The sequence below is a fragment of the Chrysemys picta genome, chromosome 9 (genome assembly GCF_011386835.1).
Source record: "Chrysemys picta bellii isolate R12L10 chromosome 9, ASM1138683v2, whole genome shotgun sequence".
Lineage (NCBI taxonomy): Eukaryota > Metazoa > Chordata > Testudines > Emydidae > Chrysemys > Chrysemys picta.
Genome location: NC_088799.1, coordinates 15,985,526 through 16,129,704, shown reverse-complemented (window position 1 = coordinate 16,129,704; position 144,179 = coordinate 15,985,526). Strand labels below are relative to the sequence as shown.

At 43.8% G+C, this 144,179-nt stretch overlaps 2 protein-coding genes and 1 long non-coding RNA gene across 4 annotated transcripts; 1 reads left to right on the top strand and 2 right to left on the bottom strand.

Annotated features, from left to right (window-relative positions):
• The first annotated feature begins 65,512 nt into the window (after window positions 1-65,512).
• Window positions 65,513-111,380, top strand: LOC101950133 (uncharacterized). The gene is made up of 4 exons (XR_256142.4): window positions 65,513-65,636; window positions 67,745-67,862; window positions 69,737-69,803; window positions 109,592-111,380. It is a non-coding gene; the product is annotated as an uncharacterized LOC101950133 (long non-coding RNA).
• A 7,592-nt stretch (window positions 111,381-118,972) lies between these two features.
• RPL22L1 (ribosomal protein L22 like 1) lies at window positions 118,973-122,971 on the bottom strand. Its single transcript, XM_005299251.4, has 4 exons — window positions 122,838-122,971; window positions 120,713-120,805; window positions 120,188-120,309; window positions 118,973-119,236 (listed from the first exon to the last, which is right to left on the bottom strand). The coding sequence occupies exons 1-4, from the start codon at window positions 122,844-122,846 to the stop codon at window positions 119,092-119,094; spliced, it is 369 nt and encodes a 122-aa protein (XP_005299308.1). The 5' UTR covers window positions 122,847-122,971; the 3' UTR covers window positions 118,973-119,091.
• Window positions 122,972-130,221: 7,250 nt separating this feature from the next.
• EIF5A2 (eukaryotic translation initiation factor 5A2) lies at window positions 130,222-140,888 on the bottom strand. 2 transcript variants are annotated; one of them, XM_005299253.4, is made up of 5 exons: window positions 140,649-140,888; window positions 139,920-140,099; window positions 137,820-137,924; window positions 135,862-135,993; window positions 130,222-134,991 (listed from the first exon to the last, which is right to left on the bottom strand). In XM_005299253.4, the coding sequence occupies exons 2-5, from the start codon at window positions 140,082-140,084 to the stop codon at window positions 134,932-134,934; spliced, it is 462 nt and encodes a 153-aa protein (XP_005299310.1). In that variant the 5' UTR covers window positions 140,085-140,099; window positions 140,649-140,888; the 3' UTR covers window positions 130,222-134,931. The 2 variants fall into 2 exon arrangements, with proteins under 2 accessions (XP_005299310.1, XP_005299311.1); XM_005299254.4 differs by having other exon boundaries at window positions 139,920-140,096; window positions 140,649-140,803.
• Between the last annotated feature and the right edge of the window lie 3,291 nt (window positions 140,889-144,179).

The window sequence follows — 144,179 nt, the reverse complement described above, 5'->3', positions numbered from 1 at the left end:
AAGAATACCAGAATCAGTGTAGCCCCTTGTGTGTGTATTTATGAAAACAAATGTGCATTTTAGCTAAACAACAATCCTACACCTTGGATTTAAAGGAATTATTCTTCCTTCTGGTAATTAATGATTTTGAAAGCAGGCAGTGCTGGACAGTCTCTGTTAATTAACATCAAATCTCACGGAGTGAAAAGTGCAATGAATAAGTGATGTTCTCTCTGCCATGCTATGCCTTGGTAGTAAATTCACTGCTGTCAGGAACTGATGCTGCTCTAGCTTCTAATCCAAAAGGTAGCAGATGTCTGCGAGGAGGAGGGAGGAACTCTGAGAACACTGCTAAGGTTGGATCAAAAGGTTGTTGCTGAATTAGAGCCAGGCCTCTGCCTTTCCCAATGGAATATGTAACTTCGTGTTGTCTGCTGGAACAGTTAGCTGGTAATTCATATCTGCTAAGACGTACAAAGTGACCAAATTCAGCTGTGGTGTAAGCGGACCTGCCTCCCTTGAAGGCAGTGGAGTTGTAGTCACTTAAATGAGAGCAGAATTATTTGGTTTTATTTGTGCCTTTTCCTGACATTTTCCCAAGAGAGGTTGTAAATTTCTGTCAAAATGTAAATGTAGAGCTGTGCATTTTAATCCCTCTATAATTACAGACTTCAATAACCCAACATCCTATGCACCACTTATTTATTTTTGCACATTTACTGCTATAGAAATCTATTGAAATTCTATTACAAGTCAGCCCAGGGAGCGGGGGGTTGCTTGGTTTAAAATGGTTTTCTTTCTCTTCCTACTATTATTTCTGATACACTAACTATGGATTTGTAACCAGTGTGATAATCTCTCCCCATAGCTTCCACTCCAGAGGCATTATAATATACAAGCAAGCAAAATGTCTCCAAACACCAAAGCACCTGTGACTCAGACTGCATGAGGGGGAACAGAGCTTTGGATTATTCAGAAGTTGTTGTTTAATCCAATGAATCACAGGAGACTTGGGGCCATTTCCTCAGGAATATAGTATAACTCCATTGAAATCAGTTGATCTATGCTGATTTGCAACAGCCAGCTGATCTGACTACCAATTACTACTGCAATTTCACACCAGTATATAGGGTTGTGCTACAAGAGGAACATAAATATACCATATGCAACAATTCTGGTGGGTACAAAATACAGTAGACATATATTGCAATTTTTTAAGTAAAAATTAAAAAATGTCAATAGCCAATTAAATTTAAATGACTAGAAACAGGAATGGTTCATAAAAGAATTCTCATTGGTGGGCTTCTGCTCTGGGGACGCTTTTGAAAACATCACTTTTCCCCTCAAGTGGGAAGAATAAACAGCATTTATATAAGCATCTCGCCTGGCTGCAGTGATCATTTCAGACAGCAAATGCTGAACAGGTTTGGCCTGGTCAGTACTTAGAGGGAAGATCTACAAGATAAAAAACACAAAGGGCCTGGTTCTCCTCCACTTTGTGTGATCATCTACACCTGTGCAAAGTGGGTCTAAAACATTACTAAATAAGAATAGTAAGACTTTTGGAGCTAATAGAGGAGGTATCTGAGCCTCTAGCTGTTATCTTTGGAAAATCATGGGAGACAGGAGAGATTCCAGAAGACTGGAAAAGGGCAAATATAGTGCCCATCTATAAAAAGGGAAATAAAAACAACCCAGGAAACTACAGACCAGTTAATTTAACTTCTGTGCCAGTGAAGATAATGGAGCAAGTAATTAAGGAAATCATCTGCACACACTTGGAAGGTGGTAAGGTGATAGGGAACAGCCAGCATGGATTTGTAAAGAACAAATCATGTCAAACCAATCTGATAGCTTTCTTTGATAGGATAACGAGCCTTGTGGATAAGGGAGAAGCTGTGGATGTGGTATACCTAGACTTTAATAAGGCATTTGATACGGTCTCGCATGATATTCTTATCGATAAACTAGGCAAATACAATTTAGATGGGGCTACTATAAGGTGGGTGCATAACTGGCTGGGTAACCGTACTCAGAGTAGTTATTAATGGTTCCCAATCCTGCTGGAAAGGCGTAACGAGTGGGGTTCCGCAGGGGTCTGTTTTGGGACCGGCTCTGTTCAGTATCTTCATTAACGACTTAGATATTGGCATAGAAAGTATGCTTATTAAGTTTGCAGATGATACCAAACTGGGAGGGATTGCAACTGCTTTGGAGGACAGGGTCATAATTCAAAATGATCTGGACAAATTGGAGAAATGGTCTGAGGTAAACAGGAAGAAGTTTAACAAAGACAAATCCAAAGTGCTCCACTTAGGAAGGAACAATCAGTTTCACACATACAGAATGGGAAGAGACTGTCTAGGAAGGAGTACGGCAGAAAGGGATCTAGGGGTTATAGTTGACCACAAGCTAAATAGGAGTCAACAGTGTGATGCTGTTGCAAAAAAAGCAAACATGATTCTGGGATGTATTAACAGGTGTGTTGTGAGCAAGACATGAGAAGTCATTCTTCAGCTCTACTCTGCGCTGGTTAGGCCTCAACTGGAGTATTGTGTCCAGTTCTGGGCACCGCATTTCAAGAAAGATGTGGAGAAATTGGAGAGGGTCCAGAGAAGAGCAACAAGAATGATTAAAGGTCTTGAGAACAGGACCTGTGGAGGAAGGCTGAAAGAATTGGGTTTGTTTAGTTTGGAAAAGAGAAGACTGAGAGGGGACATGATAGCAGTTTTCAGGTATCTAAAAGGGTGTCATAAGGAGAAGGGAGAAAACTTGTTCACCTTAGCCTCTAAGGATAGAACAAGAAGCAATGGGCTTAAACTGCAGCAAGGGAGGTTTAGGATAGACATTAGGAAAAAGTTCCTAACTGTCAGGGTGGTTAAACACTGGAATAAACTGCCTAGGGAGGTTGTGGAATCTCCATCTCTGGAGATATTTAAGAGTAGGTTAGTTAAATGTCTATCAGGGATGGTCTAGACAGTATTTGGTCCTGCCATGAGGGCAGGGGACTGGACTCAATGACCTCTCAAGGTCCCTTCCAGTCCTAGAATCTATGAATCTATAAATCAGGGGCGGGCAAAACTTTTTGGCCTGAGGGCTGCATTGGGTTATGTAAATTGTATGGGGGGATGGTTATGGGAAGGGATCATGGCCCGGCCCCCACCTCCTATCTGCCCCCCCAGGGACCCCTGCCCCATCCAACCCTCCCTGTTCTCTGACTGCCCCTCTGGGACCCCTGCCCCATCCACACACCCCCGCTTCCTGTCCCCTGACTACTCCCAGACTCCCGCCGCCCTATCCAACCACTCCTCTTATTCCTGATGGGCCCCCTGGGACCCCTGCCCCAACCAACCACCCCTTCTCCCTGTCTCCTGACTGCCCTGGAACACCTGCCCCATTCAACCCCCCGTTTCCTCCCTGACCACCATCCACACTCCTGACCAGCACCCTGAACTCCCCTGCCCTCTATCCAACCCCCCTCCCCGCTCCCTGCCCCCTTACCACACCACCGGTGGCTGGCGGTGCTACAGTCGCGCCGCCACCACACAGCACAGAGCACTGGGTCAGGCCAGGCTCTGCAGCTGCGCTGCCCCAGGAGCTCACAGCCCCGCCGCCCAGAGCATTGGGCCGGCGGTGGAGCGAGCAAGCTGATGCTGCGGGCAAGGGCGAACAGTGAGGGAGGGGCTGGGGGCTAGCTTCCCAGGCCAGGACATCGGGGGCCGGGCAGGATGGTCCCGCGGGCCAGATGTGGCCCGCAGGCCGTAGTTGGCCCACCACGGTCTAAATGATCATACAGGATGTGGGCAGTGGAGAATTGGGCCCACCGTGCTGCAGGAGGCAAGTTTGGTTATTCTGCAGGGGGCATTTTGCCTTCTGAATCCGTGGTAGATCAATGCTCCAGCAGTAAGGGGGTCACTGAGTTCATGCAGTTACGCCTAACTCGGCATCTCCGAGGGGGGTCTGGCCTTCTGTCATTTAGGAACTAACTGTTCATGTGTTTTATTAAACAAAATTGTTGAAAGCACAACTTATTTTCTTAGATAAGTATGAAAGACAAGGGTGACCGGTACAATTTTTAGATGAGGTGTCAAGGGCCTCCTGATTATGTATGGTCATGATTTCCAGGACACTTTTTGTAAGAGTAGCATTGTCATAGCACTGGTATCTTAACCGGTTGTCCAGTTTGGGTAATGCATTCTGCCTTAATCATAGAATCTCAGGGTTGGAAGGGACCTCAGGAGGTCATCTAGTCCAACCCCCCTGCTCAAAGCAGGACCAATCCCCAGACAGATTTTTACCCCTGTTCCCTAAATGGCCCCCTCAAGGATTAAACTCACAACCCTGGGTTTAGCAGGCCAATGCTCAAACCACTGAGCTATCTCTCCCCCCATACTAAGGGCTTGTCGACATGGGAACACTCAGGAAAGTTAATCCAAATTAACTAATTGTGTGAATTTAACGTGGATAAATTAAACTGCATTTAAACCCCTGTGTGGACTCTCTTGTTCAGAATTAGAGTGGCCTTAATTCAATTTTCGTTTAATTCACTTCCAGTCACTTAGGATTAACTTTTCTAAGTGTCCCTGTGTAGACAAGTCCTAAATTTCCTCTGCTGTTTCAAATGGATATGGTATTCCTCTTCCTCTCAAATTGTTGTATAGCACGGTTAAAATCATTGTGGCATTCTGCCTCTGAAGAGTCTGCATTTTCAATTATCCTTCTATGTATATAGTTTGTTGAGCACTTTTGGGACCTTCAAGATGAAAGGTGTTTTGTTTTTCTTTTTGATTGGGCCACCTCCAGCATCTTTGCGTAAATGAGAACAGAGGGAATGAACAGAACGGGACCATCGTAACTAATAGCCATTGAGGACCGATCCTCCATGAACTTATCTAATTCTTTTGAACCCAGTTATAGTTTTGGCCTTCACAACATCCCCTGGCAAGGAGTTCCACAGGTTGATTGTGTGTTGTGTGACGAAGTACTTTCTTATGTTTGTTTTAAACCTGCTGCCTATTAATGTCATTGGGTGACCCCTGGTTCTGGTGTTATGTGAAGGGGAAAATAACACTTCCTCGTTCACTTTCTCCACACCGTTCATGATGAGAGGACATGCATGACTCAGCAAGTAGCTGACAGATGAACTTTCAAAAAATTCTTACCAGTAAAATATCACTTAAGTAGAATCCCTTTCATTCTCATGGTATACTTCTTACCAAATAGTGGCTCTGATGTGAAATGAGCTGATGGTTTCAATCCATTTCCCAGTCAAGCTTGACTACTTTGACATATTTAGATAAATGACTAAATGGGGCAGAGTTGGATTGTTGAGTAATAATGCTAATTTATATTTATATAGCACCTAAACTAACAGTAAGTACTAGCTGAAACTACTAAACACCAGTTTGTAACCACTAATTTAAAACGCATTGCCTTGAACAACAGATTGCATGATATAAATAAATGGAGCATCACATAAAGCCCAAGTAAATCAGCATCCTGGTAGATTTTAGTATTGGGGTAAATGGTTCGGAGACATGCACTGAGACCAGACTTTTCATACTAGGGTGACTAAAGTTAAATAGAAGTGGCCTGATATTTTGGAAGTGCGCTTATCCCCGGTTCTCACTTGACATTAGTGGTCAATCTGTCTAGACTTCTGCTGGAGGTGTAGGGGAACAGCATTTCTGAAAGTCAGGCTACTTGCATTTAGGCACCTAGATATGGATTTGGGTGCCTAACTTTAGGGGCTCTAGTGACAACATTCTGGCTCAAATGTCGAATTGTAGCTTTGAGCTCAATAACTGGAGGAAAATTAGCAGCCAAAGGACGGATAGTATAACAAATGATGCACTCATCACATGTGTATTATCTGATCATTTATTGTGGCAGGATGTTAATATTAAAACCCAGCACCAATACGCAATAAGCCTCATGAAGCACAGCATATTGTTTGATATAGTTTGTTAATAATTTGCTATTGGCGTCATCACACATTTGCAGGGGTTTTTTGGTTCATAAGAACATTTCTGATTAAACAGATGCCTGGGGTTCACTGCACCCATTTTTGTATAACGGCATTTTAGCCATTAGCTCCATTCTGGAAAATAATTACCTTTTTATGAAATGACTAATTGTTTTTGGTTTCTAAAAATATAAGTGCTTTCATGCATCCCTGCTGCGAGGTGGCAGACTTTACTCTGAAAGCTCTCTGGCTTTATATTAGTGACCTAGAGGGTTAAGCCAATAAATAAGTTTACCTGATGAGATTCAGATCTGCCTCATTTAAGCAAAAGATAGTTGGAAACTCCTTGAAAGGTTGTGGAATGAGATAGTTGGTCTCCCTATCCCTGATCCCTTGATGAAGGCAACGAGAGTCTCTCTGCTGACTTCAGTGGGCGCAACTCAAACATTCAGTGTTCCAGGACTCCTGAGTTAATTCCAGAGCAGGGAAGGAGGAGTTCTATACCAGGGAGACAGGTGTCTATACCAGGGAGAGGGTCTGGCCATGAGAAGAAAGAAATAGTGACTAGCACTGCAGAATGGAATAGAAGCACTTTTTACGCCCCTGCCCCTAAGTTGCCTATACTGGGTCACTGTTGGACACCTCCAGGTCAGAGGAGAGCTGCCCAGTTTCAGCCAGAGGCTAGAAGGAGATTTGGATTTTGTTTCTTCTCCTTTGCTTTCTCCTGTGCCTCCTGAACTGCCCACCTTCTTCCCCTGTCCCTCACCACCCTCAGTCCTATTGGGGCATTTCAAAGGACTTGAAGAATGAAGGAGATGCAGGTCAGGATGAAGTGCCTTGGCAGAGGTATGATGGAAAACTCGCACTGCACTTGTCCAAACTGCTCTTAGTGTAGTCCGTGCAATGAGGTCCAGGGTCTGCACTATTGAAATCAATGAATTTTCTTATTGAATTCAACAGGAGCATGAGCAAGCCCCTTGACTCTGAGCCAAAGACCATTGACTTCATTGGAAGCCTTTCCATTAACTGTGATGGGAGTTGGATCAATCCCTTGCTTTCATTAGCACTAGTTCACCCACAAATACATAATAATCATGTTTTTGTGACCAACCTGTGAGCCACTTCTGTTTGCATAAGCTTCATTTCTATAAGCCTTTTGAACATTATGGCTTTTATGGCTGTAGAAACCTTTCCCATAACACTTGTTTTCCTTTAATGTTTTGGCAGAAAATAACATACTTTAGGCATTACTTAAATTTTGACTGAAGACCTTGTTACAGCCAAAAAAGAATGTTACAAACATAATTGCTGGCCTTGCTAGCAGGGGTAAAAGTTTAAGGATCATGGCACTGCATGAATAAAAACAAATGGCAAGAGATCATGCTGTCAAAAGTCCACTATGTTCAATACTGAGGAGCTAGCCCATGGAGAGCAGAGTACATCACTTGCAGAATTCTGCACTCCGTTCTGTAAGGACCTGATCCAAAGTCCAATGAAATCATTTGGAGACTCCCATTGATTTCCATGAGCTTTGGGTTAGCCCCTAAGTGAAATAAGAAGTGTAAATTCATTAGCATAGCTTGTTAACATGAGCCATACATCCTGAGACCCAGCATCAGTAATAACATGCTAAAGAAAGCACGGCAAATGAAGTTAAAGTACATTGTTTAAAATATTGGCTGTGGCAGAGGAAGATCTCTGAAGTTGCTATCAAAGGGACCAAAAGATTCATAACAAATTAAAAATAGCTGAGTCTGCTTCAGATTAGGCACCAGATAGTAAGCAAACATTGTTAGCAGTTAGTGTGTGGTGGTGGTGGTGGTGGTGGTGGTGTGTGTGTGTGTGTGTGGCCTACATGAAATGAGCCAATGGCCTCAGTCCATTTCCTAGTGGACAGTATCCCAATCACAAAACCCACCAGTAGAAGTGGCACAGCTTGGCACCCTCGTTGTCAGTTAAGAATTAACTGCTCTTTCTCACCAGAGGTGATCCTTCCAGGACATGGTTTCGGATCACTGCTGGCTATCTGAAGAAGCTTGGACGATTGCTGCCCATTCAGAGGCCTTCAGACTCTATTAATGCCAATCTGGCTCCTACCTAAATTCACTTGAAAGATAAATTTTAGAATTAGAAGTCCAGGATGCACTAATCTGATGTCGCCATCATGCATCTCTTTGGCACTTTAAAAACAAAGAATTGATCATAGAACCCTGACTCTATGTGGTGCTTCCCATTATCCAGAAAACCTGCAGTGCTTTACCATCCCAGCTTATTCTTTGGGATAGAAGAGGTCACAGACTGCAAGGAGCTGGCAGGAAGGAGGTAATTTTTGGCAGAGCAAGTAACACTTAATGGTAAAGAGCAAAATTAGAAAATTATAGAAAGATTGCTGGCTAATTGTGAATTCCTGCTGGATAAAGGAGTGTTGACTGGCAGTTCCTCCCATCCCTTTCTATAGCTTCAGATCAATATTTCTAGTGTCAGGTCATTTCCTTCTTAATTTTATTTTAAAAGAGATGGTGTTGAACCAAAACCCTGGCTCCAAACATTCTTGAAATAAGGGTAGAGGGGTTCAGAGTCCAAATCCAGATCTAAATTATGCACTTGGCCTCTATCTCTGTATTGGGCCAAACCAAAACCCCAGATCTGAAAACCCTGAAATTGTTAATGTGTGCAAAATCTAGATCTGGGTCCAAGTTTTTCAGCCCAGGCTTATATCTGGGAGCCAGCAGGGTCTGGAGGAATGCTCTGATGACAGGTTGACAGGGGTTAAGGACAGATGTGGACAGAAGGTAGGGACAGGGAAACAACAAATAGGGCTTTTTAAAAAAAAAATTAATTGGATTCCATGTTACTTAGAGTGGTTCTAATTAATGTACATTTTAAAATCCTATTGTTCCTTTTTCCCCAATATCTTGTCTACTTGCCAGTCTTTCCTTAAACTGTGAATATCTCAGAGAAAGTACCGTCCCCTTTTGAATGTCAGGAATGTACCCATCACATTGTAGTCACTACTATAAATAAATAATAATGCACACTGATTTGAGAGTCCAGAGGTCATGAATTCTAAATATGGCTTTACCACTGACTCACTCTGTGGCTTAGAGCAAGTCTCATCACCTATCTGCCTTCATTTCCCTGACTGGAAGATTAAGCTACTACTAACTTGCTTATCTCACAACGTTGTCATGGAGATTAATTAATATTTGCAAAATTATGCATAAATCCCAAATATTATCTCTTGTTTTTAAAATTCTTAAGTTGAAACACTATCTAAATGTTAAAGATTTTAATATTGTTTTCAAATTAAACTAAGAATTGTAGGTCTGATATTAGAATAAAAAAGATTAACCTGATAACGTGGAAGTGAAACTGAATTTGATCAGTCCTTGCTCCGCTTTCCTTTCAGCTGAAAAGATGTTCCTTTAACATAAACATTTTTATTATGAATGGATTGCACTGAGTTGTACAGCACTGAAATATGCTTTATCCCATTTTCCGGTATTGTGTTATGAAGGAACAACAGTTTAAATAGGCTCATGTTGTCACTTCTAATATTGTTTTCGACCCAATCTCAATTTATTTATTGTCCTTATGAAATTCTACATTTAATGAATGAATAATGGTATGAAATTTTCAAGAAGTGCTTTTAAATGGGAAGTATGTCAGTGAGCTGCTGAGAATTGATGGGTGAAAATGGATTTAGTAGCATTGAAAGGAGCTTGACTATCTGCCCTGGAAACGGAAGGCTCATATTCACCCACAGATTTGGTACCGCATGGATGGCTAGAGTTTCAGAGGATTGCACCCATCTCTATGTTCATTTAGCAGATCCTTGACCTTTCCTGTGACTGTCAGCAAAGGGGCACCAGTTAGAGCCAATTGTTATGGTTTTCTGACACCTCTCCATCATGAATGGGAACCAGACAACACTGAACTGATTTTTAAAACAAATAGGGATTTCTGCTCTGCTGCAGAATGATTACTGTTTTCATTTGAACCCTGTGATTTTGCTTTTTGGGCCTTGTTAAAGCACCAATTTAAGTTGGAAAGAGCTGGAAATAGACAACACAGAACTATAATATTGGAATGGCTTATGTATAAATCGAGGGCAAGAAGATTGGGATTCACTAGCCTTGAAAGGCAATGATTGAAGTGGCTGGTGAGTATTTTAACCTTGCTAATGGCTATTATCAAACCAACCTTGATGATCAATTTGAGGTTATTGGACAGACCAGAATCAGGGCAATAATTTTAGATGAAGGAGTGTATGACAGGAGAGGTTTATAGAACAGTTGGTGAATAAGTGGTTTGAGCTTGCAGTTGAAAGGGAAGATTCATGTAGTAGTCATATTTAAGTTGGAAACTGGACACTTGTATAGAGCTGAACATTCTCTGGAAGGGATTTTCCAAAGCACTCAGGATTTTAATGCTGCTCTCGTTGAAGTCAATAGGAATTTTACCATTCACTGAAGTGGGAGTGGAATGAGACTAATACCCTCAAAGAACATTACTAAGTTTTTGTTTTGGGGAGCAGCCAACTCTTTCCCTGATCATGCCTGCCCCACAATGGATGGGGGCTTTTTGCATTCATGTTTTTTCCCCACCCCTCTGGCACAAAAGTGTTTTTTGTTTGTTTAATTCCCATCGTTCAACTTTTTTACAAAGTTCTCCTTAAACATTCAAGACCCAGCAAGGAATGTTAAGTCCTATTGCAAACTCCACTGAAGTCAATGGAGCTACCCCCCAGTGAACTGGGCTCAGTGGGCCTACAGCCTGCTTTAGACATACATGACAATGTCATACTGCTAACGACTTGCTGTGTTGAGAGAGGAGCAGAAACGACTTTGGGGCTTGGTTGCATGACTCTGGGTATGCTGCCAAAGGACTGAAGAGACATTTTCTCATGTCTAGTGGCATCAGTGTGGGGAAACTCAAGGTTCTCTTTGTACAGCCTGTTCTTCTTCAGCGTGTCTTGGTAATTCCTCCGAAGAACTGGATACTGCAAGCTGTGAACTGCTCTCAGAGCTGTCCATATGTGGCCCTCATTACAGTAATATCTAAATACCACACTGTATTCTCACAATACTCCTGTGAGGTAGGCAAGTGTTCTAATCCCCATGCGTAAAATGGGGAAATGAGGCACCAACTGACTTGCCTGTGGTGGAGCAAGGAATCAAATCTTGGTCTCTGAGTCCCAGGCTAGCACCCCAGGAACTGGAGCCCTGGAACTGAAGATGAACTCATGAGCCAGTTCTTTAGCTAGTCAAACAGCACAGCTCCACTGACGTCATTAGTGCTATGCTGAGTTACACCAGCTGAGTGTCGGACTCCTGATCTTTAACAATGATGCAGGCGATGATGATCGCAAGAGAAGACTGATCACCTTATTCTTAGCCACAATGACTCATTGGTCAGAGAATGAGGAGAGCATCATGCGTAAGTGCCTGGAGAAATGCCAGGGAGCAGAGCTCTGACAGATTGATGCTGAAAACCTCTGCTTGCTTTTGAGACTGGCTGCCATGATTCTCTTAGTTTTGCATTAGTAAAGGGACCAGCCGTGGATCTTTAGTGTATAACTTCAGCTTCACCCAGGCATAACTCCACTGAAATTAATGACATTGTACAGGTGTCACTGAGGCCAGAGTTTAGAACAGGTGGCTACAAAAGCTTGCCCCTCTTTTCTTAGGGCCCTTGTGTGCTTAAGAGTTAAAACTATAATCATTTTTTCTCCAATTGTCCATTATTGAAATGGGTATAGCAATAACAGTCACCTTTGAGAGCCTGCATGTTCTTTACAGCTGTCCCAGCTTTCTTGCACATGCTCAGTTGAGAACTTCAACAATATATATATGGGGGTTTCTCCTTTTATAGGCACTGGAAAGTATGTCCCCATGTTCTGTGGTCAGCTGGAGTGCATTAAGGATAGAAGGGATCACTTCAGTTCTTGAATCATGATTTGATTCCAGTGCAGCCCTCAGGAGCCAGATTTTCCCTGATTAGACTCTGGTGGCCTGATATTTGGAGATTCTGAGCAACCTATGGCCCCATTAGGTCAGTGGGAACTGCAGGTGCTCACCGCTCTTGAAAAACCAGGCCACTTTAATCTAGCTGTATTCTGAAAAGTGTCAATGTTAACATGGCACCTTCTTAATTAATTTTTTTTACTGCTCTTTGTTCTGTTAGCCTGGCAGAGTCAACTGAGAGTGAGTAGGAGTCTGTTCTTCCTTGTGCATCATCCACAGAATAGTTCACTAAGTTCCAACTGCAGGTTCACCTGTATGAGCCCGTTGAAGATAATGCAGTGGCAATGGAGGGCAGAATGTGATCCTCAGAATCGCTTTGACTAGTGATAAAGTGTGAGTATGAAAGAACCAAATTTGTCTTTTCAGATCTTGGGATAAGTTTGTACGGCTCGTACTTAGAAAACCCACTTGTGAAGTGGACTAACTGGATCTGGAAATCACTGGAAGCCAATAACCCCATGATGCCATTCATACAGTGGTATTTTTCAGAGTAACTTAAATGTCACTGTAGCAGAGCAACAACTCACCGGTGTGGCGCCTCCTGCTGGTCGCCTTGGGAATTAGCTCTTCAGCCTCAGAGCGCCCTCTGCTGGCCGGTGGGGGCCTGAGGCAGGTGAGACATGTCACTCCTGGACCCCAGTGCCCCTTCTCCTTGGAGTTCTGCCCCCCACAGTACCCCCACTCCCACCCCTCTATATTCATCTTGCCTCAGTGGCTACTGCCAGTCATCATCTGGCTTTCTCTCACTAGGGCAAACTGCAGTCTATAATGGCCACTCATCATTGGCAAGGGGGTCAGACCAGTTGCCTCTGCCTATTCCCAGGCTGCACCTCTGTAGCCCCAGTACCTCTTCGTAGGTCTTCACCAAGGCCTGCAGCCTGGGGGTTTACCAGGCTGGAGCTCCCCAGCTCCTCTTGCCCTTCCACTGCACTGCTCCAGGTACCCTATTCTCTCTCCACAGCTAGAGAGACACTCACCCAGCTCCTCCCTGAGCCCTTATAACAGGGCCAGGTGTGGGCTGATTGGAGCATGGCCCCAGCTGTGGCTGCTTCCCCCAATCAGCCAAGCCTTTTTCCACCAGAGCGGGGTAATTGCCCCGCTGCAGTCACAAAAGAATTATTTGATTTTTTTTTAAATATATATCTGACTTCACTAAACATTCTGCAGAATATCCAGCTCATGCAATTGGCCATCGATATGTTTATGATTACAGATGCTCCCCGGGTTACGCAAACCCAACTTACGGAAATCCGGACTTATGGAAAAAGTTCCGTAAGTTCCGTACGCTCTTTTTTTTTTTTTTTGGCGTAATTGTCGGAGATACGTTCCCAATTTACGCAAAATTCGATTTATGCAAGGAATGGAACGCTTGCGTAAGTCGGGGAGCTTCTGTATGTCTTATCCACAGTGGGGCCTTATTTTCAGAATTCTGATTACTGACCTTTAAAAATTACTCATAGAAAATTAGTATCTTGTTAGGATGGTACAGAACTCATCAGCTAACCTTTTCAGTCTTGATCAATCTTCTGTGGCGTCTAGCAATTACTTGGCTATTCCAGGCACCCTCTCTGCCCTAGCTATGTGTAATAACCTCCAGGTCAGGTTACATTGCTCTTATTGAAACTGTGCCTGAATTTTGAAAAAAAAAAATCCTATTCATTATTCCGTTGGGAAATGGCTAAATAGTAATCTCCCAGGGCTCTCTCCTATGAAATGTGGGATTCTGATTGTTCATGGGCTTTGAATATAGGGTCTCTACCAATTCAAACCCTCTTCCTTTGAGGCAGTGAGTGCCATAAACGCATTCAGTGTCTTGCAGGTACAGGCCCTCAATTGTTCCTGTCCACATTATTGTATGCAGGGGAAGATGGGGAAGCAAAAGAAGCTTGTTAGGGGAAAATACTGAGGCAATGAGCTTTAGTTTTTTCTCCTCTCTCACAAAATAAGCAAGTGGCCAAAAGGTGGGATTCCCAGGGGCAACACAAGCTTTCTGTGTGTGCTAGACAACGCCAAGGCTTTACATTTTTTCCTGCAAACAGCAATTCCTGTAAACTTTTCTGTCTCACAAACACACTCCCTGAGCTCTGTCATCTCTAATTATCAGAGGAGTTTCAGCAAACGAACTACTCAACACACCTTCTCTTTTTTGCACCACTGAAAATACAAGGGAAAAAAAAATCATATTATCCTAAGCACCTTATCGACTTAGGAACCTGGATCCCATTTTCAAAAGTGGCTGAGGCAATTCCCAATGACCACTGGGGCCACACTGCTGCCTCTGTAAGGTAGGGTGGCCACACGCTCTGAAGATGTCTGTGTTGGGTATATGGCATAGGATTTTTTACTGTGCCACACTTCCATGTCCTCAGGCCATGCCCCATCTCTCTGTGCATTATATGCACTAAATAGTGTGGATGAGTGTCTCTGCCCTGTTGCGCTGCTAAGTTTCCCTTTGAGTGCAGGGGGATTTAGTTTCCCACTGACCTACTGTGATCCAGGAACTGTTGGGTGCCAACTGGCAGAGGGCATAGGGAGTGCATAGACTCTTACAGGGATTTCATGTGTCAAACGCTTGCATATTAAGTTTACCAAAATGTGGCAGGTGAGGTCTCTAGCAAGATTCAATAGCCCACTGGTCGTCATAATCACTGCAAAATGTACGTAGAGATAATGTTTAAGGAATTATATATATTTAGCATCATAACTTTCTCCCTTTCTCCATCTCTGGTGTGTTTGTGCAATGATCAGGATGATGAAGGACCCAAGTTTTGTGCCTGAAGCTACATGATTTCAACGCCACACTTTGCTGTTTGCCAGAGAAGAGAATGGACAAGCATTCCCTCATCTCCATATTTCCTTTAGTTATGTCACAGGATAAAGTGTGACAGAAATACAACAAGACAAGTCATAGGAAAAGAGTGTCCCTATTGTCAGATTCAAGATGTCTGGCGTTTTGTGCAGTCAGCCATTTAAATCCATGCCTGCAAACTGGGGTGGAATCATGCAAAGTACACCCTACTGGACTGTATGGGAGGACACACACACACACACACACACACACACACACACACACACACACACACTCTCTCTCTCTCTCTCTCTCTCTCTCTCTCTCTCTCTCCCCAAAAGATCAGAACAAAGCAAAGGCCATATGTTGGCAAGAGTGAGAGCAGAGGGCTGGGATTCAGACTCTTGGGCTGAATCTGACTTGCTCTCACTTAGACATGTGCAAAGGTTATATGCTAGAGGGGGTTCTCAGAAGAAAATATTTGGTGGCCTCAGAATGTAGGTGGCTGCTCTGACAAATTTTCCTAAAATACTTAATTAACTTTAGGAAAAACAAATAAATATGCACAGATACATGTCCAAATCATTGTAGTTTATTTATGTAAGGGTTTTCTGCATACTCAATAATAAAAATAATGTACAGTTGTATGTTGGTGGCCCTGGCCCTGCTGCTGCCCCCCATCCTCCACCGATCCCCCCTGGCCCCTGCTACCTCCACCCACCCCCAGTCTCCCCATAGCCCTCACAGGCTGCTTCCTCCTGCCTTGGCCCTGAGCTCCCTTCCATGGCCTAACACTCCAGGCTCACCCCACTCCTCGCCTCTTGATCCTGGCGCCCAATAAGACTGGCTCTGCTGAAGCTCAGAACCAGAATTCCATGCCTGGAGCTGTCAGGGGTTGGGCTGAAACCCACCCTTGGAGCCTCCAGGGACAGGGACTGAAGCCCATCCCTGGAGTCCTACGACTGAAGGGTGGGTGGGGGGACTGAAGTCCCCCCTGGGTGCTGCAGGAAGAGGACACTGTTTTGCCCCTTCCTCCGTCTCTGCCCAGGAGGCTGTTGGAAAAAGCTGCAGGAAAAGCCCTGGTGGCCGCATGCAGCCATGGTGGCCAAATTTGAGAAACGCTGGGGCCTGCAATTATTGGGAAACATCAGCAGTCAAAGAAGCTTGTGCATCAATAGCTTTCTTAGTAGGTTTTTTTTCTCCCATTCTGTTGGATAGTATTCAACTGCACAACAGGCATGAAAGCTTTCTGTAAACAAGCTATTGTGCATGTTCCTCATTAGTATAGTCCAGTGTTAGAGATTCAAAACAGTTGTTTTAGAAGGCACCTTTCCACTCCTTCCATTTAATTTAATATCCTTCCCTTGGGTAAATCTGACTCTGTTTCCCGCTGTGTAAAATGGAGCTGATAAATACTTCTCAACCTCACAGGGGCATTGTGAACCTTATTTATTTAATGCCTGTAAAGTGCTTTGAGATGATCCAGTCTCAGACTACTTTGATGCCTCCTTTAACTTTGTACTTGGCCCAGAGATGTGACGGGTGCTCTAGAATTACCTAGAGAGGGGGATTATAGGACATCAGATGAAAGGTGTCACATAGTGATTAAGTGCAAAGTATTACTGTTGACCTCCATGTGAGTTCTGTGCAGAGAGCAAAGGCAGGCTCTACCTTAGAGTCCTTTACTATTTTTCTAAAAAATTAGCTAAAAATTTTCAACCAGGAAAGTGTTATTCTCTAGTCAGGGAGGATGACTTTCTAATCTTTTTCAGGTTTCAGAGTAGCAGCCATGTTAGTCTGTATCTGCAAAAGAGAACAGGAGTACTTGTGGCATGGCACCATAGAGACTAACAAATCTATTTGAGCATAAGCTTTCGTGGGCTACAGCCCACTTCATCGGATGCATGTAGTGGAAAATACAGTAGGAAGATATGTATATACACAGAGAACATGAAACAATGGGTGTTACCATACACACTATAAGGAGAGTGATCAGTTAAGGTCAGCTATTATCAGCAGGAGAGAAAAAGAACTGTTTGTAGTGGTAATGAAAATGGCCCATTTCCAGCAATTGACAGGGAGATATGAGGAACTGAAGGGGGCCGGGGGGAATAAGCATGGGGAAATAGTTTTACTTTGTGTAATGGCCCATCCACTCCCAGTCTTTATTCAAGCTTAATTTAATGGTGTCCAATTTGCAAATTAATTCCAATTCAGCAGTCTCTCGTAGTCTGTTTTTTGAAGTTTTGTTGTAATATTGCGACTTTTAGGTCTGTAATCGAGTGGCCAGGGAGATTGAAGTGTTCTCCAATTGGTTTTTGAATGTTATAATTCTTGACGTGTGATTTGTGTCCATTTATTCTTTTACATAGAGACTGTCTGGTTTGGCCAATGTACCCTAATCTCTTCAAGTAGGAATGTCTCTATTGATATGTTATCAGATGGTTGGCAATATGTGAATGAGTGCTTAATACAACTACTCTCTAAACAGGAGCAAAGGTTCTATCACCTTCCACCAAAAAGTGCTGTTTTCCAGTCCTGTGTTTGGCTGCAGATGTTACTACATAATGTAGTGTTCAGGAACAATTCAATTTAGGAATAAACCATCTCCTGAGAACACCCTTCACAGAACCTGCTTATCACATATGTGTGTAGCCCTGAGAAAACAGGTGCAAGTAAGCAGTTTCTAAGGAACCTAGCAAATGGCAAATCTGCAAACCATCTAACTAGTTCTGTTATGTCAGATCTCACCACAGGACTTATGTCTGTCACATGATTTGGAAGCTGTACCGTTAGGGTGGGAAGGCTGTCTGTGTGTCTCTCTCTCTCTTTCTCTCTCTCTCTCTCTCTCTCTCTCTCTCTCTGTGTATGTGTATATATATGTATATGTGTATGTATGTATATATATATACACACACAAGTAACGAATTGCCAGCAACAGCAATGATTTGACACTGCATAGCGTGACACCTCTTTTACTTAACCCTGAAAGAGAGATCCCATTTTTTGTAGCTAGGCAGGAGATGGGAATCCATTTAGCATCCATTATTATGCATTTCATTAGCAGCAGTACCATAGTGATACAGGCCCCAATTCAGCAAAGTGCCTAAGCATGTGCTTAAGTCCATCCCTAGTCAGCAAAGCAGTTAACCACATATTCAACTCTTACTGAAGTCAGTGGCCCTTAGGCATATTCTCAAGGGATTTGCTGAACTGGACTAGATGTAGGCATTTGCTTAAGTGCTGTGCAGAAGTGGGGCCACTGAATGGAACTGTTCTTTGAGGCTCCTGTTCTGCAAGCAGATGTCTAACTTTAGGCACATAAGTAATTCATGTGAAGTCAATGGGACTATTCACATGCTTAAAGTTAGGCACCTGCTTAAGTACATTGCAGAATAGGGGCCTTTGTTATTTCCCCTCCGTCCATTTGAGCCAGTGCTCTCCTTCTTCCCAAATGCAGAGTACAGCAGAGCAACCTTTCACTCTTTCTTGCCCCCCCCCACTCACTAAAAAGTGATAACTTCTTAAAAATGAAATGGGTGTCAGGATAAAATAATTATATACTTAAAAATAAAAAAAAATGAACACATTTCTTTACCGCTGCTACAAATAGCACCTTGGAGTATAGAAAGTGTAGCAGTGGAGTCACTCTGAGTTTACATCAGGGAGCAATGTTTTGCTGAGGGTTTGTAACTGTAGTATCCTGGTAAATGAAAACCCAGCTCCTGCCAGTGTAGGGCACAGGGCAGCCTGATGGTCATGCAGAGGGAAGGGAACTGCTCCTGACAATCCCCAAAAGAGCCCCTGTTACAAGGCACTTCTCAGCTCTTCAGAGCTGCTCCTTAATGTTCAGGCTGAGATCTAAATTTCCACTGCAGTGTCAACAAGAGCCAGCAAAAAGATGTTAAGGAAATTGAATGCAGGGATTAGTCATCGTTTTATATAACAGTCATGCCCAAGCATGGAGGGCAGGAGAACAAAGGACTGCTGCAAAGATTTGTATACAGCTCATTAGTAGTCCAAGATAGGAACTCCTTAGCCCCTGCTTAGTTACCACACAAGTCCAACCTTGTTGTACTTCACTCAGCAGCTTGTCGGGAAAGCAATATGATGTTATGTCGGAATCTGAAAGGAAAAAGTCAAAGGATGGTTTTGCTTGCAGAATTCCTACTCTGATTTCAGCACAATGATTGGGGCTAATACCCACGTGGCAGTTCTCACTGCCTGCCTGCCACATCATAGACATGCCATGTGATGCTCAAAGCTAAAGGAACATTAGAGCAGCTAACCCCAAGGAAAATACTGTTGCTGTGTCTTTGAGTGGTGCTATATATGTAATAAAGTTCTATGGGCCCAATCTGGCAGGAGTTGAAGGTGCTCAGCACCTTTCAGGACTGGGCCTTAAGTAAACTCACTGTGAATCAGGAGCGGTGCACCCTGACTTGCAGTGCACCCCAGACAACCCATATAAGTCAGGGCAGAATTTGGCCATTCTTGGTTCCAGCAGTGATTTACTATGTAATGTTGGGCAAGTCACTTAACCTTTCTGAGTCTAGTTTCCCCATCAGTATAAAGGGGATATACCACCTACGTACTTCAGGGGTATGTGAGGTTTAATTAATCAGGACCAGAGTATAGCTTTTAAGCCAAGGTCCCTTTTGAGCGGGAGAGAAGGGTGTTAAGAGAAGCCACATCACAGCAGGAGCCCCAAGAGGAATTCTACTGACTAAGCCAGCATTCCTTCAGAAACTCTGGGAGAGCGCAGATTAGAGCACAATTCCATCAGCTTTGTAAAGGGGATAGCATGTGCTCCCCTACATGCCCTGCCATCTCTCTTTAGTGGTGCAGAGGCAGGCTGGCCTGGTGCCATAGCTCCCTTCCAGGAGTCTAGCATTGCTGGTGTTGCTAGCCATGAGTAGTGGCTCGTATCAGACATCTGTTCAGGGTCCAAGAGGAGGGAGGAGGCACCTTGCATGCTCTCTCCTCCCTTCACTCATCCACTTGAGGTTAGTTACAATCTAGCAGTTAACATCTGCTAAGTTCTGTGGGGTCTGCACAGGGAAGTTGCTATGGAAAGACAGAGCAGTCTTTCTATAGCAGGAATTTACTGGGCTATGAATTAATGAACCCAATAACTGATTTTTTATTTATTTTTATTTTTTAAGAGCTGGTAAATCACAGAGCAACAAAACCTGACCACTTTCTTTAGAACTAAAAACAAAATGTGAGTCATTGTGAAAGGTGCCATATGGTCAGCCCTCCACCCCACCAGCATGTGTCAATCATGATCTGGAGGGCCTGCTTCTAGGGGGAGGTATGTCGTTCAATCTCTGTGCCCCATTCAGCCCTCAGTCTTTCTGCTGAGACCTTCAGCGAGGAAGCCAATTAGTGCCAATGATGCTGGTGAGTTTTCTGTGCGTGACAGGTCCACTAAGAACCAAACTGAGACAGTAGGTGAAATCCTGGCTTCACTAATATCAGGAGCAAAAGTCCCAATGATTTCAATGGGGTGAAAGTTTCACTCAGAACGATGATTATTTAGTATTGGCTCATTTTGCATAGGAACTACACTACATTTAGCACTTACCTTTTACTTGGTATGGAGAGGATAAGGTTACTGTGTAAATAAGTTTAAGGTTTCACTTCTTTATTTCTGTCTAAGTCAATATAAGTAATATATCAGGATGGGAATAATACCTTAGTAAAAACAACATTTAATCAAGTAATGTAACTAGAAGAGTTAATAGCAAATTTACCTGCTGTTATTAGTCTGTGTGACTTGGATGCCTGCCTATTAACCTATTGAAAATAACCATTTGGATGAGGTCAGGACATTACTTTCAGAGAACAGTCAACATAGTCTATTTCATTAGCATTGACAATACCAGCAAAAAGGAAAAGCTCCATGTTTTATCTGTCTCTTTCTGTCTGTGTCTATCATGGATAAAATGCTAATGTGAACAATCATCCAAGTGTTTTTGGACTAGTTTGTTCCCTGCATCAGGCAAACCGCAGGACAGTCAGGAAACTTTTCAGTTCCCAGCTCCCAAAGTTTCTCTGAGATTGTTCTGGCAGAGGCAGTGGGGGTTTCTTCCATTTAGAACAGACAAGGACTGAGACCCACCAGTACTTGTGGGTATCTGGAAATCTGCATGGAGAAATCACATGGATCTCCTGACATCCACACCCCAACCCCTGCCCCAGCCTGGTGAAAATGAGTGAGTGACGGAGGGAAGGGGGGATGGAGTGAATGGGGGTGGGGCCTCGGAGAAGGGGCAGGGCAGAGGTGGGGCTTTGTGGAGGGGACGGGGCAGGGGTGGGGCAAGGGTGTTTGGTTTTCTGCAATTAGAAATTTGGCAACCCTATCTGCAGAGAGCAAGATCATTTGTACCAAGGCCTTGAACCTCCATACTACCCACCAGAGCCCTCAGCCTGGCTTGTCAGGAGCCATGCTCCCTCCTCCCTGCTGCACAGAATGCTCTGAATAGAACGCCACTAAAGATAATACAGACAGCATCAGTGTTATTTTCTGCAGTGGACATCTCTGCAGACATGAGGGGAAGCATGTTGCAGTGTTACTATCTTTTCCCCTCCCTCTCCACCACTTCCCTGTCCTTTGCTGGGTCTCTGCTAGCCTTTCTCCCCAGCACTCAGGTTAATAGTGGGGAAAATATGGGCCCTAAAGAGCACAGCCTATTTCCCCTGTTAGGCTACTAATGCTATCCAAATAGTGAACAGTGTTTGTTAAGAGTTATGTCTGGCCACATTCTGAAGCTCTGACTCAGTGTTCACGCTGTCCCTGTTCAGGCAAACTGCCATTGCAGTCAAGCCTAAGAACTGAGTAAAATCTCACTCAGGGCATCAGGGTTTTGCACATTTACTAAAGTGGAGATTTGCCTGAATAAGAATTGAGTAAAAGTGAGTAGAAACGGAGTGAGGACCTCAGTGTCTGCCCTGCGGATTTCAGTGGGAATTGCAGGTGTTCAGCACCTCTCAGGATTAGGCTAATTGGACCCAATGGATCTCTGCATGACTAAGGACTTTAGGGTTTGACTCACAGTAGCTGAAGTCAGCTGAGTCTGAGACATAGTAAAGGAGGGCCAGAAAGCAAGGGGCTTTGTAGTATGGATGGTTATGAGGGCGGGTTCTTTAAGGGGCTTTTTCATTTATTCTCCTGTGCTGTGACTATATAGGACAAATATTTAAAGGGTGGAGGTGGGAGGAATATTTGTGACAACAGAAAACCCACAGATGATATCAGAGAAACATCCCTGGCTAAAATTCTGTGATGCCAGTGGGCTGAAAACTGCCAAGCATTATGCACAATGCATGAACTCGAGTACTCTACATTGTACAACTCTAATTAAAAATGTTCATGTATGTGAACTGAACAAAGATTAAATCTTTCATCCAGAATGAAATGTGGGCTCCTCACCAGTGAGGCATAAAATTAGCTATTCAGCTTCCTGCTAACCAGAGAACAAACCCCAATCTAAATTGTTAGTGTTATTTATCATTTGTATTTCAGCGTTGCCTAGAGGCTCCATTCAAGATCAGGGCTTGGTTTGTACTGAGTGTCGTATACCTTTAAAATGAAAGCTGGTCCCTGTGAAGAACGTGGGAGATATCTGTAATATTTTTATGACTGCTAAGTGAACCTCTGTTTCCTGGTTATGGTGTTCCTTGTTAAAGGATAACTAAGGTTAAATCAATCTTAAGTGGTTTTGGCCATCTGGACAAACTAGTCAATGGCTTTATATAGCCCAATCACTGGAGCTCAACTGACAATACATGTGTCAAGGCCTTTGAAATTTTGTCTCTGTCCAAGTTGGGCACAGCATACCTTAGCATAGGGCCAGGCCCCTTAAGATGGGAAATGTTAAACAAAGAACTTGGAAACTGTTAAAAAGAGCAGCCCTGTTGAAGAGTGTGAGAAGCAGGGTCTTCAGGGAGGAGACAGAACCCCAAGAAGCGGAGATACTTAGGGTAAGTTGAGCCTACTTAAGTCTTGGGAGAATTACAAGCTTTAGGTAACACGAGAGGCATGCAGACCTTTTTGTTGTTTTACCCCTTTTCTCTCTGATTGCTATGTTCCTATATGGATAAATAAATAATACTTTGTTTTGAAGCTGTCGGGTGTCCCTGAATTTTCCTATTTATCACAGCTCCTGAAGGAATGTCTCAGGCAGGCACCAGATGCAATTGGACCTGCTAAGGAAACATGATTGGTAACCAGGGGAGCTGTAGCCTGGAGACACAGACTAGAAGTGGGGTGAATCACAGGATTCCACTCTGGAGAAAAATGCAGGCACAGAGCGACAGTGAGACAGCAGAATTAGAGCTCCTGCTGAACTGTGACAGCCCTTGTCCCAAAGAACTTGCAATACAAGTGGGAACAAGATACACCAGTGGATGTAGAACACAGCAGAGAAGAGAGGACAAAACTAGAGTGATGGTTATAGGAGCACCAGGTTGCATAGATTAACTCTGTGTACGGTTTGGAGGCTTCATGATTTTTGTTGCAAGTGAACAAGAGATATTAATGGATAACTAACAGGCCACCTGCCTACCCATTGTCATTACATGGTCAGGGCCAGCTCCAGGCACCAGCTAAAGAAGCAGGTGCTTGGGGCGGCCAATACCCAGGGGCAGCACTCCGGCCGCTATTGGGGCGGCACATCCGGGTCTTCGGCGGCAGGTTCCTCAGTCCATCTCGGAGCGAAGGACCTGCCGCCAAATTGCCGCTGAAGAGTGGAGCAGTGCAATTGCACTGCCGCCGCTGCTTTTTTTTTTTTTTTTTTGCCGCTTGGGGCGGCAGAAAACCTGGAACCGGCCCTGTACATGGTTTACTACAGGGAGGGCAGGATAATGGATTCAGGGATGATATTCTATGCATAAGGAACAGCATAGAGGAAGGAGCTGGGGGCGAGATGGACAAGCGGGATGATGGAGGCTGCCATTATTGGCAGGGAGAATGGGGCAAGTCATGACATGGTGAGATAAGAAGGAGGTTAAGTAGGGAGGAAATAAGTTGTGAAGGGTTTGAAGTTTCAGGTGAGAGTTTTGTGTTTCATGTGGAGGGGAAGGGGAGCCAGTGGAGGGACCCAAAGGAGGAGCATTACACGGTCAAAGCAATGAGCTAGCAGAATCATGAATAGATGTGAGACGGGTGTCAGGAAGGCCAGGCAGGAGGCAATTGTAGTTTAAAAAGGTCTGAAATTTTGGCCAGTGTCTTCAGCATTTTTTAATATAAAAACTTTATAATATAAAAAGCAGTTATTGAATTTGCCTTATATTACTAGTATATGGATTTCATTTCATGCTAGGAATGATACAGCATGTTGCAATTAAATTATGATTGAATTGGTGCTGTCTAAAGAACCTTTTAAATGCCAGATACAACATCAAGAGAAGTGTTTCCCACACAGACATTGGTGACATACGGTGTCCACAGGGTTATTGGCTATGTCTCAAAGACATGAATTACAATGATTCCATTTGGCATCACACTGTACCTGACAAAATTCATGGATGAGAATATCAATGTCTCATACTAAATTGCATATAATTTTAAGGGCTGCCGAACTATCAATGGAAGATTATAATATCATATGTAGTCGTAATTAAATGATAAATCTTGCATATAATTTAAAGTGGCCTTTAGAAATGGTGGGTTCATTTTCTCATTTAGTGCAGAATACCCAGGGCTGAACAAGCTGAGAAATATGTCTCCTAGCAATGCCCGTAATCTTTGGGGGTGTTTGGATCTGAATCTGAACTTTACAGCTGGCCTCCATCTGTGCTTTATCTTGAAGCAGAATCTGATATCTGAATGCCCTAAGACTATGAAGCCCGGACCTGTATGCAGTTCCGTGAAAGAAATGCTGCTTGCAGATATCTTCTAAGAAATTTGTGGCAGAATAAAGTCAAAACTAGAGCTCAATGAATTTTTAAAAAATTTAAAAGTGGGGGCGGAATAGCTCAGTGGTTTGAGCATTGGCTTGCTAAACCCAGGGTTGTGAGTTCAATCCTTGAGGGGGGGCCATTTAGGGATCTGGGGCAAAAATCTGTCTGGGGATTGGTCCTGCTTTGAGCAAGGGGTTGGACTAGATGACCTCCTGAGGTCCCTTCCAACCCTGACATTCTATGATATCTGTTGATAAATTCTTTAGAGAGAAAAGGTGGGTGATGTAATATCTTTTATTGGACCAATGAATAAAAGATATTACCTCATCTACTGTATCTCTCTCTCTAATAGCCCAGTACCTACATGGCTACTACAACATTGCATACAACAATGGAAGATAAATTCCTTGGAATGGAATTCAGCTTGTTTGGCTGAGAAACATTTGCTGAGGCTTCAGTGAGGTGGGAGGGGCCTTCTAAATTGATGTGATCAGAAGATTGGCTGTTGAACATTTTTAAATGAAAACAAACATCATTGAACCTTTTCCATTTTAACAGATGGGTTAGTGGTGCATGCATTGTATACAATAGCTGATGTACGTCATTCCATGGGCACATGATGTATTTGCAGAGAAATAATGGGCCTGATTTGAAGTCAATTAGCAGTTTATTAAACCATATGGTACAAAGTGCTGCTAGGATCATATTGGAACACAGGGATTCTGTCTTTCAAATACTTTTGAATATTTCACATTTTCTATCTCATTCGTGGCAAGTTTGCAGTCTAAAATATTTATGACCCATGACAGCTGTGTTAATTTATGCTCCTGTAGTTCCTCTGCAGCTCAGCATGGAATGATGAGGTGTCAGCAAGGAAGCGCCCATGCCAGAGGGGTTAGTGCCCACTACACTATCATGGTAGAGAACAGGTATTTTTCACCATGGGGTTTGTAATTTGACACTACAATTTAATGTCTAAAAATTAAGGCTTTGCACTTATTTAGTGCTTTTCATCTGGATATCTCCAAGCACTTAACGTCCTTATTTTACCAATGAGGAAACTTCTTCTCAGAGAAGGTGATTTATTATTATTATTATTTTTTTGTAGTGCAGCCTTAGAGCTGGACCCCATTGTACCAGGCTCTGTATACCACAGAATAAAAGATGGTGCCTGCCTCAGAGTTTACAGTCTTGCCCAAAGTCACAGCGAAGTCAGGAATGAACCCCAAATTCCTAAGGCCCAGTTGTATTCTCTAAATACTTCCCCATAATGCACTGCATTACCATATCATATAATACTGTTTTACTTATTCATAAATCACTATGTATGATACTCCCAAATCCTATTAATTGGATCATTTGGGGCCTTACCCTGCAGTCTTTATACATATGTGTCATTGCTTTGGAATTAGGCTGAAACAATTAAAAGATAAAGTGCCAGAAAAATATTGCTAAACAATCCAAAACTCAGTCTTCTCACTAAATATTAGTTAAGTGTCACATTGATCTGCTCTAAGGTCTTTCCATCATGTCCACCATGGTAGTATCTAAACATAAGCACAATTAGCGGCCAAGAAACACAGTAAAATAAATAAGAAAATTAAACCTAAAGTTTTCAGCCACATCACACTTTCTCAAGGGAAATTGTGGTATAGGCTGAAGTTATAACATGGGTCCACAGGTATTATCTCCTGTTTTCTTTGATAAGGCAGTTTGGACTTTTTTTTCAAAAGGCAGAGGGAAATTGCTGGAAATAGATGGAAATTAAACTAATGGTGCAATTTAATCATTTTCATGTTTGTTTTTTGGTAAAATTCATTTCCATTTTATTTTTTTTAATTAAAAGAAAAGCTAAAACAATAAAAGAACAATGCAGGGACTATGTCGTGTTGTATAGTGCAAATTTACTTCACGGCCTCGTGTAAATGTACATGAGGCCATTTACAATAGATACCTCTGTGACAATGTTAAATTACCCATCATCCTCTACTTCTCAGGGGCTGGTATAAATTCAGTGCTACTCACCCTCTATTGTTTCCTTATTGCAGGCAATGTCCTGCCTGTATTTAACTCTTCATTGGTAACTTTCTTTTTAAAAAAAGTTTCCAATTAAGATGCCTGAGGGAAAAAATATCTTTTGAAATTATTCAGTGCTGTCTTCCTGTGTCTGCGGCAGCCTGAAACAATGTCTCTGAGAGGAGTGAATTGCTCTATTCCTCTCAATAGTCAGAAGTGGGAAGGAAGGAAGCCAAACACTTCAACCACCACCGGATGCCAAAAATCAAGCTACCTCCTGCTCAATGTGACACAAGCCCCAGTTGCCCCCTCCCCACCAACTGCTAAACCCTCTTGCCTTGCTAGCAACGCAGTTATGTGTTTTTCTTACCACAATATTCAGGAGAACGTTGAAAACATAGGAAGCAGCTTAAAACAATCCAGACCTACAATTCTTATTGAACTGAAGATGCAAACAAAGAATCCAAGAACTGCTGTACTGCAGAGTGTGTTATTCATTGACAGATTTAATTCAATAAAACCCCCGTTTCTGAGTTTACTTGAAGCTGTGCAGAAATTTCATCATGCGGCATTTGACATACTGATTGAGCAGAAAGCAGAGTTGAGATCCCGCTTTCCAAATACCCCTGCTTTGGCTACTACCATGAAACAAAAAATATGGAGTGAAAATAATAGTTTGAGCTGCCTTCCTATTCAAAGACCCTTATCCGGATAGAATCATAGAGTATCAGGGTTGGAAAGGACCTCAGGAGGTCATCTAGTCCAACCCCCTGCTCAAAGCAGGACCAGTTCCCAACTAAACCATCCCAGCCAGGGCTTTGTCAAGCCGGGCCTTAAAAACCTCCAAGGAAGGAGATTCCACCACCTCCCTAGGTAATGCATTCCCGTGCTTCACCACCCTCCTAGTGAAATAGTGTTTCCTAATATCCAACCTAGACCTCCCCCACTGCAACTTGAGACCATTGCTCCTTGTTCTGTCATCTGCTACCACTGAGAACAGCTGAGCTCCATCCTCTTTGGAACCCCCCTTTCAGGTAGGTGAAAGCAGCTATCAAATCCCCCCTCATTCTTCTCTTCTGGAAACTAAACAATCCCAGTTCCCTCAGCCTGTCCTCATAAGTCATGTGCTCCAGACCCCTAATCATTTTTGTTGCCCTCCGCTGGACTCTTTCCAATTTTTCCACATCCTTCTTGTAGTGTGGGGCCCAAAACTGGACACAGTATTCCAGATGAGGCCTCACCAATGTCGAATAAAGGGGAATGATCACGTTCCTCGATCTGCTGATAGATGTTCACTTACAATAAACTGACAATAAACTGGCACAGGGCCAAATTAAAGCAACCTGAGGCTCAAGGCACCTATATGGGGATTCCCTGACCCCATCCTCATGTTATAGCCCCAACCAGGTACTATGATCCCACCCTTCACATCATCAGGATTCAGAATTAAGATGAATGAGCAGTTCCCACCATCTGGAGCTATTGTTTCAGGCTGTCTGCAGACTCAGACAGGCATCAGTTACATTCAGGTCATGTTTTAAAACTTTTCTTCGCATCCAGAAGGCTTCGGAACGTTTTTTTTTTAAACGAAAGATGAGAGTGTGATCTCATCATGTGACTCTGCAGCTGGGGCCCTAAATCTGGGCCTTTAGTGCCTGCCTATGCCTTAATCTGGGCTGACTCAGGGCTTGGGCTAAGGGTTGTTTAATTGTGGTGTGGATGCTCAGGCTGGACCCTGAGCTCCAGGACCCTTCCCCTTTGCCGGGTCCTAGAGTCTGGGCTCCACCCCGAGCCCAAGCGTCTACACCTCGATTACATAGCCCCTTAGCTCAAGCCAGAGTCAGCTGGCATGGGCCAGCAGCCGCGGGTTTTTAATTGCAGTGTAGGTTTACTTTTAGGGATCTGCTTCTAGAAAGCCTACCTTTAGCAAGCTAGCGAGGCAGCACAGCCTGCTGTCAGCTCCGCAGCCCACAGGTCTGACTCATGGTTGGCTTGCCACTTGTGTACTGTAGTGGCTTTTAAATAAGCCAGTGCAAAGTGGGTGTAAAAAGATCTCAGACCTGAGTGATAATGAAATAGGGGAACGGGATAAACCAACCTTCCTTCAACGTGTCTGGAAAAGGCAGCATTTCCAAATCAAATCTTCCTCTCTGGCAAATCTCCTTATCACTTCTACAGTACGGCAAGGGCAGTCCCAAGAGAGCTGTTTTACTTTCAGAGCAATGCTGAACAGCCGTCAAAAAAGGAAAAGCAGTCTTACTTCTGATCTCGCTGTGGGGGGAAGAGTTTGATGAGACGGTGTCAACTACCTGTAGGCCCTACACTTACAAAATAGAAATGTGTTTTTATGAATTTTAAGTGTAAACATCCCCCCGCAGTACTCGGAATCCAAACAAAATGCCACCCGCCTGCCTCAACGGGTGGGTGGGTAGGAACTTGAGTGGGCTAGCAGTGAAAGGGGACAGCCTCAGCAGCGAGGGAGGGAAACACCATGTAGCTCTTTCCCCACCTTGGAGTCTCTGGCACCCATTGACTAGCTGGGTGGGCAGGGTCGCCAACCCTCCAGGATTGGCCTGGAGTTGCCAGGAATTCAAGATTAATCTTTAATTAAAGATTATGTCATGTGGTGAAATCTCCAGGAATCCATCTAGCCAAAATTGTCAACCCTAGTGGGCGCCCAAGATTCAACCGGGAGCACAGGCCACGTTTGCGAAGCTTCCTTTGGCTTCGTTCCAGCAGCCTGTTCCAACAGAGAAAGGGTTGCTCATCCTCGTCCTCAGGATGCAGAGGAAGACAGGTAAGATTTCTGGGTCCTCTCTCCCTGGAGACAGAGGGGTTTCTGCCCCACCGCAGTGGTCAAATCCCTGCCCTCCAGCATGGGAGCTCTGCCTGCTGTCAGAGCAAAAGCCCCCGTAGGGAGGGATTGCATGCTGGCTTCCCACCCTCCCTGCTGGTGGCCAGGCAAGACGGGGGTCATGTGGTGCTCCTTCTGTGGCTGGAATGGGCCCTGTGTTTCTGGACAGCTCTGCTGGAGTCAGGTCTGGGCAGCTGCTCCTCTTCCGCTTGTGGGAGGGGAGGTCGCAGGCATGCTATGGGTGTTGTGGGAGTGCATTGTTCTGCGTGTCCTGCTACACCCCTCCCTTCCTGCTTCAGGTGGGGGAAGGGCCTGTGGGGCTTCAGCCGTGGGGGTGAAGGGGGGGGGAGTAGCAGCCCTGAAGGTGTCTGCTCCAGGACCTGCTCTGAGGGAGCCAGGCAGAACACCCAGTCCCTTTCCTCCCACTCCTTCGGGGCAGGAGGCCAGGGTGCAGATAGTAAGGGTGCCCTCCTGAAGGTACTGGAGGCATCCAGTCCTGCCCTATTGGAGGCACTGGGAGTGGTGGCCTCAAAGGTGGGCGAGGGTTCACTCAGGCAGCTTTGCTGGAGAATTGTGGGCCTGGGATTGCCGCCCATGGGGAAAGATGTGCTCTGCTTTCACAAGAGTGGAGAGCAGGCCAGGACCAACGGCCTGCAACTGATGCAGATGAAGAGTCACAGGTTGAGGGGATCAGTTGGGCAGGAGCCAGGACTGTTCGCTTTGTGAATGGTGGTGAGTCAGAGGAATGCATTCCTCCCGGTTGGGATCCTGAACCATTTATACAGGAGGTCCACGGGAAGGATTTGTGTCCAGGTTTGGGGATAGTAAGGGTTCAAGCCTCAGCAAGGTGGACAAGGATTACTAGGAGCAGGTGAGAGTCCCTGGGCCTGGGCCTCACTCCCAGAACCCACCAAGAGTCCAGACAGCCTCCTTGGGATATGGCGGTATGGTTTGGCAGTGGCCCACAAATAAGGAAGTAAGAGGTTGCAAGCCTTGGAGGTCACGACTGGCTGCCCAGGTTTCTCCGTCCTCTGACAGTCCTCCTCAAGGGATGTCGGGTAATCTGGCAAAATCATTGGCATTGTTGGCTCATAGGCTGGCCAACCTACCTGAAAAGCGTGGGCCTCTCTCAAGCAAGGGGGGAAATGTTGTCACAGGCTTGGGGCAGGACTGATATCCTGCAAAGGGATATGGACTAATCAGGGAGGTACGGAAGCTAAAGTCCCTGGATCTTATGCAGGAGCTGATCAGCCCCTTGGGAGTCACCTTTCTAAAGGGGTTAAGGAAAACGTTTGGAAGGGGGAATTCATAGATTTATTTACCTTACTGTTTAGGGAAAAGCAGATGGAAGAAAGGAGGGGAAAAGGACAGGAAAGACGAGGACAAACTCTTCAGACCTAAGGTGCCTCAAACTCTTGAGATCTGGTCTGTGGCCTTTCACATTTATGTAAGTATAATTTGCGAGAGGAGCCCCAAGAGATGTATATGCTTCCTCAAGTCGGAGGACGTAATAGTGAGGGCCTATGCTATATATGGCGGGGTAGCCTGGTTGAGATATGACAGAGGGTGGCAGAGGAGTCAGAATTACCCTGGGGTAAAATAGACTAGGAACTTTGGCTGGAGTTTATGAATCCTTACTGCTCCGCCTAGCCGTTCACAGACGGCAGGTTGCTGGTGCCAAAACCTTGGCTTCAAAATGTGGCTATACAAGTGGCTACCTTTAGGCCCTACACTTACAAAGTAGAAATGGTTTTATGCATTTTAAAAAGCTGAAGTGTAAACGTCCCCCAGCAGTGTTGTGAACCCAAACAAAATGCCACCCACCTGCCTCAACAGTTTTTGCGCCCAATGCAGGTACAAACACTGCTTAGGAGGTGCAGGGGGCAGCATAGTGCCCTCTCCTGTTTATGGAGGTAAAGGGCAGTTCCAACAGGGGTAGGAGAGGGGATCCACAAGGATCCAGTGCTTCAGGAGATGCTGCAGGAGGAGGAAGTAACTATGGGAACGACTCCTTCTACAATTAAGTGCAGGTGTTACAGAATTTGTTATTGGATTACCCTAACAAAAAAGATGCATCTTATTTATGGAATGGGTTTTTTGGCTGGTTTTCAAATCCTATATAAAGAAGTGAGGTGCTATTACTAGAGAAATTCTCCAACCTCCATTTTTATATGTCTGATCTCTATTCTGAACAAACAGGAGCTACTCTACCTCAAGATGGAAAGTGCTCAATATTAAGATAGGGTGAAAAGTTCAGTCAATTGGTGGAAGGCCCAGAATTTCTAAGATGTCGCCGTGGCAAAAAGCCAAGTATGTAGAGGTCAGCAGAATCATAACTCTGAAGTAAATAATAATGGTGAGCATGGGCAAGAACATGCCCAAGTAAAGATCTGACAGCCATAGAGCAGTATATAAGCCAGACACTCAGTAGCTTAGTCAGTTGATCGGGAGAAGACAGACAAATTGGAAGCTGACCTAGTCATCATGCATCACTGCTGGCTCAGTCAAACACCTCATAAATGGGTATAATGTCAGTGAGTTACCCAAAGTGTGGGTCTGGTCCCTGGTTTTCCTGTACTCAATCTTCAGCCACTTAAGCTGCTCTGTGACAGGGTATGCACCCCACACCAGCCCTGAGAGAGTTGAATTAGGCCAGATGGGCTCAATCAGCCAATTAAGCTACAAAGTGGGGGAGGAGGGGGAGATTTAGGCTGTGTAGAGGCCACTAATTAGAAGGACATTCACCTGTGAGGGAACAGGCAGGGCTTCTATAAAGCTGGAAGGCAGCAGGGAGGAAGCCTGTAGTCTATCTCCCTGAGTTAAGGGAGGTGGTGGTAATAATAATCATAATACTTAATGATAGTAGCTCCTGAGAAAGGGTTCAACTACTAGGCCCAAGAGAGAGGGATCTGAGTAGGAAGGCTGATGAAAAAGAAGCTTAAAGAAGTACAGTAGGAATTAGTCCAGGGGTCAGAGCTGTAGGATTGGTGAAGTCCCAGACTTTAACTGCTTGCTATAGGGCCCTGGAACTCAGAGTAGAGGGTGGGACTGGGTTCCCCTACCATCCACTGCAGAGTGGTATTGCGTGGGGCAGTGAATGAGAAGATTCCTGCATCACTGCAGGATTGACCTAGGCAGGGCAGCTGGCTTGAGGACTGCCTTAGAGAGAGACTTTGAGAGATACCACGGAAGGGGAAATTACAGTAGGACCTGGAAGGAGGGCTGAGTCACAAGGCAGCCATACTGCAACTCTGTGAGTGGAAGGAGATCTGCAACAGTGGAAGAGAAGAAAAGTGGCACTGAACCAGGCAGAGCTAGTCCCCAGAAATGCTGGAAGGAGGTGCCACCCAGTGGTGAGTGGAACACCCAGTGACACGCTTCCTGCACTGGTCTGGTAAATTTGCAACTCTGCCAGCTTCTTTGGTATTTGCTGGTCTGCATGGTCATTCCTGGTACGTTTACTAAACTCCACACTTGCACCAGAGATTTACCAAAATCTAGCTGTGTTCCCATGACCATGAAGCAGCATGCTTTGCAAAAGACTTCTTCTGTTCAGTCTCTATTGCAAACACAGAAGGCTCTCTGATAGTGTGTTTGCGGTGGGGTGTTCAGAAAACAATGGAAGAGTTAAACATTGACTCACTGAGCTGCTGCAGGGCCTGCGCTTCCACTAGGCCACCCTAGGCGGTCGCCTAGGGCAGCAGGATTTGGCCCTCGGTGGAAATTCAGCGGCGGGTCCTTCACTCGCTCCGGGACCTGCTGCCGAAGTGCCCCGAAGACGCGGAGCAGAAGGACCCCCACTGCTGAAGACCCCAGGCCCCCTGAATGCTCAGAGTAGGAGCACTGCCACCTAGGACAGCAAAAACCCTGGCACCGCTCCTGAGCTGCTGCACTTCACCAAGGGGCGTTGCTTCTGTTTTCCTTTGAGTTGACTGGAGATTCTTGGGCTAGGAAGGAGAAAGGAAGTTGGTCCATGAGATTGTGGGATACTTTTGGCGGACTCCCAAGACCCAAGTTGGGGGTGGGTCTGCATCTACAGTGAAAAGCAACAGGGTTCGAACTCTCCAGCCCTGCAGGGGCCTAGGACCTTAGGTCTGAGCCCATATATATACACACACACACACAATTCTCACAGCAAAATGACCGACCAAATATTATTTTATCAACTACACTTGGTTAATAACCTAGTAAAAGCATCCTGATTGTGTGATTTAATTAACCAGTGTTTTATTATGCTGTGCTGCAAAGAGTTGCAGGAGACACATTAAGGAGCTGCTTGTGAGCCTCTGTCTGAGTATCACTGCCTTAAAAGCTTCAGGCATAAAGTAAGGGCAAAGATCACCATGGAAGTGGCAGCAGGGAGAGAGGCAGGGTCCTTCCAATGCCAGAATTGTCCACGGGTGTGGCACCAAGACGGTGAAGGGGAATATAGTCTTATCCATCCCCTGTCCTACCCCCAAGGCTCATCAGTAAATGACTTTATCAACTCCCAGCTACACCTCCTAAAATGAATGTTCCCAAAGGTAAAAAAAACTTGGGATGTTGGTGATGGGCTTTGGGCTCAAGAGATAGGGTCAGATCTTGTGGCCCTTGTGGACTGAGGTCCCCACTCTTCTGCAGGGGAAGGATGATAGGACTCAAGTGAGCTGTGTCCTGGGGGGCAGGCTGAAGTGAGTCTACCCTGAGTTATGGGTTATATGGGAGAAGCCCTCCAACCAGTGCTTAATTTGTGCCAGGTCTTGCCAGGGTTGAGCTCCGGCACCTCTAGGCTTGGCAATTCATAGCCCTGGCATCTCTGGGCTTGCTGCATCGGTTATGAATGTAAAAAAAATTGCTTGAACCCCAACACCTCTTTAATTACAAATTAAGCATTGCCTGCAGCCCCAGCACTGGAACCAATTACGTGCCTGGCATGGGAGAGTTATGGGTGATGGGTGAATAGGGCCTCCTTTCTTCCCCATGTTTATTTAATGGAAGGTGTGGCCTGCTGCTTAAACTTTATCCAGGTATCTGTCCTCATTTCACTGCTGTGCCCACATCAACTACTCTGATGTTAGTGCTGGAGAATCAGGAAGTGAAATTAGAAACCGTGAGATTGACCAATCTGTTTTCATTGGCTCAACTGAGTGAAATTCAAGAATCAGACAAATAGCATAAATAGTGAAAAGTAAATGTAGGAAATGCTGTTCAAAATTGCTCAGCATTGGCCTATCCCTGCTCTGGTTGAATATAATGGTAAACTCCCATTGATTCCAGTGGGAGCAGAGCTAATGCCAAGCCCTTTTGAAAATCTCACCCTTAATTATTAGTTTTAACAAATTAGGGTTGTTGGTAATATTTTTACAGCATCCCTTTAGACTCACAGTGAAGGATATCTCGAACATTTCAAGCACATACCTAAAATGCTTTCAATTACAAAAATCATGACTAAATGTATAGCCTAAGTATTTTGTGGTTAAATGGAGACTACACTATGCCTAATAATAATAATTAATAATAAAAAAATCCTGGGTTCTTTCAGGCCCTGTGGTTAATCCCAGAGTTTACTGTGCTACCACATGAGAAAGACCAAGTCATAAGTGACCTCAGATATCCCGCTTCTGGACTAGCAAAGGTTAATGGTGATGTTTACAGCTTGAGGATGGAGAGAAAAGCAGGGATGCTTGCATTAAACTTAAGGTGTCTCTGCTTGCTTTATATCCAACATGCACATGCTTCCTCAATGGAGAGAGGGAGCAGGGCTTAAAAAAGGAAGAAATGATGGCCAGTCCCCATGCTGAACCTTTATTGAAGTTTGGAAAAAGTTCAGTTCCCTTTTTCAGTTGCTTCTCGTTCTTGTATAAGGGGGCATTTCCAGGGAGCAAGTGTGCCCCAAAGTGAAACTGAGGGTGAAAAATCACTTCACAGTCAGTACCTGCAGCTCTTCTTGTTGAAGTCAATGAGATGTGGAGATGATCAGCATTTCTGCCAGCTGTGGGGTGTGTGAGTGAGAATGTGAATAATGTCGTCCTCTAATGAGTGACCCACAGAGAGGCTAAGGGACTGTTACTACTAACAGCTGTAGTAATGCTCCTTTGTTTGCGGTGGCCTGTATTTTGGAACTGAATGGCCAGGGATCTAGTCTTATCCTCCTGACTTCTATAATATATGTGTCTGTTTCCTGCAACACACGGATTCCTTACAACTCTCAGGATCAGGCCCAATATTTGTAGGTCTCCCTGGTGAGAGACTGGTATTGTGATGCCTCCAGTCCAGCTTTGCAGACTCAGTGGGTTCCAGTAGCTTAACATTTGAATGGAAGGCTGTTTCACTGAACCAAACTACTTGAATTCTGGGGGGATGCAACTCTTCCAATGTCCATGACTATCACTCTTGTTGCCACTCATTTTTATACACATGGACTAAGTTTTGCCTTCATTTATACTTGTGGAACCCTGGGCAAGTCAGTGGAGATGCATGGATGTAATTGAGAAGCTTACTCTCAAGGGAGAGCCACTCCTCTTGACAGAAATAACTAGGGATGGGCCTGACTGAAGATCCAGACCCAAATTTTGTGTGTGTGAGGAGTAGGGTTGGAATATGCATGTGTCTGAATTTTGTAACTGGTCCCTAATTTCTAATAGGCTAAACCAAAACCCTGGATGTGAACACTAACCTTTGGGGGCAAAATGGAGTGGATATGAAATCCAGATCTGGTTTTTGCGGCTCAGGCCCATTTCTAATAATAACTAACCTTTATGCAGTGCTCTTCAACCTGTTCTGTGACAAAGGAAATAGAAGAATGACTTCACACACAGCCTCAGCTGAACTGGCACCAACCTTGACAGCTGACCTGCTCCAATAACCCTGCACAGCAATGGCTTTAGGAGAGGAGTTGGAACATACTATGCCCAACTGCATAGGGCAGTGTTTCCCAAACTTGGAATGGCGCTTCTGTAGGTTAAGCCCCTGGTGGGCCGGGCCGGTTTGTTTACCTGCCACGTCCGCAGGTTCAGCCGATCGCGGCTCCCACTGGCCGCAGTTTGCGGCTCCAGGCCAATGGGAGCTGCTGGAAGTGGCGCGGGCCGAGGGACGTATTGGCTCGGAGCAGCAAAGCACAGCCAGTGGGAGCCGCGATTGGCTGAACCTGCGGACGCGGCAGGTAAACAAATTGGCCCAGCCCACCAGGGGCTTTCCCTACACAAGCAGTGTTCCACGTTTGGGAAACCCTGACATAGGGAATAGAAGTAAATCAAAATGTAATTACAGAAGCTGGAATTTGGCCAGGACACTAGGGTTAAAACACCATTATAGTTGCAATGCCATATGTCTGGAAGCTGCCTCTCTAGAAGAGAAACCAGTTTATTCTTCCTAATTCTCTATCACCGAATCCAAATGTAAATTTCAGGCTCCACAGCTTGTGCTTCTCTGCATTGCATGTTTTGAATTGGGTGTCCTCTTGTATGAAATGCCTTCTTGCAGCCGATGAGCATTTGTTTAGTACTAGACAAACACTGACAGCTTTATTTCCTGTTTGTTTGGTCTCAGATCCCAGCTTGAATTGAGTATTGCAGCTCCTCACTAAAGGAAATGTAAATAACGATGAAATTTCATGTATTTTTAATTACCCAGAGCTTGCCATTTTAATCTAGTGAATTCCCTTGTTTGATAAAAGGAACGTTACTATGGAAACCAGATCCAAGAGAGAAGGTATCTCCAGCCTGTATATGAACAAATAGGAAATCAATGCGTGGAAAAGGGCTTTCAGTCACTGAGCGCAGAACATGATGTTAGAATGAAAAGTTCAGTCCTGAATTCGTATCTTTTTAAAATGCAGACTAGGTGTCATGCACTGGGGACATTTCTATGACACTTATATGGAGCCAATTACTGTAATCCAAACCCATCACAATCTTTCATGTGTTTATCCACACAGCAGTCTTGTGAGGTAGGGCAGTGTAGTTATTTTCACTGTACAGATGAGCAAGTGAGCACAGAGAGACCAACTTACTTTGCCCAAGGTCATGCAGGGAATTGAGCCGAAGTCTCCTGAGTCCCAGGCTAACGCCCCACTCACTGCAATTCTACAGCTCCAAGACAGCAAGAAGCCTTAACAAAGGGAATTTGCAGTATAAACTTATGGGAAGACAAGTAAACAGAGTTTGCGGAAGTGCTATTTTTGATGCTAGGGACGCATCAGTTGGAAGTAACAGAGAAGGACCTAGGATTATTGGTTGATCACAGGATGACTATGAGCTCCCAATGTGATATGGCCGTGAAAAAAGCTAATGCGGTCTTGGGATGCATTAGGCGAGGTATTTCCAATAGAGATAAGGAGGTGTTAGTATTGTTATACAAGGCACTGGTGAGACCTCATCTGGAATATTGTGTGCAGTTCTGGTCTCCCAAGTTTAAGAAAGATGAATTCAAACTGGAACAGGTACAGGTACAGAGAAGGGATACTAGGATGATCCGAGGAATGGAAAACTTGTCTTTTGAAAGGAGACTCAAAGAGCTTGGCTTGTTTAGCCTAACCAAAAGAAGGCTGAGGGGAGATATGATTGCTCTCTATAAATATATCAGAGGGATAAATACCAGGGAGGGAGAGGAATTATTTAAGTTCAGTACCAATGTGGACACAAGAACAAATGGATCTAAACTGGCCATCAGAAGTTTAGACTTGAAATTAGATGACGGTTTCTAACCATCAGAGGAGTGAAGTTCTGGAACAGCCTTCCAAGGGGAGCAGTTGGGACAAAAGACATATCTGGCTTCAAGACTGTGCTTGATAAGTTTATGGAGGTGATGATATGATGGGATAGCCTAATTTTGGCAATTCATTGATTTTTTTTTATTATTAGCGGTAAATATGCCCAATGGCCTGTGATGGGATGTTAGATGGGGTGGGATCTGAGTTACTACAGAGAATTCTTTCCTGGGTGTCTGGCTGGTGAGTCTTGCCCACATGCTCAGGGTTTAGCTGATCACTGTATTTGGGGTTGGGAAGAAATTTTCCTCCAGGGCAGATTGGCAGAGGCCTTGGGAGTTTTTCGCCTTCCTCTGCAGTGTGGGGCCCGGGTTACTTGCTGGAGGATTCTCTGTACCTTGAAGTCTTTAAACCATGATTTGAGGACTTCAATAGCTCAGACATAGGTTAGGGGTTATTACAGGACTGGGTGGGTGAGATTCTGTGGCCTGAGTTGTGCAGGAGGTCAGACTAGATGATCATAATGGTCCCTTCTGACCTTAAAGACTATGATTCTAGAAACTGAAATATAGAAGCTATCGTTTTCCAATATTAGTTGGGGAACAGGAAATAAAACAAAATGGAAAATAGATCTAAGGTTCTAAATCAAAATGAGGATTTATGGGGAGGTTTGCAAGCAAAACTAGACACTGTATATATCAGGGTATGAGAAATGGACGTGATTTATCTTAAGATATAGTTCAGTTGGACTTAAATGGGTTTCCAACATATCCACTAAAATACAACCTGTCGGCATTAGCTGTGTGTTTATGAACTGTGTGCCTCATTATTGTAGTTGAGATTTATTGGGTCCATGTGTGCATGTGAATCTTAACTCTTAACAAGTCTGTTCAAGAGTTAGAAACTCATTGAGCCTTGAACTAATTAAACCCATAAGGCCAAATTCTACCCTGCAGTACACCCTGTGCGTCCCCACTGAAGACAATGAGCATTGCTCCTGTGCAACTGAGGGCAGAATTGGAGCCATAGATTGTCTCATGGTCAAAATACACAACATTAGAGAGTTTGACATTAGTTAAAACCATGTTTTTTGGATAGATGAGATACTGGTAATTGGATATAGAAATGCTAACCTCTAGAGTCTAGGCTACTAGATCATATCTACCTTGGCTTGTAGAAGAGCATCCAACACCTTGGAAAATGGCTCTGAGGTGTATTACCTATTTCAGAATGTACGCCCCTTGGCTCCATCTTCCTCTGTGTTCTGTCTCACACCAAGCATGCTGATGCTGAATATAACATTAGTGCAAGTAATGCAGCAACAGCAAGGGGCAGCTAAAGCTATTAGTACTTCATTCCTAATACAGAGAAACAGCTCCATTGTATTTTAATGATCTCCTCTAGAGTTAGTCCTAAGGGTCAGATACCAATACCCTTGCTTGCAACAAGAAGTACCTTATTCCAGCAGCAGTCACAATCCAGTTTACTCCAAAGCATGGAGCAAGGTGCTACTCCATGTGAGCAAAGGATTAAAATCTGGCCCTAAAAGACAACTTATCACTTTGGACTAGATTCTTGAACTATTGCCCGACTTCATAGCACCTTACTTTACAAGTAGTCCCACTGATTTCAAGGTGCTACTCAACATGAGTAAAGATGGCAAAATATAGCCCTGAGGTGCCCCAGTGTTTTTTTTTTCCAGCCTAGTGCCTCCCCAGTCAGAGATGTCCAGACTGAAGAGTTCAGAATGATGCTGTCTGGGGTATGGAATAGATATGTCCACAGCTTGGATGTTCTAATTTGGCTGTGCACATGACTGTACCATGAAAAAGTTTACAAGTTACCAAGTGGAAGTCTCGATACCTAATTTCACAGTGATCTGTAATAGATGGTTAGAGTGCTTTAGTGAGATTTTGCAAAAGAATAAGTGTTCATCTCACAAGTAGAATGAAAAACGAATATAGCTGTTTTCCATTATATGGAATCTTTCTTGTCCTCTTTTATTATATGAATTAGAAGTGAATCTGTAAGGATAAATTTCACTTTATCGTAATCCGTTAGTCCACTCTGTTAGTTAATCTGTGTCACTAGTTGAGATGAGCTTGAGTTGTGAAGACTGGATTAAGATGAATTTCCCTCTCTTTTGAGGGTGGCTAGATCTGGTTTTCTGGATCAGCTCATTAGTGAGAGAAAAGCACCAGTTTAAAATTTTCCATCCAGACCTGAGTCTGTTGCCCCCAAAATTGGAAAGGGTTGTGGGGACAGGTTCAGATCTAATATTCTATTTCAAGCCCCTGTTGTCTTGTAATTTATAAATCTCAAATTTACGGTAATGGGGAAAACATTGCTGTTTTAAAGGCTTGACTTTGGAAATATCAATGGAAGAAATGGGTGTAATTTTTTTACTGATTCAAACCTCAGTCTGTTTCTTTAAGGTTCTCTTAGCTAATGAATCCAAATCCCTGTTGGTTATTCTTGTATGGTAGGCATCATTATAAAATGGACATTTCCTGCAGTAGTTAATTTAATGCAGTATTCCTATTCTAAATAGAGAGAACATTGCAAATAACACGGTAAAAGTAAACCACTGTGTGGCAAACATCCACATCTTCAGGGCACCCATTGCAAGACAATTATGGTTTAATACAATAGATTAAGAAAAAACATCATATACATCAGTACACAATGCACATGCCATTATCCAGATAGGTAAGCTACTTCCATCCATCTCATCAAGTATAAATACATAAGATTGTCACTGGCAAAGTCTCAGTAATTACAGCATAGTAAAATCCAACTAACAGACCACTTATATTTGCAAATCACTAACCAATGAAGACGTAACCATAACAAACATATACTGCATAGCTAAAACTTGATTTGCAAGTGATTATTTTAAACACCTATTTGCTTATTTATTTTGGATACCATAATTTCCTTTAATGAATGACAGTTACAGTAACTGAAATTAAATGTGGTGGTGGTGTCCTATAAATGTAACAGGCAGAAAGAGGATGTAAAAAACCCCATCACAAGTAGTTTATTATAGGAAGGTTTTTGAGAGAATATGGAGTTGTCAGTAAGACCACTATGTGGATCAATCTTAGTATAGTATAATATTTCAATGAGTTCAAGTGGAAAACCAGTCGTGGTGATGGTGGTAATGGTGGTGGGGAGGGAGGTTAGTCCTGCCTACAGATAAAGAGAAGCCTAGAGCTTGTTCCAAACAATCTACATGGTCAAGTAAAAGAGGCCTCTTCCACTTAAGGTCAAATTTTCCCAAGAGCTCAGAAGCCGATTTTCAAAGGCTAAGCTCCCACAACTGGGGCTGAATTTTTATAAGAGCTCAACTCCCATGTAGGGACAGACCTGCAACTCCCATTGTGACACTTGTGGCCAGACGTTCAAAAAAACTCAGCACTTTTTTTTTTTTTTGGAAATCTGCCCCATACTGTAAACCACCTGGGATTAATTCCACTTCAGTAGCTTTCATCATTTGACTGTGGGGCTTGGGTTAGCTTTATTATTCCCCCTCCCATGCAATCCAACATCATTCTTTTAGAATAAATGTCTTTATTTTAGAGAATGTTATACCTGCGAGAGGTGGCCAAGTTATCGCATTGGGAAAGAAGATTAGTCTCCTCAGAAGGAGTGGATGGAGCAGGTTTCCTGCTCACTCCTTGAGGCCTAGACCCACTCTGCATTTTGAAAGAGAATGAGCAGGAAATCATGTTTACTTTTCCTCTCTCTTGGAGATGTTTGTGGGTTTTTTCCCCTGTAGGAATGGACGACTACGCTCATTCTCTCTATTTTACAGATAGAGAAACTGAGGGAGAGAGGCTAATGGCTTGGTCTTTTGGGTGCTGAGCACTCTTGACTGGTGTTGGAATCCAGGGAGTCTAGGACACTCACTTTCTCACTGTGGGTGTTTCACCTTTTACAAGATCAGGCCTGAAGTAACTTTTCCAAAGCCACAGAGCGAGTTGGTGTTAGTGCAAGGATTAAGAGCCACACTTCTCTTTTGCCAGAAGAAATTGAAACCAGCCCACAAGGATGTTCTGATTTTTAGTCAGAATGTTCTGGGACTTTTAAAATCTGAATGTTTCCTCAAATTAAGAGATGCCAATTCTGGGCCTTAGGGGCAAAGGGCTGGTCTCCTCAGCTCCCATTGACTTAATTGGGAGGTAAGGGCTCTCAGCAGGTCACAGGTCAGCTCCCAGATTGCTGCACTGGGCAGCACAGTATGGGGCGGAAGTGAGTAGCCCTTAGTGGTGAAAGAACAGGTTAAGGACTATTTAGAAAAGCTGGACATGCACAAGATCACTGGGCCGGATCTAATGCATCTGAGGATGCTGAGGGAGTTGGCTGATGTGATTGCAGAGCCATTGGCCATTATCTTTGAAAACTCGTGGCAATCGGGGGAGGTCCCAGATGATCGGAAAAAGGCAAATATAGTGCCAATCTTTAAAAAATGAAGGAGAATCCAGGGAACTACAGACCAGTCAGCCTCACCTCAGTCCCTGGAAAAATCATGGAGCAGATCCTCAAGGAATCCACTTTGAAGCACTTGGAGGAGAGGAAGGTGATCAGGAACAGTCAACATGAATTCACCAAGGGCAAGTCATGCCTGACCAACCTGATTGCCTTCTATGATGAGATAACTGGCTCTGTGGATATGGGGAAAATCAGTGGACATGATATATCTTGACTTTAGCAAAGCTTTTCATACCGTCTTCCACAGTATACTTGCCAGCAAGTTAAGAAAGTATGGATTGGATGAATGGACTATAAGGTGGATAGAAAGCTGGCTAGATCGTCAGGTTCAATGGGTAGTGATCAACGGCTCGATGTCTAGTTGGCAGCCGGTATCAAGCAGAGTGCCTCAGGGGTCGGTTCTGGGTCTGGTTTTGTTCAACATCTTCATTAATGATCTGCGTGATGGGATGGTTTGCACCCTCAGCAAATTTGTGGATGACACTAAGCTGGTGGTAGAGGTAGATACACTGGAGGGTAGGGATAGGGTCCAGAGTGACCTGAACAAACTGGAGGATTGGGCTAAAAGAAATCTGATGAGGTTCAACAAGGACAAGTTCAGAGTCTTGCACTTAGGATAGAAGAAGCCCATGCACTGCTACAGGCTGGGGACCAACTGGCTAAGCAGCAGTTCTGCAGAAAAGGACCCGGGGATTACAGTGGATGAGAAGCTGGATATGAGTCAACAGTGTGCCCTTGTTGCCAAGAAGGCTAACGGCATATTGGGCTGCATTAGTAGGAGCATTGCCAGCAGATCGAGGGAAGTGATTATTCCCCTCTATTCAGCACTGGTGAGGTCACATCTGAAGTATTGCATCCAGTTTTGGGCCCCCCACTACAGAAAGGATGTGGACAAATTGGAAACAGTCCAGCGGAGGGCAACAAAAATGATCAGGGGGCTGAGGCACATGACTTATGAGGGCAGGCTGAGGGAACTGGGCTTGTTTACTCTGCAGAAGAGAAGAATGAGGGGGGATTTGATAGCTGCCTTCAACCCCCTGAAGGGGGGTTCCAATGAGGATGGAGCTCGGCTGTTCTCTGTGGTGGCAGATGACAGAACAAGAAGCAATGGTCTCAAGTTGCAGTGGGGGAAGGTCTAGGTTGGATATTAAGAAAAAACTATTTCACTAGTAGGGTGGTGAAGCATTGGAATGGGTTACCTAGGGAGGTGGTGGAATCTCCATCTTTAGAGGTTTTTAAGGTCTGGCTTGACAAAGTCCTGGCTGGGATGACTTAGTTGGGGTTGGTCCTGCTTTGAGCAGGGGTTTGGACTAGATGACTTCCTGAGGTTTCTTCCAACCCTAATCTTCTATGATTCTAGGATTGGGCCTGCAGTTCAGATTCTATGTGAAACTGATTTAATGATAATACTAAAGCTGAAGTACCAACCAGCGAAATGGAGGGGACCCACCGATACAGCATCATTAACTCTGCACTGGTGGGTCTAGTAATGGCAGCTGCTACGGTATCTTTTAAGTGTTAGCTCACTCCTGGAGAATACATGGTCATAAAACCACATCTGCTGCAGTAACTGAACACAATGGAGATGATACAGATACCGGGGCACATTTGAGACTCTTCCCATTTTTCTTAAATTGTTTTTTACTTTCTTGATATATATATTTTTTATTCACAGTAAAGGGATATGTTTATAGCCTCTGATAAGAGTTTCTTAGGGTGAGAGAAGAGTCTGAATTTTGCAAGTTTGCGTACATAGAGAGGTGCTACCCCTACATCTGTTTTTATTTATATAATGTCTTTATCTTACAGCACTTTTCATCAGCAGGAGGTCAGTACCGTTATCCCCATCTTACTGAGCTGCAGAGAGGGGCTGTTATTTGCTCAAGCGGCAGAGCCAGAAATAAAGCTCAGCGTTTCAGAGTCTTAGTCCAGCCACTGGAGTATGTTTTCTCTCACTCTTTAGATGCGTGGTTGTATTATAACAAATGGAGTTACAATGAATCATAATCAGGTTTGTGGCCAATAATCCCACTGTCCCAATTATTTCAAGTGGAGCCTGCATCATCATAAATAACTTTATGAAAATTTATGGTCCTGCTCTGTAGGTAATTTCCAAACATCCTTATCTGAGCCAACAATTATGGGGAAGTCAGTACGCTGGGGATACTTAATTCCTACGCATAAAAAACCTCAGTGCTTCCATGTTGCAATATAAGTTTAAATTAAAATCGTGTTCATGATACTTACTACCTGGTTAGATATGAATCATTAGTATAAAAACAAATTTCCCGATTATACTTGAATTGTGAGAGAATGCAATGAATTTTGTAAGCAGTTATTTATCTTGGTTTATGTTCGCACCCCCTCTGTTCCCTATAGCCATGCACCTTTGAGGTTGTCACCAATGCTATCTTTGGCAGCTGGTAAAGGTGGTGGTTGGTGTGTGTATGGAGTTAATATTTAGCAATGTTCCCAACCTCAAATTGAAGTACAACAGGCATGGATGTAAAAATGGTGCAGCGTTCGGATGCTATACTATTTGCTAACAAAGGCAAATATGTAACATTAGCAAAGATCATCCTCAATAATAATGATGATGACTTTGTTGCCTGCCTATCCATCATTCTGTAGATGGCTCACATAAACATACAGTACCAGCCTAAGACAGATACAAATAAAAGGCCAATTTTTCAAAAGATCCTCTTAGCTTGTGCCTGCAAAATCTGTGTATTGCGTAAGTGGGTACTCATTCCTTCCATTAGCTATAGGGTTTGAATACATAAACTGGTATGGGCACAAATTTTGCAAATCTCATTTAAGAGGCTTCTGTGAAAATCTGATCCATAAAGAACACATTAACGATGTGATTTTTATGCTTTAGTTACCGAAGTGAGTGTGTTTCTACAGGTGTCTGTACTAGTTTAGCTAAATCAGTTTAAAAATCACTTCAAGTTAAAATGATGCAATTTCTGTGGGTAGACAAAACCTGAGTGTCCAAAACTCAGCCCTTTCCTGGGGTTTGGAAAGGGCAATGTAAAAACAATAATGCACCATAAACCTTAGCCTCAACTTTCTCTGAACTAGTGTTCCTAGAGTTTTCCCTCTATGATTTCCTCTCTCCTAGCTCCTTAGATAGCCAGGCTTAGTGACCAGGTGGAGTTTTAGTTTTTGTTATTATTATTATTCTAGTAGTGCCTAGGGACCAACTGAGAACAGGGCCCCATTGTGCTAGGCACTGTACAAACACAGTTAATGAGCTGCAGCTGCCACAAGCAGCTAGCAGAACTCAGCCACTTTCTGTAGGGTTCTAACATCTGCTGCAGACAAGGTGAATCAACAGACAAACCCTGCCGCCTTGGTACCAGAGGGAATTCACTGCTAAAAACATTAATAGAGATGAATCATGTAAGTTCTCAGCTCCACTTAGTGGGCAAAGAACAAACAACACTTTTCAAATGATAAAAAAGATGTATTAGAAGAATGCAGCTTATCAGCATGTAACAAATAGCTTCTCTCTCTCTCTCTCCCTGTAAGACCATTTTTAAGTTCTGGCAAATCAAGATTGGGTCTATGGGAAGCAGGGCCGGCACCAGCGCAGGAAGCGGGTGCTTGGGGCGGACAATGGAGGGGGCGGCATGTCCGGGTCTTCGGCAGCAATTCGGCGGCGGGTCCCTCAGTCCTTCTTGGAGGGAAGGATCGGCCACCAAATTGCCCCCGAAGAATGAAGCGGCACGGTAGAGCTGCCGCCGAAGTGCCGCTGATCGCGGCTTTCTTTTTATTTTTTTCCCCCCCGCTTTGCCGCTTGGGGTGGCAAAAAAGCTGGAGCCGGCCCTGATGGGAAGGTAGAGAGAGCAGCTAGATGGGATTATCTGCCATCTTTTGGCTTTCTCCATGGAGCTAACTAAGACTTACACACTTGGCTCTCACTTACACTAGTGATAAAAGCAGAGGAACTCTGTTGACTTTGGTGGATTGATTCCAGATTCACACTTCTATGACCGAGAACAGAATCTGGCCCAGTATGTCTGTAAAATGCAGTGGGCAGTATATAGCAGTAGGTAGGCTTGACTCTAGAGGAGGCTCTGAATATGGCCCAGATCCTGCGCAATGCTGATCATCCTCGCCTCCCAAACTCTGCAGCGAGAGCTGAGGCTGCCCAAAACTTTCCCAGACTTCTCATGGCCCTTAATAAGAACATCACACTTTTAAAACTGTGATTTTTTTGACTCGTGAAATCTCTCTGAACAGTTATTTTGACAGATTAAGGGCATGTCCTTTCATAAAATGTCCACTGGGTACACGCCGTAATTTTCACATGAATAGCTGGCTTCCATGTCTAGCACTTTTTGACCTTTGGCATTTCATCAAAGAAAATGTTCAATTGATATGGCTTAATTAAAAGTGTCCCCTAGTGTGGTTTCAGTTCAGCTGTGCCAGATACTCCTCAAACGAAAGCATTTTCTGTCCAATTAGATAAACACAGCTCCCTGTGTGACTAAGTCTAGTTAAGTAGAAGATAAAGCAGAAGATCAACATTTAGCTTTCTAATACCCCTAATTTCAGTCCCAAAGTTCCTTACACTCCACAGAGATTTACTGTCAATAATAAAAGTGAGGGGATAATTGTTTACATCAGAAATAATCATGAAACTGAGGTTAGAGAGAGAGTAACTTACACAAAATGGATGAATCCCACAGCATTTTTAAACTTCCTCCATGAATAATTTTAAAAACAAAACTCATTAAGCAATTCTGAAAAATTAAAGTGCGCATGCAGCAATGGATACAGATCAGTAATAACATACAATAGATTTGTGTTTCTATGTTACCTTGAAAATCCAGAGTCACATACTGTTAGAGAAGAGACTCTGCCACACTGGATCAGTGGGAATGACCCTCCCCACCACAATCCGTAGGAGTTAGGTGACTAAATACCTTTCGGGATCTGGTCTTAAATGGCTTGAGAGGTGATTGGAGGACTCTGTCTTTCTGTAAGACCGAGAGCTTCCAGGGGGGAAATCAGGCAGCCCACAACCACCCCCTTTCAGATGTAAAGCTCTAGACACGGCTGTGCCACTAAGAAAGAAGGGACCTGTTATTTTCCACCAGTGCAGCTCCACTTGTGGTAGCAATAATGGAGGCTGTAGTGTAGACAAGACCCAGGTGTTTCTAATGGTTTCTTGATAGCCTTGCTATACTAGTGGCCATTGTAACCATCTGTATGGAAGAGGATTAGAGAGAGAAGAGGTGGGTTTTCCCATGTACAGTTCCTGAGCCCTATGGAGTGTCCTGTGAACTGGAGGGCAGGTGATATGACAGTGACTATATGCTCTCCTGCTGTAGATGTGAGATCTGTGTATTGAGGACCTCTTCCTTTCTCAGTTCCTAAGAACAAACCTGGCCTCACATACAGTGTGTTCAGTGCAATACCAGTACTCAGTATGTTATTTTAGAATGTACTTCTGAACAATAAAGACTAAAAAACCAGGATTTCCTCTTAGAATCGCTGATAATACTTGCAGACTTCTTATGGGTTAAGACTGTTCTAGGATGAATTTGCCTGGGAAAATGGGACCTGTAATTTTCCATCAGTGTAGCTTCATGGGTGGCATAACAAGGGTAAAGTGTTTTTCCCACCCTGTCTTCTAAGAAACTGAAGTGAACACCCTGACTCTTGGAAGAAGTGCCGTGGCATTTTTAATGACCACAGTGATCAAGATTTTTCATTTTACATCTTATCTAAAGGATGATGCTTCCAGATCAGTGTCCCCTCGTACTATGCTGTAGCATTGATTCAGCTAGAGAAGTGCCACCTGCCCAATCACCAGCTCCATTTCCTGAAGCACTAACAGCAGGTACCTTATTCTTGGGAGGTCTCCCATCCAGGAACTGACTCATGCCACCTGCCAATGCTGGTTCATAATGTGAAATCTCCGGTAAACACAGCACATGCTAGAGTATCACCAAAGTGCCAGATCTAGTCCAGGGCAGGCTGCTATTACCAGAGGCATGCTCGGTCAAGTCATGTGTTTTGCTCTTGTCCCATTCCTCTTTTCATCTCCTTTTTGATCCTTACTGTATATATATTTTTTATTATTATTATCCCTGGTTATGGCACAGTCACACATTAGCTTTAAAGACAGAACATCAGACTCCTAAACAGCTGCTGTTCCCAAGACTCATTAATATTTTCCCAGCTTCAATCCTGTTCCATTGCTGACACAACCCTGCTAAAAGCACTCAGTGGTGGTGATGAACACTGTGATAGCTGCACAGCAGACATGGGACCCACAGTCCATTTTTTGGCAGTTAATTAGCAGTTCTGCTAGACACATACACAAAAGGGAAAGTTTTAATTAGGCTCATAAAGGAAGCTGGAAAAATTGGCCAGGTAAGTAGCTTCTCTGTGCGTATAAGTGTAGGGTAAACTTAATTCTAGCCAATAGAGAGGTTGATGCTAAAACCTAACAGTACTGCAGGAGGTTCAGCAAGAGGCTATGTGACTGTGACCCTAAGACAACCCCAATGCCAGATGGCAAGGGGCTCCTTGGTATGTAACATTAAAACTCAGCTGGCCTGACCAGCTCAATAAACCTCTCACACACCCACTGTTGTCACAATGTTTATTTAGAAGGTGTCTTGTAATATATCACTTGAAAACTAACAACACATTTCACAGATATTAGTGACCAGTGTATGTAATGATGCTGTATGTGAAATTATGGATACTCTCTGATGATATGTTTTGGAGTCTGTAAACAGACCAAAGAGGCAAAACAGTTCTCCCCTTCTCCCCACAGAGAATGGCCAACACCTCTCGAACTTGATCACAAATCAAGCCAGTGTGGCCAAGAACAATGGATTATTCATTTGCACTGGGGATCACAGAAAGATCAATTGCATTGCAAAATCACAGGAGATTGCCACAATTAACTTGGTATGGGCTCCCTGGTGGACACAGAAAGCTGAGCCCCAAGGAGGGCTTCCTGACTTTGATAACCGAGATAAATGGTGAGGATATAAGGAATTACTGAAAGCCTTTGGGGTATCCATCACTTAGGGGACAAAGGGGAGAAGCACTCTTTATGTTCATGAAAAGCAGACCCCATTGGCCTGGGTGGCAAGAGTAGCTGGAAACTGAGCATAGGTGAGAAACCTTCTTGGACAAAGATTGTAACTTGCTGAAGTTGTTTGTCACTGAAAATGTGTTTTCATTTACTTGTAACCATTCCTGTCTCTTCTCTTCTTATCACTTAAATATCTGTGCTTTAATAGACTTATTCTTGTTTTATGACAAAGCTATATCAGTGCCACATATTAAACTGAAGGGCAAAATCCCCATCCCAGCAACTGGGCTGGTGAGTGTACTGTCTCTTTGGAGACAGTGAACTTCTAGGGGGGACTGGACACTGCAGGTGAGACACTTCTGGGAGACTCAGGACCGGAAGGGTTGTTGATGTCTGTGACGGAGCAGGGAGCAGGGCAGATTTGACCTGGGAATGTTGCAGGGGGTTGCAGTGGGGATGTGGGACTTCCCTTGAAGGAAGCTACCTGAGCTGTAACCTGAGCCAGGAACGGGGGTGGGGAGAATTAACACCTTCTGCCCGGGAGACTGAACAAAGGAGAGGAGCAGCGGGAGGGGCTGGGAGTTTAGTTTCGGTTGGGGCTGGGTGGTGCAACGCAGGGAACCCCAAGCTGGGGTCTAAGCTCCCTGAACCTCCCAGAGGGACCTAATTGAGGGGGTCTGGTCGTACCTACACGCTCTGCTTGAGACTGTGTTCCTGTCCTTAAATAAACCTTCTGCTTTACTGGCTGGTTGAGAGTCGCAGTGAATCTCGGGAAGAGGGGTGCAGGGCCCTAACTCCCCCACAATCCGCGACAATGTCACACCGTAAGGAGTAAGTAGGCTGATGGAAGCTAGGGTGAGGGCATCGTGCTGTGAGCAGGCTGCTGGTATATAGCTCTGAGCCAACACCGTACTGCACAGAAGCACCCAGGGTTATGAAGCAGGCAGCGACGCAACCACTTACTGGTCTGTGTGAGCATCACAGTGACACTCAGAACAAAACTTGAATAGAAAAAGATGGGAAGGACTGAGGTCGACCATGAATCAAGCCTCTGCAATTCAGTGAAGGCTCTTCAGGGTGGGTGTATCAATGGAGGCTGAGGCACTTCATCATACCCTTTGTATTGATGCACCTCCCCTGTTTGTAGTCAAATACAACGTGCTCTTTACCTGCTGTAATTAGCTCCCAATATACCTTTGTGTCAAAGGTATAGAAGTGCAAAGTCTAATGAAAATAGATATGTTCCCATGCATCTTTCTAATTCTTCAATGAAATAAACTAGAAACAAATGTGAAACTCAGGGCCGGTGTTTCCACTAGGCGACCCTAGGCGGTTGCCTAGGGCGGCAGGATTTGGGGGGCGGCATTTCGCTGCCCTCGGCGGAAATTTGGCTGCGGGAGGTTCTTCCACTCCGGATCTTCGGCGGAAATTCGGCAGTGGGTCCTTCACTCGCTCCGGGACCCGCCGTCGAAGTGCCCCAAAGATGCGGAGCGGAAAGACCCCCGCCGCTGAAGACCTCAGGCCCCCTGAATGCTCAGAGGAGGAGCGCTGCCGCCTATGGCAGCAAAAACCCTGGCGCTGCTCCGTGTGAAACTGACAAGTTGTCTTTCATTGTGCTGAACAAAATGCAAACTCTGAACACAGCTACTTAGGGTGAAAGGTAAATTAGAATTTAGATGCAATTTTAATAATCTAACATTTCTGATTATTTGCTAGGGATTGACAATGTACCGAGCAAATGATAAAAGTGTAGACAGTTTTGTTCTGACACAAAGAAGGCATATTGCTCTGGGAATCCGGAGGATGGAGCTTGTGGTTTCCTTTTACATTTTATAAATATTCCATGATATTAATTAACTGATAATAGTTAAGTAACATGAACATTTTTAAGGGGTTTATTTTTGACAGACTCTCTAAGCTACTCTTCATGTTGTTTGCCTCTTATTTCTTGAATAAAGCCTGTAGTTTTTGAACAATTTGAGCCCTTGTGAGGCAGAGAGAGGTCTTGGTCTGCAAGGTCTGTTGTGAAGAGCAGCAGGGATAGCAAAGTGGCTGTTTGCCAGTGGGAGTCAAGGCTACTGGGTATGCGAATGGTGTGATGGTGGTGTAGTGTACCCTCTGTATTCACTGGAAGTTTCAAGCCCCTTGTGCCCTCAACCACTTACTTACAAGAGTTCAGGATAAAAAGGGATGTGGCCGTGTCTGAGGAGATTTGCTTACATAAGCTCCTCAGCCTGCAATTTTTCATGCTCCCCACTCTGGCCTTACTCCTGCTATTAGACAGGTATTGTGATTCAACATCTGTGTAGCAGTGCACTTATTAGTGCAGGCTGGAATGGTGCTAAACTCTAGTCTTGTTCCCTCCTTTGCTTGAATTTACATGCCCAACACTCCACTGCTATACTGTGCAGGATCCGGCTGTTTGGCAAATGATACCGCACATGGCAAGCCATTGTTTACACACATACATGAGTTTTACTTTGCATGACAGAAACATTTCAACTTCTTGTATTTTCTCGGTTTCCAACGATCCACTCAGCAGCACAATAATGCTGGAAATCCTAAGGATCAATACATTTGTTGTATTGTGGTGTATTTCCATATATATAATATGGAAGTGTGTGTGTGTGTGTGTGTGTGTGTGTGTTTTATATTCCTCAATATTCCTGTATAGGAAAGGAGGGTGTAAAATGAATTAATAAGCTGATTGCTGGGTTTTGCTGGCATGTTTTTATAGACTCATAAATTATTCTGTACTTTCCATACTCATCTCTGTAAGACAGAGGAAAACTTGCTCTGCTCTGAACCCTTCTATTCATCTCTCATAGACTTGATGCATTTTCATTATTTATTTTCAACCATAATGCAATGCTCCCCAGGCTAAATAATGTAGATAGTTTCTTTGTGCCAAGTGGTTAACACAATTTCTGGGGAGAGGGGAATGAACAAAATGGTGTGGGGTTATCAGCTCTTTTGGACATGTATAAACAAGGTTTTAAATACTAAAAATGGATATAAATATATCCTGTGCTGAGGCAGTTTCAGACTTGACCTCTGCTGTGTTCCCCTTTCCCATCTGAAATAATACTGTGAGCATAACTAATCCCCACAAATAATGCCAGTGGATTTTTCATCCTTTTTACCATTTTACGCCGCCCAAAGCCCCCGTCCCCACTCCGAGCGCCGCGCCAGCCCTGTAAATGGCAACAGCTTTATTCCAGTTCTCTTCTCTGGTCTCTGCAGGGTCTTGCAGCTCACAAGTCATGGGAGTTGGGTGCCTAACTCATCCTCAGGGCCGGCTCCAGGCACCAGCCAACCAAGCACATGCTTGGGGCGGCACCTTGGGGCAGGGCGGCGCTCGATTTTTTATTTTATTTTATTTTATTTTTTTATTCGGTGGCGCGGCGCTCGGGGTGGGGGCTTCGGGCGGCGTGGTGCTGGGGGGGCGGAGCTTCGGGCAGCGTGATGCTCGGAGGGGGGCGGGGACTTTGAGCGGCGCTCGGAGGGAGGGCGGGGGCTTTGGGCGGCGTGGTGCTCGGATGGGGGGCGGGGGCTTTGGGTGGCATGGTGCTCGGGAGGGTGGGGTCTTGGGGGGGCGGGGGCTGGTGCGGTGCTCGGAGGGAGGGCAGGGGCTTCGGGCGGTGCGGTGCTTGGAGGGGGGCGGGGCTTCGGGTGACGTGGTGCTGGCGGGGCGGGGATTTCGGCGGTGCTCGCGGGGGGGGAGGGGTTAAGCAGGGCGGCTCTCTTCTTTTTTGCCTGGGGTGGCAAAAAAGTTAGAGCCAGCCCTGCTCATCCTTGTGCGTTTCTTTGAAAATCTGCCCCTAAACCTTCACAACAACTCTGTGAGGTAGCTAACAAGGTAGAACAATGACGCTCATTTTGTTTTCCAGGGGGATCTAGGGGACAAAGAGGTTAAGTAATTTACCCAGTCACACAGCTAATCAGTAGCAGAGCCTGAACTAGAACTTTGGAGCTCTCAGCCAAGTTTTTGTCCCTCAGATCCCACTGTCTATCAGTTGGTGGATGTAGCCTCCAAACTTAGGCCCTGATTTAGAAAACCTCTTAGAAATGCTTAGTGTTAATCATGTGAGTTAGTCATGTTAAAATCAATGGGACTACTGACAGGCTTTAGTACTTTTGCTAGATAAGGCCCTAAATTATGGCATTGCTTGCCCACTGGTGACAGCTGATGTCTGAATGCTGATCTCCTATTGCAGTTTTATGTCCTTTCTGAGTCCTTTAAGCAGCTGGGCTGAGATCACCAATCAAAACACATCTTTTTGTGATTTTAATTGTAATTTTAATGCCACAGTGGAACCAGATCTCTTGTGAAAATTAAATCTGTGACTTTAATTGTAAAAGTAATGTGATCCTGGAATGTTTAAGTCATTGTATATTATTTTACCTAACGAGCGCTTTTTTTAAAAAATATTTTTTTTGTCAGATGCGCTTATTTTCCTCACCCTTTTTTAAAATTCTTTTCAGTGGCATTAATATGCATTCAGAGAAGTTCATTTCCAGTCTCATCCTGTCTACGTGTGCAGAGAATGCATGGGTATGGATATTTCAGCAGGGCTAGCCGTTCCCCTTCTCTGATAACCTGATTGTTCTACCTCCATTAAGGGAATATCTGATCGTTGCTGTAAGGACCATGGCCAAGGTTTTCAAAGGGGCTAGAGGTTTTGGGTGTTTCAATTTTTGGGTACCCACTGAGACCCCATAAAGGGGCTCGATTTCCAGAAAGTGCTGAGCACTCATCGTCTGAAAACCAGGCCCTTTAAAGTGTCTCCAGCTGGGTATCCAAAATCACTAGTCATTTTGAAAATCTTGGTCCAATTTCCTGATCTCGATAGCAGTTATCAAAGTCTGAGGACCTAGTTCTCCCTTGGGCTGCACCTTGTGCACTCGTCTGGATCAGGGCAAAGTAAGTGTGAAACACACTCATTCTACATCTTCTTTCAGCACAAGGTGCAGGACAACAGAGAATCAGGCCCTGAATGTCTCTTATCCTTTGTGATCAGAGAATGACTGGCTGGCATGCCCTTCAGAGACTACACACTTTGGGCTAATTTCAAAGAGCTCAGACATAGTGACATAAATTACGCATTGGCAAATGGCTAAATGGAACCTTGCTGGTGTAATTTGCTCACTAAGGGCTTGTCTCCAGTACGATGCAGCAGGGATCGATTTAGTGGGACTAGTGAAGACCCTCTAAATCAACAGCAGAGCGCTCTCCAGTTGACCCTGGTACTCCACCTCTTCGAGAAGAATAAGGTAAGTTGACTGGAGAGCATCTCCCGTCAACGCAGCGCAGTGAAGACACCAGAGTAAGTCGACCTAAGCTACGTCAACTCCAGCTATGTTATTCATGTAGCTGGAGTAGCATAATATAGGTCGACTAACCCCGGTAGTGAAGACAAGCCATAAGAATGAAATCCTAATGCTAGTGAAGTCAATAGCAAAACTGCTCTTTGTGACACTATGCCCCATATTCTTCATAGAGATATTATTGTGATATGATTATGACATAGCTATGATGTACTATCTGCAAGATAGGTCATGCAAGATATAATTGAAAAGGTTATGATTTACTCAATATGATTATCCTATTTGTATGCATGTATCATTTTGGTATCTGAAGTTAGGAATATTGTCTATGCATCTATATTTATCTATTACAAATGTGTTTACACCCGGGGAATGCCCACTAGGCCCGTCCCAGGCAGCCATCTAGACTGATTGCATTCTGCCATTAGGGAGAACAATGGGTCTTAGAAGAAGCAAATCTCCCATTCGGGAGCCTTCCTGAGGACACTACAAACAGCCTCCGAATCATGGCTGCTATGACCATACAGGGACATGTGACCAAATCACCTGGTACTGGACTCCATCTAGGAGTACCAGTGTTTTTCCACTGACCGGCCATGGGAACAAAGCTTGGAGACAAAGGGTTCTTGCCATATGCAAAAGCTATTTAAGGCAGGGGAGTGACATCATCGGGTTTTTTCACTGACTCCCCGCCCAAAGAAGACGCTAGGAAACACCTGAGGAATAAGGACTGAAGTGTTGGACCCAGGCTAGAGGGATTTCTAGCCTGTGAAAGAAATACCTGGGGTTTTTAAGCTGAAACCAAGGGCAGCTGGCCCCTTAAAAATCCCTGCAACCAGCTTAAATCATCATTTAGGGTGAGAAGTTGCTACTCGTATCCAATCTCTTTAGTGTATTAAGTTTAGATTGCATTTTTGTTTATTTGCTAGGTAATCTGCTTTGATCTGTTAGATTTTAAGTGATTATAAGGGATAGCAATCTTTTGTAGTTCATAAACTTATTTTTGCTTTGTCTAAAACCACTGTGTGGGAGTCAGAACTGGAGGCAGAAAGCTGTGTATATTCCTCTCCACATTGAGGGAGGGGGCGAATTTCATGAGCTTACGCTGTGCAGTTCTCTGTGCAGTGAAAGACGGTATAATTTTGGGTTTACACTCCAGAGGGGGCTGCGTGCCTTAGAAACTGGGAGGTGCCTTAGCTGAGCCTTCCCATGCAGAGCCTGATCTCAGCATCTGCGTGTAGCTGCAGCTGGGTGTGTCCCTACCTGTATGTGTGCTGGAGGGGGCTTAAGGGCCTGTCACAGCAGTTCAGTGTAAAGGGAGCCCAGGCTGGTGGGTCAGGTGGGCTCAGTGGTACCCCAGTTCCAGGTAGCACCCCGGGGGAACCTGTCACACCGTTGACTTCAGGGAGGCCAGGATTTCACCCTGAGCTAAATTCTAACTTTACATCTGCTCCTGGCCCTTTAGGCTCCAAATCTTCACAGGGCGTAGTTAGCAGAATTTGGCCCGAACACATTACAAGGTAGCAATTAGTGGTTAAGGTGGGGGCACTTCTTAGCTGAAACTTTCCATACCTTCTTTGCTTTTTTTCTTTCTTTCTGAGCTTACCTTCTCTTCCAGCCTCACAGCTTCTAAATTACACCAATCTAGACCCACTTTCCTCAGTATAATTAACACCATTTTACATCTACTCCGAATGTTGTCCTTCGCCTCTGTGTAACTGGAACCTAGGGATTGATATAAAAATAACCAACATATGAACAAGGACACTTGACCCAAGGTCCTGAATATAGGTTTCCCAGTATGATCCCATATCATGCAATCCAAATAGGATATGACTGGATTTAATTACTATACTGGAGTGCTTTCCTTTCTACATGTAAATAAAGTCAGATTAAAATAAGTGCACTAAATTTGTTTAACTGAATTTAATAATCAAATATTAATGTTTATAACCAAAATGAAGCAACTCCATTAAAACGGAGAAAGATCTTTCAAGCCAAACGTTTTTTGCTTCTGTGTAATGTTTTTCACATAGGTTTCTGTTAACATCTGTTCTTTATTTCATACAACTTTTATCTTCCATCACTGAATCCTTGGAGAATGTTCTCTTGAGCTTTTCATAAGACAAATTGAAGTAGCAAGAGTGAGCAGCATTGAGTGCATGATTTTGCAGGCTGTTCTTCCGTAATAAATCCATCCAGAATCTTGATGTTTCAATCTTCCTGTCCAAAACCATCAAGCTTTATCTACATTGTCTCGTGGGTTTTAATGTAATTTTATTACACAAGAATGATTTAAAAGATAAGTCCATTTTTTTTACAAGCGTCTATCCCACTGGAGCAAAGTCAATATTAGAGATGGGCCTGGATCCAAACCCTCTGAGCTTTGAGGAAGGCTGGGTCTGAACCCAGAATTTCATGACTGAGTTTCTCTGTAATGACTAAAGTCCCAAATTTTTGAGAAATTTGGATCTCTAATCGTGTTGATGTATAGTGTACCATAGTTGAATGTGCATATCTCTAAATAAAATATACGGAACCATATATATTTCAGGGCTTAGCTATGAGTAGCTGCCACAATAGTGAATTATTTGTCCTTGTCTACACTGATTGTAAAGTTGTGACAGCATCATGAGTTACCTCAATTGTTAAAACTGTTTAAACACAATAAAATGTCAAGGTAGAAAATGACTTAGTTCCACGCAAATTAATACACTAACTCTGCTGTGAGCTGGGATTTGTTGCAAAGCTTTGCAAGGAAGTGCTGTTAGAAATGTACATTCATTTTGCTTTAAAATACCTGTTTCAGTCTGAAGTTCTCTACCATAGTTTATAGGAAGTATACTGTATACAAAGCACAACCAGTTCTGATTTAGCAAAAAATCAACCATTTTAAAGACTCAATATATTAGTCTGAAGACCTAGAGGAGACTTTAAAATGACTCCTTAGGATAGGATTGCCTATTAGCAATAGACTTAATGCAGGTTTCACTGTCTGTATATTGGGCCTAATTCCCCTCTTGTTAATTTCATGACTGTGTGACTGCACTGACATCAGTGAAGTAACTCCTGATTTATAGCAGTGTGCCTGAGAACAGAATCAGGTCAGTATGCATTAAGCTGCATTCTCTTCTCACTGATTCTCTTCTCTCTGGTGTAAATCAGAAATAACTCCACTGAAGTCAAGAGAACAACTTGGGCATAAACCTGGTGTCCCATAAGACACAGTGGAATCAGGCTGTACATTTTCAATTCTAGACACCTATAATGTGCACACCAAGTGTGTGCAGTGAAACAAACAGATAATTAACACCCTGCATAAAACATGCAGGTGGATGCACAAACAGGTAGCTGCATGTAGAAATGCCCATTTATGTGTGTTTCCATTCATGTCTCTTCTCACACTGATGTAAATCGGAGGTGACTCTGCTGCCATCAGAGATGCAGTGTGACGCTGTAAATGAGGAGAATTGGGCCATGTGCATGCTGCTAGCTGGCTGTTTGCATCCCCACATGCATATTGAATGAAAGTCTTTGAATGCATAAAGTGGGGACTTCCTCAAAGTCTGGAAGTGTTTGGAGCTGGAGTTTTTGTTCAGGCCCATCTCCAGTGCAGAGCTACGTGACCATAGTGAAATATTTCCTGTCACTGCATAGTGGGATAGCAAGACTGTCACCTATACTGTTGCCTTGTACACAGGACTAGTATTAATTCAGATCTGGCCCACAACATTTTGGCATCTGAAGCGGGGAGCTCAAATGACGCCCCCATGCCCCCTCCCTTGGGCCAAAACTTTGAAAGGTCTCAATTCTGCCTTCTTCCTGTTCTACTCCTCTCATGGTACTGCTCTGCTACCTACCCCAATAAAGGAGAACGAACAACTTAAAATGCCTTGTTCAAAAATTTTAAGTAACACTTAACTTTCAAACTCCTGAACAGCAAATGTAACTTTTCTTGTCGGCATAGTAAAAACTGGCATTTTTATCTGTTTGAACAATCAAAGTGGTGCTTTCCGTGCCTTCTTGGTTGCAAAGATTTGAACTGCTTCCTGAAGGTCCACAGTCTGGGCCAGCTCATGCTCTATTGAGATGGTTGCAAGGCCGACCAGCCTCTCCTGGTGGAGTGTAGATGTGTTTTTATTAACTTCAGCTTGGAGAAGCTGCGTTCTCCACTGGCAACTGTGACAGGAAGTGTTAGAAGTATGCGCAGAGCAACAAACGCATTTGGAAAGAGAGTGGTCATCTTATTTGTGCACATATATTCCAGAACAGCCTTTGGAGTTGATCCTGCTGAAATGTATCTTGAAAGGGCTTTCAGTTCATCACCTAAATCACTCACATCAATATCGCGCGTGTCATCATGTGTCAACACTGTCTCTAGTGCCCTGCATTGCTGGTGTAGGTCTTTTTCAGGTATAATAAGGAGTTTTGGAATATTGTACAACATCCCAAATATACTGCTGTGTTCCTTGAGCTGCATGAAATGTTCTTCAACTGACTGTATTGCACAATCTAGCACCTGGTTAAAGAATTCAACTTTGAATTATTGTTTGGGGTCTCTTATCCCATGCCTCATAATCAAAAGATCTTCTTCGGTGACTCTTATATTCTTGAATGGGTGGGAAAATAGCTTCAGTGTGAGTTCCTCTTCCAACTTCTGTGCACTCTTCAGAACATTTTGAAATTCCTCATCTGACTGGTAAGACTGTAGGTATGACTTTGCTTTGTCCAGTTGTTCCATTCCTCCAGATATATCAAGGTCAGCACCTTGGAGTCTCTTGCTTACAACATTTATTTCAAGCCGTAAGTCATGCCACAACGCTAAGCCACACAGAAATTTGAAGTTATGTATTTTTCTGGTGATTCCATTTCCCTCTGCCACTGTTCTCCCACAAACAGTTCCTGTCATAGTGTTATCCTCCATAATGGCAACTATGGCATCATCTATCTTCCCAGTTTGGTGTTTGATAGGCTTTATTGCCTCCACTTGACTTTTCCATCGTGTGTCACTCAATAGTTTCAGTGTCAGAGAGGATGTTCCCAGATGTTGCTTCAAAATTTGCCATCGATGAGTTGATGCAGAGAAAAATACATAAATGCTTTGAATTACATTAAAAAATTCAGCAGCCTCACTAGAAGCTGATGCTGCATCACTGACCACCAAGTTCAATGAATGAGAACTGCATGGGACAAAAAAAGCTTGAGGGTTTAACTCTCGGATGTGTGTCTGCATTCCTCTGTTCTTTCCTCACCATTATCATAGCCCTCACCTCTCGTCAGCTATCGCAATTCCCGTATCTTCCAGCTTTTTAAGAAGCACATTTGTCATACCAGCTCCTGAAGTATCATCAATGTCAGTAAATTCTAAAAAATGCTCTCTGATAGTCACCATTGCAGGACATTTTCACTAGGTTCTGTTGTTGTTACAAAACGCACCATTAAAGTCATTTGTTCCATATGGCTGATGTCAGGTGTGCCGTCCAGCATAACAGAGTAATATCTTGCTGACTTCAGATCTGCCACAATCTTCTGTTTGACTTTTGTTGCCAGTAACTGTAGGATCTCATTTTGAATTGTCTTCCCAAGGTAGTGGTGTGTGTACATTTCTTGGGTGATGACTATTCCTAGATGCTCCTGGAGTACAGCATCAAACTCCGCCACCAGCGCCACAATTTTAAGGAAGTTTCCATTGTTTGGCACCTCTGACGTGCCATGCAGCACTAGGTTTTGGGTAGCAAGCATTCTCACAATGGCAATGAGCCTTTTCAGAACATTTTGCCAGTAAAGAGACACTGATACAATCTTCTCTTGATGTTGATCATCTATGGTGGCCTTTAACCTTAGTTTCATCTCAAGCTCTTTCCACCTATGGAATGCTCTCTGGTGATTTGCTGCCTTCTCATGGCATGCCAGATTTTTCCAGTCCTTTGTTCCTGTAGAACCCAATGTGGCTGGAACATTAGACTGGAAGAGTTTGCAACAAAAACAGTATGCAGCATTCTGGGTTTTTGAGTACATAAGCCATGGCCTCTCCACTTTGTCACCATTGGGGATTTCACGCCAGTAATGTGTTGGATGGAAACTTCTATTTTCATTGTCTTTGGGGAACATGAAGTTTTTCACTTGCTGTGGCCCATGCAATACAAGGAAGTCCCTCAGTCTGCTGCACACGTGGGTCCACAGTCCTGGATCATCTCGACTTAAGGAACTAAACTCAGCAGCAGCTGTTTCTTGTGCCTCCACCACACTCTTCTCTGATCTACACTTTTCGTCGGGGATGTGCATGGTTACATCCATTTGAGATGGAGATATGGATGCTGCAGTAGCTGCCAGGTCACCTGCACTCTGACTAACTGGAAGATCAGGCATTTCCTCACCACTCACATCCTCACTGGGGCCGGAAGGCTTACCGTGAACATTTGTGTCTATGTATCTCAGGAGAGCTCCTTCCTGCTTAGATAGAAAAGCTTCCTTTGCTTTCTTTCTTTTTCTGAATGCTGCCCCAGAGGGGCGTTTTCTTCTTTCACTCATGACTGCTGTTCTGTGCCAGCTATAGTGGCTCTCAACACTCAATTGAAGGGGACAAATAAGCAGGCTAGTAGCAGGGCCTGAGTGAGGGAAGATATCAGCGACTTAAGGGCCTAAGTGGCTCCTACTACTTCAGTTGACTGCTTGTTCTCCTCAAGTGGGTTCAGGGAAGCAGCAGGAAACAGGAAGCTCCCTGAGAAGCTGGTGTTCAGCACCCCCAGGAGCCTGGATTGATTAAGAGGTACATAAGAGGCTCCTCCTCCTCTCTCTCCCTGCAGCTCCTGCTGCTTTCTGTTATTCCCTCTCACCATTTCTCCTACCTGCTTGTTATGTCTCTTGTGCCCTCCTTCCTCCAGCACAGCACTCCCCCATCTCTGTGCATCTAGAACAGAGAGAATACATATGCACCAGCAGCAGACACAATTGCCCCCCCAGAGTCTGGTACCTGAGGCGGCCGCCTCAGTTTGCCTCATGGTAAGGTCAGCCCTGAAGACGACTTACACCAGCAATGCAGGGCACTAGAGACGGTGTTGACACATCAACAGTCCCTTTACCTATCCTTGATGTAATAAACCATGGAACAATTCAGACAGCCATGGCAGATATCAGCTCCTGCTCTAACGTCTTTTGTTTCATGCTGAATGTACATAAAATGCTACAACTTCTCTGTGGTGCATATGCAAAAGCAATGAAGCCAAGTGAAACAAAACTATTGCAGTGCTAAAAAAAAAAATAGGTGTGATCCTTCGTATATTTTACTTAGACAGGGTCTCTTTTGCCCTTACTTTATTTGTAACCCAGCAGTTTTCTTTGGTTTTGCCATTACATTATGGTAGCGGTCACCTGCTGAGGGTGGAAGGTCAGGCAGCTGAGGCAGTTATGAATCATTTCTGCAAGCTCCACAATCCATTGTTGTTCAACTCTTCTGTGGATGTTTGGGCTCAAAACCAAGTCACACTTCATGACCTAGTCAGCACAAAGCGCGCCTGTCAAGGCTCCTTCCCCACTCTGAACTTTAGGGTACAGATGTGGGGGCCTGCATGAAAACTTCTAAGCTTAACTACCAGCTTAGATCTGGTCCGCTGCCACCACTCCCAATGTACTAATTCCCTTCCCTGGGTAGCCTTGAGAGACTCTTCACCAATTCCCTGGTGAATACAGATCCAAACCCCTTGGATCTTAAAACAAGGAGAAATTAACCATTCCCCCTCCTCTCTCCCACCAACTCCTGGTGGATCAAGATCCAACCCCCTTGGATCTTAAAACAAGGAGAAATCAATCAGGTTCTTAAAAAGAAGGCTTTTAATTAAAGAAAAAGGTAAAAATCATCTCTGTAAAATCAGGATGGAAAATAACTTTACAGGGTAATCAAATTTAAAGAGCCCAGAGGAATCCCCCTCTAGCCTTAGGTTCAAAGTTACAGCAAACAGAGGTAAACACCCTAGTAAAAGGTACATTTACAAGTTGAGAAAACAAAGATAAAACTAACACGCCTTGCCTGGCTGTACTTACAAGTTTGAAATATGAGAGACTTGTTCAGAAACATTTGGAGAGCATGGATTGATGTCTGGTCCCACTTAGTCCCAAGAGCGAACTCCCACCAAAACAAAGAGCACAAACAAAAGCCTCCTCCCCACCAAGATTTGAAAGTATCTTGTCCCCTTATTGGTCCTTTGGGTCAGGTGTCAGCCAGGTTACCTGAGATTCTTAACCCTTTACAGGTAAAAGGATTTTGGAGTCTCTGGCCAGGAGGGATTTTAGAGTATTGTACACAGGAGGGCTGTTACCCTTCCCTTTATAGTTATGACAGCGCCAGAGACTGTTAACCCCTGCCCTGCTGGGTGTGCGCACCAACTGAATCAACAATCTCTCTTACGCACAAGCTCTATGCTCATTGGATGTACATTGTCCATGCTCTGTGTTGCCACTGTTTACTTTGTTTCATTGCTGTGTGTCCCAACTTGCAGCCAAAGGAGGGGACTCTTCCCTTCATGATCCCAGTTCTAGTTTCAGCTCTTATGGCACCCAAAGTCATAGCTGCCATGATTCCCAGTTTGGCCCATCTTGGGGAATGTCATTAAAGGTGCATGAATGTAACAGCAGAATCTGGCCCCATTAATGGTCTCACGGCCCTCTATACAATAGGTATTTATTATCACCACCATTTTACAAATGGTTAATCTGAAACACAGAAATGCACAGTGATTTGCATGGGATTCCTGGTCCCATGTCACACTGTGGCTCTGTAGCAGAACTGGAATGACAGCCTAGAAATTCTGACTCTGTCCCCAGTGTACAGTGTCTAAGAATAATGCCATGTTAATTCCGTAGGATTGTAGTTCTGTCCCAAGTTTGGTATAGTTAATATGGTTACACAGTAGATAGCAGTTTACAGGATGCACGAGAGCTTATCTAGTTTGCAGCCTGCAATGGCATTCAGCACTGACTCTGAAAGCAATTTTATGCCTGAGGACTCAGATAGGAACTCTACAACCCCTGTGAAGAAATTGACAAGTGATTGTGATGAGGCGGCTGAGTCAGAGACTGATGCGGGAGCTAAGATAGAACTCTGGCATGAGCAGACACATGAGCTTTGAACCCTAAAGATATTAGAGAAGATATAAGAGAGAGATTAGAGAACCCAGCAATTGCAGGTAACCTCCTTAACTAGAATGCCTGCTGATGGATCAGACACATGTAATTTCAACCCTGTCCCACTTTTTTCTATTGTGCATGACAATCTCTTCTCACAAGATTGCCCAGACTAACAGTCTGCAGCATTTATTAACCAGGACTGTTGTGGTGTCAATTATATGGGTTAGATACTGAATTTCTTAAGCAGTGAATGGGCAGTATGAAGTAAGGATTGGTTGTCAGGCAGCTGGGATTGGGTGGAGGGATGGGGTGAGATATAGAGCCCCCATTTTGCAGCCCCCAGTCAGTAATGTATTAAACCAGTTTTGGCACTTGCCCTACGAGAACTATTTTCAAAAATCATAAACATGTGTATAATCCACTGTAGAACAATACAAAGGAAAGAGCCAGCTAATCCTCCCAGGACAACGAGGACTCTAGCTTTACAGCACCATGGGCTTTTCTGTGTTTATTGAAGCTTTTTCAGCAGCACAAAACTCCATAAACGTTCCACAAAGCCCCCCAGTGGTTCTGAAATATCAACTGGTACGACTTTCTGGATGAAGGTATGTGATAAATGGAGGGGGCGGGGGGAGCTCCCTTTTATAGACCCAAGCCAGCCAGTTAGCTATAAAATCCCTCTTACTGGCTGTTCTCTACTTGCTTTACCTGTAAAGGGTTAAAAAGTCTCCCTGCATAGGTAAAAGGAAGGGAGTGGGCACCTGAGCAAAAAATCCAATGGGAGGCTAGAACTTTTTAAAATTGGGGGAAAAACTTCCCCTTTGTCTGTCTATATTGTTCTCCCGGAGAGAAGGGACAGAGCAACTATACTGTAAGAAGCTTGGGGCCAGATATGAAAAATCATTTGAATCATACCTATAAACTACTCACTTGAAACCCCAGACATGTAAGTAGATCAGGAAATGTCTAGGAAGATGCAATTAGGTTTATTTCTTTTTATTTCTTTATGGCTTGTGGACTCCTCTGTGCTAACCCCAAATGCTCATGTTTTGCTGGTAACCGTTAAGATGGACCTCAAGAACGTCATTCTTGATGCTGAATTTTTGTAAAGTGGATTTTTTAAATCTAGCAATAGCCTGAGTTTTCAATGTATTTTCTTTTTCTTTTTAGAAAATTTACCTTTTTTAAGAACAGGATTGGATTTTGTGTCCTAAGAGGTTTGTGCCTATGTTGTTTAATTAGCTGGTGGCAATAGCTGATTTCCTTTGTTTTCTTTCTCAGCTCTTCCCCGAGGTGGGGGTGAAAGGGCTTGTGAGTACCCCACAGGAAGGAATTCCCAAGTGCTCCTTCCTGGGCTCTCAAAGGGGTTCTGCACTTGCTTGGTGGCAGCATCTACCCATCCAAGGTCAGAGAAAAGCTGTAACCTTTGGAGTTTAATATAAGCTTGAGTGGCCAGTATTAATTTTTAGAATAATTGCAGGCCCCCACCTTCTGAACTCAAAGTGCCAGAGTGGGGAATCAGCCTTTACAGGGTAATAGACGAGTGGCCTCTGGCCGGAGCTTTTGAATCATTACCACTTGCATTTCCTTACTGGAGGAGGTGGCAGAATCTGCGTGGGAAGACCTTGAAGAAAATGAAGCACAGCTTTATAATTAGCATGAACTACCTAGAGTTGTGGTTGATCACAAAGAAGGAGTTGAGCAGTAAACCATGTTTGGTGTCAGAGCAACAGCATCCTGTGCCTAAGGAGCATCTGTGGGTTAACACTGTCCTACAGAAGGACATGGTCTGTGTTTTTAATGGCAGCTGAAAACCATAACAAATTAATATTCAACTACAGTAGTGAAGCCAGACAGCCATTCAATAAACGTCATGGATTAAAATACAACAGTTTGTTTTATCGCTACTATAGGGCCACACTACAGCTGCTTCTTTCCAGAATACTAGTGCTCTCATCTTTGAGGTTTGCATCCATAGATGGGTCTCTGATGCTATAGCAAACTAAAGATGTTTCTCATTGGTTGCCTGGGTCAGTTGACACTGTTAGGGTACGTCTACACTACCCGCCGGATCGGCAGGTAGTGATCAATCTATCAAGGATTGATTTATCGCATCTAGGGTAGACGCGATAAATTGATCCCCGATCGTTCTGCCGTCCACTCCTGTACTCCACCGCGGCGAGAGGCGGAAGCGGAGTCGACGGGGGAGCGGCAGTAGTTGACCATGCGTCATGAGGATGCAAGGTAAGTCGACCTAAGATACGTTGACTTCAGCTATGCTAGTCTCGAAGCTGAAGTTGCGTATCTTAGGTCAATTTCGCCCCCCTCCCCCCCAGGGTAGACCAGGCCTCAGTGATCACTAGCTGAATGGTGCTTTACTCCTTCAGTGTACAGTTACAGTAACTTGTAAGTTGTGTAGGAGAGTGGCCACCAAATAAGGCAAGACTGAGATCTGTGTTTAAAGGTGAGTACTTGGTTGCACTGAAATATGCTCTCACTCGACTACATTCCTTATGTACAGCTGAGCAATCCATTATGTTCACTTCAAAATATTCAAATCTTCAGGTTTAGATGAGCCACAGTATCAGCCATCTCCCTAAATATCCATATTACAATACAGCAAAGCAATGATCACAGTTAATTGCAATGAAACGTCACTAATTTGAAGCGCTGAAGGTTTGTAGATACTTCACCATCGGAAGAATTAGGTGATGACCCGATCCTGCAAACCCTATTTCTTAGGGCTGATCTACACTTGGGGGAGAGGGAGGGAGTCGATGTAAGATACGCAACTTCAGCTACGTGAATAGGATAGCTGAAGTTGACATGTCTTATTTCAACTTACCTCCCGTCCTCACGACGCGGGATTGACGGCTGCGGCTCCCCTGTTGACTCCACTACCGCCGCTCGCCCTGGTGCAGTTCCGGAGTCAACGGGAGCGCATTCGGGGATCGATATATCACGTCTAGACAAGACGCGATATATCGATCCCTGATAGATCGATCGCTACCCGCCGATCTGGCGGGTAGTCTGGATGTACCCTTGGAATGAATCCTTACTCGTGACAAGAGTCCCCTTGAATTCACTTAAGTGAATAGGGTGTGAGTAAGGGTTTGCTTGATCAAGTCCAAAACAAGGGTGTGATTCAAAGCCCAGTGAATTTGAAGGTAAGACACTCATTGATTTCAATAGGCTTTGAATGAAGTCTTAAGAATATGGTGACCACTGGAGAAAATTTCCCTTAATATATATAGGGTGAAATCATGGTCCCATTGAAGTGAATGGGAGTTTTACCATTGATTTAAATGGGACCAGGACCACTCATAATATAGTATCTATTCTCCCTTATATACATATACTCTATTATTTGTACAGAATTTATAATCTTTATAACATGAATCCTATTCAGCTAAGAATAAACACCAAACCAGCAGGGATTTATTCATATGACAAGTGCATTTATTATATGAATTTAGTTGAATCAACATCTAATGTATGGCTTTTCTTCACTAGGGGGCTCAAATGTGCAATGACTTGAACACCACTAATTCCTGAAGTTTCCAAGAGATGTCCTGGTTTAACATCAGCACAGTATCAGGGCGCTGTGGTGTTAGGTGCTGTACAAACAGAGGTAAATATGGTCCCTATCCTGAAGAGTTTACAATCTTTCTATGTTTCCCTTATTAGCTCACTGAAATAAGACTAACAAAATGTGGATATACGTTACTGCCAGTATTCAAATACCATTTTTTGCCACTAGAGCTAAAAATAAAGCCATCAGATGGCATCTGTTAAAAAGGTTGAAAACTTGAACAGCCATGCCAACCATTTTGAGACAAGAACATAAATGGATGCATGGCTAAACCATTGGTCAGAGCCTCAGCTAGAGTAAATTGGTCTAGCTCCATTGAAGTGAATGGAGCTACGCTGATTTACCGCTGCTAAGGAACTGTCCCTATATAAACACAATTTTGATAGATTCTTTGTTTTGCTTTCATTCACATAGATCCACCATGCATGCATTTCCTGTGTAAAATTACCTTTTTATTTTTGGTGAAGGCAAACAATAAAAGTGACATCCTGATGAGAGGTGGGGTTGGGGGTGTACAAATCTTGTCTGTTTCAGGCTAAAAATCAGCTCTGGAAACTAAGTAGTTGGTGAAGTCTCCACATAAGCAGAAATTTAGGAATTAGAAATTGAAAGCTGCAGTACACAGAAAATAAACAAATCTACCCATACTTAACTCACCCATAGTTTTGTCTGTATACATCACAATTACGGGCTTAATCTGGATCCATTTTAGAACTAGCCCAGATTTAGCCCTAATTTTAAAGAAGCTAATTATCAATAACTTTGTAAGTAAAATGTGAAACATCCTGGAAATCAGCCTTGCAGCTAATGACTCAGAAGCATTTCCTGGTATTACCCTGACTCTGTGCTGTTTCCCCCCCCTTCATCTTTCATAATGCTCTGTGCAGAGTGTCCTTGGTTCCTACTCCTTAGATAAACCATTCATGGAGTGTAACAAAATATTTGAATCTGTGCAGCCCCTTTCAGCCTACACACAGTGTGACATTTTGGAAAAGCCGGTCAGGCCCACGTACAAGGATATCCAATAATAAGAAACATGAGATTAAATTGCTGCAAACACAGCAACTCCTACAAATGAATCTCTCTCTCCTATCAACAGGTTCTAATGAAACGGAGGCAGTTTTGTCAATGTTATCTTTGGTCTGTTTATGCAGAAGGGAAAAAAAAGTTTCACCAAGAGGTTCCTTGCTGATAAACAATAAGCTTACTTGAGTAGGACCAAATTCTGTCCTGGGATGGGAGTTTTGTGCATGTGTTAGAGAACAGAATTTGACTCTTAAACTTTAAGGGCTGGACTCTCAGCTGATGTAAATCAACATCCGTCCACTAAACTCAATGGATACATGCCTGTGAACTCAGTGGATCTATGTCACTTTACATCAGGTGAGGATCTGGCCCAAAATTAGTTCATTACAGTATGAGAGATGTCCAAGTAAGGAATTTACATCCACTACCTGATCCACTGTCTGCCTTTGAAAACTGGTCAGACACTGGTGGGTGGTTGGCTACACCATGTAGCTTACAGCACGGTGTTTGGCAGATCCTGAAGGACAAAGAATGGTGAGTGAGATAGAACTGTTGGTAGGATACATGTAGTTCTGAATCCCTCTATAAGGGTTATACAACGAAGCAGGGGTGCTGGAACAATTTGTATAGTATGTGGGGGGGGAGCTGAGTGCCATTGACCCAAACTGTAAACCCTGAATATGATAATTAACTCTTGCTTTGTGCAAAACAGTCATTGTAGGTAAAACTTACCACTGTGCAGGGCTGCACAAGGCCTGATCACTATGTAAGTCCTACTTAGGCCTGGTGTGGGCCTCAACACGGACATGTATTTCACTGCAGGGGACATTGTGTAATTTTAACCAGGAAACCTGACAGACCCTCTTATTTGTCCTCTGTGTCTTTAGGGAGCCAGATAGGACTTCCCCTTCATTCCTAGTGACTGAGGAGAAAACCAGTAAGGCCTCATCCAGGGTAGGTATCAGCAAAGACTCCTTTGTCCTCTCCTGGCAAGCGATGGGGGAAAGATAAAGTCCTCTCCTTATCACCTTCTGCTAGGGACACAACCAGCTTTTCAACTGGGGGTGGGGTGGGGTGGGGCTAAGTCCTCTTCTCTTCCTGGTACTTTGGCTGAGCAGGGTGTGGGGGGATCTGATTTGAGCTACCTTGTTCTGTCAGTTGTCTACACTGCAGATATCAGTTAGGTATTCTGAGAGATCCCTTTTCTGCTGCACTTCTGCTGAAGTGAAATGGCAGCAGCCAAACTAGAAAGAACACCTCTTGGCTAACTTCCTGTATCATGAACCTCCACATCTAACTGATGGTTGTGCCCTTTTATTTCTTCTTGCCATAGGAGTGGGAGCACTGTTAGGTTAGAGCAGGCGACCAGGGGTTGGTACAATTCCTGATTCTGCTGCTGACTCCTTGTGTGCCTCAGACTAGTCACTTAGGCCCAGACCCTCTAACACCTATTGATTTCAAGGGATTTAGGTGCCTAAGTATCTTTGAGGATCTGGGCCTTAATCTCTCCATACTTCACTTTCCTTGTCTGAGTATCATAACACTTCCCTTATAAGGGCTTTATGAGAATTCATGTTTGTAAATCACTTCAGTGTCCTACGATGAAAGATGTGAAAGTGCAAAGAACTGTAACAAACTGGCTAGTGGGTATATAGATCGCCACCTTCAATTGTGTTTCATATGCCGCATACTGCTAAGCGCTAAAGGCAATTGTCTTTTAGTTCAAGCTGTAGGATCCAGGGACTTTTTAAAACAAGAGGATCTGAGTTTTCTCTTTGTTACCTACATGAGGTTCCAAGCAGCCTTGGTGTGCATCACAGTGGCTACCAGGAACTGTTGCTGGCCACAGATTTGTCACCATAATATTATTTCTCCAGCTTTCTTGGGTTAATGTCCACCATGTGCTTTCTTTGGCAGCTTGTTCCAAATTCTCACCAGCCTTTTCACTGAGACATCCTGTCTTGAATTGCCTGCATTATGTTAATTCCCTTCTTCAGCTTCAGCACATATAACAGCTTTTCAAATTAGTTTTGATCACATATAAATCTGAGAGGCATCAGTCTGTTCCTGGACAATTATAAACCTCTCCAATACTTCACTTGGGCCCTGTTCTAATCTAATTACATCCTGTGTATCTCTGCTTTTAGCATACTTCTTATTAAAACTCCTGTAGTGTGTCCCCTTCTTGCATTTCAATTGTGCAGGGTAGATATTCTCCTTGCTAGACTGGTGGGGAGGAGCATTGGGGTGGGATGCATCTCAGGAACCTGCTTAGTACTTGGGAAAAAGGCATGCAACCCAGATGGAGTAGAAATAAGGCAGGGAGTGGCTACAAGAAACAAATTACACACATTCCAATTTAAAGGAAAAAAGAATCTCAGAGAAACGGGGTGCATAAGTTAAAGTGCATCTCCGGGCCACTTTAATTTGCGCGACTGGCACTCTAGTAGCAGATCCCCTGGGGTTTGCTAACCTTGGCAGTGTAACAAAGGTCACATACTCGCATGAATGAACCGTTCCTGAACAATTTCTACAACTCGCTGAGATACTAGTGGAGTTTCCCTCAGGACTGACATGCTTGTCATCTCTTTCCATCTTCCTCCAAAATGAGGAAATATTGGGGCCATCGCAAGGAAAAATGCCACTTGTCATTCACACATCTGAAACCTCCTGCATTGCAGGAGACTAGAATACAGTGCTGCACGCCGACAGGGTGCCTGTTTCTGTTAGAATTCTCATCTCTAATTCCGCAGAGCAATTAAGAGTGTTTAGGATCAGCTACAGATACAGTGGGCCCCACTATTTCTGCTGTCAGAGATAATAAACAGCAGAGTTTGCCTTTATTAATGATAGACCATCCTGTGCTAAATACCAAACAGAATAATGATGATAATCCCATGGGCCTGGCACACTCTGAAACAAAAAAAGAAGGGGAGACCCCGCCCCACAGATCTTATAAAACAGCAGAGGGAGGAGTTCGGAGCACAAAGGCAAATACAATCAGATCAGGTGGCTGCTTGAGAGAGTAACACACAGTTGGTGTTGAGGGCAGCTGCCCTGGGAACTAGGAATTCAACTCCTCAAACAACTATTCAAGTCACCTCTGCCCTTGCCCACAAAGGGAAGGGAAAGAGGAAGCACATTCCCTTCCCAGTGCCAAAGCCTCAACCCCCTATTGGGGGATAACAGCCCATATGGTCTCCCACACCTTCCTGGGTGACAGGTGTCCCTACTTAGCACTATGCAGCTGTCAGTACATCCATCTAGTCGCTCCAGCCTCAATATGATATAATCCCTAATGGGCATTCCTCTTTAATTTAAATGCTGTAGATCTGTGATTTTGGGAGGAGTGGAAGGTTTAGGGTTCCGACCTCTGTGCTGCAGACGTATAGTGCAGCTGGCAGTTTTGGTGTCTGTTCTCTGTGGCCTCAGGTTAGTTACAATCTGTACTGAAAAGGGGAGAAGGAAAACAGGAGCATTAAGCCTGATCCTTTTCTCATTTAAGTCAATGGGAATATCTCCACTGCCGCCAATGAAGACTGGATTGGAGTTGAGAGGAGATACCAATGAAAGAGGTGTTCAGAAGCAAGTATAGAGGGAATGGTTTGAAAGCTCAGAGGCAGGTGTACTGGGGATACTTGCATTGACAGAAAATATGTAAACAGATATCAGTGCAGAAGTAATTACAGCGAAACAAGTTCTAATAACAGTAAAGATGAGAGAAAAGGTGGGTTGGCTAGTTTGCCTCCTTCCAGTGACCGATTTCTTCTGCTTTAGGACCTGTTCTTTCCTCATTGAAATCGGTGGAAGTTTTGCCATGAATTTCAGTGGAAGCAGGGTCTTGTTTGCTGGCCTACTCTAAGCTGTTGGAAGCCTTGTGACCTAAGGGATCTTCAATTCCTAGGGCGGTTTCAATGGAAGCAGCACTAAGAGTGCAGGTATGATCTTGTGTAAGAGTTCCCAGTCCCTCTCTGAAGTTTATGGGGCTTTTTGAAGCACTTGGAGGAGACGAAGGTGATCAGGAACAGTCAGCATGGATTCACCAAGGCAGGGCCGGCTCCAAGTTTTTTGCCGCCCCAAGCAAAAAAAAATTCCCGTGCCCCCCCAATCCCCGCCCCAACTTCGCCCCTTCCCCACCCCATTCCAACCCCTTCCGCAAATCCCCAGCCCCGCCTCCTCCCCCGGGTGCACCGCATTTCCCCTCCTACCTCTCCCTCCCAGGCTTGCCTGGGAGGGAGGGGGGAGAAACGGAGCGGCGGCGCGCTTGGGGGAGGATGCGGAGGTGAGCTGGAGGGGGAAGCGGTTCCTTGGCCCCCCCCTCCGGGTTACTTCCTTTGGCCCTCCCTGCACCCCCCACCGCCACAGCTCACCGCCGCTATTAGGTATATTAGGTGTTATCTTCAAGCAGAATTGCATTGTTTCTGCCAGACACAGATCTGTATATCTGTTTTAGGTATGCTTGTTGTTTTAATCAATTATAGGATCAGATCATCAGCTGGTATGAATTGGTATAGTTCCACTGATTTCAATTCCACTGATTTCAGTGGAGCTTCTCCGATTTAACAAGTCGAGGACCTGGCCCTTAATCTGAAGAAATAAATGTAGCACTAATCAATTTCATATATGATCCCATGGCACCAGTGACTGAGCCAGTATTTTTTAATGGATCAGGAAAGAGTGCATATCCTAAGCTCAGTAGGCGGGAAACTGTGTCTCTTCCAGCTCATGCTAAACCACAGATAATAATCGAGTGGACTGAAAGACAGTTGCATGGAGGCAAATACGAATGCTACCAGCGTGGTCTGTCCTGTGATGCCTGTGGTGCATCAGCACGTCCTCTCTACTTGCCACGTTTGATCTGGCAGAGCGATGTGCTAAAGGGCTGCCTCAGAGCATTTCCTAGTAGCATTTCTTTTGTCCCTGAGTTTGTCTAGTTTTAACTCAGATAGCTCAAAATTATGTTTTTCTTTTACTGCCGGAACCCAGTTACAATGCCTGAGACCAGAGCATCTCTATACGAGGCAGTGTCATTTACTGGATAGGACACTGGACTCTGAGTCAGGAGAAAAAGATTCTAATCTTGACTCTGTTAGCTGTGTAACCTTGAACAAGTCTCTTCACTTCTCTGACTTTGCTTCTCCTCCTACCCTGGTCTGCCTTGTACTTAAATTGTAAACTGACAGGGACTCATTGTATTTGTACTGGAGTCATGATCTCAGAAGGGGCCTCAAGTTACCACAGTAAGAGTAACTATAAATAATAATTTATCTTCATGTATAATAAAATACTATATTCTGTAGGACCTTTCAGCCCCAATGATCCCATAAAGTCATATGCAAACTTTATCCCCTGGTGATGGTCGCTGGTGGAGTTAAGCAAATATTTCCCAATTAATAATTTATTATCACTCCTACTATCATGGACCAAGACTCCATTGTGCTAGGTGCTGTACAAACACAGGACAAAAAGACAGTCCCTGTCCCAAGGAGACTACAATCTAGGTATAAGCCAAGAGATGGATATAGACAGGGGACTACAAGGAAATCGACAATGCTGGTCAGAATGACAGGCAGTGGTCTCCATGCACCAGCAGCCTAACCACTGCCAATTTTTTTTGTAGGTATCATGGCAAAGGGGAGTTTTAAGGAGGGAGCTGAGGGTGGACAAAGAGATGCCTTTGTGGATGGTTATGGTGCGCTCCTTGCAAGCGTGAGGGGCAGTGTGAGAGAAAGCACAAAGGTGCTTGTTTGAAAATTTTACAAATGGATGCTGGAGGCTGGCACCATGGGCTGATCGGAAGCGGGAGTTGACATTTCAATAGCACATGAGAGATGACAAGTTGTGAAGAGCCTTGAAAGTGAAGACAAGCAGTTTGTTTGATGCACTAGAGAATGGGGAGCCAGTAGAGTCATTCAGAGACAGGGGTTGTGATGGGTTGGATCACAGAACCCTCCTTGGGAGCTGCCCCCTGATGTGCCAAGACTACTTCTGCCCCTGCTTTCCCTGCCAGCTCGGAACCCCAGCACCCCATCTTGCTGAGCCAGACACACCCGTCTGCTCCAACACAGATCCAGGGTCTGAATTACTTGCCCCACAGCTGCAGACATAACTGAAAGCAGCTTACAGAAGTGTTCTGGTCTTTAACACTCATATGCCCAACTCCCAATGGGGTCTAAAACTCAAATAAATCCGTATTACCCTGTATAAAGCTTATACAGGGTAAACTCATAAATAGTTCGCCCTCTATAACGCTGATAGAGAGATATGCACAGCTGTTTGCCCCCTCCCCCCAGGGAATAATACATACTCTGGGTTAATTAATAAGTAAAAAGTGATTTTATTAAATACAGAAAGTAGGATTTAAGTGGTTCCAAGTAGTAACAGACAGAACAAAGTAAGTCACCAAGCAAAATAAAATAAAACACGCAAATCTATGTCTAATCAAACTGAATACAGATAATCTCACCCTTAGAGATGCTTCAGTAAGTTTTTTCCTGAGACTGGACACCTTCCTAGTCTGGGCACAATTCTTTCCCCTGGTACAGCTCTTGTTCCAGCTCAGGTGATAGCTAGGGGAATCTTCATGATGGCCCTCTCTTTTCTGTTCCACCCATTTATATATCTTTTACATAAGGCGGGAATCCTTTGTCCCTCTCTGGGTTCCCACTCCCCCCTTCTCAATGGAAAGGCACCAGGTTAAAGATGGATTCCAGTTCAGGTGACATGGTCACATGTCACTGTAAGGCTTCATTACCCACTTGCCAGCACACAGTTATACAGGAAGATTTACAGGTAAAACAGAGCCATCTACAGTCAATTGTCCTGGTTAATGGGAGTCATCAAGATTCCAAACTGCCATTAATGGCCCACACTTTGCATAATTACAATAGGCCCAGAGTTATATTTCATATTTCTAGTTTCAGATACAAGAGTGGTACGTTTGTACAAACAGGATGATCACACTCAGTAGATTATAAGCTTTGTAATGATACCTTACAAGAGACCTTTTGCATAAAGCATATTCCAGTTACATTAGCATATTTTCATAAAATCATATAGAGTGCAACATCACAGGGGTGGCATGGAAAAAGCACCATGCTAGAAGAATGCTCCTTGCAGCAACATTCTGAATGGGCGTTTGTCAAGGCCCGGGAAAAGGATGTTGCAGTAATTGAAATGTGAGATCTTGAGCACCTGGATGAGCATTTTAACTGTGTGGATGGATAGAAAAGGCCGTATCGTAGAGATGCTATGTAGAAAGAATCCATAAGATTTAGCCATAACTGGATGTGAGGATGCCCAGGTTACAGGCCTGAGTGACAGGCAGGACGGTGGTGCTGTCTACAGTGATCTATTAAAGAGATGGGGGGAGAGGTGGAGGGAAAGCTTAAAAGCTGTGTTTTAGCCTTTTGAGTTTGAGCTGACAGCTAGACATCCATAAGATGTCAGAGACAGGCTGAAGTGTTTAGTTAGAAGGAGGCAGGGATGGAGTAGCGAGCTAGATCGGTGAGCTGTCAGAATAGAGATGATAGTTGAATTTGTGTTTGTGGATGAGATTACAGTGAGGTAAGGTGTTAGAGGGAGAAGAGAAGGGGACTAAGGACAGAGCCCTCTGGAACCCCCACAGAAAGTTTGAGGGGAGATGCACAGGATCCTCTGAAGGACATGCTGAAGGAATGAGTGAAGAGAACCTATAGAGGACTGAGTCTCAGAAGCCAACGGAGGACAAGATTTCAAGAAGACCATGGTCAATGGTGTCAAAGGCAGCTGACAGGTCAAGGAGGATGAGGATGGAGTACTAGTTCTGAGTTTTGGTTAGGACTAGGTCATTGCAGCCTTTGACAAGAATGGTTTCAGTGGAGTGCAATGGGCAGAAGCCAGATTGCAGGAGGTCTAGGATGGTGTCAGAGGAGAGGAACTCCAGACAGCCATTGTAGACAGCACGTTCAATGAGCTTAGAGATGAAAGGCAGACGGAAGATGGGGCGGTGGTAGCTGGAGAGGTAAGTGGGGTCAAGGGTGGGGTTTTTAAGATGGAAGAGACTAAATCTTACTTGTATTGTGAGGGAAAAGAGCCTGAGGAGAGTGTTTAACCTCCTTTCCTGCTCATGGAATATTCATGAGCGGGTTGTGATTTCCTTGTTTTTATCTGTCATTCTAAATTGTTGACACATTTTTTGTAATGTTTTTAACTCTGTGGATTAATCAGCTCAGCTCTGCCACTGTGCAATTCTCAATATTCATGATTCCAGGCATCTCATTTCATGGCTGGTCGGATAGGCCATCACATGGCCTGGTTTCTGTTGTTTGACTGCATGAGCATCTCTACTGTGATTTTTTTTTTTACACCTACACATTTAAAATTCAATTTCCACAGAGACTCACTCCTGTGATTTTTGGGGAGTTTCCCTGGCATGGACATTCATGCCAGCAGAACTGTAGCTACTGGTGGGAAGGAAATACAAACGGGGCGTGAGCATGGCCAAAGGAACATTGGGATGGATATTTGCAGAAGGTATTTTGCAGCATTTGCCCAGATCTGCACTCTCTTTACATATATTAGACTTCAACACCTGATTTGGGCCTTGAATTTGCAAAAATTTATTCACATGCTTAATTCTACATACGGCATAAAATCCTGACCCCATGGAAGTCAATGGCGATACTTCCATTGACTGTAATGGTGCCAAATTTCACCTGCTGTGTGTAAACCTCACTGAAGTCCATGCGTAAGCACGTCACTATGTGTTTGCAGACCGGGGCCTTTTGTTGTTATTCACAATGCTGATCCTATTGTCAAAAGACTTTTTTCTGCTGCTCTGGTCAGGTTTGTGATTCACTCCGTCTGTCTCCCTGTACAAATAGCAGGAAGGGCATAGCAGGATACTCCTGCATGCCTCCCGTTTCCTTTGATTTGTGAGGGACCACACTCAGTCAGCGCTGGGTGATGGAAATTAGAGCAATCATTTCCCTTCCTGAGGGGAGTGGGAGTTATTTCCTCCCCATCACCACAGCTGGGCCCTTCCTTAGACCACAGGAACCACACTGTAAATAAGAACAAAGTAGGAGTCGGCAGGGGAGGTTGAGAGAACAAAGGGATAAACCTAACTTCTTTTCAACACTAATCTGGATACAGGACCTGTTTGTATGCAGTCTTACCGGTTGTTTTTTCCAGGAGATACTGTACATATTATATAACAGTGTCCATACTATTAAAAATCTATGTTTAAGCTTACCCACTTAAGCACTTGGTCAGCAACTACCAAAGTTAAGGCTGCACATGCAAGCTTAAATCTGTCCCCCTGTGCACATGCATTCGGGTATAGAGCCAGATCTTCAGCATAGTTAATGGAACTGGGCCAATTTACACAAGCTGAGGCTTTGGGCCACTGTCTTTAATTGCATGATCTCATCATATTTATCAACAATATAAAATCATACAGTTTTTGTCTAAACCCTTAGATACCCATGTTTAGTCTCTCGTAGCATTGTTTACTATTCTGTGTATGCCAAACAATGTTTGTTAACATAATTTGTGTGCAAAATACACAGGAAAGGTGAAATTGACTCCATACAAAAAGCCAGCACAAGGTGCATTCCCACCACTTACATTCCACTGAAACTTTGTTTATGTGAGGGCTACAGTTGGACTTAAGTGATGCTACATCTTTGCTGTAGCCCCGTGCACAGAATTTCACCCTGAGTCGCGGTTATGCTCCTGCCAATCTATCCTTCGTTTACTTGTGCACTTTATGAAGTTATGGGGTGACAATGCATTGTGCTGTATTATCTGAGGAACAGTATGTGAAAGTCTATATTGTGTATTTACACAAGGGGGCAGAATAAATGTTGCATGAGAAACTTTGACTTTGGCAGGGTGTGATTTTGTGTCTTAGTTTTGCAATTTTTAAAGTTTTCTATTTAAAGACAGAAAATAATCCTATCATTAGAACTATTTTGTTGGCCATTGGAACTCCCATGCAGCAGGCCCACTGACTGAGACAAGGGCTCCTGAAAACTCCTGCCTTATTGTACAGCTTCTAAGGTTGTACAACCAATGGTCCTGTCTCAGTGAAGGTCTCATCCTACTTCTATTGTAAGTTGGGGGGATCTTTTCATTGACTGCAGTGGGACATGGATAAAGCCCTGGGCATGCCACTGAAAATTATACAGGGGCAGAAGGAAACCACACACTCTTTTTATTTATTTTTTTTTTTTTTAAAGAAAGAGAGTTCTATATCTCCAGTTGCAAAGGTTAAGAGATTAGCTCAAATTGTTTCTGCCTAACTGTCCTAATGCAGAACAATCAGTAGACAACATAACAGGAATGTTAGCCTTACATAAAGGTAAAAAAGCTTTTCCAGGATCCATTGGTTCTTAATTCTCACTGATTAAACTAAATCCATGCCAAATTGTAAACCTGGGTAATTTTGTAATTTGTGTCTGAGCTGGGACTACAGAGCCTTTCAGAGAGGGCTTTGAGATTTGACAAGTTAAAAGCTTTTTCTTAACCAAGTTATCCAGTCATGTTACAATAGCTACTTAGCAGTATCATGAGGCTGCTGCAAAATGAATGTAATATTTATGCCTATTTTCCAGACAGCCAGGGAAAAGAGTCTTATTAGTGTCAGAAACATGACTGCATATAAGAATCATGTCATGAAATTTCATCTATTTTTGGTTGCTTGATGCTAGGGTGACCAGATGTCCCGATTTTATAGGGACAGTCCCGATTTTGGGGTCTTTTTCTTATATAGGCTCCTATTACCTCCCACCACTGTCCCGATTTTTCACATTTGCTGTCTGGTCACCATACTTGATGTTCATGTTCAATCTCCTGGATATATCACTTCTTGTGTGGAAGTAAAAAATGGATCTGCTGTGCAAAAGAATGAGCAGCCAAAACCCGAAGAAAGCAAACATTTCTCATTCAGCTCTAAGATGGACAGCACCCACAAAATCTAGAGCCAGATTTTCAGTTAGGCAGCAAGACAAGTGGCCAGATGTTCATAAGAGCTCAGCACCCAACAACTCTCCGCATGCTGAGCTCTGCTGAAATCTGGACACTTGTCTTGCTGCCTAACTTGTGGGTGCTGAGCACTTGAAAACTCGGGCCACAAGTGATTTTGAAAATCTGGCCCCACAAGCCTTACATCCTTCCTGAAATCATTTGAAAATACCAGATGACTAGGAACCAGCTAAAATCATATTGGGAGGATTAATGCATCTATTTTCTTAATGAAAAATAACTATTGCAAACCTTTCCAAATAGCTGAGGAGACCACAACAAAAGCTTCCCTAGAGCTGTGAGCAATAACTACAGATTCAACCACAATGTGGTGTGTGTGTGTGTGTGGGGGGGGGGGAATGATAAAACTTACTAGGGACAGCCAGTGAAAGAAGGGAACCTGTTGCCTAGCACCTGTGAATCCAAAAATTTGCTGCTGGTGTTGTGATTTCAACTCCCAGTCTGCTTAGGTGCATTAGGAGCTACCCAATGCCTGCATCCCTGAACAGCGGGAGCTCTCAATATTCAGATCTGCCCTGGTTGCATGGTGTACTCCTGCAACTCTCTTCCCTGACCCCAGGCTGCTAGACTACAGAGGGATTTCTGTGTGTCTAGTGATCCATGTACAGAGAGGATGCTTGTGGGATGAGAGAGAGAGAGCTGAGTAAGGTGATGTGTTCTGTCCCTGGGACCGAAGCTCAGTAGCTAATACAAGTAGAGGCAGAGCGGTCACTGAACTTGGAGTTAGCTCTGCCACTGCCCTGTTGTGTGACCTTGGCCAAGTCACTGCATCACTCTATGCCTCTGTTTTCCTAACTGTAACACTGAGATAACGATACTTTACGCGTGAGTGGTCCCATTTATTTTGTCTTCACTTCCTGTCCTAAATTGTTGTGCAGTTTTATTGAACTCAGTGACACCACTCACATGCTTACAAGTTAAGCATGTGCAAACGTCTTGGCAGAATCAAGGCCTTAGGGCCAACTTTTGCAGAACTGGGCCCTAAACTAATTTGAAGGGGTTATTTCCTACGCCACTGACATGCAGCCATCTCCTGGGGGGAACCTGGCAGTTGTTTAGCAGAGCACAATAACACTGCGTAAGAGTTTAGGACAGGACATGAAGAATATTATACACAAGTGAAACTGCAGGGAGAATTTTAGGGACTGATTGTGCAGTCCTTATTCATGCAGCTGCTTAGTCATGCACGTAACCCTCCTCCCCTCCTGCCCCCAAGTCATTAGAAGATAATGGAAAGTCAGTGGGGCTATCTACTTGAGAAAGAATTGAATGATCATGCTCTAAACTTTCTCTGTATAACATGGGGAAAAATGACAAAAAGGTCAATATTAGAATGTCTTTACTGGGGGGGGGGGGGGAGGAAATAATTTCCAAATCACGTTACTATTTTCAGCATATCACAGTGGAACAGGCTGAAATCATTTGCTGCTTAAGAAATGTGGAAGTGTTTTGTTACCTGGAGAACATCTATTGTCTGTGGACCTCGCAAGAATACTGAATGAAAAACAATAAGTTATTCATGGAGCACCAAATTCTTGGGGAGAATCTTGTTACTAAGCAGTCTTATAAGATTTTAATTGCTGTCCATGTTTACTTTGGGTAAAATACAAGTCTTCTACAAAGTATGAGCCCCAGGTAAATGCATGTAATAAAGAGAAACAAGGCAAACAACAGTAAAAAATGGTTCATTGAAGTAAATGGGACTATTTCAGGAGTAAGATAAAACTTACTGTAAGGGGTGAACAGCCTATCTCATAGGTTGAAAATCACCGCTATTCAGAGGACCCACACAAGACCTATGTGCTATTTACATCCCATTTCAATCATCGACATAGGACTTAAGTGGTACATAGTGTTGCTGTCCTCTGTGCACAGTGACACCTTTCACCTATAAAACACAGGAAATAGTAGAGACGATTGAGATGTTTCATGCAGAAATATTTCTCATTGAACAAAGACAATGTCTTCTACACTGAACATTTTTTGGAAAAATGTCAATTCCAATTAAAAGTTTCATTTTTTTCCATGGGAGATTTTGAAATTAGAGTTTTCATTTAGAATTGACGTCTCCATTTAAAATGTTGTCTTGCTCTGGTAGTTTGGTTTAAAAAGCCTAAACAAATTGACTATTCAAGTCAAAATGAAATGCAAACTTTCATTTTTAAGAAGTTTGAAACTTCCTGTGCGAAACCAAACATGTTTTTATCAAAAAAATTAAAACAAAGATTCACTTTTCCAGCCAGCTTTAGGAAATGAGAAATCCTCCCCAAACAAAAGAGATAGTGAAGAAATTCCTTTGTCCAAAGACATAGTCTCCTTTATGAAGACTGAAGAGGTCCTCAGTTTTCTTCTCACTTCCCCTCTATTCCTGGCCTTCTCTCTTTTTGCTGGAGGACTTTAGGAAGACACATGGCGAATGGTGACTGGCACAGGGGGCTGTCATCTGAATCTCAGTCAACATCCCTTCCTCTCGGTAGCTGGGGGAACTACAGCACACCTTTCTTCAGGCTCTTGTGAAGTCACCATCCTGGTCTTCCAAGTATCTCATCAAAGTTCTTTAACAAATGAGAAGAGGGAAGTCAGAATCTGATGTTACTACTGCAAAAATCATGTAACCATGGAGCAATCACCATGCTCCTGCTCTTCCCTTAGCCAAATCCTTCCCTCCTGGGCTGGGCAATACAGAGCCAGGGCCGGCTCTAGGATTTTTGCCGCCCAAAGTAAAAACAATTTTGTCCGCCCCCCCCCCATTCTTTAATTACCCCACCCCCGGCCCCGCCTCAACTCCGCCCCTTCCCCAAATCCCCAGCCCTGCCTCCTCCCGCCAGGCTCTCAAGCCTAGGAGGGAGGGGGAGAAGCGGCGCCCGCGCCGCGGCCACTTGGAGTCTCCCCTGCCCAGGTTTGAGAGCCTGGGAGGGAGGGGGAGATTCCGCGTGGCCGCGGCGCGGGCGCCGCTGCTCCCCCTCCCTCCCAGGCTCTCAAGCCTGGGGCGGAGGGGGAGCAGCGGCGTGCGAAACGGCCGCTCGGGATCTCTCCCTCCCTCCCAGGTTTGAGAGCCTGGGAGGGAGGGGGAGACTCCGAGTGGCCGCGGCGCGGGCGCCACTTCTTCCCCTCCCTCCCTGGCTCCCAGGGCCGGCTCCAGGCACCAGCAAAACAAGCTGGTGCTTGAGGCGGCACATTTTTAGGGGCGGCATGGCCGGCGCCAGAATGCGGCCCCTAAAAATGTGCCCCGGCCGCCCTAGCTCACCTCCGCTGCTGCTGCCACGGCGCGCGAAACAGCTGATTCGCGCGCCGCTACTCGCCCTCCCTCCCAGGCTTGGGAGCCAGGGAGGGAGGGGGAGAAGCGGCGCCTGCGCCGCGGCCACTCGGAGTCTCCACCTCCCTCCCAGGCTCTCAAACCTGGGAGGGAGGGGGAGATCCCGAGCGGCCGCGGTGCGGGCGCCGCTTCTCCCCCTCCCTCCTAGGCTTGAGAGCCTGGGGGGAGAAGCCTGGGGGGAGGAGCCTTTGGGGAAGGGGCGGAGTTGAGGCGGGGCTGGGGGTGGGGTAATTAAAGAACGGCGGGGGGGTGCGGCCAAAATTGTTTTTGCTTTGGGCGGCAAAAATCCTAGAGCCGGCCCTGCTGACTCCCAAGCCTGGGAGGGAGGGGGAGCAGCGGTGCGCGAAATGGCCGCTCGGGATCTCCCCCTCCCTCCCTCCCAGGTTTGAGAGCCTGGGAGGGAGGGCGAGTAGCGGCGCGCGAATCAGCTGTTTCGCGCGCCGTGGCAGCAGCAGCGGAGGTGAGCTAGGGCGGCCGGGGCACATTTTTAGGGGCGGCATTCTGGTGCCGGCCATGCCGCCCCTAAAAATGTGCCGCTTCAAGCACCAGCTTGTTTTGCTGGTGCCTAGAGCCGGCCCTGTACAGAGCTCAATGAATGTTGCCACAAGGCCCACCTACTGCAGTTGCCTATCTCCAACACAGCAGAGCTCTCATGCTTCCATTCTGGGGGATTTCTGAATTTCACCCTAAATATTAGGATTGCTCAGTTTCTTCATGACACAAAATGGGAATTTCTCTCCATGCATATTTATAAGTCCATTCAGGAATGTAGCTGGCTAAATCCTGCATATCATATGCATTAATTAGGGGAAAGTATATAAGGATTCTCATAGTGTACAGCAGGCCCACCAGCTCTCTGGAAAAATTAAAAAAAGATAACTTTGAAGCAGTCAAATATTTGAGACTAGAATTGAATTTGGTCTTATACTGTGCATTACTGACTCAAAGCATCTCAAAGTGCATTACATACAGAATGGATTAGGTTAGGTACCAGTATTATACTGACTGTAGAGGCTAACATGGTAGCCATTATGCATTCACCCTGCATATAGATTTGGGTATTAAAATCTGTTTTATTGGCCAAGCTACTGGGGATATTCTATCCTTCTCTATAAGTACCAGGGGATCTTTAACTTCTGCTTGGACACATAGCGGAGACAAAAGCAGAAGAGACTGTGATTTGAGAGCCCCTAGAACAGAACAGAACTTTCTTCATAGTGCATGGTAGGGTCAGCACTGGCTATGAACCTAAGACCAGCTACTCCAAAAGTACTAATGCTGCTATATGATCCATGTGCGTCCCCTACGGAGTTTGAGCTTAATTATTTCTTTTCTTGCCTTGATTTGGACAAGGACACTGTGGTCACCTTTGTCATACATTTGTTAACATGATTAATAGAGAAACACATGTGGGATTCCATTTGTCTTGGCACCAAACTATTCTGTTATAAAGGAGATTTAATTAATCTTATGGTGAACAGTGCAACTCGCTGAAGGAATTATAGGTGGTAACAATCACACTTCAAAGGCTGGTCTGACTCCAGTGGTGTCAGGTTACTTTTGCAAGGTCCACTGCATAGTGTAGAAAGTACAGCTGTGTAATTACATCGATATAATGAGACATTGGACATGTGCCCATAAATTATACCAGACTGACTGACTAACAGTCACACACATAGTAATTATTAGGGGCCTGAACTAAAACCATGGAGCCACAGCCCCTGACTTTTGGGATGTTTGGAATCAGAACCCAGATGGATCTAAATATTGCAGCTGTACCTTCTCTCTCTGATGAGCTAAACACAAACCAGGGACCCAGACCTTGAAGGGGGTGGGTATAAATATCCACGCTCAGAAATGTTGTGGTTCATGCCTGTCTCCAAACAGAATTTGGGATTTCCAGACTGTTCATAATTTTATCTGGTTACAAAACTGGGTTGAGCATGAGATGTGATTTCTGCATAAAAATTAGAAAAGTGCCTGTCTGCCATCTTAGGGATGGTCTATACTAAAAAGTTAGGTCGGCTTAACTACATCACTCAGGAGTGTGAAAAATGCATCCCCCGGAGAAGCATAGTTAAACTGACCTGAGCCCCATTGTAGACACCACTAAGTCAACAGAAGAGGTGGATTTATTACACTGACAGAAGATCCCCTTCTGTCACTGGAGTAAGTGTCTGTGTTACAGTGGTGCTGCAGCTGTGTCATGATAGCATTTCTAGTATAGACAAAGCCTTAGGCCATGTTTCCCCTACAAACTTGGATGGACGCAAGTTATGTTGCTGCCGCAGTTAGTATATCATTTGTGTGCAGGCATACTTGGCTCTTGGCATTGGTTCTGCAAGTCCTCACCACAGGAGTGCTTGTGTTGATGCACAGAGCGATGCACCATGGGTAGGTGTCCCAGTGTGCAACCTGCCACCATCCAGTGCACTATCTTTTGAGAAATTTTGGCAAGGCAGCGTGGGGCAGAAATGAGTCATGCTGGGATGACTGGGAGCAAGGGGTTAAGACCTGAAGAAGACCTCGGTGTAGCTCAAAAGCTTGTACCTTCCACGAACAGAAGTTGGCCCAGTAAAAAATATGACTTCACCCACCTTGTCTCTCTCAGGAACTGGCACATTAGACACACTGAAGTGGCAAATTAAATGCAAGTAGCAATACACCTGAATTTTTCAAGTTTTTTAGATACACTAAAAGCACTTAGGGCTAAATTCTGGGTCCCAGGCCTAGCCCCGGTATTCTGGCTTGACTCAGGAGGCTTCTGCAATGGCTGTGGCTGAAATCATCCCTACACTTGTTGGTAGGGGCTACAGCCCTGCGGCTACCATAGACCCAACCCATCCTGTCCTCCATGCTCTCTACAGGTGGTAATGGAAGGATTTTCATAGTGACTGCAGTATCCCTGTCCCAGCTCCTCCCTGTGTCCTCCCCCAAACTCCATTGTGCAGGCATTCCCCACAGAGCTCCATAGCACACAGACAGCCCAAGCCCCAAATCTAGACCCCCACCCGCATACAATGAAACCATACCAGTGCTGTATCTGGCAGGGGTGGCTCCATGTATTTTGCCACCCCAAGCACGGCAGTCAGGTGGCTTTCGGCGGCATGCCTGCTGAGGTCCGCTGGTCCCGCGCCTTTGGCGTACCCGCCGCTGAATTCCCACCAAAACCGTGGGACCGGCGGACCTCCCGCAGGCATGCCGCCGAAGGCAACCTGAGTGCCGCCCTCACGGCAACCGGCAGGCCGCCCCCCGCGGCTTGCTGCCCCAGGTATATGGGGCACTCCACAGCGATTGGTGCGCTGGTGCCTGGAGCTGCCCCTGGTATATGGGGCACTCCACAACCATAGAGAAAGGTGGAAAGATTTGCCCCTTTATGATAAATTAATACAAGCCGAGCAATAGTATATAAATACTTTGCACTTCAATAGCACCGTCCTCACAACACCCCAGCAAGGTAAGTCAGGATTGCATGCAAACTCCAAGTTGCAGAGGGGCTAAGTAGAATAGACACGGTTACGCAGCTGGTCAGTGGCAGCCCTGAGAATAGAATTCAGGCTTCCTGAGAATAGAATTCAGGCCTCCTGTGCCTGAACCACAAGCCCATACATTGGCTTCCTACTGTAACTATTCAGATGCTCTTTACTACTGTGTCAAATAAAGTGGCTGATAATAATGGGGGAGGGAAAAACTTTATTCAAAGAAGGAATCTCCATAAGACTTAGCTCTTCTGGAAAGTTCCAGATACGCACATCTCCCATCAAACAATATGAATTGAGGTTGCAGCAAGAGCTGAAACTGCAGTGTCCTGAGCACATCCTGAGAGGAGCTGTGCACCTTCCGATCTCATTGCCTTCAGTGGAAGCTGAGAATGCTCAGCACCTCTGAAGAGCTATTCGGCACCTTCAAGGATCAGGATGTAATGTTGCTAAGCAACAGCTAGCTAACTGTTCTCTCCAGCATGTTTTATCTCCCTGCTCTCCCGCCCCGGTTTGCTTCTGTGGTTACCAAAACATCCCAGCAGCTTCCTTTCCTAGCAACTCGCCTGGAATGCAAACCGTTCTTCCCTGCACACAGCATGCAAATGAAAATAATCAGTCTTGGAAGGAAATTGTAAGTCGTCTTTAACTATCCTCCTTGCTGGTGTCTATTAGAAACCACTCTTCTGCCTAAGCTATCCAAGCTCTTACAGCTCAAAGTGACCCATCAATATTTTTGGAGTAACAAAATTATTTTGTCAGAGATTCCCTTGCTAATACTAATATCCAGATTAATATTTCAGAGGAGGAGAAGGAAAAGATAAAATCATGTAATCACAGCCAAGCTATATTCTCTAGCCAGTGCTGGAACATATTGTACTCAAATGTGGCACTTAACTGCAGATGTGGGGATGGATGTAGTAGAGGCTGTATTAGAGATGCACTTTTAACTGTCACCATGAAATTACTTTGGGAGACCCAGCACTGCTCTAAATTCCTGTCTACCCATCTAGCTATTTGTACTTCACTCCTCACCAAAGTATCTGAGAGCCCATGAGTCAAATATCAGTTCCCTGAATTAATAGTAGCCACTGCATGGAGGAGTGTTTTCCAAAAAATTGGCTGTCTTGAAGGATTGTTAGTGTCACATGATGATTGATTCTATTCTGGCCTGCACCAAGTGTGATCAAACTTCCTTGCTGTTTTGTGTTTTGAAGTGATTCAGAAAAGTACTTAACCACAGGCTTAACTTTAAGTATGTGCTAAGTCCCAAGAAGCCAATGACACTTAAGCAGGGTGCTCTAAGCACCTACATAGGGATTGACTTAACCATGCCTAAATGCTTCTCTGAATCAGGGCTCAGCAATCTCTCTCATAACACCAGGATAACCCATTGACTTCACTGGGGTGAGTGAGATCACGCTCAGGCCCTCAATGCATTTGTGTGCAGTGTTCCAGTCACACAATTCCCTATGTCAAATTCATAGAACACTGGCTGGTCTCAGAGAGATGCAACTATATGTAACCCTTCTGCCCATCTAAGTTGGCAGCAACAAGGGCCGGGTTCTGTATCTGGGGGTTCCGTTTCAATAACACAATGCAAAACCGGCTTGAGCCCCCACCCAGTGACCTGGGACAATTACATACCATCCCCTGGGTGCCTCTAAGAGGCAATACTTCCCCTCTCGCAAGCACAGAGTCTGAGTATAGCAGAAAATGTTTAATAACATGAGGTAAACGACATCAGCATTAAATTGGAAAAACACCACAAACAGGATTCATAACACAAACCATGAGCAAAAAAAACCCCCTCCCCAGCAAATTGGGCTGTGTCCTTTCCCTTTGGTTCTTGAATCCAGCAACCCAAATCACCCAGAGTCCCCAAAGTTCAACACCCCCAAAGTCCCTTGGGTCCAGCAACCACCCAAAGTCCCAAAAGTCCAACAACCCCCAAAGTCTCTGTCCCTGATCAGTGCAGCCCCAGAGTAAAAGGGGAGCACACAGGGTGTTAAGGAGCACCTTACGTGATCCGAGGCCGGCCATCTCTCCATGGGGTTCCGCCGCAGCCTTCACCACGAGCCAATCCACTTCCTGCCGTGCCACAAACCGCTCCACTCCACTCACCAATCTGCGAGCCGCTCCAGCCATCCCCACAAACAGCTCCACTCGCCATCCCCGCAAGGCTCCGCGACACTCACTGCTCCTCCAGTCATCCCCACAAATTGCTCTGCCAGCTGCTTAGCAATATAGGTTCAGGCTCCCCCACTAGTTAACACAGTACTTTATAACTTTAACTCTTTTGTGATTTCAGCTCAGAGTAGGGGAGCCCCAGTGCTGGTGCACCATTGGCCCAAAGTGAATTCAGCTCAGCAGCCTGTAACTAGACTCCAAATAGAATCAAAGTTAGCTCTGACATTCAACTCTGGAGAGAGAAAAGATAGTACAATTGGTGTTTCACACCCTGAGGGGGGGGGGGGGGGAACGGAACGAACGAACGAACGAAACGAAACGAAACCATACCATACCATACCATACCATACCATACCATACCATCCTCTCAATTCACTGGGTTTTGTAACCCATGCCCCTTGTCAAGCAAGTGCTACTTAGGTAATGGTGAAGGACTCACTCAGTCCTTCTGTCATACAACAGTTCCACTGGCCTTGATTCACAGAATCAGGGTAACAAAACTTTATTCTTCCTGCCCCAATAACAGAGAAACTGGGGATCCCACACCAGCCAAAGTAACCACTTTCAGTTGCTGTTGTTTCATGCCAGGCTGGTGGGTGTGCCTATGCAAACACGATCAGCCCCTGGAGTTCTTTTCCACACTCGCCATAATTCACCACCAGATGTCAGGGTAGAGCTCATCCTGACTCTGCTTACATATACAATCATTTATCTCACCAGTACAAAGCACATTTAGTTCAAGGTTGTAATGGTGGCTCAGAAGCATTGTGGAACACACTTCGTACCCATTTGTTTCATATTGCACTCTCTGTCTTTATGAACAGACAAAGAAATATAGCCAGTCAGTATGTCTTTAATGACTTTCATTTAAGAAATGAAACTCGGGTTTGGCTAGTCCAGTTTCAGAGACAGGCTCAGCCAATCCATACTCTAATAATATAACAAACCTTGCTCAGTGTTTGCCAGAGATTCCATTCTCATATTAAAACTCCAGGCCTCTCTTTTTTCTTCCAGTTCTGCCTTTGCTAAGTGTCTATAAAATGAATTACAGCAAGCATTACTTCATCAAAGCTTAATCCTCCATGCACCTTTGTTTGTATATGTTAATACGTTCATCTAAATTGTGCTAGAAGAGACCCCTGTAAAGTCACAGAGGCACAGCGGTCATTAGGAAACTTAATTCTTCAGGCTGATCCAAAATAATTAGCTTTCATCTGTCTTGGTCCTGAAGATTTAGGATCAAATTCTGGCAAGAACAAAGAAAGTGAGATAACCGTCTCCTAACCAGGTGAATTATATAGGCAGCAAAAATAGTGTTAATGTATTCTGGCCATAACAGTGCAGCGTCTCTGCACAATCTGTGTGTGTGATGGTGTACAGAAACCACTGCAAGATCAGGGAGCACGTATATACAATGTACAGAGTTTCCTGGCCCTGCTGCCACGGAGACAGGTTGGAGGGGAGGGAGGAAACCTGCCTGGCCTCCATCAAAATGTTGTTGAATGTTTCAATTTCAATTAATCGGCATTTTCTGACAGAAAAAATGTTCTGTGGAAAAACTTCCAATCAGCTCTAGCTCTCAGGGAGTAGTAATTATACCGGTAATAAATTACTCCTGCCTGCACCCCTCATGCACTGGCTCAGCTACTTTGGCCTATGAGTTGGTTTTACCTGTTCCCCACCCAGACCCCATCAAACTGCTTCGGGGAAGGACTAAGTGAGTCTATAGCCCTGCTTACACCTACGAATTCGGATCGCATTATGTGTAGGGGGGAAACTGTGTGATCATGGGGGGATTTCAGTTTGAGTGACACATGCTGGAGATCACATGCTGCCTGTACTAAAATATCCTTGGCATTTCTAAACATTATAGACAACAATTTCCTAACTCCAAAAGTGGTGCAGTCAACACAGGGGAATTCTATATTAGATCTTGTCATAACCAATAAAGAGAAACTGATCACAGAACTAATAGTTAATGGTAGCTTTAGATACAAGTGATCATGACTTGATCACCTTTATAATGTGTAAGCAGAATAAAGTCAGGACAGTAATATATATATATGTAGTGCTTTTAATAGGGCCAATTTCACAAAGATGAAAACAATTATGAGCCAAATCACCTGAGAAAAATATGAATGATAATTGGGAAACATTTAAGAACACCTTACCTGATGCCACAATCCCATAACTGAGGAAGAAAGTCATGCTGGTTAAAAAAATAATCTGGTTTAGAGAGGACATGAAGGCAGCTATAAAAATAATACAAAAAATACAAAAAAATGGAAGAAAGGGGAAGCTGAGAGTAATGAATATAAATCAGAAGTTAGAAATTGTAGAAAATTGATAAGGGAAGCCAAGGTATACAAGGAAAAATCTATGGCCAGCAGAGTTAAGGACCATAAGGAGTTTTTAAAATATATTAGGAATAAAAATAATCCTAACAACGGTATTTGTCCATTACTAGATGGAAATGGTAGAATTATCAATAATAATGCAGAAAAGGCAGAAATATTCAGTAAATAGTTCTGACTGTATCTGGGGAAAAACAGATGATGCAGTCTCATGATATGGTGATAACATTCTTTCCAGTCTACTAGTATCTCTTGAGAATGATAAACAGAAGCTACTAAAGTTAGACATTTTTAAATCAACAGGTCCAGCTAACTTGAACCGAAGAATTTTAAAAGTGCTGTCTGAGGAGATTGCTGGACCATTAATGTTGATTTCCAATAAGTCTTGGAGTATTGGGGAAGTTCCCAAAGGCTGGAAGGAAGCTAATGTTGTGCCAGTTTTTAAAGAGGGTAAACAGGCTAGCCCAGGTAATGATAGCCCTGTCAGCCTGACATTGATCCCAGGCAAAATAATGGAGTGGCTGGTACAGGACTTGATTAATAAAGAACTAAAGGAGAATAACATAACAGAGTGTTATGGAAAATAGATCCTGTTAAACTACTTGATTTTTTTTTATGAGATTACAAATTTGGTTGATAAAGGTAATAACATTGACATTATATACTTAGATTTCTGTAAGTTGTTTGACTTGGTACCACATGACATTTTGATTTAAAAAAAACTAGAACAGTATCAAATTAAAATTGGGACACATTAAATGGATTAAAAACTGGCTAGCTGATGTGCCGGCTAAAGTCAGTGCCTATGCCCCACGCAGCGCTGCCGGCGTGCTGAAGCTGCAGGGGAGGGGCTTTTGCTGCCGGAGAGGCCCCAAATGAGCGGCTCAATCCGGCGTGGCTGCCCTGTCAGCCGCTTTTGGGTCTTTAAATAGCCGTCCAGGGGGAAATCCCGGACATTTTTAGCTTTTTACAAATTCCCCCCGGATGGCTATTTAAAGACCCAAAAGCCGGACATGTCCGGGGAAACCCGGACGTATGGTAACCCTATTACTGTTGCCATATGACAGCACGAATAATTCTTGCTCATGTGATTCGTCCTATTAGGGGACGAAGTTGTCAATGGGACTGTTCCCATAGGGATTGCTCACATGACTGAGTGCTGCAGAATCAGGCCTTATATTTGTAATTTCTGTGGCAACTGATTACAATGCTCTTTTCATGAATGCTGAGATGTACTGCATGTAAAAAAAGGATTAGACAAATGAAGAGATTCTATCCCAGGAACACAAAAGCTGTTACTCAATTAAGTGATGGAAACGTAATGCCAGACGCTAAAGTTTAAGCAAATGTAGTTTTCATGTAAATAATTAAGTTTTAAGAGTACGTCTGCACAGGAGCTGGAAGGTGTCCAGGAAACACACCAATGCTAGCTCTGATCGAGCTAGGGTGCTAAAAATAGAAGTGTAGCCACAGTGGCACAAGCACCTGCTGCGGCTACACTTACATTGTTAGGGTACTAGGTCAATTAGAGCTAATGTGGATGTGTCTCCTCAAGCTGGAAAATACACCTTTCAGCTCCAGTGTTGACATACCCTAAGAAAGCCAACAGCCAGGATAGGAACTGTGGATATGTGGGCTGAGAGACAGCTAACTCATGAACCTGTGTTATGCCTAAGGTTATACATCTAGGAACACAGAAGACAGGTCACGCTTGCAGGATGGGGGACTGTCTCCCAGAAAGCAGTGGCTGAAAATGAACTCAGTGGTCATGGTGGATAACTAATTGTAATGCTGTGGCTTAAGTGGGCTAATGTGATCCTTGGCTGTAGAAAGAGGGGAATCTTGAGTGGGAATAGGGAGGATCTCTGTACCTGGCATTGGTGTGACCATTGCTGGAGCACTGTGTCCAGTTCTGGCGTCCACACTTCAGAAAGCTGAATGAAAAATTAGAAAGGGTTTAGAAAAGAGCTACAAGAATGATTTAACATCTGGAAAACCTGCCTTACAGTGAGAAACTTAAGAAGCTTGTCAAAGAGAAGGTCATGAGGTGACTTAAAGGTAGCGTAGGGAATTCTTAATAAGGCAAGTTCTTTATTAGCTTTAACAGTTATAGCTCTAGGTTAGTATCCTTTTCTGATCTCTCTCAAGGACCTCAAATCACCTTGCTCTCCCAGCTGGCAGTACAAGCTGTTGCTTATATAGTATAATATTTACAGTACATCCCCAGGAGGATGGAATGCTTGGATCTATTTGATAATAATGTTCAGTTCCAGTTTTATTCTGGCACCATGAGTTTAGACTTTCATATCAACCCCATTCTTTATTTCAAGGCCAAACATCTATGTCTTTTTGATACATAGGACAAACATATTCTTTTAAAGTAAAGGGTGGGTGAGCATGATGGTGAAGGCCTGGGAATGGCAATCCAGAGAGCTGGATTCTCTTCCCCTTCTCCTATAGATTTCTTCTGTGAATCTGAGCAAATCATTTACTCTGGGACTTAATCTGCCCATCTGTAAGATGGGGGCATACATATTTCCCTACCTCACGGGGGTATTGGAAGACTTAAACCATTAATGATTGTGAGAATGCTCAATGGATTACTATCTCACTTTAAGGAAAATCTCTCTGATTTGTGTTTTTATCCCTCAGTGCCGAGTATTGATCAGGAAGTGGGGGAAGCCAGTTAAGGAGCTTAAGCCTTTTTGTAAATTGCAGGCTTTAATGACTTACACTAGTTCCACATGAGTGCTAGTGACAGCAGATAAGCAGATGTGTCTGGGAAAAACCAAGATAAGCAGATGATCAGAGAACATAGAAAGTGTGTGGCAGACCAGGACTTCACACTCCTCATTCTACTGCACACTATTATCCTTTGGAGCTTCACAGCCTCAGTGAGGATAGACCTCAGGCCCTCCTAGTCTTGAAGCACAGGTTCCTACCGCTTGAACCAAAGGAGAATCTCACTCAGACTATTTAGAGCTCTGTGCTGAGTCCTCTCTTATAAAAGAAAGTATACTAGTCTCTTCCACAGCCTCCTATCCTCTGGCGCGGTCTGAGGAGCACCAGCAGAAGGCTTTAGCCTAGGGATTCCTCTTCGTGAGCCCCAGCTCTCAACTTTATTTGTCACCTTTCTGGAGGGTCACAGGTATCAGCTCTTCTCTTCAAGCCTGATGCTTAAGGCAACGCTTGGGGAATGGGGCCTGCTAGTGAAGGCTTTTAACTCCCTTCAGCATTCAGTCATGAGCAGGGTTCCTCGCCCCTTCACAGGGCCTGATACACAAATCTGGTTCCATCCAGCAGGGGGCAGTGGTGCACCTACACCCAAGCTCATTCACTTCACTATTATTGTGTAATCATATTAAAGGCAAGATTTAGGACTCCACAGAATGGCCCACCCCAATTATTACATGAAGAGCTCACCCCATTTAATGTTTCTCATGTTCACAATTTCTGGCCTCCTTCTGGCTCTAATATGTGGCTGACCCAGTACTTGCTCTACTTGCACTGGCTGTGGGAATACATTGGTGCTGTAACATGGGATAGGATTTTAATTGACTCTTGACTTGATTGCACATTTGAATTATTGTCAGAGGAGTCTTTTTTGATGCATATGTAGCGCCAGAGCATACATTCCAAAGAGGAATTGGTATCTGCTCTCCTTTCATTATTCAATAATGCAGAAAAGCACACGCTGTGCTTGGTGAGTGCAAACAAGGATTAAAATGGTCAAATGTTGCCTAGCAGTAAGATGGGGAAAATGTACTGATACAATTACACCTGCCTCAGTTCTCTAGAAAAGGTATAATCAATGCTGGGAAATCCCCTGTCAGTCTCGTGTCTCTGCTACTATGATTTGTAGCCCCAAATCAACTAAATCTGCTCCCCAGCCTCCGAAGATCCTAACTAAAACCTAGCGCTGAGCATTCTTCACCCTACATTAGTCAAATAGGAGTCCAGGGCAGAAGTACAAGACACTCCTTTGTTCTTCGTTTTGTCAGCTCCGTTACATTGATTGATTAGTTCCAGTCATTTCTTAATATTGTCGGAATTCTTAAACCACAATTCTAAGTCTGAACATTTACTTCATGAAAATGACAACTTGAGGCTTGGTATTTCCAGATAACATTGGACCAGCCTTCCAAAGGGAGTAGTGGGGGCAAAAACCCTAACTTGTTTCAAGATGAACCTTGATAAGTTTATGAAAGGATGGTATGGTGAGATTACCTACAATGGCATAGGGCCCATCTGTAACTGCTATTAGCAAATATCTTCAGTGGCTAGAGATGGGATACTAGATTGGGAGGGCTCTGAGTTAATACAGGAAATTCTTTCCCAGGTGTCTGGTTGCTTAGGGGCTAACTGATTGCCATATTTGGGGTCGGGAAAAATTTACTCCCAAATCAGATTGGCATGACCCTGGGTTTTTTTGTCTTCCTTTTCAGCATGGGGCATGGGTCACTTGCTGGTTTGAACTAGAGTAAGTGGTGGATTCTCTGTAACTTGAAGTCTTTAAATCAAGATTGGAGGACTTTAGTAACTCAGCAAGAGGTTATGGGCTATTACAGGAGCAGGTGGGTGGGTGAGGTTCTGTGGCCTGCAATGTGCAGAAGGTCAGACTAGATGGTCATGATGGTCCCTTCTGGTCCTAAAGTCTGAGTCTGTGAGCATTGGCTAGTGCCTCACTCAGGTCAGAGGTGTTACCCTTGTGTACCCAAGGGGTAGCCAGAAATTTGGGATGTTCCAGTTAGGAGGAAAAATTGCAATTTTGTTTATTTACTTTTCCCAGAGCCACACACCAGACTTCCAGGCTGTGTCTGCTTGGCTTTCTTTCTGCATCTGTCTCCATCCTGTAAGTGCACATGCACACCTCCAAGCACCTTACCCAAGCAATGACCCACCAAGCAGGCCACTCAGCCAGTATTAAACTGGACAATCCTGCTTTTCTAGGGTTTGTCCCCCATCCAGTACTTAGGCAAAACTGCACATGGTTTTGTCTGGTATCGGACAGGGGACACGTCCTTTTGAAGAGCACACTGCTCTGCTCCCGCTGGGGTAACCTCGCATGCAAGGTCACACTGGTGGGATGGAGCGGTGTGTTCTTAAAAATGGCACCCCTTCTCCATTTGGTATGATCTCACATACACCATGCATCTGAGGGCATGTAGGTGGGGTGGGGTTGGGTCACCTCCAGGCTGATGCCATTCCTGGAAGTATCAGAATGTCTAATATTCTGAGAATGCATGAATGACCACCCTATGCCCAGCCAAAGCCCTCTGCTCACATAGGCCAAATTCCTGGGGGACTCGCATATACCTTACTTTTAGGGGCGGGGCTGTTTAGCTGTCTCTCAGAGCTATCTTAACTGAAGGTGGCAGTTACACCCACTCCATAACAAGGTTTAACTCAACCCATAACAGAGGGTTCAAATCATTGCTGTTAGACCCTGGAATTACATGACAGATCTCAATATTCACAAGAGAGCAAGGCAGGTGAGGTAATATCTTTTATTGGACCAACTTCTGTCCAACCTGTGTTAGCACGAATGCTTATCGCTCTCACCAACAGAAGTTGGTCCAATAAAAGATATTACCTCACTCACCTTGTCTCTCTAATATCCTGGGACCAACATGGCTACAACACTACAGCAAACAATCAAAATTCACTTCAGTTTATAACTTGGCTTTCGAGTTCTCTGAACCAGGGTAAGGATAGGTATAAACAATATCCTATGGGAGAATCACTTTAATTTTTATGCATAAGAATGGAGGTTTTCAAAGGCACAAAGGGCAGCTATCCTCCCACTATTGGAAGTCATTGTGGCTTACGTTCCAACCTCCATTGGCTTTCGGTGGGCATCTTACTGCCCTTTGTGCCTTTTGAAAAATGTCCCCGCTTTGTTTGTAAATGATTTGGCTGTAAATTATTTAGAGAGGGTGGGGAAAAACAAAAAAACAAAAAAACAACCTAACAGACAGGGCCGGCTCCAGGTTTTCTGCCGCCCCAAGTGGCGAAGAAAAAAGAAAAAGAAAAAAAAAATAGCCGATCAGCGGCAGCTCAATTGTGCCGCTCCATTCTTCGGCAGCAGTTCTGCGGCGGGTCCTTAACTCCCTCTTTTCCTCTTCGGCGGCACTTTGGTGGCAGCTCAAAGAGGAAGAGAGGGACTGAGGGACCCGCCGTTGAATTCCCGCCGAAGACCCAGACGTGCCGCCCCTTTGTATTGGCCACCCCAAGCACCTGCTTCCTTAGGCACCTATTTTCTGGGTCTGCTTTATTTTATTTTTTTAATATTTGTGTATCCATCATCACAAATCACTTCTGATGCTTAAAACAAGTGAGCTGCTGTGCATATAAAAACATGGGGGTCAAATCTTCAGCCGGGGCAAATCATTTTCTCTATTGGCACCAGTAGAGCTTTGCCAAGTTACAGCAGCTGTGGAGCCAACTCTTTTTAAAAAAAACCAACAACTCATCAAAAACTTGGACATGCAATATTGACTACACAGATGTGGCTCAAACTGCAGAAGACACGTGCCATGCAAAGCTGTAATAAACATCTAGGCGTAACCAAGCGCTCCTTGATCAGCCCTAAAATTCAAATATTTCCAAATCCTCCGAAGAATTCTATACAGCTCCACATACCCTGTTTCCCCGAAAATAAGACAGTGTCTTATATTAATTTTTGCTCCCAAAGATGCGCTAGGTCTTATTTTCAGGGGATGTCTTATTTTTCAATGAAGAAGAATACGGTACACATTTTTTTGCCTTATTATCGGGGAGGTCTTATTATCGGGGGGATGCCTTATATTACAACGAGAGGCAAAACTGTAAGTAGGCCTTATTTTCGGAGGATGTCTTATTTTCGGGGAAACAGGGTAGGTGCTGGAACTAGGGGTGCTAAGGGTGCTGCCACACCCCTGGCTTGATGTAGTAATAACAACCCAAATACATGGTTTCCGCCTTCATCACCCCCACTATAAAAATTGTTCCAGCACCACTGCAACTCCATCAATCAGTTCTTTTTTAAATTCAGCATCATCTGAGCAGTATTTGACATTCCTCCTTCACAAATTAAAACCCTATGGGACCCTCAGATAGCTTTCTATGTTATTTATTGGCTAGTATCTGCATGCACAGCCATTTGTCTGCTCATTATCTTTATTATTTCTATGTTATGTTAGAAAGGTTTTGAATTTGCATTTAGGATTAGATACACAATAGCTGTGTTCATTTAAGTGCACAATGGTTAGCCAAATGCTGGTATTCTATTACTAATCTATACCAGTTATGTGTAACTAATCAATTTAATGATCATCATTCTTTACTGACCGTCGAATTGTTATTACAGATGGAATTTCACTGCAGTAAGACCACATTTTAGTTCTCTGTGATATCAATAAGCACACTCTCTCTCTCTTTGCCCTTTTCTGTTTTTGTTTTCACATTTCTGGGCCATATACTTGGCTCCAAGTATTCAGGGCAAAATAATATATTCCTTTAGTTCAGCAAAGATTGAGACCATTGATATATTTTAAGTTTTGGAAACAAGCAACCTATTTATCAAATTCTGACAATGAGAAATGTATCAAATATGTTATCAAACCTATGGGAAACATTTACGGAAAATGAATGCAGCATAGTTTAACCTCTTTCCACTGTAAAAACAAAGACTTGTGGATTGAATTCCAAAAGAAAAGGTAAATCATAGACCTAACTAAATGTTTTATAGCAAATAATGAATATGATCAATGTATCGTGCTTTGCTGTTTGTGCATAAGCCATTTATGATTTTTTCAAATTTGTTTGAAATTTTTCACAGAATTATGTCAGTAACACATTCTTGGTTCATAAATCGTTTCCAAACAGTTGACTGTAAGTGTTCAATATACTAAATCTTACATGTAAGTGCGTGATTAGCTGTAATTGGGCATGTACATCTCATGGTATAGATCCCTAACTGGCTAAGTAACTGTCAGAATCATAGTCCTGGTGTGAATACTTTTGGTGATGATTTCACATTCTCTTTCCACTTAGCCTTTTTAATTTGTGTTGATGAATTCGTCTGACAGTAACCTGGGGGCCCAATCTTACAAGCACATACTCAGATGAGTAATCCTATTGACTTCAGTGTGGCTACTCATAGGAGCAAGGATTACATGCATGCATAAGGGTTTGCAGGATCCGGACCTGTGATTGCTGTGCGGGGTTTTCTCTTGTTGGAATAACTAACTAGTCTATGTCTATTTGATAAGATTGTTTGTGGTACCACCAAGACTCAGTTGCAGGTGTAATAACATGGCTACTGCAAATATGCATCTCTGCTCACCATTGTATAGAATCAGAACTGCTCAGCTGAACGTCAGAGGTCCTGTGTTGCTGACAGCTAATGGATATTTTACTTTCGCTCTGTTCGGATGGTTGGGTGCTAAGCTTTTGAAACAGGAGTATTTGGGTTCTATCTCCACTGCCACTGTGAAAGGCCAATTAGCCAGATATGGAGCTTAATGACAACCATGAAGCCCTAGATGACGACCATGGATTTGCTATTATATTAAGTCCTTTACTACTATTAGGATTATGACCTGACTATAAGAACAATGGATTGACAAGCTACTTTGGTACTTTACTTGGTTCATTGTTTGGAACATCTTTTTGCAAAGCCTGTAAGCGTATTGTCTACTTGCTATTTTATCTCCTATATTGTGAATAAAAGAAGGTAACAAGTAATGTTGATATCCAAAGTGGAGGCATGATCAGTATATGCCTGGAGCCTGAAAAGGGATGTTCTGATTCCAACTCTGACACTTAACTGCTTCTCTGGTGTTGTGTGAAGTTAATGGAAGCTCAGCACATGTGAAAATCAGGCAACTTATTTAGGTGCCTAAATATCAAGTTAGGTGCCTAATATTAGGAATTCAGGTTTGAAAATATCGGCCCTATCCTCTTTGCTTCAGTTTTTCCATCCATAAAATGGAGGATAATGATATTGACGTACTTACCTCCCAAGGGAATTGTGACGGTTAATTATTTAGTTAAGGTTTGTAAGTGATTTGAAGATGTGTGCTGCAATTTTCAAAGCTGCCTAGGGGATTCTGACACTCAAATCCCATTAGTTGTAATGGTAAATTAGGCATCCAAATAACTTAGTTGGCTTTGCAATTATCAGCTATAACATGTACATAAATTGTAAATATTCTGTTTATAATTGTAATAATTTTCCACCTGACTGCATAAAAAAACTCACAAGCACAAGACAGAAATCCAGGAGGATTACAAAAGTTAGAATACTAGTTTCCAGATGTACAGGCCTCCTTTTGTAATACAACAAGGAGTTTGGCCAATGTCTTTAAATGCATAATCACAATATGATTTTTATGGTATAGATTCCATGTCATTGTGATCTCAAAAGGATAGACAGTAGTAGAGAGAGTAATGAGGATTTAAACAGCACACACCAAGCTTGCTATTTAAAAAGCCTTCCAAGCCCCTGGTGGAATTTACTTATGAGGACTAAAAGACTCTGAGAAGAATCCCCAAAGTGCACTGGAACGAATGCCATTTTTCATGCCCTACCTTTGATTTCACAGCACTAAGTGAATTTGGATTAGCAGAGTTTGAGAAAACCAGGCTTCTTGCTAGAGATGAATAAAAAAGTTTTCTGTATCATGAACCCTGTAACAGACATTTCAGCACCTTCCAAAACACTAGTCCCTTTGCACCATTTTATTATTTTTTATAAACTCTTCTGATTTCCAGTGCTGAGCTCACTTAAGCTGGTTTAAACCAGGAATGACTCAACTGACATCAGTGGAGTTACACTGACGTAAATCTGATGTGAGTGAAAAGTTTTCGTCTGTACTAGTGTCACATACTATCTTCATTTCATTCCCCCACCCAGGCTGATTCTGAGAGGTTCTGAGCATTGGCATCTCCAAACTGAATGGGAATTCTGTCTGTTCAGGATCAGGCCTGGAGTTCTCAAACTTAACTCTTCCTGTGCCCACACCCAGCTGTTTAGTTTAGCTAAGTAATTAGTAGTTATGTGACACAGATAGCAAACTTTGTTTACTTTATTCCCTAACCGCAACTCCTAAGAATCTTCCAATGTTTATTGTTTACCCTTTGAAGTCAGACATTTAAAATCAAACTAGACTAGGGTTACCATATTTTGGGCCTCCAAAAGGAGGACACTCCACGGGGCCCCGGCCCCGCCCCCAGCCCCACCCACGCCCCAACTCCGCCCCTTCCCCAAAGTCTCCGCCCCCTCCCCTGCTTCCCGCGAAAATTTGATTCGCGGGAAGCCTGAAGCAGGTAAGATGGGGTGTGGGGGGGGAGGAGGCGCGGCCCAGGCTGGCCCCCGAGCGGCTCCAGCCTGGGTCGGCTCCGGCCCTGGCCGACCACCCCCGGCCCGCCCAGAACTGCCGGCCCCTGGGCCCCCGGTCGAGCACCCCCGGCCCGGCCCCCGGGTCCCCGGCCCAGCACCCCTGGCCCGCCCAGCAGCCCCGGGCCCCTGGCCCACCCAGCACCGCCGGTCCCCGGCGGCCCGGCACCGCCGGCCCCCGGCGGCCCGGCGCACCCCCCGGTGGCCCGGCGCACTCCCCGGCCACCCAGCACCCCCGGCGGCCCAGCACACCCCCCGGCGGCCCGGCGCACTCCCCGGCCACCCAGCACCCCCGGCGGCCCGGCGCACCCCCCGGCCGACCGGCACCGCCGGCCCGGGCACCCCCCGGCACCGCCGGTCCCCGGCGGCCCAGCACACCCCCCGGCGGCCCAGCGCACTCCCCGGCCACCCAGCACCCCCGGCGGCCCGGCGCACCCCCCAGCACCGGCGGCCCGGCGCACTCCCCGACCCCCAGCGCACTCCCCGGCCGCCCGGCACCACCGGCGGCCCGGCGCACCCCACGGCACCGCCAGTCCCCGGCGGCCCGGCGCACTCCCCGACCCCCGGCGCACTCCCCAGCCACCCGGCACCGGCGGCCCAGCGCCCCCCCCCGGCACCAGTGGTCCCCGGTGGCCCGGCGCACCCCACACTCCCCGGCCGCCCGGCGCACCGCCGGTCCCCGCCGGCCCGGCGCACCCCCCGGCCGCCAGGCAACGCCGGCTCGGCGCACCCGCCGGCCCCGGGCCAGCCCCTGGCCCAGGATTTTCCCGGACATGTTCGGCTTTTTGGGATTTCCCCCCGGACGGGGATTTGAGTCCCAAAAAGCCGGACATGTCCGGGAAAATCCGGACGTATGGTAACCCTAAACTAGACTTTCTTTCATTAGTTACCCACAAGAAAATGTAACATGACTGGTCCAGCATATTCGTGAGATACTTAAATTTCTACAGATTACAGGAAATACCAAAAATTTACACTCTGACCCCGATTTGTTTTTTAAATTACCCAGAATTACCACCAAAATATATATATATATCTCCCCAATCTTCAGAAGATAATTACTGAAATTATTCTGTAAAAGAAAAGGTAAAGGAAGTGCGGTTTGGGGATTGATCGTCCTTTAAAAAGCAGAACTCTCATTATGAGCTTTGATGTGGTACAGTTCTGTTTGTGCTTTGACTTTTACTTCTCTAAATCCTATATCATTTAGTTTCCAGTGAAGTTTAGCTTGCCCAGGCATTATATAATTTACTATGGCCAGTGCTTTCTAGATATTCTAGTATATAGCCTTTGCAGTGACATTTTGCCAAAGAAAAGTGACCTTGGTGAATATTTAATATGCTTATTTTTTATTTAAATGAACTGTCTGTATTTTGTGAACATTTGCAACAGGAGCATAGCAACTCTGCTCAACTTGCAGCCTTTATACCTCTGAGGTAGGAGGTCACATATTTTCAAGTCTTGTACCAAGAACTGGGCTCACGCCCAATGCTGACACTGCTGGATAAGTGTTGTTCTACTGTTAGCCATGCTGTCCTTTTGGAGTGGATGAAAAACCAAAATCCTCTTGTTGGGTTTGTGGTCAAGTTGTTTATATGGAAAATTTAAGGAAGCTCTTTTCCCTTTAAAGAGACCAGGTGGATTGTGGGAATTTTGAGAAGCTAGACTTTAAGCTAGCAACCTATGCAGGAGAAAAGTTCTTGGTAAGGGCACTGACCTCTTTTCTTACCATGAGTAAAGACACTTTGTGATTCCAGCCCCTGCCCAAAAAACATATACATAAGGTACGTAATACATTCTGCCAACTCTGCTCAGCATTGATTGTTTCACCTGCTTTGAAACAGGAACTGAGATAAATGTTGTGAAAGGTTCTCTCCTCTATAGTTTCATTTTAGGTTTTTCAAACTCTTCCATGTCCTCCCACAGCCCAAAAAAGGTGTGAGAGAGATTCAGGCAGCCCACAATAATGTGGAGCCTGATCCTGAGAAGGGCTGAATGTTTTTCTCCCAGGAGCATCAGTTCACAAATTGATCTCACAGGTCCTGATCCAAAGTCCAGTGAAGTGAATGGGTCTTTCCATTAGCTTCAATGGGCACTGGACCAAGCCCACAGTGGGTAATGCTACTGTAGATAGGTAATCTTTGCTATGTGTCCTTCCTGTAGGAAAATCTTACTGTCCCAGTTCCAGGGTAACTGCACCTGTAATCCCCCTCAATCATCCCTTGAGGGAACCCACGTAAGGCTTCTAGCCTTCACCTCTCTTGAGAAGAGATCCATGTCTCTCTCCCTCCTGACTGGAGGTTGTAAGGCTGCACAGATCTCTGCCTTGCACTGTGAGATCCTCAGCAAGCCAATCTACCTAAAGGCCAGTGCCTTTGCTTTGCTTTCTCTCTGAGGGCTATGAATAGTGTATTGACAGCAGTTACAAGTCCCTGCACAGCTCTTTCTAAACAAGCATCTTACTTCTTAAGGTAGAAGCATTACAGAGAAAATATGCAATACAATTTCCTAGGTGCAGCTGTACAGTTATAGACCTAATAACAAACATTTTAGTTTTTGGCCGTTCAGCTGGGTCAATGGGGTCTAGTTGTACTGAAAACAAACAGCAACTCAATCTAACTGCAATAACAAAGGCTTCATAAGGATGAGTCTCATCTTTGTTTTGTTTTCATTAATTTCTTTCAGCCGCAATATGGTTCCACATGAAAATACACCACGTAAATATAAAACCCCTTGGGCAATCCACAGTCCCTTTCAAATTCCAAATAATGAACAGTCTCCATCATGTTGGAGAGTAGCAAAATCATTATGGCAGGATTTATGGGGTGAAGAGATAGCTGATGTCTAGCCCTCAGCAGGGTAGATATAAACTCATGTTTTAAAAAATAGTTACAGTAGAAGAAAGACAAGAAAAACATTTATGAGGCCAGGATTCCTCAAAAAGACTGGCAGGCCACTGGTATGAAAATAGAAGGAAAAGAGAAGTAATTTCTGGTATTCTCTGGTTTAAACACTCCAGTCTGGTTATGATCTTGAAGGCTGCTGTGAATCTATAGTCCAAAGCCCTATCGTTTACAGTGACTCAAACCATGACATCTGTGAGTTTACACCTCCTCCAAAATAACCTAATTTTATCCTCTGTCATTTGGATCAGTGCAGCGGTGAAATCTGATCACAGATAACGGAACCAAAAGAAAGACATTCCTCTCCTCTCTTGAGTTGTATTGTGTTAGGCGTATGTCAGATCTCAGCCTACTGTATCATCTCATATTGGGACTCAGACTTGGGTATCTGACACATCGCAGTGTAAAGCAGCTCTCGTTTCTCTAACCAGCTACCATTCTATGCGTTTGTTGCAATTAAATGCTTGTAAAAACAACTCCATTTGCCACTCAATGGGAAGTCTAACTGTGATCCAATTAGAGTATGCCCCATCCAGTTACCTCAAAATGCTTTACAATATTACTGGATGAGTGAGACACAGAGGGTGGGATTTTGAGAAACTCTCATTGGGCACCTTTACGTTGCATTAAGAGACAAAAAAAATAAACCTCCACGGGCAGCGAGTCTCAGAACGTGGGTCAACAGATTTGGGCTCGCGCTATGGGATTAAAAATAGCAGTGTAGACATTCCCACGTGAGCTGGTGCCTAGCCTCTGAGATCCACCCCATTCACTGGCTCTCAGAGCCTGGGCTCCAGCCCAAGCAGGAATGTCTACACTGCTATTTTTAGCCTCGTAGTGCAAGCCCCCGAGCCTGTGTCAGTTGACCTGGGCTCTGAGACTTGCTGCAGCCAGGGTTGGGGTTTTTGTTTGTTTGTTTGTTTGTTTTTGCAGTGTAGCTGTACCTATTGTTGGCTTAATTCTGCTCCCAAGGGTTTTCATTAGTCTGAACGACTACTATGAGCTGATGAAAGAAAATCGCTGAAAAGACTAATGTGAAAAACGCTTGGAATCTTTACAGCACCCAGCAGTTAGTGCCAGTAAATATTTTCTACATCCCATGGACTTTATCTTCCAACAGTGCAAATATTATTAAAGGAAATGGCAGGATGAAAGGGAATAGCTGCAGGAAGCACTTTAGGTTCCTTTTAGCACTGCTCCAAGGAGACCGTAGAGTGATGAGGAGAGGGAGAGGGAAATAGTAGAACTGGGATTCAGCCTTCCCCAGCGCAGCGCTGTTTACATGTAACACTGAGGAAGTGGAGTGGTATATGTAATGGTGACAGCAGGATGCTCTGTAAGGATGTCAGGGATGCTTCTAGGAAAGCATGTATGGGAGCCATTGAGGGTAGGGAGAGCAGTGTTAACTAGTCCCTTTGGTCTGTGAGCCTCATTGGCGGAAGCAGGGCTAAAGGCGACCTAGCAGCTTGTGGTAGCGTGTCATGTCAGCTGCTTCTGCAGCCATTGCTGAGGGGTGTGTGGAGAGTGTGGAAGGAGAAAAGACCCTCTGTGCATCTGGCTTGGGTTCTGAGAGGTTGTGACTGGGTTTTCCCAAAGATTCCTTGCTTCTATGGCTTTATTTGGTGTCAACCTCTGCCCCTACTGCAATCCTGCAAACCAGAAGTTGGGAGAGGAACAGAGCCAAATGGTCATTGTATTCCACAGGGATTTGGGGCTGCATTCTTTCCTGCCCCCTTTGGCTTTATAGGGCAGGGCAACTGGGATCTAAGAGCCTGATTCTCTCCTTTGTTAGGCCGCTCCATAGATCCGTGTGGAGGGTATAACTGAAGGGAGACCCAGACCACTATCGCTGCCTTTATCTCCTGCACCTCAGCTGTGCTGAGCACAAGGTTGGCACAGCTAGGACTGTCTACTTATATTCAGTATTTATAGAGCACAATCACTATAGAATCCACGCTCCTCACCATCTTTAATGCACCACACCAGCCCTTGTCCCACAGGAAGTCGGGGCACAGCAGGGATTTGAACCCCAGCGCTCTCACAGCCCAGGCTAGTGCCCTGCCTGCTGGACCCTTTTTTCTCTCTGAGGCCATGATCTTTTGTTTTGAAAATTATATTCATCTTTTGCCTCACGCTAGAGTTCCCTGTTTCCTAGTGCTGTGAAAGGAAATGGAAAAAAAAAAAAGATAATTACTGGCATGATGATAATTTTATGCATTGTACTCTCAGCAGCACTCGTAGAAATGAAATAAATACTGTTTTCCCTGCCACTGCTGAGAGGTGGAGAGGTTGAAGTTAACTAAAATAAACTGTACTAATTTTTCAAATCTGTGTTTTTATTCTTTAAACCTGCCATGTATATATTCCAAAACTAACTCCGTGGTATGTTGCTGGCTAATTCAAGAATACAAGAAAAAGGGGTTATTTTAATGCTTTGTGGGTTGTGCTGTCCAAGTGGAAAAGCGATTCTTGACCTTCTGTACCAAAATGAAGACTTCTCTTTCATCTGGTTTCCATTCTATTATTTGTGCACCTTGTTATATTTAACATTGAAATCCTGGTTTCTTCTCCTTGACCCATGTTCCAGTGATTTATGTGAAATTGCTGATCCAGATGTTATCTTTGGCATCTGGTGATTCAGTTCAGACAGACCCTGAAGAATGTGGAGAAAGTAAATGTGATTTTTGAACTGCCTAATGCCTCTACTTTACACGCATCAGATGGGCCAAAAAATGCCAGTTGAAAATCATTCTTAATGAGTCACATATTCCTACTTGACATTGCTAGAAGAAAACTCGACAATCAAAATTTTATGAAAAAACTAAGATCTAAATTACACTTAATTTTTTTGTAGCAATTAGTCTTGCCAGGTTAAACTATTTAATACATTAACTAACGGGTAATAGGATACAGAGCTTTTTGTTTCTTAACTGCTAGCTGAGGTAGTTAGTGACTCAAAGTCCTCACCATCTGTTGGCTGTTTGGGTTGATGGTCCTAGTCCAGTTCTAGGTGGAAAGCCACCAACTGGCAGTTTCAACAGGAAAGGCCAAGACATGAGTGGTCATGGAAACGAAAATACCTTTTCACACCCTGAAGGGGTCCCTCTGGATTGAGTTACCAGTGAGGAAAGCTTGCCCTGGCAATCAAAGGATGTCAGTCTCCAGGACTGCCACGTGACACTTTTCCCTGTGCAAAATTCACCCTAAATTACAAAAAAAAAAAGGATTGAAAAATCGACTGTACATATATCCCTAGAGGTTTGCTATCATTGGAGACCTGCTCCTATGTCATATGTCATTAACTATCACAAAGCTTTTGGGCAACCTTCCTATTATACAGGGTATTTTTTAATACCCTAAGTCAGTGGCTCTCAACCTTTCCAGACTACTGTACCCCTTTCAGGAGTCTGATTTGTCTTGCGTATCCCAAGTTTCACCTCACTTAAAAACTACTTGCTTACAAAATCAGACATACAAATACAAAAGTGTCCCAGCACACTATTACTGACAAATTGCTGACTTTCTCATTTTTACCATATAATTATAAACTAAATTGATTGGAATATAAATATTATACTTACATTTCAGTGCACAGTATATAGAGCAATATAAAAAAGTCATTGTCTGTATGAAATTTTAGTTTGTACTGACTTCGCTAGTGCTTTTTATGTAGCCTGTTGTAAAACTAGGCAAATATCTAAATGAGTTGATGAAGACCTCTGAAGACCATTGGAAGACCTCTATGTACCCCTAGGGGTATGTGTACCCCTGGTTGAGACCCACTGCCCTAAGTTGTTCTCTGGCGTTAGCTCTTGCTACTGTTTGTGGCAACAGTTTCCAGTACATTAGGTGCATGTAGATGAGCCTCAGCCAAAACCCCATATTCAAATCCCTCTGTGCTTGGAAGAAGTTTGGATCCAAACTTTGAGCCCATCTTTAACAACTAATATGATACTGGGTTTCCTAAAAGCTCCGGCCCATCATTTAGATATTTAAATCAGCAATTGGCACGTACAACAGAGATAAGATGATGTTTTCTTTAGATGCCCGCTTTTATGTAAACTCTGTGTAAGTGACCATCAGTTTAAAACTCTAGAACGTTTGTGAACTACTAGGAACCAATGCATGATGGACAAATTCTGCCCTTGGATATGTGCCCACATGTTGCATTTTCTCCAGTGAGAGTTGTCTGGACAAATGCTAGTTTCGTCGCTTAATCTTCTTGTGGGAGGCACTTAGGCCTGGTCTACACTAGGAAATTAGGTCAGTATAATTACATTGCTTGGGGTATGAAAAATCCACATCCCTGAGTGATGCAGTTAGACAGACCTAACCCCCAGTGTAAACAGCACTAGGTTGATGGGAGAATTCTCCCGTTGACCTAGCTAAGGTCTCTCAGGAAGGTAGATTACCTACGTTGGTGGAAGAACCCTTCCTGCTGGCGTAGGGAGTGTCTACACTGAAGTGCCACAGCAGTGCAGCTGCACCACGGTAGCATTTTACGTATAGACAAGCACTTAGATATTATGTTGGTGTGGATGCTATAAGAACCTGAATAAACTCTGTGAAGGTAAAATTGAGCCCTCTATTTCCTTTGCACAGTAAAGGGGAAAAAAAAACTTTTTGTGTTCTTTTCTGCACTCCTAGATCTGCATTGAAATTAGCGTTGTCTCATTAAGCTGCAGGTAACAATTGCAGATCCATACTACCAGCAGCCACGTTCAGAGTTTTGGGGTGTTACGCCTACATAATTTTCTTTTTGATCTTCGGACTTCACCTCTCTTGATCACTGCCACCATGGAAAACAATGAAATTCTCAAGTTTGAGCTTTTCTTTCAATGCTCTGTCTCCAGTCCCTAGAAATTGTAACCTGACCTCCATCACCACAACCGCTTCATGTCGGATCATTTTCAGCCTCAGGGCCATCTTTCAGCATCTGCCTTCTAGCTTTTCTTTAAGCAGCTGGTGTATCCATCACTCCCTGTTGTACTGATTTCATAGAGCTATGTCCATTCACACCAGCTGAGGAGCTGGACCATTTTTTCGCCTTTTCCTATATTTATAAATCCATCTCTTCCATTGTTTCATTAGCTCTAACTCTGAGGTGCAGTGTTTATGAAAGACATGGTACAGAATGCAGCCCAAACTTGCTGACCGCAATCCTGAGGACTACCTTTGACCTCAACAGGAATTCAGCATCAGAGGGATTGGACCCACTTGTAATGTATAGTTTGCCTAATCTAGACTTTAAGGTCTTTGGGTCAGGGACTGTCTTCCTTTATGTACTGTATAGTGTTAAGCACATTAGTAGGGAATAAGAATAATATTTTGTATTGTATTCCTTGGAGAAGCATGACAGTGAATATTAATGGTGATAATGGGGACTTAGAATTGTTTTCCAAATGAAATCATTTTCAATTGCACTTAATACAGAGTCTTCTACATGCCAGAGGTTAACAATACTACATTCAGAAATTCTTACAAATTCTATTTAAAAAGCAGTGCTTTCTTATTCCATAGAAGCTAAAGTTCCAGGCAAGCTCTGTGAAATGCAAGATATGACCTGAAGAAGAGCTCTATGGAGCTCAAAAGATTGCCTCTTTCACCAATGCAAATTGGTCCAATAAAATAAGTTATTACCTCACCCACCTTGTCACTCAAATATTCATCAGTAATTTAGAGGTATTGCTCCATCTACTGGAACATCAATCCACTTGCAAGCTTGAATTGTCTTCTATTGTACTGCAGCAAACAGCCATACATCAGCAACAAAGAAATGGGTTGGGCAAACATCAAAAGGTTTTAATGTTCCATGTAGTCAGATAAGCCTCAACGTTTGGATGCTTATCTGAACCCTTTGAGATCTCTTGTGTGTCTCCCTCATTGCAAACTAACTCAGCCTAACAAAATAAGCTTAACTTCTCTGAATGGGGAGCTAAGAAGATGTTGTTTGTAGACGTTAAAGCACAGGATAAGAGTTATGGATTCTGTTCTCAGCTCTGCTACTGACGTTTTTTATAACCACAATTTAACCTCTCAGTCCTACAGGTTCCTGGGAGGAGAAACAGAGGCATGGGAAGGGAAAGTGACTTCCCTAAAGTCACAGCAAGTCAGTTGGCCAGCCAGGAATAGACTCCAGATCTCCTGGAGCACAATGTGGTGCCTTAGTCTTTAGACAACACTGCCTCTTTGGAGATGAACTGATGTTGTCCCATTTACAGTAGTAACCATAGTTAAACTCTAGCTGCAGCTTGCTGCTATGTGCTGAATATTTTCCAGTGTTTTTTTCCAAACAGTACAAACATTATGGTAAATATGGTAAATTATGCCCCCCCCCCCTTCAGAAAATTCAACATGTTTTTTAAGGAAATGTAGCATTCTACCCATGAAGCATCACACTTCACACTAGGCAGGGCAAGGATACCAGAATGATTCAAAGATGAGGCTAGAAATGATACTCAAAAGGAGCTTCTTCCCTTGAACCAGGCAAACCCTGGGTATGCTATCGTTCTGGGCCCTCAAGGGGAAATAAGGGTCAGTGCCTAATTAGGATAAGGAAATGCCAATTTCCACATGTTTGTGACAAGTTTTGATATTAATGAGTTCAAGGTCAAATGAAGGGGACTAGTTAGAGGAAATGGACAGTGAATGGGAAAGTTGGATAGGAGGAAACCGAATATAAAGCATGAAAAGGTAAAATAGGGAGGCAATGGGGAGTTGGATACTGGCTGATCTGGACTATGAGAAACCTTTATTTCCCCCCCCCACACACACTTTGTTTTTGTTTGCATTGAACACCACTGAAGTTTGTTTTGTGCTCTCTGCTATGGTAAAGCTTTTGCTTGAATATTTATTTTCCCCCAGTGCTCTGTTTCCAATAACTTTGCACTGATTTTTACAGATATGCAGTGTCTGTACCTCCTTTTAATAATGGGCTTCTGCTTATAATTAGCCTGTATTAAATGCTTTGATATCCCAATACATTTTGAGATGTTTATTACCACTTACGTCTTCATTTGTGGGCTTAGCACTTGTGCATAGTCCTTTTTTTGTACAATATAATAAGGTGCTCTCTGAAGGTGCTGTAGGCCAAAAGAGCAGGAAAGCTACAAGGTGTGTTATGATATGCAGGGAATTATGCAACTACTTCCATTAATACTCACTGTTATTAGCCGAATCCCACATTCCTCAGTCTTTACTCAAGCTAAACTTCCATTGAACTCAATGGGAGTTTTGCTGTAACAAAGATGTCAAGATTTGGCCCTATCCCCCTAAACATACACACACAGACACACTCTGTCTCTCTCAGACGAGATTATTATATGTGAAGCTGGTAGCACCACCTATATATAGTAAAAGTTGTCTGGTACTTTCCATTACTCTTCATTCATTGCTTATAACTACCAGACTTTAACTGTTCAGAATGAAAATTTGCCTCAGGCTGGTTTAATTTTGGAAAATTTCAACTGAAACAGTTCAACCACTTCCAGAAATGAAATTATGGGAAAATATGTTTCACCCATATCAACAAAATTCATACAACCATTGACTCAAGCTAGTTGCAGTGCTTCCAGGCTTTGGACCAGGGACTCCTCCAGATTTTGGGAGGGGAGGGGATATCACTCTAGTGTCAGTAGGGTGACCAGATAGCAACTGTGAAAAAATGGAACAGGGGGGTAATGGGTGCCTATATAAGAAAAAGTCCCCCAAAATGGGACTGTCCCTATAAAAATGGGACATATGGTCACCCTAAGTGTCAGGGATGTGCCTTTTACTGTTCCTGTGAAAATCCACCCAAACGTGTCCAAGCTGTAAACATCTGGAAAAAATCTCACTTTGCACATCACTCCTGGGGGAATTCTACACCACTATGCGCATGCAGAATTCATGTCCCCCGCAGATTTCTTTCATTCCCCGCTGAAAAATGACTTCTGAGGGAGAAGCAAAAGGAAGCTGCAAGAGTGGTCACATGCCCTTCTCTAGCAGCATGGGCACATCATTTCAGTGGTAAATCACTGAGGGAGGGTGGGGCTGGGGATGTCTTCTATCATGAACCAGGCTCAGCTGCTAGTCCCAGCTGAGCTGGGCGGGGGGGGGGGGGGGGAGGGGACTTCCTCTTCCCCTGAAAGGAGCAGCCAGGACTGGGTCAGACCCATCCCCAGAAACCTTCCCTGATACTGTGCACCCCCCTGCTTCCTGACCCCATTGCTTCTCAGCCACGGGGACAGGGGTCACTGTATGGGGAGCTGCTACCCCAGCCCCTGTGCATCTGGACCCTCCCCATATGCAGAGACTCCCACTGAGCCTCATCCCCCCTCCACCAAGCCCCCTGCACCCAAATCCCCACTCCTCTGCATCCAGACCCCCAAGCCTGCACTCAGATCACCCCATGGTGATCACCCGCACTTGACCCCTCCCCGCCCTGATAAGCCCCACCCCCTGCATCTGGACCACCCCACTGAGCCCCCTGCACCCTGACCCCCACTCTACTGAGCCCTGACCAGCTGCACCCAGACCTCTACCCCATCAAGCCCTGGACCCACCCGCTGAACCCCCCCCCCCCACACACACAGACTCCACCCTGCTGAGCCCCAACAACCTTCACCTGGACATGCCTGCCGCGTCACAATCTCCCTGCACCTGGACCCACCCCCTCATGAGCCCCCTTTGCATTGCGATTCCCCCACCGCATCTGGACCTCCCCCAAGATTGCCCCACAAAGAACTCTCTCACCTCACACCTGGATCCCCCCCACACAAAGCCTCTCTACACTTGGATCCTGCTGGGCTGAGCCTGCCTGTCCTGGCACAGGGGCCAGTGTGGGTGTGCATTTAGGGTTGCCAGGCGTCCAGTTTTTAACCGGAATGCCTGGTCAAAAAGGGACTCTAGTGGCTCTCATCCGTACACTTTCAAAAAGTGGGAGGGTTATGGCCCCTTGGCACCCCCCTCTCACTCTGGTGCCCCTGTCCGGGGCGCACCATGAAGCTAAGTTGCTCAGACTTTGTTTTCAGCCCCAGGTGGTGGGGCTCGGAGCCTCAGGCTATAGTCCCACACAGCAGTGCTTCAGCTTTCTGCCCTGGGCCCTAGCAAGTCTAATGCCAGCCATGCTTAGCTGAAATTTACTTCCGGCCACTCCTCCCCTCCTCCCCCCCAGGGGCTCCTGGTTGAGAACCACTGTTGTAGGGGATCCTCTAGTATGTTGGCCTTTTCAAAGTCATTCTTTTCCTGTGTTTGCACAGGCCACACCACTAGCATGTAATCAGAGAAGCAGTTAATGTGGCAGTTCCTCATCATTCCAGGTCAAGCTCACATGTGCAGCACACTAGCTTTATGACCTGCCCACTGCTGAACGTGAAAATTGTTTTCAATCCGAAATGCCTTTGTGGCTCTCAGGATGAAAGGGCTCACTCCCTCCAGGGTGACCCCTAAAACCTTCATCTAACTGAGGTGCTACTATATTATATTTAGGTGAGTGTGTGAGTCCCATATTGTAGCCACTCAACTTTTTTCTAATCAGGCTAGTTATTCATCAACATGTGCAGGCTAAAGCCTCCGGTTTATTTTACCCTCTTGCTGGCCAGCCCTACATGCTATCACATATGGACTGTTGGAACGTGAAACCTCTTTCAATTACAAAAACGTAATTTTCTCAAGGTTTTTCTGAAGTGCTTTCCCTGACAGCACTGTATTAGCGCTGGTGACATTTTCCTATGGCATCAATGAGCAATGCTAATACTGTAAACAAACCCACTCCTATTTAAACAAGCCTGTTATTGGCTTCCACGTGTACGACACTTACTTTAACAACAATATATTCAAAAATATATTCAACTGCAAAATTGATTTGAGCTGTGACGCGCTCTCGCTGACATTGCGCTGTGCACATGAACGCCTATGTTGGTGTAATTTATGCTGCTCGGGAGGGACATTATTTACACCCCTGAGTGACAGAAGTTATGCGAACATAGGCTGTAGTGTAGACATAGCCTCCGTTTGAGACTGCAGCACAGCTACCGCCTGCCACTCCAGCCCTTGTGTAATAGCTATCATTTTGGCTGACTCCTGGGCTTGCATCAGAGAGCGCCAGAGCTAAATTTACGCATCTGCACAGCTAGAGCTAAAATACAGATGGAACTCAAGCTGAGAACAGTAACAGAGGCAAATCCTCTAAGAGCTAGCACAGATGGGCTTCTGATTTTAACCAATAACCACCTCCCAATTGAAAAAAACAAAAAAACACCGGAAATGGTTAGTTGTAGATAAGGGCTTGTCTACATCAAGCAGTAATGTGGACTACGGGGGTGTGATTTCAAACGTGCATGAATGGATTGCACATTAATGGGCCACGCATACCCTGCTGACACACACTAAAGGTTCGCTAGTGCCCTTTAACGTAGCGCTGTTTGAAACAGTGCCATGCTAAAGCACACTAGGAACCATTACCAAAAGATTACATGATACACTATATACGGCTGTAATTAATAATGTATATTATATGCACATTTATATATTACATTACATTAGTCACTACATTGTATACACCGAGAGATCCCTGAAAACCCCCTGATTTTGGACATTTAAATAAAATTTAAATTGCTAAAACTAACCCCCCAAATTATATTTATAAACCCTACAAAACAGAAGCCGTACATGTACTACACATTGACCAATGTGCCCCCTCTGCACCAAGCAGTGTAGAAGTGGAATGCATGTATGTATTTAGCAATCATTTCTCAGCCGTAACTTTACAGGAAAAGGTTTCTCATTTGACACTAAATTCTGGAGCAATTTATATCAAAAGCCACTTGGAAATTTTGTTTCATAATGTGAAAAGTCAACACACATGTGAAGGCCATGGAAAAGTGGGCCTTTGAAAATTCCGCTCCATTATCAATCAGACTACACAATCAGTGTTCAGAAAATAATTAAACTCCTTTTTAAAATAGCAGTTTGACAACATTAAATGAGTATGTTTGCACTGAGCCATATCTGTGGAATGATGTTGCAGTGCTGTGAAATCCCAGATCTTTGTTTTCATAGCTTTTGAATAATGAGTGTGTAGCTCACTTAGGCCTTGGCTACACTTGCGAGTTACAGTGCTGTAAAGCCACCCCCAGCGCTGTAACTCACTCCCCGTCCACACTGGTAAGGCATTTGCAGCGCTGTATCTCCGTGGTTGAAGCGCTGCATGTACTCCACGTCCCCGAGAGGAATGGCGAGTATTGCGCTGCCGCTGCAGCGCTGCGGCGCCAGTGTGGCCGCCCAATGCGCTGTGAATGGTCTCCAGAATTATTCGGCAGTATCCCACAATGCCTGTTCTAGCCACTCTGGTCATCAGTTCAAATTCTACTGCTCTGGCCTCAGGTAACCAACCATGTGACCCACCCTTTACATTCCCCAGGAATTTTAAAAATCCCCTTCCTGTTTGCTCAGCCCGGCGTGGCGTGGAGTGCTATCAGCGAATCGTTCCAAGTGACCATGCCTCCACGTGCCAAGCAAGCCCCAGCATGGAGCAATGGCGAGTTGCTGGACCTCATCAGCGTTTGGGGGGAGGAAGCTGTACAGTCCCAGCTGCGCTCCAGCCATAGGAATTACGATACCTTCGGGAAGGTATCAAAGGACATGATGGCGCTCCAGGATGCTTATCTAGACCATCCTTGACAGATATTTGTCTAACCTGCTCTTAAAATCCTCCAATGACCAAGATTCCACAACCTCCCTAGGCAATTTATTTGAGTGCTTAATAATCCTGACAGGAAGTATGCTGCAATTTATGCCCATTGCTTCTTGTCCTAGCTTCAGTGGGTAATGAGAACAATTTTTCTCCCGCCTCCTTGTAACAACCTCTTCTGTACTTGAGAACTGTTATGTCCCCACTCAGTCTCTCACCTCCAAACACACCCAAACTTTTCAACCTTTGCTTATTATAGGTCATGTTTTCTAGACCTTTAATCATTTTTGTTGCTCTGCTCCAGACTTTCTCCAATTTTTTCTACTCTTTCTTGACATGTGGCACCCAGAACTGGATGCAATACTACCGTTGAGGCTGTATCAGCAGAGAGCAGAAGAATTACCTCTTGATTAAGACACTCCTGCTAATACATCCCAGAATGTTTGCTTTTTTTACAACAGCGTTACACTGACTCCTATTTAGCTTGTGATCCACTGTGACCCCCCAAATCCCTTTCCGCAGTACTCCTTTCTGGGCAGTCACATCCCATTTTGTAGGTGTGCGATTGTTCCTTCCTAAGTGGAGTACTTTGCATTTGTCCTTACTGAATGTCATCCTATTTATTTCAGACTGTTTGTCCAGATCATTTTGAACTTTAATCCTCTGCTCAAAGCACTTGCAACCCTTCCCAGCTTGGTATTGTCTGCAGTACCTCAAAAGTACAGTCATCTGAGACAAGTGCACTATTGGGCATGTGGTAGTTTATTTTGAAAATGCCAGATATCTTCAAATTAAAAAATTAATTACTTCAGAGAAGTGGAGTTGTTGTACTGTTTCCCCATTTGAGTTGGTGGGGGAAGATCTTCAGCTGCTGTCAATTGTCATAGTGCCATTAAAGCTATGACAATTGACATCAGCTGTGGCCATTTTCCAACTTCAGCTTCCTCTTGCAGACTGTATTTTAGGAACAGTTGTCATTGAAAAATGACATGAGTCTAACCATTTATTTTTTTTGACATTTACTTCCCTTTGTTTGGATTATAAATGTTTGACAGCTGGCTGCTCCAACACTTTTATTTTTCAGCATTGCCTTGTATTTTAGTAGTTTTCTGAAGAGGTAGTTGTATATGCAACGTCAGCAAAAACATATTGCTGAGGTATAGAGAAATCCACCAGAAACTTAAAACCCTCCTAGAGCCAGACTTCATAATGGTATATTCAGACTTGCTATTCAAGCAGAAAATTTTGTTATACTCTTCTAGAACTTCCTAGTTCACCACAGGAATATGCAACAAAATTGCTAATTCCATAAAGCTCACCTACATTATCACCTGCCTTGCTCAGGCTCTCTGTTTAACTACATGGAAACATGAATTTCCTCTTTTATCCTGGAAGAGATTGGTGTCCCCTTGCTACATTGTGCTGCAATCTTCAAATTACCCACTATTAACTTGCAAAAGAACAGGAGAATGAATATTCTAGTGACTTTAACAACTAATATCCACTACCTGTTTGATGTAGAAATACTCACTTAACTGTATTTGTATGGGATCTGATATTTAAGTATCTAAATGCTCTCTACTTCAAACATTTTTTAATGCATGTTTTTATTCTTTTTGGATAGTCACAATGAAATCTTTTTAAAATTAGGTTCTTCTCTGCTTATGCAACTGAAAATAGAGGCATTAAAATGTGTAGGAAGGGACTAAAGGAGGAAAACTTCCAGCAAATCCTTCAGTTTCTCTTATGTACATCCACCCTGTCCCATGTGGATCACCTCTGCTGAACTCAGATATTGAAGAGGTGGCTGATTCTACCCCCTTCGCAGTGGGCAGAGGAATCCTTCCATGCAAAGATTATGTAGGCTTAATCAGGATCTAAAAGCAGACTTCCAGAGAGCTATTAATGACTCTTTTCCTCCATTGGGAGAGAGGGATTTGGGGAGGGAACTTGATGCAGGAGCTCACCTAAAACAGGGCATGAATGTTAGAGGGACAGTTTGAATTATTTCATCCTTAGTGTGGGATCCTTTGATTTTAAATACAGAACTGCTAGTCAGCCAACTGAGCAAAAAAATTAAATTTGGGATTAGGGAAAGAAATTCAAAAAATACAAGATGCGACGTTTTAAATGTGACTATCAATGGGGACTCGGATTTTATTCACTGGAGAAATAAAACTAAATATTTATTCCTTATTTTAGTTTTTAAAATACTCCAGTAGTAAGGATTAAACTAGAAAACTTGGTGATGACTGAAAATACTAAATGACATTTATTTGTATTCTAATTTAGGGATATAAGCTACATGTTAGCACATGGCACTTTACTCATTATTTTCTGTATATAAGCAGATCACATTCTTGATCATCAAAATCTTGCTTTTCTTTGATAATTATATATGTACATTACACCTTCAACCTTTATTTTACCTAATTTGAATATAATGTTAAAACTTTTAGTTTTACATGGTTTTTAATTTTAGGCATGTTAAGATGGAAATAGTTGGTCAAAGGCCTTCTAGAGTCACAAGAAGTCCTATAAGAATGTGCATGCCAGAACCCAAATGTGATTAGGTGTTCTGAATGCATGCAAATTTAATGTAAATGCAAGCGCAAAGTGCTCAATTTTCCTCTCTTTCACTAGTTTTACTACACCAGTGCAACTCCACTGACTTCATAAATTACTCCTGATTTACCCCGATGAAAGAGAATTGCAAACAAAGTACACTTCTCTACACTGGCCTTTTTCTGTGAATGAAAGTGCAAGAAAGGTTAGTAAGCTGACCACACTTCAGCAGGAACTTTTTTTTTAAACAGTGTACGAAACCTTTATTCACCAATAAGTTAAAGTGCTTTCATAAATAGATGGTTAGTCTTTTGTACGCTGTTTAAGAGTATAAAGCTTTCAGTAAAAGCTTCATTTATTCCTCAGACTCTGATCCTTCCTCATCTTGACTGATTTGGAAGTAGCGCAGCTCATAGGTCTCCTTATCAGATGCGACCACACGAAGCCAGTCACGAAGATTGTTCTTCTTGAGATATTTCTTTGTGAGGTATTTCAGATACCTTTAAAAAAGGTAAATATCAATTAACATTCTCTCATAAGACTTCTTATTGCTGTCTTCTGTGTGACATGCAGGATTCAATTTTATGAATGTAACAAATACAAAAATTGCAGTTTTTAGTAGACATAGGCATGGTGACCTTTGGAAATATTCAAACACCCCTGTTCAGAAACTAAAATGGACTATATGTATATTAACTACTTCATATGCAGAATTTCATTGCTGAAGTATCAAATTTTTGCAGTATGTTATACTTCACTATCACACAGTGCTATGGCAGTGAAGACAGTGATGTCAAGGCACTAGAAACTGACACTAGCACACTTAGTTTAGTATTCTTCCCATCCTAAAAGCTTATCTACACACACAACAAACTGTAATCCTTAACTGTTAAAGGGGTACAATCCCCCACAAATTCCCCAGTGTGGATGCAATATAGAAGTGCTTATTCTGATACAGCATATTCCCCTAAATTATGGGGAATAAGCTAACCCTGTATAAAGCAACTTTATCAAACACTGTGACTATGTCTACGCAAGCACTTTTGTCCGTCGGGGGTGTGGTTTAATTATGCCAATGGAGCGCTCTCCCGTCGGCACAGAGTGACTACATGGCAGACCTTACAGGGGCACAGCTGTGCCACTGTACAGTTTATAGTGGTGACATAGCTTTAGTTCACACAAGGGGTATACTGATTTAATTATCTCTGTACAAAAATACATCACATGGCTAAGCATAAGTTAAACTGATACAAAAACTGTGTGTAGGCCTGGTTTAAGTCACTAATATTTACATGTTAAGAAAATCAAATATTACACTATTTTACACTAGATCGTATCAGAATTAAATTATATCCTGTCCATCTAATCATAATTCAGAATCAGTTGAACCATAATATGTATACAAGGACAAGCAGATCAACAACCACCTTATAAATCAAAACTATGCCCACCTTTTAGAGAACTGCTTCTCAGATATGACTGTGATCTTGTTCTTAAAACGTTCAATGTGAACTATGTTCCCCAGGTTTCCAGTTTTTCCATTGACCTTAACCTTCTCCTTTAGGAATTGTTCCTATTTCAATAAAAGAGGAAAAAGAACACTAGGGAATGGTGCCCTAGGTATGCACTAGGGAAGGGACCCTAGCCATATAGCACATGTTAAAAATCCAAATGTACTGTACATGTTATGTACATAACAATAAAATCTTGCTGTAAGCAACTGAAACAACCTCTATCTTGAACACTTTTAATGTAATGAATAAAATTTCTTCTCTATAAAAGATGTTTCATACTTGTGTTTGAAAATTCAAGCCTTTTTAACACGCATTTATTTAAAATATAAAACTATACTGACTGACAATTTACTTTTTTAAACTCTTAATTAATATACTTTGTCAGCTGTGGTCTGATCTCCATATATACTTAAACATATTATAAAGTTGTTCATTAAGAGTATGAATAATAAAGCTACTTACAAAATTTCCAGAATCAAATATTCCATCTTCTACAGGATGGGTGAGGTCAAGGCTAAACTTCCAAGCTGATTTTTTTGATTTTCTGTCTTTTTTCTTTAAAAATAAGACAACTAGTTATTATATATCACTCCCCCAACTCCACACACACACTTTAAAAACAAAAACCCCTACTACTACCAGGGACATCTGCATGAAAACAGAATCCTGTTTGTTAGTTTATTTATACACCTCTACCTCGATAGAACGCTGTCCTCAGGAGCCAAAAAATCTTACCACGTTATAGGTGAAACCGCGTTATATTGAACTTGCTTTGATCCACCGGAGTGCACAGCCCCCCCCCTCCCGCCCCCCCCCCCCCCCCCCGGAGCACTGCTTTACCACGTTCTATCCAAATTAGTGTTATATCGGGTCGCGTTATATCGGGGTAGAGGTGTACTATCATTAAATGGACTCCTTCACTACCTCTTGCAAGGAGTAACCACACAATTGCCTGACACCTACTGGACAAAGAGCTGATTACACTGGCTCCTAAGGCCTGAGCTAAACTCATGCATTTTTTATTGCATTGCTAGGTCAGAGAGGGAGTTTCATGTTTTACTTAAACAGTGGGAGTCCTGTGGCACCTTAAAGACTAACAGATTTATTAAGGTGCCACCGGACTCCTTGTTGTTTTTGTGGATACAGACTAACATGGCTACCCCTCTGATGTTTTACTAACATAGCTATGCTGGTAAAAGCCCTACTGTAGTTGCAGTTTCACCAGTGTAAATGCACTAGTATAGCTTATGCCAGTACAAGCACTTTTATACAAATATAAGAGTTACCTATATTGGTGTCAAGTATCAGAGGGGTAGCCGTGTTAGTCTGAATCTGTAAAAAGCAACAGAGGGTCCTGTGGCACCTTTGAGACTAACAGAAGTACTGGGAGCATAAGCTTTCGTGGGTCAGAACCTCACTTCTTCAGATGCAAGACATCTTCCCTTGCATCTGAAGAAGTGAGGTTCTGACCCACGAAAGCTTATGCTCCCAGTACTTCTGTTAGTCTCAAAGGTGCCACAGGACCCTCTGTTACCTATATTGGTGTAATTATACTTGCAAAGCCTTCTTGCTGTAGGCCTTAGTTTCTTATTCTATATATCATATCAGTTATTGGACTTCTCATTACCAGTCTACTTACTATAAGTACTGAAAGCTCTTACCAAATTGGCATTAAAAGTCAACTTGGCCAACTCCCAAAATAGATCGATGGTACAGCAACAAAACATGCTCAGAAGATGGAGACTTTAGGCACCCATGTTTGAAAATGCTAATCAAAAAAGGTGCCTCCACAGAAGATTTTCAGAAGTATTGAGCACCCCCAGCTCCATTCAAACGAATAGGACCAGGGAGTCTTCAGCACCTCTGAAAAAAGCAGGCCACTTTTACTGAGGTGCTTACATATGGATGTATGTGCCTAGCTTTAGGTAGTCATGTCTGAAAATCTCAGCCTGTGCACACAGCGGTCAATGCACAGTTGAGATGTCACAGGGTCCGAGTCACGCTATTGAAAGACCCAGTTTGAACGGGATGTGCATTTACATGGTGCCTTTCACCTCAAGACCTCAACGCACTTTGCGAGGCTAATAACCACCTCGGCAAGGCAGTGAGTCGTTCGCTCGACTTTGGGGAAACTGAGGCACGGACGCAGTTAAACGTTTAGCCCACGGTTATAGCGCGAGCTCTGCAGTCCTGATTTCCACCTTCATGGGCTACCCACTTTATAATCCCCCAGCCACGGCCCTTGTCCCCCTGCCCTCAGTGTTTCGCCTCGGGATAGTGTCAGCCTTGCCGCAAGGGGGCCGGGGGGGGGGGGGAAGGACCTGTCAGGCTGCACTGAGGGGAACTGAGGCCCACTGGCGCCATGACAACAGGGCTGCCCCCCCATTTGCGGGGGGAGCGCGACCCCCAGCGCCGGGGTCCCTTGGGCGGCCCATCAGCCGCCCCGGCCCGCAGGGACAGGCTGGCGCAGACCCGCCCCTCTCCTTGAAGGGAGCAAGCGGGCAGTGGGGGCCGGCGCAGCGGTACCGGGGCTTGCCTAACCCTCCCGCGGCCGCCGGCCGCCCACGCGCCCGTCCCGCTCACTCACCGGCGCCATCTCGCCAGCGCTCGGGCCTCTCAAAAGGCGGAAGCCGCCGCCGCGCGGGGCTTTTATTGCTCTCGTGGTGTGATGTCATCACGCAGGAGCGTGAAGCGTAAAGGAGGGACACGCGGCCGAATGTGGGGTGGCTGTTGCGTCACAGCCTGCGAGGGGGCGGGGCATGGGCGTTAGCAGTCCGCTGCGCTCAAGCGCAGGGCTATGCCGTGCTGCGCTGAGAGGTGGGAGGCGCAGGGGGGTTTGGAGAATTGCGTTCCTATTTCTTTGTGTCCCATAGAGCAGGAGCAGGCGCGTGAGGTTGGGGAGTGTTGTTTTTTTGCAGCTTTAAGAAACACGATTAAAGCAACAACAACAAAACAAACCCCAGGACAGCACCAGGAATGCTTACGTGCCAAAACGTTAAGAATTAGGGGGGGAAAGTCAGGCTTTTTAACAAGGAAAAATCTTTGAACTAGTAAGGCAAATCCATTCAACCTAAAACAAAACCTTGGGGCAGTTTTTCAAAATATTATCCAAGGTCCCGCTCCTGCAATGAGCCTTGCCCAGGTGTACCCCTAAAGCCAGGCAGAGCTCCGTGGAGGACTGAGGTCTAAATTTCTAAAGGGACGGGGGGAAGGAAGCATCTGCACCCATGCTTGTGCCCTCTGCCTTGCAAATGCAAATTGTATTGACTGAAAATGTTGAAGCAGTCACACTTCGAGCCAGCATCGACATTGTTTTTTCTTGGCGCAGGCAAACTATGGGCCTTACCCTGCATTAGGCTATGTTAACACAGACCCTAGCACCTTTACAGCAATCCCACTGATTCAATGGGACTCCACAAAGATAGAGGGCTTTGTTGTGTTAGCAACTCCTATGCAGCACTCAGTCTACAAATCATTTTCCTGTGCCGTATGCCTTTCGCAACCAGCATAATGCTCTCAATAAGCTATAATGACAGGTTTAATCCTGAAAACTTCTGCTCCTTGAAGTGGTGAAACTTTTTCTCTCTCATCCTCAACTCCCCAAAACCATCTTTTACACCCACTATTGTAACATATAGTCACCCTCTTTCTGACTGGAATCCATGCAAAGTGATGACCTGCTGTCAATATGAAAGGTTTTAAAATCAAAATAGTGAGTGAGTCAGGACACCAACACCATGGGAACATAAGGACAATTGGCAACAGAAAACAAAACAAGAAGGCAGAAGGGGAGACTAGAAATGGGGGAGGCTGTGGAATGACAAAATATGGAAATTCAGTCAACTTTGCAATAGGTCTGTGTTACCCTTACATGGTGGTAGAAGAGATAATGCCTGCATACAGGGACCAGAAAATCTGTATCAGTTTCAAATATATTAGCACTAAGGGACTGTTGCAGCAGGACAAAGGGCTATTGGACCACACAGGCTGGGAACAACTCCTATATGGTCACAAAGTGGCAACACAAATTCCCCATTTCTCTATATATCATAAGATATATCTATATATCATAATATTCCAGGAACCTGACGCTGTATGTCACAATGGAGCTTAGAATAACTGTAGTCAGTGTGAAGCAATGGAACCAGCTACAAGCATGGTTGAGAGCTCGTCTTATTCAGAGTATCACCAGGTTCAGTCATCACCAGGTTTTGTGGTCTGTCACTGTCCAACCCTTAAGGTCTCAGATATTTTTGACTTCTTTTACACACATAACTTTATGAATTACTCCTGTGACAGGCTAGTACAGGCTTTCAGCTACTAAAAGTTAATGTCTACATCAGGGGTCGGCAACCTTTCAGAAGTGGTGTGCCGAGTCTTCATTTATTCACTCTAATTTAAGGTTTCGCGTGCCAGTAATACATTTTAACATTTTTAGGTCTCTTTCTATAAGCCTATAATATATAACTAAACTATTGTTGTATGTAAAGTAAATAAGGTTTTTAAAATGTTTAAGAAGCTTCATTTAAAATTTAATTAAAATGCAGAGCCCTCCGGACCGGTGGCCAGGACCCGGGCAGTGTGAGTGCCACTGAAAATCAGCTCGCGTGCCACCCTTGGCACACGTGCCATAGGTTGCCTACCCCGGTCTACATGTTGCTTTAAATTATTCCTCAATTTTACACACTATAATGACCGGAGCCCACCCGACCCCCAATATTTCTTCTTTCCTGGCCCCACAAAAGTCAGGGTTGTAGCTTGATTGCTTCTGTATCTTTATCTTCCTTCCCACCAAGTCCAGTTTCCCCTCCATTCACCTCTGAATGGCCACTATGTGCAGTTTCTTCCTGCATCTCCCAAGGAACTAGAAAACTGTCTTTTTATCCTTCTTCCAACTTCCTCCTTCGTGATTATGATCTGGAAAAACCTGTTGGCAATACTTGGGACAGCATATGTCAGCATATGTCAGGTGGCTATTGTGACGGGTTATCCCTCCACTCTGGGGTGCCACCTGATATACTGGGGTACCACTGAGCCCACTTGTTCCATCAGCCTGGGCTCTCTTATCTTGTCCTGCTGAGCCAGGCCCTCACACCTCCTCCAGCACACACAGGTAGGGACACACCCAGTACTCAAGTGCACACCCGTCTCTGGAGTGCAAACCCAAAATATCATCTTGCGCTGCACAGAGAACTGTACAGCATAAGTGTGTGAAATTCGCTCCCTCCCTCAATGTGGAGGAAGATATGCCCAGCTTGTTGCCTCCCCTCCCCAGTTATGAATTCCACAAACTGGTTTTAGAGAAAACAAAAAAGTTTATTAGCTACAAAAAGATAGATTTTAAGTGATTATAAGGGATAGCAAACAGATAAAAGCAGATTACCCAGCAAAATAAACAAAAACTTAATTAAGCTTAAGATACTAAAAAACTGGTTACAAGTAGTAGTTTCTCAATGTTGTTTTAGGCAAATTGCAGAGGTTCTTGTAGGCAAGATGCTCTTGCTTGCAGCTTAAAACTCCAGGTATTTCTTTCACAGGCCAGACACCTTCCCAGCCTGGGCTCAGTCCTTCTCCCCTTCCTGGCTTTGTTTCTTAGATGTTTCCAGCAGTCATCCTGGGCAGGGATTCAGTGAAGAACCAACCCTGATTAAGTCACTACCCTGCCTTAAATAGGTTTTACATATGGCGGGAACCCTTTGTTTCCCAGTGTGATTTCCTGGTTTCCCCCCGCCCCAGGAAAAATACTGGTGTTCTATCATGGAGTCCAGTACCAGGTGACACGATCACATGACCCTGCAGTGTCAAAGCAGCCATGAGTCAAAAGTTTATTCGCAGTGTCCACAGGAAGGCTTTCCAGGAAGGTGATAAACATCTTCTAAGACATATTGTTCTCTCTAATGGCCCGTCCAGACTGACTGCATTCTGTCTGGTGGGCGTTCCCCAGGTGTAAACCCACTTGTAATTGATAGTCAATGTTCCTAACTCCAGATACAGAAATGATACATGCATACAAATAGAATAATCAGATTCAGTAAATCATAACCTTTCCAGTGATCTCACATACCTTATATTTTTTGTGCAAGATAATATGATTATAGCACAACTATAACAGTATTTCTATTAAGAATATGGGGTGGTGTCACAGCTATACAGCCAGATTTGTAAAAAGAAATGGCCTGTTGTCACTGCTGCACCTATGCCCACATGTACATCAACTGGGGCATCATCATCAAATGCTGGTGGCCTGATTTTCAGCGCACCTAATGAGCAAGACAGTTGAAGCTGGCTCACTTATGCACCTACACAATTCTTAGAATAATAGCTGCAGAACTCAAAAAAAACCCCAATCCACACACACAACAGAACAGGATGTGTGTAAATATTGCCACAATTCAGGGCAACTGCATGTGTATGTCCCCTCTGTGGTCCCTTGAGGCTGTAGGCTCCCAGCACCTCAACCGTCATGTGACTTGGGTAGACCTATGAGCCTCTGGCCCTCCTGTCTAGTATTTTTCCCGATGGTGTTACTTTTCTAGAGGTGTTACAACTGGAATGAATTTGCCTAATCACCCACCATTACTCTTAGTTCCTAGAGGAGCAGTGGTCACCTTCCCCCATGGAATTACATATGATCCCTGACCCGCAATGATACATTAACTTAATACAGTCTGAGCTCCCCAAGACAGTTCAGGAAATTGCCATCTCTGTCATACCTACACAACAGGCAGCAAGTACTTCATAACTTGAAAGTTCATTGAGTCCTCATCGATGACCACAAAATTTCACATAGGGTGGTGAGAGATTCTATACAATTTCATGTCTAAAAGCCAAGTGACTATATAATAGCCATATGCCAATTTAAAAATAAGTAATACCAGATAGTTACACCACAGAGACTGTAATGACTAACAATTAAAATGTGTACAAGAGTTAGTGCCACATATTTTTTTTCTTTTTATTTAGAAACATAAAACATACCCACACAGTCTCCGAGCACACTATTAATTTTTAAAAGGAAATTTGTCTTACCTGTGAATTTCCATTCAAGTACAAGACATCTTCTCCATGGTTAGGGCACTTATCTGGGAGGTGGTAAACCTGCAGTCAATTCCCTGCGCCTCCGGCAGAATGGGAATTTGCACTCTCAGCTCCCACATCCTGTGTGAGTGTTCTAACCACAGGGCTTTTGGGTATAGGCTGCACCTTGTTTTTTCTTGAGAAAAGACTGACCTGCTTTAGGCACCTAACTTCAAGAGAGGGTTCATGGCTGTGAATCTGAAGGGTAGAAAGGCACCTCCCTTTAGCCCAGAGTTAGGTGCTTAAGTCATTTGAGGGGCAGGGCTTAGACCAGGGGTAGGCAACCTATGGCATGTGTGCCAAAGGCGGCACGCGCACTGATTTTCAGTGGCACTCACACTGCCCGGGTCCTGGCCACCACTCCAGGGGGCTCTGCATTTTAATTTAATTTTAAATGAAGCTTCTTAAACATTTTAGAAACCTTATTTACTTTACATACAATAGTTTAGTTATATATTATAGACTTATAGAAAGAGACCTTCTAAAAACATTAAAATGTATTATTGGCATGCAAAACCTTAAATTAGAGTGAATAAATGGACTCGGCACACCACTTCTGAAAGGTTGCCGACCCCTGCCTTAGACTCTACCCTTCTCCTCAGCATTTTCTACTGGCTAACTCAGGCAACTCCCCACTTAACATGCTCCCTTTTTTGAGCACCTCACTCTTCTCAGGCATTGTATAGGGAGCCCTGATGCATAACTTGGGGTTGTAAATTCCACTTGGAGGCAGGGGGCCTAAAAGTTAAGCACTGCAGTGCTCAGCCTAAATCCCTCTTATGAATCCCACACTTAAGTGCCTAAATTACATGGGCTTTCAATAGGACAATACTCTTGAAAATTTTAGCCCAAGTTGTGTTGAGTTAATCCATTGAGGTTTATACAATCAGTTTAATGCACACTTTCTATGCCTCTTTGGTGAGCTATGACAGCCAGCTGTCAAAACAATAAGAAACATAGGCAGGCCCATCAAGAGAAATTTGGGGCATTAGTACATCATGTTCAGTGGAGCCCCACCTCCTCACATTTCACTTTATTTACATAAATGTTTTGGGGCTTCCCCTGTGCTCAGGGGCCCAGTACAATTGTCTCTCCCTCTCATCAGCTCTCAGTACAGGACTCACTTAAGAGAGGAAGTTGCATATGCCCAGTTCACACACAAAAGCATTATGAACATGTCAGAAATTAGCAAAGTGCTATCAATTTCCCTTGCCAGCAAAGTGAGTCTAGGAGGATCTTTACAATCTTGCTGTCTGTGCTGGAACAGCTCAGAGGACTTGGAAAAGAATGTGCTAGATTTCTAGAAACAGGTAATGAGGGTGATAGTGGTGGTGAACAAGCATGTGGACAAGGGTGATCCACTGGATAGTGTACTTAAGTTTTCAGAAAGCCTTTGACAAGGTCCACTACCAAAGGCCCTTAAGCCAAGTAAGCTGTCATGGGATAAAAGGGAAGGTCCTCTCATGGATCAGACCTAGATTTAAAAGATAGGAAACAAAGGGTAGGAATAAACAAACAGCCAGTTTTCAGACTACCGAGAGGTAAATAGTGGTGTCCCCCATGGATCTGTACAGAGACCAGTAGTAAGGTTGTCAATTTTGGTTGGCTATATTCCTAGAGATTTCATCACATGACAATCTTTAAAGATTAATTTTAATGCTGGAGACTCCAGGCTCATCCTGGAGGATTGGAAGCCCTAACCAGTACTGTTCAACATACTCATAAATGATCTGGAAAAAGGGGTAAACAGTGAGGTGGCAAAAGTTGCAGATGATGAACTACTGAAGATAGTTAAATCCAATGCAGACTTTGAAGAGTTACAATGGGCTTTCACAAAACTGGGTGACTGGGCAACAAAATGGCAGATGAAATTGAATTTTGATAAATGCAGCAGTCAAAAAAGCTAACAGAAGGTTGGGAATCACTAAGAAAGAGATAGATAATAAGACAGAAAATATATTACCTCTATATAAATCCATGGTACACCCACATCTTGAATACTCCATGCAAAGTATTCATTCCCCCTCAAGAAAAAAAAAATATACTGGAATTGGAAATGGAAAAGGACAACAAAAATGATTAGGGGTATGGAACAGCTTCCATATGAGAAGAGATTAAGAAGACTGGGACTTTTCAGGTTGGAAGAGAGCTAAGTAAAGGGGTATATGATAGAGATCTATGAAATCATGACTTGTGTGGAGAAAGTAAATCTGTTATTGACTCTTTATTAATAGGCAGCAGGTTTAAAAACAAAAGGAAGTATTTCTTCACATTATGCAGTCAACCTTTGGAACTCTTTGCTAGAGGATGTTGTGAAGGCCAAGACTATAACAGGGCTCAAAAAAGAACTAGATAAGTTAATGGAGGATAGGTCCCTCAATTGCTATTAGCTAGGTTGGTGTTCCTAGCCTCTGTTTGCCAGAAGCTGGGAATGGATGACAGGGGATGGATCACTTGATGATTAGCTGTTCATTTGCCCTGAAGCACTTGGCAGTGGCTACTGTCGGTAGACAGGATACTGGGCTGGATGGACCTTTGATCTGAGTACAACCATTCTTATGATGCCTCTTTGCAGCCTGTCATGCTATTTGTTTGTTGTTATGTTAGAAGCAACAGATTAGTAAAACCTTCTCTCCTGATTAGAGAGAACACAGCAATATGAGCAATTATAAAGGAGCACGACTGCAGCATCCAGAGAGCCATCACCGTTCTTTCTAAACTATCATTCAGTTTGTTAGGAAAGTATTCTTCCAACATCAGCAAAGCTTTTACCTAATCACATACAAAAAGTATTTCCTGATGAAATCAGGTTCTTATATCATGCCTATCACTATGGTATTTCTTTATTCTTGGAGAAATTTACAATATTCACATGTCAAGAAATAGTCACTATAAAATGTTAAGAGTTTGATTTTATTTCTTTTGACAGGAAAGTCAGCACTCCCCCCCCCGCCCATCCCCAATACAACTTTGACAAGCCCTTCTAGTTTAAAAAACAAAAAATGTTTTTCACATGGAATGAACAAATGTATTGCTAAAGGTAGTGAATAAAAATAAAAGGTATTTCAAGACTGGACCTTAAGTTTAGCTTCCACTATCCCTCTTGCTGTAACTAAAAGTCAAATTCACAAATATTTCATAGAAACATTTTAGCCAGCTTCATCATCTAAATGTTAAAGGGCCTTCTTTCAACCATCTTTTGTAAGCCAAACTTCCCTTACTCTTAGGGACTGAGAACTTCACTATTACACAAATGAAAGATGTACAGTTATACCTTTCAAGTTATTGGTTTTAAGACTTTAAAAAGCAAATATATATTCTACAATATATAAATATTTGAATCCTTCTAGCTGATAACCAATAAGTCCATTTGCTCACTTAATCCCTAAAGACTAGATACAATAACTTACAGGGTGTTTTCTTTTTGCTATGATTAGTATGATGTCATTGCATAAATACAGTAATTAAAACTTCTCTTCCCTCTCCCTTTTTAAAAAAATACATTGACTAATACTTGATATGTTTATCATATAGAATAATTTGAGAATAATGGGGTATCATTTATTTTACAGTAATATGCAGCAAGCATTTAAACTAAACAAGAGAGTTTCTAAGTTTACACTGGTTATTTACTACAATACAGAATCACCCTCAAAAGCCAAATACTTTAGGGTTAGACTACAGATGTTAAAATGAGACTCAAGAAGCTCTAAATGGACTGTGCAAAACTAAAATTCAACCATATGTTTAGCATAATATATTCATTAAGATTTATACCTTCATTAAAATTGTCTTGATGCATAAAATTCAATGCGATACCCAACTGCCTTAATAGTAAGGACATACTGAATCTTCCTTTCCAAACCTGAATTCTTGTAAAACTATATTCTAATTATCCAACAAAAAGTGTATTTTATTGAATTTTGAAGCCCATTTAATATTTTAACATGCTTGACTTCAGTAAACCTACTAACTACAATAGTTTGACCTAGTCCCAAATGTGATTCTTTTACAGATTATGTAGAATACAGTATTCTGAGATTATATAGACTGCACCATCTCGGGAAAGCTACAGGTGACTATGAATCAGAAAAACCCTGTAAGAGACTTGCAAGCAGTTACTGTTAAAATAATGAACTTCAGCCCTGAGAACAATGCATTCAAACCATGGCTCAACTGGCAATAGTCTAGTTGAAAAGCAACCATATCAAGCAAAAATTAAAAGGGTCCATTTAAGTTGTTAAATAATATTTATCAACACTTGAGGCAAAAAACAGCCTATAGTACATTTAGAGAATTGAAAAGACAAAAACCCTATAAAGACTGGTGCCATAAAAGTGTAACAGTAAGTGAAAATATTTCCTACACCCCCTAGTTTTCCATCTTTTAATTTAGGGAATTGCAGCAGCTGCTAAGAGTTTGCAGTTTTCATGTTCTGGTAGCAGCAAGTTAATAAAAAACCCCTTAATTTAGAAGCTAGTAGTACAAACCAGGTAAATAGATGAGATCTGTTTTAAAGTGAAGCTTTGAGAGCAAGAAATTCACCTCATGACATTTCTGATCGAGATTCCAGGAAGATGCAGCAGTTTGAATTGCTACTAGTAGCAATTCAAAGGTTTATTGTAAATATGACTTGACCGTAAGCTGAAATAGCTTGCTATTAAAGAAATAGCTCAAACATTGGTTTTAAGTTTAGTAAAACATAATACTGTAACTTAACTGATGAAGTGTCCAAGATACTAGTAATAGATTAGTTTTCTCCAGGCAATTCCATATGTATGATGACCTAATAATTACTTTCATAGATCTCAAAGTGCCTTACAAAGGTGGATAAGCAATAGGTATTTAGTCATATGCAAGACTGCTAGAGAACCAGCCAACAGAACAAACTCTTGCTTGGAGAAGTACTGTCATCTCAAACCTACATTTTGAAGAACTGCAGGCAGTGGTTAGTAGAACTGCCTTTTAGCCTTAAGAAATCTCTCAATCAAGGGACTACTTTGAGATAGCTAGTCCTATACTTTCCAGACACTTGTGGATGAGCTGCATTCAATGTCTGATTGCATCAAATGTTTTAGTTGCATATGAGACCTTTAAAATTGTACTAACACGGTAAGATGCTACACTAGCTGAATTTGTCCAGCCTTTGAACTATATTTTAATATAGTTCTAGCAGCCAGAACTTGCATTAGCTTGGTTATGTCAGTGCTAGACAACCTAGCTGGTTGCAGGCACCTCATCTTATCCTTAAGACCAGGTCCAGAGGCACTGGTTTTTATTGACCCACACCATGAGATATTGACACATAACAAGCACTGCTGTTCCCTCCTACCCTCCACTTCCTGGTGGGGTACAGGAAGACAAGGAGAGCATTGAGGTTTAGCTCTTAAGAAAGCACTATAGTTAACACAGGTTTCAGCCTGTAATAGGGTGCAGAGCCTTGTTTTAAGAATCAAGTTTATTGTTGCATACGAAACAAGGTGCTATTTAGGAAGTTCAATCACAATGCCCTGTAAGCAAGGCAGAACTATGTAGTGATACTTGACTGCTGTAAGGATAGTTACAGTACATTGTGCTTTGAGATGGATTAGGTAGCTATTTATTGCTAGCCTGAGCTGGATGCTTGTCCCCCTCTATCATGGTATACTAGGCACATGCATACGGTCAGTGTGTGTTTTACTTTTCATCACTCAGGTTCACTGTAGTCTACCAGGATATAGACTAAGTTTCATATACAAGTTCAACTCATAAGATAAGATAGTTGCTCTACTCCATTTGCAAGGGCAGTATTCCAAGTATTTAAATCATCCCAAATTAGTCAATAGCCATTGAAGCTTAAGGCAAGTTTATAAAGTGGTTCATTAGAAGTAGGCTTGGAAGGACAGATTTTTAAATAGCCATTTGACCATGCTCACAAACCAACTAAAATGTCTACATTGATAAACAAAATGTACAGATAAAGAAAAATGCTGCTTGAAAACTTAGTTTGATTTAAGGACATCTAACTAGATTTTGACACGTGATGTTGGCCATTTGTGTTTTAGAGATTTATAATTAACTGAATCTCAACATCTGCTGTCATTAAGTAGACAGCTCACCCTGCTCCCAAATTTCCTACAACTGAAATTTAAAGTTTGATAAAAATGCTTAATATAAAAAAAAAATCTAGTTCTGCCAAGACCCATTACAGGGAAGTGACTTGAAGTTTAAGCCATGAACTAGTCTGAGAACGAATTTATAGTAGAAGAATGAAATTCATGTGTAAGAGCACCATACAGAAAGCACAAGATGCTAAGTTAGTGACAATTCTGTCAGTTTTGCAGAGCCTTTCATGTTTGCCATTAACAAGTTAACAAAGTCATGCCTAAATACACATTTTTAAATGAGTCAGGAACTGCTGTGTTGATGGCAAGCTACCTATGTAGCTTCTGCCATGTTTATTTCTAGAACAGTTACATGTAGTAACTTATTACTACTACTCCCCTATTTGAGCAATGATTATGTTTTATATTGGTGTCTGCTGTGCCTATATTTTATTTATAAATGCAAAAAAGTTTGCATTTGAATAGTTAGGTTGCCTTTACACATGAAGGATGTGCATTTAAGTTCCAATGCTACAATTCATTTTCAAAGAAAAGTGGTCAAAAACCTATACTCCTTGTGCTACAAAATCCAAGTAGTTAGAACCTGAACATTTACACCTAACACTGGAAGCACTGCAAGAGATTCCTGTGGAGTTAGTCACTCCTTTTTATAGTTTAAGATAATACAATAAGAGCAACTGAACTGCATTTTTCTATTTTTATTATTTAAGTCTGACAAAGGCCTCAAGTGAAAGTCTCACTTTAACATCTAATCCCACCTACTTGTGCACCTTTAATCTGGCTATGTAACATCCAACCAACATTCTGACTGCCTGCCTACACCAAAGGCAGATTGACATTTTTATAAAGTTACAATAAGCAAGCCAACAAGTTGGCAAAGGGAGATTATAACAAGAGGTAATACAGTTAGTTGCACATGGCCACCAGGACTTTGTCAAGCTAATTGGCATTTTTTTTTAATCACTTGAGTTTCATGGTCTAAGAAATGTGATCAGCACCCACAATTCAATGAGAATCCCAATTCACAAGATATGAATGTCTAAGTTAAAACAATTCTATATTATGTCAGTTCTAGCTAAATGTTATGGCAAAAAAGCTAAATACTATTTATGTTCTAGGTTAATTTAGAATCCTAGATACCATCTACTATTTTATCTAAAATCCCCTGAATACTGTACATTGTCTGTTCACAGACAGACATGTTTTGCTCAAACAAATAAAATATACCTGCTAATGAATGAAACCATCAGGTTTCTTGGACCCATGAACTGAAACCTACAGGCATGTTAGTTACACAATTCATAAGGAATTAAAACCTCAGTGATTATGAAAATTGCCAGTCAGCCTGCAACACTAATCCAGAATCCAGCACTATTTTGAAACAATCCAAAAAGAAATGAGGTTGCTTGTGAAGGCCATAGCTTTGGTGACAATCAGAACCAAATTTAAGATCTGTGGTTTGTCTGGACCTGAGCAATTGCTCGAGCCTGGAGATCCCATTTATTTGCAGGGCTTTATGGCTACAGCATATTCTTCGCTCATTGCACACATGACTGACACCTAGAAGACAAAAGATAAACATTAAAAATGTATGGATAACACTTAATCACAAGAGACTTAAACCCATGTGATAAAAGGCACCCCACTGAAAACTAATGTTGGAGGGACTCCTATCCTACCTCCTCTTGTTGAGAAGTAGCAATAACTACAGATAACATGGAAATGTATTTAATCTGTCTTTAATACAAAAAGTTTTCTACCCCTGGTCATTCCATCTGGCCCTATGATGCATTCTCTCTGGATAGGCATCCCTTTCTTTGCCCTGCTGCTTGGTCATCTGTTAGTGACTGGCAGCTCTAGGTTCTTCTCTCATAGCAGATGTTAGAGACAGCTAGACCTATCTATACTGACAAACCCTTCTAGTGGAGATGCAGTTTATACTAGCAAGAGTGCTTTTGCTCATAAGCTGGATTTCCATTAGAGCTTTTATATTTATAGCTCTGTTGGGTAATGGTGTAATACCCCCCTCCCCCCCCCCCCATTGCCCCAATGCTCAGCCCACATCACTATGCCAGCAAAACTGAAGTTTAGACCAGGCCTCAACTTGGCTTGTAACTTCTAGTTTGTGGAACAGCAAAGCATCTGGACACATGCAAATGCAGCTGAGGTGAGAACCAGCAAGCTTTCCATCAACCACAGAATGGAGACCACTGTTAATTGCTTGAGCTGGGCTATTTAGGTTCATTTCGAAATAGCTATACTCCTAAATTTGGTAGGAAGGAGTTTCAGAGTGTAGGAAATTGGTATGCTTCCAAATTCAGATTGTGAGAATAAGAACAGGACCATTCTTTATCACAGACTCTTATGGAAAGTATAGACACCCTTTAAAACTTGCCCTTTAGTGGCACCTTGATTGCTTTCTGTTCTTACCTGTACATCTTCACCTGCATTGTATTTCCCCTCTATTTCTTTGCCTAGATCACCTTCTGGCAGCTTCAGATCCTCACGAACTTCACCGCTTTCTGTCAGCAGAGAGAGGTAGCCATCCTGAATACAGATCAGCTACAGGGAGAAGTTGGTTTTTAGAAAATTCATACTGCTAATTTGTCTGACTAGCAAGATTTGCTAGTTTGTATTAGTTCAGTATCAAATATTGAAACTAGGCCATCCCCTTACTTGCCGCTTCTAATATTAAGGTAGTTTGGAGACAGATTCGGCATTAGTCATGTTAATTTTGTTGCCTAATCAGAATACAAATCATGACATTTGACAGTTTTAAATGATCTTTCAAGAGAAGGATTGAAAGCTATTAGCTTCTGCTAAACTAAGTGAAGTTGCACATTTGTTTTCAGTGGTCAAGTTATTAAGCACAGGGGTAATAGAGTCCTGGATGGTAGCACAACTACAAAACAAATAAGCTGACTTGATGAGTATTTCTCTAGGCCATCACATCAGATTCCATTTATCTGAATGAACCACTGCAGTGGTTTTTAACTCTAGCTCTTAAGTGCTGCTTTACAAGGCACACACAAGGTGAGTCAGGAAGAAAATTTTAGACTGCCATTTTCTGTATGAAAGTTAAGCTATTTCTAATTTTTGAATGGTAATAGTTAAGTAACTAGCTTTGGACACCAAAAGGCTAGAATTTCCCATAAGACTATCACATATGAAAGTTCATATATCCTAACAGATCTAGAGAGGGCCTTACTTCTCAGTAACTTACTAGAGGGACCTCTAAGTGAAGGTAAAGAACCAGGACAATAGTCCTAAAAATACAAGTGGGAAGCTCAAGCTCTATAAAATTGTGATTTAGTATTTGGTATGTAGAACCAACAACTCTGAAGAAGAGTTACTATCCAGGACATGATGCACACCAGGGCAATAAAGAACAGTCCACCTTGATTAGGAGGTTTAGCATTAGTACTCTAGCCATGTGACCTTGAGTTGGCCAATTAATACTAATTGAGGATGTCATTTCATCTGGACAGAAATCAACTAGTGACTTTAAGGTGAAAGCCACCATATTTTGCTACCATCCTCCATAAAAACTCATTACTTCAGAGTGATCCATCTTTTGACTTCATTTGCACCAAGTTAGCTGACTGAATGTCTAGTGTCCCTAACTCAGTGCACTCTGAATTCATCACAGCTGTCGCTTCACGCAGACTAAAAGCCTTAATAGAAATGACGAGGCTAGAAACTTGACTATCCTAAGATGTCAATTATGTTATGTCAAAGTGAAAACTAGACTGGCATGTGGCAAAGATTTGAGGTCTAGTTAGTTTGTCGGCATCCTTCTAACACTTCAAAAAAGTTATCAAGTTAACAAAAGGAAATTTGTGAACCAGTTCCCTGCATCTACACTCCGATAGTGTTCAGGAGGATCAGAATGACTTTGAAGCAGTGCCATCTAAAAGGTTCGAGTCAATTTCAATTCAAAAGAAATTCAATAGGCAGAATCAGATACAGCCAAGAGTAAATGTGCTGCTCTAAGGAAGTCCAGAAGTCTTACCCAAGATAGTCTTTTCTAGCCCCTATAGTAAAGATACTTTCCCATCCTCCGGTATATAACCATTCTCCTTTCCCCATTATAGAGTCATATTACCATCTTGTACTCCCTGACAGCATAATGAAGTTATCATCCCAGACTTCAGGCCAAAGTTTTAGAGTGCACTGCTAGTATGCTCAACAAGGGAGTAATAACTACCCTCAGAAGAGAAAGAAAAAGGGTCTGAAGTGGGAGAAGCAACTTTTTTTTAGTTTCAGCTAGCTAAAAAATTTTGACATGCAGTTTAGGAGTGGAGCTAATTTACTTGTAGTAACTGAAATTTGTCATTATGGCAACAGTTAGGAAGCTGTCTAAAAGCACCATCGGTAAACAGACTCACTTGATAGTCATTCCTCTTGATATTTGGAACATCCATGTTATGAGTGGATGGGCAGATATCTTCATATTTTTTGCCAGTGAAAATATCAATACCAACCAAATGAACCTGCAAGAACAGTAGTAAAGAGCAATTAATTTTTCTCCACTTAGGATCAGTCACTGGCAGCCTGCTGTTCAAGGCAACAGTTCAAGTTACTGGTTCATTTTACACACAAAACCAATTCCACTTGAATGGGAGGGGCAAGAATTTTAGTCCAAGAGTTTATGGGTAACCTGAAAAAGAGAAAGTTCTGCTTGCACCCTTTCCCCATCCCTGGTCACATATGAAGATGGTTTGAAATATCTGTCATAAAAGGAGGAGAGTAAGAAAATTAGAGCCTTGGTATCCCAGTTCTACAATGACATCACTAGATTTGAGACTAAGGCTATGCGGGTTAGGAGTGTGAAAAATATTTCACTCCTAACTAGTGATGTAATGCCAAAAGGTCTCTTTTCCCAAGCCTACAGTAAAAAGTTTGTGCTGGCATAGATATATACTTACAAACCTTAGCTTGGGCCAGCCTGAAAGATGAGAGGGAAATGGGATTTAAGCCTGTCTCCCCCAGTATTAGGGGCATTTCTAGAAATGCCCCAGTATTGCCAACACCAAACTAACCTATTCACAAGTCTTTTTGCTATGGCTTTAGATGTGTTTGTGCTGTTACATGTCTACGCTAAGACTCCCATGATGTTCAGCTCAGTCTGGCATAGTATTACCACAATGGAATGTAGACTAAACCCTGGTATAAACCAGGCTATCAACTGTTAACTCCAACTAAGGTCTCTGTCCACGCTCTTAAACATCAGAATCTGGGCTGTTTCCAGGACACTTAACTAAGACACAAATGAACAAGGTGGTTACCTGCCCTTATCTTTATTTTGGTAATTCTTTCAGGGCATCTTAGCTGCTGGGAGGCACTGAAGACATTAAACTAGCTTTAAGAACGGTTTCTAGCGAAAGATACTAACCAAAGGTATGTCTACACTATGGCCTCTACGGCTGCACAGCTACCACAGCACATATGCTCCCTGCATCAACGGAAAACATTTCCCATTGATATAGGTAATCCAACACAGCCCTGAGTGATGTAGCTAGTCAACCTAACAAAATGTAGGCCAAGCCTGAGGGTCTGATAGGAACTTTTTAAAGCCATGAGAGTGTGTCATTCCCCCCCACACACATCTCCTTACTGCTCCCAGGGGTGGGTGTAGGTGTAGGTCTTAGATTTTTTTTGTATCTTTAGTTAATTGCTGTTAGCCTCTATTGTTTAGTAGACAGACATACCATAGACTTCTACTTCAAGTGTAGTGAAGACTTAAGTACTCAATTAGCATGTGGTAAAAGCCAAGTATTTGTCACCTAGAACAGAGGCAAGGGGGTGTCTACACCAGCCTTCAAAAAAACACAGTTAAGTAGATCAGTTAATTGCTAGTTAGCAGAGACAAGGACTAGTGCAAAGTATGTCTACTTAGCTAAGCCATATAGATGGTCTCAGAAAGTGGGGGGGGGGGGGGGGGGGGGGGAGGGGAGACTCTTCCCCATAGTACTTTACCTTAACTCTAGATTTTTGTCTAAATTAGGATTTGGAAAGTCTATTAAATGTGTTATATGGAGTCTTTTAATATGTCAGAGGCACTGCCAGTTCTCTACAGTAGGCTGTTAACATGCATTACTCAACACCTTCCAAATCCTCCTTTAGGCAAAGGCTAGTCTAATCCCTCTACCTTCTCAGAGCACTTCCATCAAGTCAATAAACTCTAGTTCATCCCCATGTAAATTTCAAGAGTGCTCAAGCAAAAGGCATACATGGGATCTTGTCTTGAATATTACCCCCACTGTTTATCATTTGCTGTAGAGCTGGGATTGAATAGTACAGAAAACTTGCTCTGAGGCATGGGCACACCAGTATTATGTACATAATAATTCCATAGCTAAGGATCTGACAGGCGATATGTGCAATGTGTGTTTATTACACACCCTATTTATATAAAAATAAGTAATTGAGGGAGGAGATATTCAAGCCCAAAAGCAAAGGTATGAGAATGTGCCAGTCTTGTTTACCTTGGCATGACCATGTTTGCCGGTTTTAGAGGTTGACATTTCTACAATTTTGCAAGGACGTCCCTTGAGCACGACAAAGCCGTTCTTGCGCAGCGCAGAGCACTGCATGGGGTAGGTGGAGGAAGCACCAGCATCTCCAGTCGTGAAGTCAATCTCATCTGCCATGGTGCGCTGGGTCTACTAGAAAATAAGGAGAGGATGCAGATTTTACCAGCAAACCAGACAGCTTAGAAACACGTGGGAGGGAGGGTCCCAGAGCTCAGGCTACAACCCGAGCAGTTGCACAGCAATTAAGCAACCCCTTTAGCCCGGGACAGCCGCGAGAGTTTATCTGCAGTGCACATACGCCCTGCCCCCGCGCTGAACGCAAAGCTGGCTGGGCGCAAGGCGGGTTGCTGGCTGCCCGGGCAGCACGTGCTTCTCGGCAGCCCCTCAGCCGGGCGCAGGGTCCGCCTGCCCCGGGCCGGACAGTGGCGCGAGGGAGGCCTCCAGGACACCCGGCCCTGCCCACGTGCCTGTGGCAACGCCGCTGCAGCGCCCGGCCGGAGCGCGGAGACAGAGCCGCCCTTGCCACACACACCGTGTGCGGGGGGCCGAGGAGCCCCACGCCGGGCCCAGCCCCCGGGGAGGGTGAAGGGCCCCAGCCTCCCACGGGGCTCCCGGCCCGGCCCGACCCCGCGCCGGCAACTCCCGCGGCCGGGAGCGGCGCGCGCCAGGCCCGGCTCTTACCCGCCGATTGGAAACGGAGCGTCGGTCGCTGCGCACACGCGCCCGGCCTCTAGCACTACAGCAGCCGGGGAGGAGGGAGACAGGACAGAGCGGCACAACCTCACGCGCACTCCTCTATTCCCTCGCCCACCCCCCCACTTCCGCTTTGTACCCGCGGGCGCAGCTCTCATTGGCTGCCAGGAGGCCAGGTTAGGCGGGGCTCTGAGTGCCTCCGCCCCTTCCATGTGACTCAGCGCGCACAAACTTCCAGGTCACCCGCGCGCCGCGCCCCGCCCCTACCGTGGCGATTCACCGCCGCTCAGCATTGGTTGGAGTCTGACCACGTGGTGCGGAAAGTTCGCTTTCTCCCCCCCCTTGATCCGCTCCTCCTCCACATGCCTTAAAGAAACAGCACTTCCGCTTGGGGCGTCTCTCCAACCGGAAACAGGTTTGCCCACAGGCATGTGGGGATGATCCGCGTCTCGCCTACTATGGAAAGCGGCTTGGGTCACAATACCCCCTCCACCAGCAGCTTGTCATGTGACGCTGGCGGCCATTACTACCGAGGCAACTTCAAAGCGTGTAAAGGGGCCGGTTTGGTGCTTGCCTTTTGCAGGCAGGGGGCAACGGCGCCGCGGCGCGGCCCTGCCACTGAGCCAATCCACCGTAGCAGTGCCCCCAGGCAAGGCCCCTGAACCCTAGGGGTGGGGCCCCTTCCCCGCAGCTGTTCCGCCCACTATGCCGCCTGCTCCTGGGGAGGCCATGCTGCCCGTCCCTGCTGTAAGGGCCGTCCCTCCTTTGGTGCCACACATCCTGGCGGGGCAACTCCCCTTAGCGCCTGCCAGGGGTGCACATTCTGCAGGACTGTGGCATGTAGTGTTGCCAGAGTATTTAAAAAATAAGAAATTGTTTTCTTAGCCCTGCATTCCTCCTCTTCCTGATGATATCATTATTATTAATAAAAACAACAAGGAGTCCTTAAACCTGTCAGTATTAATAAGGAGTAATTACCTACATTCACCACAGGTATTTCTTGCTCCTTTTTGCAGCACTCAGCAATTCCTGATCTTGTACAGAGATGGAAAAAATAAGGGATGTTCCTTGTAATAAGGGACTGTTGGCAACCCTAGACATAACTGGCATGTCCCCCCACCGCCTATGAAACACCAGGCCAGGAGTGAGACTCTCCCCTTGCATTCCACCCTTGCTCCATTTCAGAGTTACTAGCCAAATCCTCAGAACACTAGCTCAGAAGCAGCTATCGCTCACCCAACGGAGAGAGAGGGTGGGCCAGAGTTGACCAGGCTGACTTTGCCACACTGCCTTTCAGATAAATTGGCCGAAGTATGCTTGTCCAACTTACACCATGTGGATCTTTGTCTCTTTCTAGTGGTTAGATGCATACAGAGGTTTATGAATCTGCTACTACCACCATCCTGATGTGTACTATTGTTGTGCTCTTGTAATGGTTTATGCTTTGAGATCCCAGGTTCAGTTCACATAGCTGAGTGAGGAAGGGGCATCGTATATTTGCTATGCTCTTTTTAACTACTAGGTCGTACTCTGCTAACAGATGCAGGAACAGAACCCAGGAATCCTGCTACCCAACATTCTAATGCTAGTTCACAAATAAAAATAACAAGTAGTCCTTGTGGCACCTTAGAGACTAACAAATGTATTTGGGCATAAGCTTTCATGGGCTATAACCCACTTCATCAGATGCATGGAGTGGAAAATACAGTAGGCAGGTATAAATATACAGCACATGAAAAGATGGAAGTTGCCTTACCAAGTCGGGGGTCAGTGCTAACGAGGCCAATTCAGTTAGGGTGGATGTGGCCCATTCCCAGTAGTTGACAAGAAGGTGTGAGTATCAACAGAGGGAAAATTATTTTTTGTAGTGACCCAGCCACTCCCAGTCCTTATTCAGGGCTAATTTAATGGTGTCAAGTTTGCAAATTAATTCCAGTTCTGCAGTTTCTCACTGAAGTCTGTTTTTGAAGTTTTTTTGTTGAAGAATTGCCACTTTTAAGTCTGTTATTGAGTGAACAGGGGGATTGAAGTGCTCTCCTACTGGTTTTTGAATGTTACAATTCTTGATGTCTGATTTGTGTCCATTAATTCTTTTGCATAGAGACTGTCCAGTTTGGCCAATGTAAATGGCAGAGGGGCATCGCTGACACATGATGGCATATATCACATTGGTAGATGTGCAAGTGAACGAGCCCCTGATGTTGTGACTGATGTGGTTAGATCCTATGATGGTGTCCCTTGAATAGATATGCGGACAGAGTTGGCAACGGGCTTTGTTGCAGGGATTGGTTCCTGAGTTAATGTTTTTGTTGTGTGGTGTGTAGTTGCTGGTGAGTATTTGCTTCAAGCTGAGAGGCTGTCTGTAAGCAAGGACTGGCCTGTCTCCCAAGGTCTGTGAGAATCAGGGATCGTCTTTCAGGATAGGTTGTAGATCCTTGATGATGCGCTGGAGAGGTTTTAGTTGGGGGCTGTAGGTGATGGCTAGTTCACAAATAGTTGTATTAAAGCTTGTTATATCCCCAGTTCAGCTACTCCTCATAGAGGATAACAGCATGGCTCCCACACCAGTCACTCCTACCTGCTGACATGTCTAGGAGGAAAAATACATTTGTTAGTTTGAGAACACAGGAATAATTATTAAAATGAATTTATATTGCAAAACATTATATTTAGAGGTGAATTTGGGTGTTAATATTTGTTTTGTTATTCTATTTTCAGTGTTTGTATTCTGCTTAACAGAAGCTGCCCCTTTGAAAACAAGGTGGGGCTGAGGGTGAGGCTCGAAGAAGTCAGAGTAGTGTGGGGGGAAGTGTTGCTTCTGTATGCAGAAATTGGAAGACTCATGAATTAGCCCATATCTACACTACGGGTGCTGCAGGGGCAGAGCTGCAGCTATGCGTCTGTGGCACTGTAGCATAGACACTTCCTACAGCAACTGAAGGGTTTTTTTCCCGTCAGTGTAGGTAATCTACCTCCCTGAGTGGCGGAGCAATCAACGGAAGAATTCTTCCATTGAGGTAACTGCATCTGTCAGTTTACCTATGGTGCGGTGGTGTGAATTTTTCACAGCCACTGAACAACATAGCTAGGTCACTCTAAATTTTAAGTGTAGACCAGGTCTTAGCCACCTTGCTTTAGCCTAAGGGCTTATCTATATGGGGCATTTACCAGCATAAGTATGCTGATAGAATTATACTGCTATAGTTATGCTTCTACATTTCCCCATGTAAATAAGCCCTGACTCGACAGAACGTGACCACAGCAGTTGAGTTCCACATCCTGGCTGTCATGCCCCATGTCCACACTGATGTTGTATCTAATAATGAGAGAGACAAAGATTTATAAATAAAGAAAGATATCCTATCTCCTAGAACTGGATTGAAAGGTCATCAAGTCCAGCCCCCTTCCTTCACTAGAAGGACCAAGTACTGATTTTGCCCCAGATCCCACCCCCTCAAGGATTGAACTCACAAAGCTGGGTTTAGGAGGCCAATGCTCAAACCACTGAGCTATCCCTTC

What these genes read in the sequence shown, in the direction of transcription:
- EIF5A2 (XM_005299253.4), bottom strand. Translation starts at nt 140,084, where the DNA reads ATGGCAGATGAGATTGACTTCACGACTGGAGATGCTGGTGCTTCCTCC. An exon ending in GCAAACATGGTCATGCCAAG is followed by an intron (nt 137,925 to 139,919) that starts GTAAACAAGACT and finishes CTGTTCTTGCAG; the next exon opens with GTTCATTTGGTTGGTATTGA. An exon ending in TCAAGAGGAATGACTATCAA is followed by an intron (nt 135,994 to 137,819) that starts GTGAGTCTGTTT and finishes TTCTCCCTGTAG; the next exon opens with CTGATCTGTATTCAGGATGG.
- RPL22L1 (XM_005299251.4), bottom strand. An exon ending in TATTTGATTCTGGAAATTTT is followed by an intron (nt 120,310 to 120,712) that starts GTAAGTAGCTTT and finishes TTATTGAAATAG; the next exon opens with GAACAATTCCTAAAGGAGAA. An exon ending in GAGAAGCAGTTCTCTAAAAG is followed by an intron (nt 119,237 to 120,187) that starts GTGGGCATAGTT and finishes CCTTTTTTAAAG; the next exon opens with GTATCTGAAATACCTCACAA.